Below are 103,272 nucleotides of genomic sequence, written 5' to 3' on the forward strand. Positions count from 1 at the left end.
TGAAATTTGTGAGGCAAAAAGATTGGATTCATGGGTCGTGAAGCAAAATTTAAAGGAATACATAGCCATTTTAAATTGTATCTAGGAGGGCATGTATTGCATGGAACACTGGGTGTTATACGCAAACAATGAATCATGGAACACTACATCAAAAACTAATGATGTACTGTATGGTGACTAACATAATATAATAAAAAATTTAAAAGTAAGTAAATAAATAAATAAATAGTATCTAAATTGAAGTGTAACAGTGACATGGCTGTCTTCTATACTGGAAGCCCTTACTTTCCTCCGTGTTTCCGAGAGGAACTTCCACATACCTCCAGGAGGGGGATCAGTAGTGGGAAAAACAGCTCTGGTTCCTCTTCGCCCCCCCTTACTACTCCTCATTGGAGTTGTGCCCCATCTCTGTTGTCTTCTTGGAATGGTCTGCACTCCACAGTAAAGGTGCTTGTGCTCATAGACCTCTGCAGTAAGTTGACCAACTAGGTCTGTTTTTGTCAGGCCCGTTAGGTCTTTGCCTCTTCTATTGAGGCAAAATATGATCCTCCACGCAGGTGGCCCTACTGGCATGGTCTCAACCAGCAGAAGTAAACCATGTTCATCACTTCACAATTCTGTTCCTGAAATGCCTATTGTCATCACTGTGTGGAAGAAAGCACAAAGGATCAAGTGGTATGAGACAAATATTCTAGACAATATACAGATAAAATGGGGTATTTTTTTTTTTTACCTAACATTGTACTCTTCCAGTGACCGAATGCTTGTGCAGGTACCATAGTAGAATGCTAAGTGAAATAAGTCAAGCAGAGAAAGACAATTATCATATGGTAACATAAGGAAGAGCGCAGAGGACCACCGGGGAAGGGAGGGAAAACTGAAGGGGGAGACATCAGAGAGGGAGACAAACCATGAGAGACTCTGGACTCCAGGAAACAAACTGAGGGTTACAGAAGGGAGGGGGTAGGGGATAGGGTAACCGGGTGATGGGCATTAGGGAGGGCACATGTTGTGATGAGCACTGGGTGTTATACACAACTAATGAATCGTTGAACACTACATCAAAAACTTATAATATACTATATGCTGGCTAACTGAACATAGTAAAAAAAAAGAATTAAGCAGTCTACTTTCTTTTTTCTTTTTTTTTTAAGCTTTTAAGTGTTTTCCAAGTTGTTTCTATTATACATCATATCGTAGCTTTGTAGATAGCTTTCTTTCCCTCCTGCATTTTGGATTATTACCTTAAGTTAGATTTCCAAAAGATGGCCCCAAGGTCTTCCCAGACACTTTGTATTTATATTATATATATAGACACTCCCAGATTACTTTTAGCTGAGCTCCTGTGCTCCTTTGCACAGGTACTGTGTTGCACAGTGGAAGCAACAAAGACTTTCCTGGTTGCCTTGGTGAGTTTCCTGTCACCTCCTGTTCTCAGCATATTCTCTGACTTTCTTAGCACATGCTGTGCAAATTTTCTCCCAAGTTACCATTTCCCATGTAATCTTGGTAGCCCGTCTTTTCTCCCACTCCAGATTTAGGGTGAAAATACGGGGAGACGGGTAAACTCAAGAGTGAGGATTAGAGGACCGACCACATGTGATGTGCTCCACCTTCATACTGATATCTCACTTTCTTCCTCAGAAGCTTCCAGAAGGAAACTACAATCCTCATTCTACATAGAAAAAAGCTAAGAGTGGGAGACCAATGGGCTGTGAGTCTGATTGCATTCCAGAATTAAAGAGTGGTAATACTGACAATTTTCATCACTCCCTTACTTTCTTTCTCCCAAATTCCCCTCCTTCTAGGGGGTTCTCTTCTGCCATCCCAAAGAATGTAACCATTCACAACAGGCTTCCTTGCCCCCTAATCTGTCAAGACCACTTCTATCAGTTAGTTCTTGTCACAACAATGCTGCTTAACAAACAATGAAAAAAAGCCTCAGCTGTGTTCATTGCTCATACATCTGTGGTGGGCAGCTAGGCAGCTCTGTTGATCTTGGATAGCCTCATTTGCACATTGAGCTCGTGGAGTTGGCTGGCAGATCTAGGTTGGCCTTGGCTAGGATGAGTGAAGTACCTTGATTCTCCTCCAGCCGACTAACTGGGGAGTTTTTTTCATGGTAATAAAGAGTTACAAGAATGAGCATGTGCCTCAGGTCTCTACTTGCTCCAAGAAACACTGGGACCATGAATGCAAGGAATCTACTGCATCCTTCCACAAATGACTGGATTGGAGATGGGAAGTTTCTGGAACTTCTATAGCTCCCTCCCAACATCTGGGGAACCTGTTCCCTCCCTTGGGCCCTGGGAAATTAATTTAAGGTGAGCCTCCAAAGGCTTTCTTTTTGAAAGAGTTAACCTTTAGAACCTAATGCTCCGTTTTGACCCAACACACACTGGATCCCAAAGGCTCTGACATTTGCCAATTTTAAGAGAACGAAATTAAAAGTTTGGACTGTGTAATCCCTTGGACCTGCATATGAAGTCTAGCCTTCAGTTAACTATTTGGGTGACCACTGCCACAACACCTCACTTCTCTGAGCTTCAGTTTCTCAAACAAAAGTTATAATAACTCTCATGCATAATCTTCATGAGACCTAATGAGGATGAAGTAGACAAAGGAATTGGCACATAAAAGGCACTCGATAACTGGGAGCTATCAAATCAGTCTCTACTCTTTTAGTTGTGCCAGAAACCCAACTGAAACTAGCTGATGCCTTAAAGTGTGGTCCTGGGGGTGGAGGGGGGATGCGAATGAATCACACAACTGTCATTCCAGGAACACAAACAGTTTCATCAGAATTATATATTTTCTCCATTTCTTGGCTATAATTTTCCCTGCTTGGTTTCATCCTTCAAATAGTTTTCTGCCATATGGGGGGTCAAGATGTGAGATTCTCTAAATCAATCATGATCATGGATGGGAAAATGAAACATTCCCCTTGACCAGACCAGAGTCAAGGAGATTTCCTTCTTTTTAATGGTGTATGTGTGTGTGCGCGTGCACATGTGTGTGTGTGTGCGCACGTGTGTCAATGTGATTGGCAGCCCAGTCGGTAATGCATGGAATGGGAGCTAGATGGATGTCCCTTTATCTAAAGTTTCATCTAAAGAAAAGATGTTGACAGACATAAGCAACATGGCCATTACATTATTACTCTGCTCACCACAGGATGAAAAGAGGGAACATTTAATAATGATATTTTCAGTGTACACCATGTAAGCAATGAAATCATTCACAGAAATGATCACTGCTACCACTATAATTCAAATATATATGCCTATACACACATATCCACCACACTTGGGAATGCTATGGGCCATGAAGGAAAGCCAGTGCAGGTAGAAATTATACAATTTCAAAATAATGATAAAATAGTCGTCTTATTTTAATAAACTTTCAGTTAAAAAATAGACTTTGTTTCTTATGGAACTTTTAGGTATGCAGACAGTTTAAGTAGAAAGTACAGAAAGTCCCCATATACACCCTGTATCAGTCTGTTTAAGCCACCATAACAAAATGCCACACGCTGGGTGGCTTAGATGATAGAAATGTATTTTCTCACAGTTCTGGAAGCTAGAAGTCCAAGATCAAGGTGCTGACAAATTGGGTTCCCGTTGAGAGCCTTTTCCTGGCTTGTAGATGGCCACCTTCTTGCTGTGTCCTCACATGGTCTCTTCTCTGTACACATGCAGTCAGAGGGTTCTGGTATCTCTTCCTCCTCTAATAGAAATACCAGTCATATCAGATCCAAGCCCCGTCCTTGTGACCTGATTTGACTTTAATTACATATCTAAAGGCAAATACCATCACACTATGGGTTAGAGCTTCAGCATATGAATTTGGGGAGCGGGGACACAATTCAGTCCATAATACCACCTCGCCCTCCCTCACAGTTTCTTCCATTATTAACATCTGGCATTAGGGTGGTCCATTTGTTACAACTGATGAGTCAACATTGATAGATTATTAACTGAAGCCCATAGTTTATATTAGGGTTCATCCTGCATTGTATGTTCTCTGGTTTTTGACAATGCTTAATGATATGTATCCACTACTACGGTTTCATAGAAAATAGTTTTGCCACCCTAAAAATGTCCTATGCTCCACCTTTTCACCCCCCCCAAACCCCTGGAAACCACTTACCTTTTTTTACTGTCTCTATAGTTTTGCCTTTTCCAGAATGTCATATAGTTGGAATCAGATAAGATGCAGCCTCCTCAGATGGGTTCATTCACTTAGCAATATATGTATAAAGCGTCCTTGTGTGTGTGTGTGTGTGTGTGTGTGTGTGTGTGTGTGTGGCTTGATAGCTCTTTTTTTAATATCACTGAATAATATTCTATTGTGTACATTACCACAACTTGTTTATCCATTCCTTGATCCAAGGACATCTTGGTTGCTTCCAGTTTGGGGCAATTATGAATAAAGCTGCTATAAATATTCATGCTCAGGGTTTTGTGTGGATATGTTTTCAACTCATTTGGGTAAATACTCAGGAGCATGATTATTGGGTTCTATGGTAAGCTTATTCTAGCTTTATAAAAAATTGCCAATTTTCTTTCAAAAAAAAATTGCCAAGCTGTCTTCCAAAGTGGTGGTACAATTTTGCAGCCCCACCGGTAGGAAATGAGAGCTCCTCTTGCTCTGCCTCCTCTCCAGCATTTGGTGTTGTCAGGGTTTTGGACTTTCGCCATCTTAATAATTAAGTAGTAGTATCTCTCTGTTGTTTTAATTTACAATTCTCTAATGACATAATGTGTTGAGCATATTTTCATATGCTCATTTGCCATCTGTATGTGTTCTTGGGTGAGATCATATTTTTTTTAGCTTTTTAAATAACCGTGGGATGGTAGATCCACCCCTATTCTGCCACTCACCGCAAAGAGATAAGATACCTCCCTTGAGAGGAGCTCTTGCTCACTGAGCTGCACACATAGAGGGCAGGTTCTGAAAAGAAGAAATTAGCAACACTGAAATCTCCAGAACAAAGGCTCTAATTAAGGTATGTATTAATGAGCATCCTTGGGGAAGAAGGATAGAAGTAGTCAGGGACACTTTCATGTCCTTGGGAAAAAAGCAAAGGGAAGGCAAATATTTTAGAAGTCTGGCAGAAGAGGTGAATTTTTTTTTTTAATCTTTGCATGTCCTGAGCCCACAAACCTGCAGATGTCTTAGTGGTGGCCCATGGCTCTGACTGAGGGAAGCAAGCCATGCCATTTTCTCTGTAGGACATCAGGAGGGAGTCAAAGTTCCTATAAGAGTGGGAAGGTTCATAAGAAAATACCTCTAATCCCCAGGCATCTGAGAGGAGTCTGTCCTTGTGCTGGTAACAAGGCTTCTATCAGACAAACCGTTACTCAGCTACAAAATAGTCTAGAACTTGAAAGTCAGGTGGCCTAACTTCTAAAAGACTGGGGTGTTTTTATTCTACCCACAAAATAGCTAAATATGGAAGAGGAGAAAGGGTTCAGAGTGAATGTAGTTTTGAGTCCTGGCTCTATGGCCTCCCTCTCTGTAACTTTAGTCAATGGACTGATGGTCTCTGAGATTCAGATATAACCGTAACTCCAGAAGCAGAAAGGAAGGATGAGTGCCTGCCTCACAGGTATTCAAGAGAAATGAATAAAGGAATGCTCCTAAAACACCTTGTCTCCTGTAATAAATGATGCACATTCTTAATACTTCGCATAGATTTTCCTGATGAGAGAACATGGGAGAAGTATGGATTGGGGGTCAGCAGGAAGGATCTGGGGAAGGACTGAGTTGAAGACCTCCCTTATTCTACGATATTAGGAGAGCAGACCAGAAGGAAGGCAAACCGAAAATTATTTTTTTTAAACAACTGTTAGACAAGTAGGAAGGAAGATGTAGGAGGAGAGACTATTATTTTGAGAGATACTAGCCACAAAAAAAAAAAAAAGACCCACCTCCATACTTCAGAAACTATGTTTTTAAATCCACTTTAGGCACCTACTTAAATGAAATTAATATCTTTAAAAATGGCTAACTTGCCAGGCATTTCAAATTATAGAAAGAAAGATGGCCTAGTGGACAGGGGTGTCTGAATATTCAGCAGTCAAACACATTGGAAAAATAGTGTCCAAATTGAAAGTGTCTTGAATGTGAATATCGATCTGAGAATTATCATGTTGTAATTATTGAGTCTTACTTCACAAAAATATAGCATATGTGTCCTTTTTAATTGTGTCTCCTTTGATGACCTTCAACAAAGTTTTATAGTATTTTACATAACTGAATTGCAGTTTTTATCACATTTGTTCTTAGAAATCTTAGTAATTTTTGTTGCTAGAATGATTGGGATTGTTTTTTTCTATTACATTTTTAAAGTAGTTATTTATGGTGCTTATATAAGCAGTGAAAAGAATGAACTGAACTCTTAGAAGAGTGTGGCTGTTATTTCTAAAACAACAGTGCGGGGAGAAGAAAAGTAAGATACAAAATGAGAGACGTGACAACCATTTGTGTAAGTCAAAAGCGAGCACAAAACAATATTATATATTATTTATGGGTACATTTAAGTATGTAAAAGTACAGGGGTAAACTGTTTGGAATGAACCATACCGGACTGGTTGCCATAGCTGCTTCCGGGCATGGGGATCGGTGGCGTAGTTAAATAGAACTTTGGCTTCATCTGCATGGCATTAGAAAGGCAGGAAGAGAGGAGAAGAAAGAAAAAAGAACCAAAAGCAAATCTGACAATATGCTAGCAATTGCTCATTCTGGGTGGTGGAACTATAGGTATTTAAATTGTCTTCATAAATTTTGGTTTTTCTTATCCCACCCAATCCCCCCTGTACTGGTCAGCTGGGGCAGTATTCAATTTTTTAAAAACATGTTAATAGACCTTATTGTTTAGAGAATCTTTAGGTTTACCGGAAATTTGGATGGAAAATACAGACAGTTCCCATATGCTCCTCTCCTCACCCCTGGACTCATTGGTCTGTTTCGGCTGCCATAACAATATACCATAGGCCAGGTGGCTCAAATGGCAGAAATGTATTTTCTCACGGTTCTGGAGGCTGGAAGTCTAAGAGCAAGGTGCTGACATATTGAGTTCCTGATAAGTGCCTTTTCCTGGCTTGTAGACAGTCAACTTCTCAATTTGTCCCCCTATGACATTTTCTCTGGGCATGTACTGAGAGCGAGAGGTCTTTGGTATCTCTTCCTCTTCTTATAAGGACACCAGTCCAATCAGAGCAGGACCTCACGCTTACAACATCATTTAACCTCAGTTACCTCCTGAAGCCCTATCTCCAGATATCATCACAGTAGGAATTAGGGCTTCAATATATGGGCACATAATTCAGTCTTTAACATCCTGACTCTGGTTTCCCAGAATTCATATCCTCAAGGTCAAAGTACATGCACTCCATTTCAACAGCTCCCAAAGTCTTAACCCATTCCAGCAGCAATTCTAGATGCAAAGTTTTACCTGGGTATCATCTAAATCAGGTATGAGTGAGAACTGAGGTATGATTCGTCCTGAGGCTGAATTCCTCTCCAGCTGTGAGCCTGTGAAATCGGACAAGTTATGTGCTTCTAAAATACAGCGATGGGACAGGCATAGGACAGACATTCCCATTCCGCAGGGAACAAATCAGAAAGAACGGAGGGGTGGTGGGTCCCAGGCAAGCCCCAAAGCTAGCAAGGCAAATTCAGTAAAGTTGTAAGGCTCAAGAATAATCCTCTTTGTCTGGGTGCTCTGCCTTCCGGCCCCACTAGGTGGCAGCGTCACCTCAGGGCCCCAAACTGGAGCCCCGCTCCCAGGGCACCGAGGGGGTGGGGGGGCTTTCTGCCCCAACCGGAGGAAACAACCGCGCCCCTTGCCCCTGTGCGGACGGTGCTAGCCCTGATGATTTCTGTATCTTCAGGGTCATTCCTCCGTTTTCTTGAAGGATAAAATGTACACTTGCAGGCAAATAGCTCTATTGTTCCATGCTGTAGAATCCTAGAAGTCCAACCGTGTTGGTTTATTTTGTCCTGTCTCTGCACCTTTGGACCAAATCGTCAGTGTCTCTACCCCTAGCTTCCACTGAAATGACTAATTAACTCCATGGGTGACCTCTCTATGGAGTGGTCGTCCAGCCGCACCTTAGGAGAACTCTCCAGAAACACTTCCCCATCTTTGTGGTAATGGACAGGCTTCCAAATCTTCGAGCTGTGATTCCTCTTTGTGTAAACGACTCCTTCAACTTACCTCTCTCCTCTAGCATTTTACAATAATCGGCACAGAGAAGCCAGGCTGCCCCTTAACACTTGGCTTAGAAATACCCCAGCCAATTATCCAGCCTTCTGCAAAACACTAGAACACAATTCAGCCAAGTTCTCTGCCACTTAGAGCAAGAATCCAATTCCTCTGCTTCCAATAACATGTTCCTCATTTCTGCCTGAGACCTCACCTTTAACATTCATATTTCCTCCCGCGTTCTGTTCACGATGACGCCTGTATTCTCTCAGACCACGGAAGCTCTTTCTCTAGCCTCCTCTCTTCTTCCCGAGCCCTCAGCATGATCACCTTTACCATCTGCATTGCCACCAACAGTCTCCTCAAAGCAACCTCGGCTTTTTCCAGCATGTGCCTCAGGATCCTTTTGCCTCCACCCATTCAGCACTTCCAAAGCCACTTAGATGTTTGTTACCACAGCACCCGCTTCTCAGTATCAGGCTGCCATAACGAAATCCCCAGACTGGGTGGCTTAAACAACAGAAATTAATTTTATCACAGTCGTGGAGGCTAGAGGTCCAAGATCAGAGTGCCAACAGGGCCGGATTCTGGTGAGACCTCTCTTCCTGGCTTGCAACCATCCATCTTCCTGCTCTGTCCTCGCTTGGTCTTTTCCCTGTGCATGCAGAGACAGAAAGAGAGAGAGAGCTTGCATGCTTGGGTGCCTCTTCTTCTTATAAAGACACCAGGCGTATGGATTGGGGCTGCACCCTTATGATATATTTAACTATAATTACCTCCTTACTGGCTCATCTCCAGTTATAGTGACGTAGGTAGAGGCTGGGAAGTCCAAAATCAGGGTGCCAGGAGGCTCTGATGAGAACCCTCTTCCAGGTTGCAGATAGCAAACTTCTCCTTATAACCTCACATGGCTGAGAGCAGAGAGAAGAAGCAAGCTCTCTTGTTATTCTTTTTTTTTTTTTTTAAGATTTTATTTATTTATTTTTTGCAAGAGAGAGAGAGAGAAAAAGAGAATGAGAGAGCATGAGCAGGGGAGAGAAGGGCAGAGGGAGAAGCAGACTCTCCACTGAGCAGGGAGTCTGATGTGGGACTGGATCCCAGGACCCCGGGATCATGACCTGAGCCAAAGGCAGACGCTTAACCGACTGAGACACCCAGGCACCCTCTCTAGTGATTCTTGTAAGGACACTCATACCATTCAAGAAGGCTCTACCCTCATGACCTCGTTTAACTCAATTACTTCCAAAGGAATGCACTGCTTAATACCATCACAAGGTGGGGTACAGCTTTAACATATGAATTTTGGGAGGACACAAATGTTCAGTCTATAACAGGACTTTAGGGCTTCAACATGTGAATGGGGTGGGGGGGAAGCAGTTAGAATTCAGTCTATATTTTTAAATAAAAATATTTTTAAGGAATGAATCTCTCTTAGGTGCCTCTCTGACCTGGTCCTCCTGCCTTGATGGATTATACACTGGAGCCCAATGTGACGACGGTAACCGACTACTACTATCCTGATGTCCTCTCAAGCCCCTGTGATGGGGAACTTATCCAAAGAGATAGCAAGTTGCTTCTTGCTATCTTTTATTGTGTCTTGTTTGTCTTCGGTCTTCTGGGAAACAGCCTGGTCATCCTTGTCCTTGTTGCCTGCAAGAAGCTGAGGAGCATCACTGACATATACCTCTTGAACCTGGCCCTGTCTGACTTGCTTTTTGTCTTCTCCTTCCCCTTCCAGACCCACTATCAGCTGAACCAGTGGGTGTTTGGGGCTGTAATGTGCAAGGTGGTCTCTGGTTTTTATTACATTGGCTTCTTCAGCAGCATGTTCTTTATCACACTCATGAGCGTGGACAGGTACCTGGCAATCGTCCACGCTGTCTATGCCATGAAGGTGAGGACGGCCAGGATGGGCATAGCCCTGAGTCTGGCCGTGTGGCTGATTACCATCATAGCCACCAGTCCATTACTAGTATTGTACCAAGTGGCCTCTGAAGATGGCATTCTACAGTGTTATGCGTCTTACAATCAACAGTCTCTGAAGTGGAAGATCTTCATCCATTTCGAAATGAATATCTTAGGTCTGTTGATTCCGTTCACCATCCTTATGTTCTGCTACGTTAGCATCCTGCACCAGCTGAAGAGCTGCCAAAATCACAAGACCAAGGCCATCAAGTTGGTGCTCATTGTGGTGATTGCATCTTTACTCTTCTGGGTCCCATTCAATGTGGTCCTCTTCCTCACGTCTCTGCTCAACATGAATATCTTGGATGGATGTGTCCTGAGCCAGCGGCTGATTTATGCCACCCATGTCACAGAAACCATTTCCTTCACTCACTGTTGTGTGAACCCTGTGATCTACGCTTTCATGGGCGAGAAGTTCAAGAAACACCTCTCAGAAATATTCCAGAAGATTTCCAATCATATCCTCTTCTTCGTAGGAAGACAAATACCTGGGGAGGGCTGGGAAAGATCCCACTCCTCCTGTCAGCACGCCTCCCGTTCCTCCAGCACAGACTACATTTTGTGATGGGGGTGCCTGGAAGCAGCTCTTCTTTTAGGAGACAAAAATGATTTACACTGGAGTCTGAGGCTACATGAAGGGATACTTTTAGAAATGTGGTTACAGACACAAGGCATATTTCATGATAGTTAATGAACTCTTACTATTGCAAATTAATCTTCTCAGCTTTCACAGATTTTGTTACTATTATTTGGAAATAATCCTTATATCTCATTATTAAGCATAAAGTTAGCTTTGGGATTTTTTTCTTAGTTTTTGTAGTGTCTTTATCATATATCAATTTAAATTTTATCAAACGTTTTTTCACATCTATTAAGGTGATCATATAGCTTTCCTCTATTACTCTGTTAATTTGGTGAACTGCATTGTTTGATTTTCTTATTTTAAATCAACCTGTATTTTCCCTGGGATAAAAGACCTCTTGTTCACGATCATTTTAATAAATAATTGGATTTTGGAATTTTTACATCTGTGTTCATGAGAAATATTGCCCTGTAATTTTCCTTTTAAAATGTCCTGGTCAAACATGGCAAGGATGTCCACTGTCACCACTGCTGTTCAACATAGTACTAGAAGTCCTAGCCTCAGCAATCAGACAACAAAAAGAAATAAAAGGCATTAGAATCAGCAAAGAAGAAGTCAAGCTCTCACTCTTTCCAGATGGCATGATACTCTATGTGGAAAACCCAAAGACTCCACCCCAAAATTGCCAGAACTCACACAGGAATTCAGCAACATGCCAGGATATAAAATTGATGAACAGAAATCGGTTGCATTTCTATATACTAACAATAAGACAGAAGAAAGAGAAATTAAGGAGTTGATCCCATTTACAATTGCACCAAAAACCATAAGATACCTAGGAATAAACCTAATCAAAGAGGTAAAGGATCTGTACTCTAAAAACTACAGAACACTTATGAAAGAAACTGAGGAAGACACAAAGAGATGGAAAAACATTCCATGCTCATGGATTGGAAGAACAAATATTATTAAAATGTCTAGGCAACCTAGAGCAATCTATACATTCAATGCAATCCCTATCAAAATACCATCAACTTTTTTCACAGAGCTGGAATAAATAATCCTAAAATGTATATGGAACCAGAAAAGACCCCAAATAGCCAAAGGAATATTGAAAATGAAAACCAAAGCTGGTCTCATCACAATTCTGGACTTCAAGCTATATTACAAAGCTGTAATCATCAAGACAGCATGGTACAGGCACAAAAACAGACACACAGATCAATGAACAGAATAGAGAATGCAGAAATGGCCTCTCACTCTATGGTCAACTAATCTTTGACAAAGCAGGAAAGAGTATCCAATGGAAAAAAGACAGTCTCTTCAATAAATGGTGGTGGGAAAACTGGACAGCCACATGCAGAAGAATGAAACTGGACCATTTCCTTATACCATATACAAAAATAGCCTCAAAATGGATGAAAGACCTAAATGTAAGACAGGAATCCACCAAAATCCTAGAGGAGAACACAGGCAGCAACCTCTGTCACCTTGGCCACGGCAACTTCTTGTTAGACACAGCTCCAAAGGCAAGGGAAACAAAGGCAAAAATGAACTATTGGGACTTCATCAAGATAAAAAGCTTTTGCACAGCAAAGGACACAGTTGACAAAACCGAAAGACAACTAACAGAATTGGAGAAGATATTTGCGAATGACATATCAGATGAAGTGCTAGTATCCAAAATCTATAAAGAACTTATCAAACTCAACACCCAAAGAAGAAATCATCCAATCAAGAAATGGGCAGAAGACATGAACAGACACATAAAAAATGCTCAATAACACTTGGTATCAGGGAAATACAAATCAAAACCACAATGAGATACCACCTCACACCAGTCAGAATGGCTAAAATTAATAAGTCAGGAAATGACAGATGTTGTAAAGGATATGGAGAAAGGGGCACCCTCTTACACTATTGGTGGGAATGCAAGCTGGTGCAGCCACTCTGGAAAACAGTGGAGATTCCTCAAAAGGTTGAAAATAGAGCTACCCAGCAATTGCACTACTCGGTATTTACCACAAAGATACAAATGTAGTGATCCGAAGGGGCACCTGCACCCCAATGTTTATAGCAGCAATGTCCACAATAGCCAAACTGTGGAAAGAGCTCAGATGTCCATCGATATGAATAAAGGAGATGTGATATATATATATATATATATATATATATATATATATATATACACATATATACCACTCAGCAATTAAAAAAAAAACCACACACACACACACACCAAAATCTTGCCATTTGCAATGACCTGGATGAAATTAGAGGGTATTATGCTAGGTGAAATAAGTCAATCAAAGAAAGATAATTATCATATGATCTCACTCATATGTGGAATTTAAGAAACAAAACAGAGGATCATAGGGGAAGAGAGGAAAAAATAAAACAAGATGATTTCAGAGAGGGAGACAAACCATAAGAGACACTTAATCATAGGAAACAAACTGAGGGTTGCTGGAGGAGAGGAGGGTGAGGGGATGGGATAACTGGGTGCTGGACATTAAGGAGGGCCCGTGATATAATGAGCATTGGGTATTACATAAAACTGATGAATCACTGACCTCTACTTTTGAAACTAATAACACATTAAATGTTAATTAATTGGGGACACCTGGGTGGCTCAGTCAGTTAAGCAACTGCCTTCACCTCAGGTCATGATCCCAGGGTCCTGGGACCAAGTCCTACATCAGGCTCTTTGCTCCGCAGGGAGCCTGCTTCTCCCTCTGCCTGCCATTCCTCCTGCTTGTGCTCTCTCTCTCTCTCTGACAAATAAATAAAATCTTTGTTAAAATGTTGATTAATTGAATTTAAATAATAAATAAATTAATTAATTAAATAAAGTAAAATAAAATAAAATATCCTAGTCAGATCAGCAACAACATGAATGAACCTAGATGTATTATACTAAGTGAAATAAGTCAGAGATAGAAAAACAGATACCATGAGATTTCACTTGTATGTGGAACTTAAGAAACAGAACAAATGAACAAAGAAAAAAGAAAAAAAAAAACAGATTCTTAAATACGGAGAATGAACTGGTGGTTGCCAGACAGGAGGTGGGGGGTGGCAGGGATGGGTGAAATAGAGGATTAAGAGGTACAAACTTGCAGTGTTAAAATCAGTCCTGGAGATGAAAAGCTCAGCATAAGAAATACAGTCAGTGATGTTGTTTGGTGACAGACGGTGGTGACTACACTTACTGTGTACAAGCACTGAGATGAGCACTGAGTAGTGTACAGAATTGTTGAATCACTGTCATGTATACCTGAAAGTAACATAACACTGTATGTTAATTATACTTTAATAAAATGTCCTGGTCAGATGTGATCTCCAAAAAATGTGTTGGAAAGTATTTCTTTTGCCACTACTCTCCGAAAGAGTTTGTGCAAAATATTGGGTGTTACTTTACCCTTAAAGGTTTAGTAAAATCCATTAGTGAAGCCATCTGGGATTTCTCTGTAGCAAGACTTCCAATTATGCATTCACTTTCTTTGGCAGATGAAGATAATTCAGATTTTCTGTCTTTGCTTGTCTCAGTTTTGGAAAGTAGTGATTTTAAAGGAATTTTCCCATTTTAAGTTGTCAAATTAACATAAAGTTGTTTCTAATATCTTCTTATAGTATTTGTATGAGAATATGAAGTAATGTCCTTTTTCATTCCTAATTCACACCAAATCATTGGTGATTTGTATTTTCTCTCTTTTTTGCTCTTGATCACTCTTAGGAAGTTTATCAATTTTATTAATCTTTAAAAAAAACAGCTTTACATTTGTTGATTTTCTGTTTTTGTCTTTACACTGATTTCCGCTGTTATCTTTGTCTCTTTAAGATTTATTTATTTATTTGAGAGAGAGAGCGCTAGAGTGAGTGGGGAAGTGCTGAGGGAGAGGAAGAGAGAGAAATCAAATAGACTCCCCACTGAGGGTAGAGCCCGAGGCATTCCCCACCCCACCCCCAGTCCTCCCCCACCCTCACCACCCCCATGGCTGGACCTCAAGACCCTGAGATCATGACCTGAGCCAAAAGGAAGAGTTTGGATGCTTAACTGACTGAGCCACCCAGGTGCCCCCACTCTTATCTTTGTCTTACCTGCTTTCCTTAGGTTTAATTTCTATTTTCTTTTAGCTCCTTGAAATGGAATCTTAGATTACCAATTCTCAACCTTTGTTCATTTTTGAAAGATGTCTTTACATCTTACACTGCATCCCACACATTTTCATACAATTGATTTTCATTGATTTCCAATTTAAATTATTTTTTATTTTCCATTGTGAATTCTTCTTTGTATCATGAGTTGTTCAGAAATGAATTTAAATTTTCCAAACAGGGGCGCCTGTGTAGTTCAATTGGTTAAGCATCTGCCTTCAGCGCAGGTCATGATCTCAGGGTCCTGGGATTGAGCCCCATGTCGGGCTGCCCACTCAGCAGGAAGCCTGTTTCTCCCTCTGCCTGCCACTCCCCCTGCTTGTGCTCTCTCTCTCTCTGACAAATAAATGAATAAAATCTTTGAAAAAAAATTTCCAAACATTTGGAGGGTGGCGGGTGCCTGGGTGGCTCAATCGGTTAAGCATCTGCCTTGGGCTCAAGTCATGATCCCAGAGTCCCAGGATCCAGCCCCACATGGGGCTCCATGCTCAGTGGGGAATCTGCTTCTCCCTCTCCCTCTGCCCCTCCCCCTGTTCCTTCTCTTTCTCTCTTGCTCACTCTCTCTTTCTCTCTCAAATAAATAAATAAAATATTTAAAAAAAAATTCCAAATATCTGGATTTCTTTACACTTTAGTTTCTAGTTCGACTCCTCCACTCTCAGAGAATATATATGTGTGCATTTGGTTTTTTTGAAATTTACCAAGAATTGTTTTATGACCCTGAATATGGTTTATTATGGTAAATGTTCCTTGTACACTTGAAAAGAATGGGTGTATTGAGTGATTGTTGGCTGAAGCTGGATTGCTCTTTATTTTTGCTGTTTTTGCTGTTTGCTTATTCTATGAGTCACTACAAAAAGTATATTAAAGTCCCGAACTGTGATTCTGACTTTGTCTGTTTTTCATTTTAATCCCATCAAATTTTGCTGTATATATCTTGAAACTATGTTATCAGGTGCATGCAAATATAAGATTTGTATACCTATTGGGTTGACTCTTTTATCATTTTTTTTTAAAGATCTTGTTTATTTGCGAGAGAGAGAGAAATAACGTGCACAGGGGGAGTGGCAGAGGGAGAAGCAGGCTCCCTGATCAGTAGGCAGCCCGACATGGGTCTCGATCCCAGGACCCCGAGATCATGACCTGAGCCAAAATCAGACACATAACCGACTGAGCCACACAGGTGCCCCTATCATTTTTTAAGTTTATTTATTTATTTATTTATTTACTTATTTACTTATTTATTTGTAATCTCTATACCCAACATGGAGCTCAAACTCATGATCTCAAGATCAAGAGTCACATGCTCTTCGACTGGGCCAACAGGTGCCCCAACTCTTTTATCATTATTAAATGTTTCTTTTCCTCCAACAATACTCCTCGTCTGAAAGTTTGCAACGCTCAGCATTAATATAGCTACACCAGCTTTCTTCGGATTAGTGTGTATGTATTGTGTTTCTCCAGACTCTTCTACTTCAAACGAAACTATTTTCTTATACTTAGTTTCTCTCCTATAAACAGAATTTAGTTGGGGCTTTTTTCCCCCTTTTTGCATAGAAAGAGTTTCTTTACCACAAAGATACATAATATGTATAAAATCTAAAAATCACCTTTAGATAGAATATTCTGTTGGATCCCATTATATAGTATACAAAAGGTTGATTTCTGATTTCAGAACCATTTTTTCTTTTCTTTTCCAAATTAACATAATTTCAATAACAGATGATACATTGTGCAAAATTGACACACGTTATATTGACCATATTGCAAATAAATGCCTGGCAGGCAACCTACTCATTTTAGGAAAGCATCCAAACAGATTTATCTTGAAATGTTTAAATATGTGCTTAGAATATTCACACACCATTCCTCCAAAAAGTGTAACTCCTGAAAAACATGAGAAGGTTGCTTCTTTCTCCGGATTTAGATACGAATTTAACTTATTCAGAATATCCTGTGAGCTCCATTATTATGTTAGGTCACTAATAACAGAAGACAAACTCCTCATTCTGAATATCCAGACACTGAAATTCTAGTTGAAATGTAACCATGTAGCGATTTCCTGATAATCGGTGTCTTTGTAGAACTTGCATTATACTGTGATCTCAGTGCTTGGTAGATCCTCTTTTCTTGGAGTAATTTCTTACCCTGATGCCAGTGTGATATGTGCTTCATGAATAGTTGTTGAATGAGTAAAGAAATGGGCCCCTGAAACAAGACAGGATAAGAACTAGGGTGAGGTAGATATGCAGGGCTTTTACCTGGCTCTCAGGCTGATGAAAGCCACACCAGAGAGGTGGGAGATGTTCTGGGGCACAGAACATCTTTGAGGAGAAAGCCCACACAATAAGCAAAGTTTTCCAGCAGTTCTGCATTATTCAGAAACCCCCTCCAGCCCAGGTTAAGTGCTCCTGACAGAGGGTTTCAAACTTACCAGGGACAGCTTTAGCAATCCTAGCAAGGTCTGCCTCTTTAAGAAACTGCACAGAGAGCCAGCAACCTGAAAGTCACATCCATGACCCATCCACGGTCTTCTCCATGAGTTCTTTATAAAGCTCCACTGTGGTGGGGCTCCAGGCAGCACTAGGATGGGGAATAATCCTTCTACTGGATTGGAAGTGGCTGCTGGAAACCTGAAAAGTCCAAAAGAGTTGTCAGACTATGACTGATACTATTCTGGTTTGATTCATTAATTCATGCACATATTTAATACATGGGCTTGTTTTCCCCAGGCAGAGCAAGTACCAATATCCGGAGGTGAGAAGGAACATGTCTGGTTCCCAGAACTGCAGAAGCAGAAGTGTTTAATGGTAGGGAAGGGAGGCCAGGGAGCAGGTCAGAGAGAAAGCCAGGGGCCTGACCTGCCATGTTAAAGAACTCAGGCCTTACCCAGAAGAATTATATGTAGGAGAATGAAATGGTCAGATTTGCATGTTGGAAAGATTGCCACTTACACATGGGGATTTGTAGTCTGCTTAAGCCTCAGTGACCCTGGTGGTACACAATTCAAAGACACAGTCTTTCCCCTGCCACTTCCCTGTCTCACTTCCCCATGTCGTCTAGGCTTTACTCCTGAGATGGTTCACCTTGGTTGGCCATCAGGCTTATCATGCCTCCTTATGCATATGCCTCACATTACAACTGGAGGCTCAACCAGAGACTCCCTTTTCTGGCAGACAGAGGAGAGGACAGATGTAGGTGGCCAGCCCTCCTCCCAGGAATTCTGGATAATCCATCACGTGGCAACACCTTCTTGTACCTTCTACCTGGTTATTATTCGTATTCACTGGTGCCAATCAGTCCTGTTATTATCCTGTTATTATCCTGTACCTGGTCTTGTGCAGTTTCTACTTTTTTTTGGCTTGTTTCTTGGCTTACTCACAGTTTCCTGTATATGCTTTTTCTCACCCACACAGATGGAAAGAAATATAGATTCTCATTTATAGGACAGACAGGCCCTTGGGGTGGGGGGAAGCCTAGTAATGATCGCCAATCCTCATTGCCCTCCTGCTGGAGGCTCTTTTGCCAGCAAGTAGATGGTAGAGCAGCATTTGAATTCAGTCTCCATAATTTCTTCCCATTAGTATACTGCATTTCCTGTTACTTGTCCCTTAACTGCTCTGAGCATCAGTTTTCAAGTCTGTAAAATGAGAATAACACCGTTAATCGGGTATCCTACTGTCCCAGAGGCCAGGCGCCACAGCCCCCTGGGGACAGGGCTCTTGTTCCTTCTAGCGGTCAGTTTGAGCTGTGCTCCTGAATTGGGGAAGGAGCACCCATGGAAAGGAAGGGCTCAGAAGTGGCTTTGAAGGGACAGGAGGAGGCAGTTGGAAGACTTCTGACTTTATATGCCTAACCTGTCATGAGAATTTCTGCTTTGAGATTCTCAGCAACAATGCAGATGTTCGACGATTGTTTGGATTGTATGTACTGAAGGCTTCACCCTTGAACTCTGATTAAGTCGTCTACATCCTCCCCGTGTCCCTTGGAGATGATACTGTACAGGAAAATCTTATCTAAATTTCAGACCTTGGTAATTAGAAGAGGGGACGTATTTGCTTATTTTACAGACAGGATTTTCGCCTGCCAAAAATCAGTGCATTTCAGATTATTCAGTTCATAGAAACTGTGGCATCCTGAATCCATGAGCCGTCCACTCCACTGCTAACCTCTTCTCCCCGGAAGCCGCTCTTCTCTCTCAGAGGAGTGTGGGGCTACTCCAGGAGGTGCAGGTGGGAAGCTAGGGCAGTGGGGTTTCCCGAGGACCTTCCTAAGGGGCAGGGCTTTTCTGTCTTGGAGACCTGCACCGCCTGAAGGGTCAGTCCCCAGCCTGTGGTTCCCTCCCCGACCCGATTCTTTTCTCTAGTCCAAATGATAGAAGAAGCCCACCTCCTTCTCCGGATCACAGAGATGGAGAGACTTGGTTTTGAATATGTCATCTTCCACAGTGACTCAGAGAAGACGTGTGTCTGCTCATTCTAGCCTGGGCCCTTCCTGGAGGGGCCACCTGCGTGAGGCTGGAGGAACAGCTAAGCTGACAGCTCAAACTGGCTTTTGCTTGGCCAAAGAGCAGGGAGCCCTAGGCTAGCTGGTGAGTCTGTGGCTGCCGTGAGCAGGTTCTCGGTTACTGCCACACACAGGAGCATAAACTTCATTCTACTGGCTCCCTGGAGAAGGGCGGCTCTACCGGCCCCTCAGTGACGCACCCCAGGTGGGGCCCCCTCCCTGTTTAGGGACTTCTTCACTGATCCTCAACCTCCCAAATGACACTGGAACACACAGTGGATGTTAAACATGATAAGGGAGAAAATCATGCCTTTTCAGTTCCAGTACATGCCTGACCCTGTATAGGGAGCTTTGGTTATATAAACTGTTCATAAAAATTCTTAGAAGGAGAGATTCCTTTTTCCTGTCTTACAGATGAAGACACAGATGTCCTGAATGGTTATGTGACTGAGGTCACGTTGCTAGAAATGTGGGATTCAGAGTCAGGTCTCTATCGCTGAGCCATTCTGTTTCCACCAGACACCTGCCCAGGAGGGAATGCAAGATTCAGCAGAATTCGAGGTTGAGGCTGGTGGTGGGGGGAAGGACTTCTTCCGCCAATTTGAATAGCTCATCCCCTTCTAAGCAGGTGCAGCTTGCTTCAGACAATGTTGCTTGTCTTTCCCTGGCCAATGTATTTTCTCTCGCTTTTCTGCTCCACTCTGAGGGAGGTAAGAATCTGATCCTGGATGACAGGGAGACCTTCAGCATTTTGCCTCACCAGCACCTGGCTGTGCCACATGAAATCCTGGGTGACTATTTCTCCCCTCACCTGGCCCTGCAGGATTCTCCACGTGGTGTGCTGGGCACCCTGCTAGACACCACATTTTTCATAACGGCATACAACTGTGCCAACGCGGTCTTTACAGAGACTGTGAGCATCACCTTCCTGCCTGGGTGCCTCAGTCGGTTAAGCGGCAGACTCTTGATTTCAGCTCAGGTCATGATCTCAGGGTTGTGAGATGGAGTCCTGCCTCAGGCTCACGCTGGGTGGAGAGCCTGCTTAAGATTCTCTCCCTTTGCCCCTCCCCACCCCCACTCTCTCCTTCACTCTCTCTCTTATAAAAAAAGAGAGAGAGAGAGAGAGATCTGTTTCCCTGCCTGTGTCCAAGCTAGGAGTGAGTGACTGCTGTGGGGTTATCCCATGTGTTATAATGGAAAATAAGGGCTCATGCAGCAATTCTGATGGCAAAGAGGACTTCCTACTTTTGCTTTTCTTGTGCACCAATCTTAGATGTTCCTTTTTTATCCAAGGACTAGGTAACAAGCTTGAAGATGGGTTATATGTTCAAACGTAAACATAATCTACATAGGATGCTGATGAGCTGTTTTTGGCCACCTCTGATTGAGGGAAACACCAACGAATGTTCCCGTAAATATCTAAGTCAGTCTACAAAAATTCTGGGCTCCTACTGAAATGATAATTCCTTACATTTAATTTGTCTCTTACTTAACACTTACATGCACATTATTTCATTTGATCTTTACTCTAATCCTGGGAAGTGGGTACTTTTATCTCCAATTTGAGAAATGGGGAAGCTGAGGTGAATACACAGCTAGAAAGTGACAAAATCACTTCTCTGCTTGCTCCCAAGGGCCCCTTTCTTTGCATGCTAGCGCTCTGCCTCCGTGGGCTCTCAAGGGCACACAGGGATGAGGAGGACACAGCCCCTGTCCTCCAAGGAGGGGAAACAAGGTGCATTGGTTAGAGTCTCCAGAGAAATATATATGTATGTGTATATACATACATATACAATATTGTTTTAGTATATTAATCAATATAGCTAGTATATATAATATTAATATATTAATAGATAGATCTTAGATGGATAGATTTATTTCAAGGAATTGGCTTATGCAACGGTGAGGATTGGCAAGCCCCAAATCCACAGGGCAGATCATCAGGCTGGAAACTTTTGGGAGGAACTAAAGCTGCAGTCGTGAGGCAGAATTTCTTCTTCCTCAGGGAAGCCTCAATTTTGTTCTTAAGGCCTTCCAGCTGATTAGGTTAGGCCCACTCAGATTATTGAAGATTATCTCTTTTGCTTACAGTGTACCGATTGTAGATGTTACTCAGATCTACAAAATACCTTCCCAGCAACTCCTAGATTAGTGCTGATTGAATAATTGCGGAATGGGGCATCTGGGTGGCTCAGTCCTTAAGCGGCTGCCTTTGGATCAGGTCATGATCCCCCTGCTCAGCGGGGAGCCTGCTTCTCTCTATCTCTTTCTTCCCCTCCCCCTGCTTGCGTTCCACTTTCTTTCTCTCTGTCTCTCGTTCTGTGCTTTCTCTCTCTCTCAAATAAATAAATAAAATCTTCCAAAAAAATGAATAACTGGGGATTATCACCTAATCAAGTTGACCCGTAGAGCTCAGCATCTCACAAGGAGCACTTGTGGACTAATAGGGCCCTTCTGCCGAGGACGAAGACCGCTTGCCTTGTGTGGGTGGAGCTACTTGGTAGTAGACGAACTTGTACAAGTCCGTCCTGCTCACCCCTGTGGGCATTTCAAGCTGTCCAGGGGTTGGGTGAAAACATGTACTTAGGTTTGTACACTTTTAGCCAAAATGTAGTATACGTTTCCTCACTGGGAAGATGGCAGGAAAACTGGAGGAGCTTGATCGTTGCAGAAGGTAGGGAAATGGTTTGTCACAATGCTGATAGAGAGGTTTGTGGCTTCTTTGGGATGATTAAACACAAAATGCCACATGGCCCAGGTTTGTTTCACAGCTGCTCTCTTTCATTGACCCTGATATCTTGGCCGTTGGAGTAGAATCCCAGTACCCCCACTCTGCAGGGGCATTCTCCCGATGCGCCCCCCCCCCCCCCCCCGCCCCACACACCGTAGAGTCTTCCACCACTTTCTCGGAGAAGCCCATGAATAGCTCTACCTCACTGCTCTCCCTCATAGTCCCTCCGGTCATCCCCGGCTCAGTGGTGAGGCTAAAGGAAAAGGTCACTGGCACAGAAGGAAGAAAGGTGTCTCTCTCTTGCAAAGCCAGAAACAGCAACAGGACCATCCTTTTTGCCGAAGCTTCTGGTAAAGCCATTAGAATATTTTTTTCCTGCTGGTTGTGCCGTTCCTTGAGACCAGGCACAGAGGGTGACTTCCGCCACTGCTAAGGGCAGTGTGTACCCTTGGAGACTCTTAAGACTGCTCTTTCCGACTGTGTTTGGGGTCAAGGGGGATGTTCAAATGGAGAGGATGTTCCTGTTACACGATGGAGCCCATCGTAACACATCCATTCAACTCTCTGGGAGGCCACTAGTCTTAAAGAGGCTCCTGAAGATGGAGGGAAGGGACTGTGGCCATACTGTGTGCATCATGTCTCCCCTCTTGACCCGTCCTGGCTTCCAAAGGGCAAGAGTGGACTCATTGGTTTGACAACAGTAGAGGGAATCAAGATATTTCCAGAAGCAGCTCTGGCTCCAGGCAGACAGACGGGAAAAGCCTCCCTGAGCTGATTTCCTGGAAGCATGGGGGGGGGGGGGCACTCATCTATGTGCTCTTCAGCATTCCGGCCACCTTCTGCCAAACGAAGTGACAGGTGTGAGGCGCTGTAAGGCTCATCTCCTCCTGCCCTGGAGGGCAGGGAACCAAAGCTGCCTTGGGAGCAGATTCTGTCTCCTATCCATCTCCAGTTTCCCATGCTTACTCCAGCTTTTTCCTTCTCGGATGGTGGAAACTCCTCCGGATGTCAAAGTTTGTTGTGAATAAAGCTGTAAGAAGGGGTCATGTATCCAAACTGACATATGTGTCTTTCTTCCTGGATTGAAAGTGACTACAGTCACTGGGATGGGAAAGCATCTGTGAAACCTTAACACACGACTCAGAAAAAAAAGGGCCAGATTGGGTTTGGGGGACTGAATGTGTAAGTGAGGGGAGTCAGGTTACAGAAGCAAAAATCACCTTCCACTGACTGCAGACAAGTCAGGGAAGCCGTGCCTGATGTTAATGACCTTGTTTTGAACTAAAATCACACGCAATGTTTTCTATATAGATGATAGATAGATAGATAGATAGATAGATAGATAGATAGATAGATATAGATTATATATATATATATATATCTTTTTTTTTTAATCACCACTCCAAGTTTTGCCATTAATTAGTATTGCTCCAAAACCCTCCCTCATCTGCTAATGGGTAATGCTTCTATCGCATGATCGCATACATTTCCACATCTCCAAGAACACGGGGGAAGGATTGAAGACGATGGGGGTACTCTGGGTTCCAGGGCTGGGAGTGTGGCAGGAACAGATATAGTCGAGGAAAACCTGGCAGACATCTACCACCCTTGCAAGCCAGCCCACTTCTTCTGAGCCCAGAGCCAAGCCAATGTACCTGCTGGTGGTGGGGCAGCTGTAGGCAGCCGGCTTTCATTGCAAGTCCCACCTCTGCCCCAACCCCAGAGTGGCTAAGAGCAGCCTCTGAAATACACCAGTCCATTGTTTCTCAAAAGTAGTAATCCTTGCTGTCTGGGGGGAAATGTAGCTGTTCCTTTAAAAAGAAGCTTCAGCTTAGTCACCAACGCTGTACAAAGAAAATGAGCCTCCCCCTTAGACCAAGGGATAGCAAAGTATTCAACAATCACCAGACAGATCTGTATATGTATTTTTTAATGTTTATGCTTTGCTTAATCCCTTCTGGGGACAAAGAGCCACTTATTGGCTGTTCTTTGTGCCTCAATAGCACAGGAATAAAGTCTTAAAAAACAGCATCTTACTCCCTAAATTATCAGTTTCTTCCCTGACCTAGATTTCCCAGATGGAGACTGGATATTGGAAAGCAGCGAAGCCTGTCACCATGACAAGTTTGGACTTTATTCTGCAGATAACCAGGGACATTGAAGGTGCATACCTGCCTTTTTCAACAGGAGTGTCAGGATCCCAGCAGCAATACTTTTCCACAACTCCGCCAGAGAGGAATAACGGGAAGCTGGGAGACCATAAAGGTTATTCCCCGAGTCCAGATGAGAGATAAACTATAATCTTAAACATCTAGACCAGTGTGGTCTAACAGATATGTAGTGTGAGCCACATGTGTAATTTTTAATATTCCAGTAGCCATATTTTAAAAAAAGGAAAAAGAGGGGTACCTGGGTGGCTAAGTTAGTTAAGCATCTGCCTTTGGCTCAGGTCATGATCCTGGGGTCCTGGGATCAAGTCCCACACTGGGTTCTCTGCTCGGCAGGGACTGCTTCTTTCTCTCTCCCTCTGTTCTCTCTCTGTGTCAAATAAATAAATAAAATCTTAAAAAAAAGGAAAAAGAAATATGTAAAATTAATTTTAACAACATATTTCACCAGATATATCCAAAATATCATTTCAACATGTAATAACAACTATTAATAAGTTATTTTACCATACTGCTGTAAGTCTTAGAAATGAGGTGTATGCAGGTGCCTGGGTGGCTGAGTTGGTTAAGCCTGGGACTCTTTTTTTTTTTTTTAAGATTTTATTTATTTATTTGACACAGAGAGAGAGACAGCCAGCGAGAGAGGGAACACAAGCAGGGGGAGCGTGAGAGGAAGAAGCAGGCTCCTATGGGAATAGCCTGACGTGGGGCTCGATCCCAGAACTCCAGGATCACGCCCTGAGCCGAAGGCAGACGCTTAAGGACTGAGCCACCCAGGAGCCCCAAGCCTGGGACTCTTGACTTCCACTGAGGTCATGATCTCCGGTGTTGAGTTTGAGCCCCAGGTCTCCAAGCTGAAGATTCTCTCTCCCTCTCCCTCTGCCCCCCCCACTTGCTCTAGAAAGAAAGAAAGAAAGAAAGAAAGAAAGAAAGAAAGAAAGAAGAAGAAAAAAGAAATGCGGTGAATGGATAACTTACAGCACATGTCAATTCTTTCATTAAATTTTAAGCGTTCAAAGGGAATGTGGGTCTGCCAAAACAATAAAGTTGTTTAACAGAAAAATAATTCACACTGCTTCAATTTTTAATACAAATTAACTAAAATTAAATGCAATTTAAAATTCTGGTCGTCAGTCACACCAGGCACATTTGAAGTTGAACAGGCACAGATGGCTGCGGGGTACTGTATGCCGCAGAGCAAGTCTGGACTGCAAACATGTTCACACCTTGCGCCAGACCTTGCAGCCTGTGGCAGGCCTCCAAGCTCCAGGCGCAGGGAAACCGCAGGTCCTGCAGTTCTGGACATCTTCACCAGGTGGCACTAAAGCCAACACCCTCGTGAGCTCGAGACTGGCGCCCAACCCCGGAAGCGAAATGCCACGGTTGCACGCAGTTCCTCCGGCTTTCTCCACCTCCGGATACACCCTCCCTGATCTGGGGTCCAAAAGCGTGCAGCCGGGCAGGATGGCCTGGAGAGCAGAGCCACGGGGTCTGCAAACCTAGTGAGGAGCTGTGAGCAGGTCCGGGTGTGCCAAGCGGAGCCACGCAGGGGCCGTGGGTTGCGCAGACTCGGCCTCCGATTCGCGCGGACCGCAGAGCCCCCGCCTGAGAACGCGTCGCCCGGCCACTGCTGCCGCGTCGCCTTCTGCCGCGAGGTCGGCAGCGCTGGGCCCGAGCTTCCACCAACTGCACCCAGAGCCCAGCCTCCTCTCCAATGTTTCAGAAGTCACGCCCGGCGCTGCTGCAGCCTCAAGATGTCGGAGACAGAGTGGAGACGCTTATGGTAAACTGCGGGGAACGGACATAGGGGTTCCGAAACCGCCGGCTTGTAGAGGGAAATTCGGGAGGTAGCCAAGGGTCAGCGGCCCTCTGGGAACCGTTTCCGCTCCCCGGGTGTGCGCAGAACAGGTTGGGGACGTGGCGGGAGAGGGACGGATTGATCAAGGGGATTGAAAAGGGAAGGGCGAGGGAGGAGAGGAGTTGCAGCCCTCTTGGGACGGACAAGCGACGGTCTTGCTGTTGCTTTGGTGTCCAGGTAGGATGGGCGAAATTGCCGGGGCCTTAGGAGTGTCGGGGACTGTGCCCGTGCGACTCTGAACAACGTGCGAGCGCTCGCGGACGTTGCTTTTGAGTTGAATCCCTAGAGTAACAGAGATGGGAGGACGCCTCGGCAGGTATTTGGACCATGGCAAGGCCCCTAATAGCGCCAAGCCTGAGAAGCGGTGGGTGCCCGAGCGGGCTGAGTCAGGACCACACTGGCCTCTGGGCGGGGAGGGAGGACCCCCTCTGGGTCTCCACCTCCTAGCAGGAGAGCAACTGGTGGAGGCCGTGGCGCGGCGAGGCCACGCCCCTGAGCCTGGATTGGCTGCCGCGGTCGTGCCGCCGGGCCTCCATTGGTGGAGGCGGAGGCGGGGCTGAGCAGGCAGGTCCTGGAGGACCGTCAGGCTGAGTAACCGCTGGCCGTGGGTGGAGGCGGGAAACGCAGGACTTGGAGCCGGGAGGGCATCGGATGGGGGCCAGGTTCGCTCTGAGCTCAGTGTTTCCGTCCGCCAGCGCCGGCCGGCGGGGTGTGGGTGGTTTTTTTAATCCTTAAAAAAGGCAGCGGCTGCGGCTCTACTTTACATCTTTGAAAACGTGCTTACTTATTTCTTTCTGGGTCCTCGAGCTCTGGCCTGGAGATTTGATTGGATTTAGGATTAGCTTTTTTAAAGGGAATTAAGAATTGCTTGTGGAACCTGTTTGCTTAACTACTTAAGTACTACTTACTGCCCCTGTATGCTGTGTATTATTCGGTTGTTTTTGCCTTCCTCCCTCAAAAAAACAAATTGTTATTCATCGTTTTTACCTTGAATAACGGGGCTATTTAGAAAAAAATCAAACGTGTTCAAAGGATGTTCCATGTGACAGTATCTTAAGGCTATTCAAAATGAAAAGTGTAAACTCTGGGGTTTTTTAAAACAATGATATTACCTGTTGTGTTTGGGTTTTTTTTTTGTTTGTTTTTTGTTTTTTGTTTTAACTAATAGAAGTTAGTCTGTCCAGCTGGCATATACTCTGGGCTAATCGACCAAGAAAATTACAAAGTTAAAAAAGTTACGGGCTCTATGCATTTTTTCAGCAAATATTTATTGAACTAATATGTCCAAGCATTGCACTGTGAAAATAAATACATAAAATAGTACCTGCAGTGAGGGAGGGTGAGTGTGTTGCAGCGTGTGTGTGAAGGACCACAGCCTTAAAACAAATTCCATACAATACCTGTGAGAGTGCTGGGGAAGCAGCACAGAGAACCGCACAGAAGCTGTAACTACATGTCATGCCCACAACATTACCGGAGGAAAGGGCTGAAGGGAGCCTGGGAAGATTATTCTGTCCTGGGATGGGCCATGCAGGGCCCACTACGCTTCAGCCTGTGGAATTGTGCTCAAGGGAGAGCCATATGCAGATTACCTGCAGATGATGTGATTCATTCATTTTTGACTCTTGAACACCTATTGTGCACCAGGCTCCGTGGTCAGTGCTGAAGGTACCACCGTGAACAGGACAGCTACTGGCCTCTTCTGTCCTGGACCCTAAGGGAGACGGGCTCAGATGCAGTGGAAGTACTGAGGAGGAGCACTGAATGCGGATGAGGGGATTAGGGACTTTGTCACAGCAGAGGCCCCCTGCAGGGATGAATCAGACCTGGAAGGAGCTAGGATGGGTTTTCAGAGCCAAGAGGAAGGCAGAGAATCCCTGATGGCTGCACCGTGTTGAAGAGGTAGGAAGCTGAGAACACAGGCCGAAAAGGTGACAAAGGGGCAACATGATTCGGGAAGGACCTTGTAAGCCTAGCCAGTGGCCTCAAACCATGTGACATAGGACACATTTGTAACCTCTGTGAGCTCTAATTTCATCTGTGAAATGGGTTAGATACCTAGCTTTTGAGAGTGTTGTAAGATCTTACCCCATGCTTCCCCGGGAGCTCAGGGGAGGGTGGGTTAGTAGGGTTGAGCCTGGAGACTGGAAAGGACGCCACTGAAATAGATCGGTGTGGGCCAGCTCTAGCAACACTGAGGGGTCATCAGCAGGACGGGGTCATGAAGCAGTGGGTACAGTGAGGAGTCTTAACGTGTCTCCCAAACTTGCCGCTGGAATATTTTGTGGAGTGGAGTAGAGGCAGAAGTATGCTGAACTATTGACTGGGTTTCCATTTTGGAGTGTGTGTCGGAGCTGCCTGGGGGCCTCTCAGGGAGGGAGTGCTGGGCTGAACTGGCGGTGGGCGTGGTGAAGTGCGGTGCCCTGTGGTGTCGGTGAGGTGGCCCTTAGGGGCTGTGACTGGGGGAGATAAGAGCAACCTCTCAGACTGAGGGTGGAGAGCAGCCTGAAAAGGAGCCCAAAACAAAGAGGCGGCCCGCTGTTTGAAATGCACCAGAGCGGCCACGTAAGAGAAGGCCTAGGGCAAGAAAGGGCTCCTGGGATAGGCAGGTCCTTGGTGAGCGGGAGGGGCAGCTCTAGCTGGATGGCAAGTAGTGGGGGCTGAGGGGTGACTAGCCCAGAAGGAGTAGAAGTGATGTGGCATCAGGCTGGAAAGACAGGGGCTTTGAAGCTTGCTGCCAGAAGGTGCCAGTGGAAGGATGAGACCAAGAGGTGCAGACCATGGGAATACGGCTTAGCATATCCGCAGCCCCCCTGCCCCCTTGGGGGACAGGGAGTGGCAAGATGACAGACTGGCCAGGTAGACACATTTTGCTTGTTTGTATGTGTTGTGTTATCACTTTTGTCACCCCTGAATATTTTACAAGCCGTTTGAACAGAATTATGACCTCCAGTATTTATTATGTGAATTTTTTTAGTCTTTTAAGTGGTTCCAGTTCTGATTTGAAACTTGATCATTTGGTAGATATGTGAAGTGATCTCTTCTCTGTGAAACAAAAAACCCACGGGTTACAAACATTTTAGTTCTGGGTTGGTGGCTGTATAGGTCCGTCAACTTCCTCTTCAGAGTGTCTTAGGACAGCAGTTGTCAGTGCATGCAAGAATAATAGTGTGACTGCCATTTAATGAGGAGAGAAGATTTTTTTTTGATTGGAGTTTGCCAAGTTTCTTGTTTGGAGAAGAAGGCTTTTCTTTCCTGGTTGGATTTTTAAACGTGACCTTTCACAAGCGTTTGTGATCGAGTGGATTCTGAGGCAAGCCGTGAGGCCTCTAGCGTGGTGGGCTCAAGGAAGTACATTTAGTCTTTGCCCTTCCAGGTGGTGCCTCTAGATTAGCCAGGGTGTGTGACTGTCCTGGTTTAAGGGAGAGCCAGCAGACCCAGGGGTAGGGAGGCTGTTGGTCTGTCACACCATCTGCGATCTGCTTAGGTCCCAGTGAGATGCGTGGGTATAGGAGAAAGGGAAAGCTTTTAAATTAAGGAAATACATAGGTTTTACAGGAAGTGGTCATGTTTTACATTGAAACTGAGCTTCTGGTTTCACTCTCTTTTTCTCACTCCTGTAAATATCTACAGATCCTATAACCAAGAGAGCCTGGCAACCAGCAGTTCACACACTAGGTTCAGTTGATTTTGCTTCTGTGAAGATAAGCGGATGGCCACTGACTTTTATCCTCAGGACAGGGAGGGAGGTGTGGTTGGCGGCATAATTCACAGGTGGACAAAGACGTGTTGCTCAGTAGGACCCTCACTGCTCATTCTCGGTGGTACTAAGTCCAGAGAGATCCCCTCTAGCCGGGTTTTATGTTTTCTACGGCATTCCAGCAGTGTTAATTCCTTGGTACACTTTTCCCTTCTCTGAAGTGGGAGGATGATACAGGGCACCAGCAGGTGGTTAGCAGGTGGTTTTCGAAGGCACCCTTCAGAGGAAATGACTGCGCTCGGTGTGGAGAAAGCTGAGGCCCGAGGCCAAGTTGCTCACTCCGTGTTCTCTTGCCCTGAAGTTGCATCCGGTGATCACGGCTTTCCTGTGTGGCTCCATCAGTGGGACCTGCTCCACCCTCCTTTTCCAACCCCTGGATCTCCTCAAAACGCGCCTGCAGACTCTCCAGCCCTCAGCACACGGGTAAGGCCCACTGCCCCCCCCCCCCGCCCCCGCCCCGTTTCTCTGAGGAACGGGTTTCAACAACTGCTCTCAGACACAGGAGCCGCTCAACTGTGTTAAGTCAACTGCCATTCTGTTGGATGCTTCAAGAGAAACATGGGCCTTGCCCAACTTCTCTTTGACACTTCCTATTAATGAAATGGGGTCCTGCTCTGGGGGTACTTTCCTGGGATCTGCCCTGGTGACATTTGCATTTTACTATGCTAGCCTGTAATGTCGTACTGTGCTGTCTCAAACGAGTAGCATTGGCGGTTTTCTGGAAATAATGTGAGTATCAAGTGTCTCTTTTATGCCCCACATTGAGCTCAGCACCGTGGGAAGTATACCAAATGCATGTAACATGGGAGGTCATCCCATTGCTTGCAGTGTGAATCAACAGATAAACAGGTATGTGCCAAATCATGAACATATGGGAATTTAGGGTTATTCCAAGATTTGTTGTAGAGATTCTTGAGTCCTCTTAGGGAAGAACCATACCAAGAAGTTTTCGGATGGGAAGTACTTTTATGACAACTGGGTCTAAGTGTTTTTTGTTTTTTGTTTTCTTCCCTGCCTCCATTTTGTCTGCTTTCAGATCCGGACGTGTGGGGATGCTGGCTGTGCTCTTGAAGGTGGTTCGCACGGAGAGCATTCTGGGCCTTTGGAAAGGGATGTCCCCTGTAAGCTGCCTTTTGGGTCTTGTACTCTCTGCTGTCATGGCTAGCCCTTTCTCATGCACCTCACATATCCCCTCTTGTAAGGATAGCTGAGCACTGGAAGCGGTGGGAGGACTTGTGTGGTCTTCCTGTCTCATGTTCCCGCTCGTTCCTGTTGGAGGGCTCCGGGAAATATCTTTGTGCCCTAGATACTGCTTGTTGGAGCAGTAGCAAGTCTAGAGCAGACGCAGCTGGTGCTCCCAGCTGCCAGCGTATCCCTGCCCTTGCCCTTCAGTGCAAGCAGGCCACACCTGCGTTTCCTTACCTCCAGGCTTCTCTGGCCCTAAGAACTCAATTTGCTGGGAGCAGCAAGGCACAGATGCTCATCCCAGCTCAGTGAAAGATGACAGTTGATGTTTAAAAGCCTCACTCACCCTCCTCAGCTGGAGGGCGAACTCTGAGGTGCCCTACACTGATTCCCAGAGTGCCCCCAAAGGGGCTCCATTGCCCAGGGCAGTAATGAGTTAGGTAGCCTGCCCTTCGTTGGCTGCCTTCTCCTCAAGCCCCCATTCTTTTATTGGTGTTCCTGCCACACTTCAATCAACTACTTGCATGCAAATCTCTGTCTTCTGTGAAAACCCACTAAGACAGTATCTTAGTGTCGGTCTGGGATTTCTTTCCTCCCTCTGACTTGTTCTGCAGTCCATCGTGAGGTGTGTCCCTGGCATTGGCATCTACTTCGGCACTCTCTACTCCTTGAAGCAGTACTTTCTGCGAGGCCATCCCCCCACCGCCCTGGAGTCGGTCATCCTGGGAGTGGGCTCTCGCTCGGTTGCGGGGGTTTGCATGTCACCCATCACTGTGATCAAGACACGGTACGAGGTGAGTCCGACTGCTTTTGGCCTTCGGGGTGGATGAGCAGAGGCGCTGGGCTTTTGTCAAGTGGCCAGCGATGTCAAGTCCAGATTTAGAATCTAAAATCGAGGCCATTGTGGTCAGAGAATGCAAGCCACACGGGAACCAGAGCCCTGGTAAATGCCACGTACCCCGAAGTCAGGTGGGTTCCTTGCTCAAACCGAGGACCGCCGCGCCAGCCACTGGTCCTGTGCTTCCTCTGCAGAGCGGGAGGTACGGCTATGAGAGCATCTATGCAGCCCTGAAGAGCATCTATCGCACTGAAGGGCACCGGGGACTTTTCAGCGGCCTGACGGCAACACTCCTTCGTGATGCACCCTTTTCTGGAATCTACCTGATGTTCTACAACCAGACCAAAAACATCATGACCCATGGTATGGACAAAAGAAAGTGTGGTGGGGAAGAGATACCTCCGAGACCTCTATCCTCACCACGTTCTCTGTAATAGGACACTGTTCATTGTTCTTAGCAGAGTTTTAGGAACGGAGCCACGTCAGCCTTGCATCAAGCATCGGGCCGGGTGCTAGGACTCAGTGGTGGTTGTGACAGATTTGGCCCCTGCAGAAGGCCTGCAATAATACCTCGCAGATTTGCCTGAGCTTTAGATTGCTGGGTCCTGCCCTAGGGCCTCCTAAATCAGAAACGTCGGGGTCAGACCTGGGAGTCTGTATTTCTCAAGAAGCACTTGATCTGATTCTTATCAGACACCTTTGATAAGGTTAGGGAGGTTAGCGCCTCCCCTGCTGTGTTCCCAGCTAAAGTGGTTTTGAGCCCTCCATTTGGGTGGAGAGCAAGGTGCCAGACCTCAGGCATCCTGGCAGACCCACGCCCCAGGAAGCTGTTGGTCATGACGGGGGCACAGGCAGTGGGCTGTGAACATCCACCAGAGCAGAGCCAGGTTCCGATGGAAACACATCCTGTGGAATGAACCTGCATGCAGTAAGGTGTCTCTGGAGAATTTGAGCAAGGAAATGCAACCAAGGTCGGGAAAACTGGCATGCCTCCATCAGGACGGTGGTAATCCAGTCGAGTTGGGGTGCTTTAGGAGTTTGCTGCCTCGCTGCAGGCACCAGGAGGCCTGATACTGCAGGTCACAGCCTTATGTTGCCACAGAAAGTTAGGGCAATAAAGGAGCTTGGTGTATATTTTTGACCTCTCTTTATGTATAATTGTCCACTGCAATCCATTTAAGAGTAAGTTGCAGGAGTGATGCCCCTTTACCCTTAAATACCTCCGTGTGTGTTTCCCAAGAACAAAGATATTCTAACCATCTCCTCAAAATCGGGGAATTTAACATAGATACTGTTCTTTAGTCTCCAGTGCCTGTATCAGGAAGCTCGTGACATCGGTTTAACCCATTGTGGGCGATGTTAAGTTTTTATCACTTGAACAAGATGGTGTCTACACTGAAAACTCGCTTTTTCTTTTGTAATTTGGAAGCATCTGTGGGGAGGGGGAGATACTTTGAATCTGTATAAATCTATATAAAACATCCTGTTCCTTTCCCCCGAATGTTTGAGCCTCAGTCAGTGATTCTTACCGGAATCAATTATGATGGTGATGGTTGTAAAAAAGGCAAATTTTAACTCCATTACTCCCATTTACATTTAGTTATACCTTTAAATGTTTACTTCTTAACCCTCTTTGAAACTAGACCCTTGTGACTTTGCAAAGAATTAGTGGGCAACTTGTTATTGACATTTATGTGATGAATGTGAGATTCATTTGTAACCGAATGTTGCCTTTGTCTTGTTCAGACCAGTTGGATACAGTCCTTATTCCCGCTGTAAATTTCAGCTGTGGGATCTTTGCTGGCATTCTGGCCTCCCTGGTGACTCAGCCTGCGGATGTTATCAAAACTCATATGCAGCTCTCCCCAGTGAAATTTCGGTGGATTGGCCAGGCAGTGACACTCATTTTCAAAGTAAGGCTGTGGAGTAAATATTGCTGCTTATTGTGGTTAAGGCTCGCTCGCTCTTTCTCTCTAGAATGGTAGCTGATGTCCTTTACACAAGAGAATCAGCTGGGGAGCTTTAAAAAGTCCCCACCCCCAGGTCACAGCCTGGGCTGCTTCTCTCTGAATCTCTGAAGGGGGTGAAGCCTGGATCAGTCGCTAAGTTCCCCAGCAATTCCAAAGTATTGCCAAGGTTGAGAATCACTGCTGAAAACGTATGGTTGGCTGTGGGTTGTTTTTGTTTTTCGTTTTCGGGGGGGGGGGGGGTTGGGGGGGGGGGGAACTGGCTACATTAGGACAACCTGTGATACTAGTTAAACTTTGCGGATTGCTGGGATTCCACCCCAGACCTATCAGGTCAGGCAGTCTGGGAGGGCGTAGTCAGCTGATGATCAGGGACCTAGGAAGAACTCAAGTCAGAAAAAAATCACAAACACATTATTTGGTCTCTAGAAATTTGCTCTAATGCAAATGGACAAACGGTATTATTGAAGAGAAAAATACAGTAGACGTAAAGTACACTTAAGCACCATTTAAAAGCCACTGAGTTGGTCCTTTGGAAGCATGCAGTGTTATCACATACCAGATATTCCTGTTCAAGCTAAGTTTGTCCCTACATTTTAATAGTTTTCTGTATGTCTCAGTTTTTCTACGTGGCAGAGGAAACAACGCCAGCATACACATGGTGTATCTGTCTCGCCCGAGATGTAAACACATATTTGTGAATCTTATCATATTCCTCACCCTGCTTGGGTTGCCTGCCTTCTTATTCTCTGAACCTAAAAGCCTAAACTTTGAAAATAATATTCTTCAGTATGTATGAAAATGGCAGGAATGATAACGATAGGAATGAATAAATCAGTCCAGATTATGAAGGAGGAGTAAGAGGTGTTTTTTCTTTAATGCTTATGTGGGACCTTCAGGAGCATACAATGAATTATGCAAAGATGCTCCCTGTAGGCAGCCAAATCACCAAAAAGGCACCTTTTCCTCCAGCCTGGAGCCAGGGCCTAGGGCTTGGCCTGCAGACCGTGGCCTGGATCTCAGCTGCCATTTGGGGCTTGGTGCTTATGGGATCTGTGCAAGCTATACAGCTGTATATGGCAATCCTGTAGAAAGATTTTTCAGAAAAGATTTTCAGAAATAAATTCTCCTGAATAAAGCAAGCCTAAATGATACTTTTAGCCAAAAATTACGTGAAAATGTTTCTGCAAAAAAAGTTTTTTTCATCATCTCCTTGGACCCATTATTCATCGTTTTGCCATAATCTATAAACAACCCCAAACTGAGGCTCACAAATGGGGTAACAAAGACCCTCACTCTCGCACTACATGTGTTCATTGTGTTGCTACTCTGCTTCCAGAGTGTTGATGTTGGTTTTTCTCGTAGGATTATGGGCTGCGTGGCTTCTTCCAAGGTGGTGTCCCCCGGGCCCTCCGCAGAGCTCTGATGGCAGCGATGGCATGGACCGTGTATGAGGAGATGATGGCCAAGATGGGCCTGAAGTCCTGACCAAGAGGGACTGGGAAAAGACGGGCTCTGTTGCCCTCCCTGGCTCTTGTCAAGGGCTGCTTCGTCTCACTGTCCTGGAGTAAGATGAAGTCCCATCTGGAAAGCCAGGCAGATGTGTCCCCTTCCGTTACCCAGTTTGAGTACAGAATAGATGGGCCTGACTCAAGCCTTCAGAATCTCCCCAAAGAGGGGCTACTGATGTCTATGGCACACTGGGGAGTTAGGAGAAGGGCTTGCACATCCCTCCAGGCTACTTGAAAAGGCCTTTCTGGAAAGCTCTGTCAGGTGGTTCTGCCTCAGCCACACCTACACCAGGCTGCCTGTTTGGATCTGTTCTTGGGCAAGGATCACACAGCCAGAGAAGCTGTGGCTGCAGAGCTCCCGCGGGGGAAGCCGGTTCTGCGGAGAGAGAGGGGTTCTTGTCACCAGGCTTTAGTCTGTGTCTGGGATGCTGGGAGGATGAGGAAGAAAAGATATCATTACTTAATTGGCTACTAATCACCTTCTCAAAGGCTCTGAAGAAGCAGGGAGAGTGGCTTCTTAGTCTCCTAAGTATCCAAAATAACGAATTTTGTTCTTGGCCTCTGCAATGTTTCAATTCTAAATTGTTCTGGCATTTTTTCTGCAGCTAAAGTTCACGTCAATAAAGTGAAGCACTTTATCATTGAAAACTGTTTGGAAAACCTAAATAGTGTCCTTATTGTGTTTTTTTTTTTTTTTTAAGATTTTATTTATTTATTCAACAGAGATAGAGACAGCCAGCGAGAGAGGGAACACAAGCAGGGGGAGTGGGAGAGGAAGAAGCAGGCTCATAGGGGAAGAGCCTGATGTGGGGCTCGATCCCAGAACGCCGGGATCACGCCCTGAGCCGAAGGCAGACGCTTAACCGCTGTGCCACCCAGGCGCCCCCTTACTGTGTTCTAAAATAACCCAGTAGTCTAAGGTGGCTGGCTCTTGACCCATATAGGTCCTGAAATCTAAACATTTTTTTTTAAACATCTTTATTTCACACATTGTACACTTCACTCATGTCAGATAAGCCATTCAGTGATTTTTAGTGACTTTACTGAGTGGTGCAGCCATCACAATGAATCTGTTTTAGAACCAGTCTTCCCATAGGAAGATCTCGGATTTACAATTAATCCTCATTCTGAGCCCCAGCCCTCAGCTGCCATCGTTCTGCTTTCTATCTATAATTTGCCTTTACTGTACACTTCATATAGTCATACAGTTTGTAGCCTCTTACATCTGGCTTCTTTCACTTAGCGTAATGTTTTGGATGTTTCTCCATGTGGCATGTTCAACACGGTCCCTTTTTTTTTGTTTATGGCCAAATAATACCATATGCCCGTCTGAGATTTTGTGTTCATTCATCCGTTGATGAGTATTTGAATGGTTTCCACTCTGGGGCTCTTATGAATAATGCCACTATGAACATTCATGTACAGGTGTTTGTGTGGACCTGTGTTTTCATAGATGCCCAGGAGTGGAACTGCCGGATCATGTGGTAACTGTTGAATCATTTGGGAAGCTACCAGACTGGGTACCATTCTGCATTCTCACCCGTAGTGCAGAAGGGTTCGGGTTTCCCCACAACCTCATCAACACTTGTTTATTTAGCCACACTCGGGGGTTCCCAGGTCTTTCAACTTTCAAACTGAGGAAAGAGCCATTGTATTATCCAGACAGCAGGAAGGGGAATTTGGGGTCTCCTGGTTAAGAATATGGGCTGTGATGTAGGTGGTTCTAGATGGAAAACCTGGTTCTCTACTTACTTACAACATACTTGTAATTGTTCCTGGAAAGTGGGGATCGTAATGGTGAGGGCGAAAGGAGCAGATGTTTCTGGCATCCTAGGTTAGTTTCCTAGGGCTGCCGTAACAAATTACCACAAATTGGGTAGCTTCTAGCAAAAACGTATTCTCAGTTCTGGAGCCTATGAGTCTGAAATCGAAGTATCAGCGGGGACATACGTTCTCTGAAGGCTCTAGGGGAGGATAGCTCTGGTCTCTCCAGGCTTCTTGGTGGTTGCTGGCAATTCTGGGCATTCATCACTCCAATTTGCCGCCTCTCTCCACAAAGCCTCCTGTGCATCTGTCTGTCCAAATTTCAAGGACACTGTAATTGGTTTAGGGCCTACCCTCCTAGAATGACCTCAACCTGATTGCATCTACAAAGACCCTATTTCCAAATAAGGTCACATTTTTAGGAACTAGGGGGTTATTAGGAACTAGGGTGGGACTTAGGACTCCCCGGGTATTCTTTGGAAGGATACAATTTGACCTCCGACACATACTAAGTTTATAAGTTTTTAAGTTTAGGCTGTAGGTTAAAGTGTCCTATTCAAAATAATAGAGCAGTATAGGAGAGGACAGATAGGATCCTAATCTCAGTGGCACTGAAGCCACCAGTACTTGGTGACCTGTGTGCGTGAGGCCCTGTGCCAGGGAGAGTAAGAGATGGGGTAAGACTGGAAATGCGTGCTGGGACAGGAATGGAGGGAAGGCAGGTCACCATGGATGTAGTGACTGCCTCCTAAGAACTTAGTCTCTGACCCTCATCTTAGGCCAGGGGAGCCTAATGCCAGTGGGGGCCTTCCCAGGGGCTCTTGGCGTGGGAGGGGCAGAGATGAGGCCCGAGGTATAGGCTTCACTCGAATTTGCTCACCTTATACTTGGCTGGTGAATTTTCAGTCACAAGAGTCACCTATGCTCATTATGATGTGGCTTTGGAATACAGGTAAGGTTCAGTGGAGTGGGGTTCGCAGCTGATGACCAAGAAAGAATTCTTTTTTTTTTTTTTTTAAAAGATTTTATTTATCTATTTGACAGAGATAGAGACAGCCAGTGAGAGAGGGAACACAAGCAGGGGGAGTGGGAGAGGAAGAAGCAGGCTCATAGCAGAGGAGCCTGATGTGGGGCTCGATCCCAGAACGCCGGGATCACGCCCTGAGCCGAAGGCAGACGCTTAACCGCTGTGCCACCCAGGCGCCTCCCAAGAAAGAATTCTTGAGACATCTTTGGTGCAAAATGTTGGTTTTATTAAAGCACGGGGACAGGACCCGTGGGCAGAAAGAGCTGCTGCACTGGAGTATGAAAGGTGGCTGATTATATACTAGGGGTTTGGGGGAGGTAAGGAAAGGGAGTTTTTCAAAAGGATTTTTATGTGTTAAAGTAGATTCACAGGATACTGGGGGCCTTGCCATTGTCAAGTTAAGGTTGTTTTTCCTCTAGCAAGGCATTAACATAAAGGTAGCTGGGAGCTTCTTGGAGGAACATTACACTGCCCTCTTCAAATATCAATGGGCTGCAGGTTATAAGGACATTCAATTGTATCTACATTTCCTTCTGGAAGATACGTTATTGATAGCAGTGCTTTGTTCTTATAAAATGCGCATACACTTGTAAAGTGAGGGAGACAGACAGGTCTTGCAGGATGGTGATCTCTGTAAGTTAATTATTTGTTTTTCCTTTCCTTAGCTTTAGGGCAGCCAGCAGTGCCTGAGGAATGTCTCTCCTAAATCCCATCTGAGGGGGAGGGGGGTTGTGGGGTGCTAGCTTCTGCTTTGCCCTCAGCTTGCCTTCTGTTACCTTATCAATTAGAATGTTCTTTTGGGGTAAGATAATAATAAATAATAATAATAATGGGAGAAACACTCTAATTTCCTCCACACATGGAGCAGAACTGGAATTTGCCCTTTTTAACCCTGATTCTAAAGGCAAGTGGCCCTGGATAGCTCCATATCCCAAGTCCCAAGAATTTGTTTTTCCTCTTCTTGCAGTCTGTCACAGCTATTAAGGTTTGTGAGTTTCAGCTGGCTGGAAACAGTGCCCAGTGCCCTTTTAAATTGATTTGTTCCTGGCTGCCTCAGACTTAAAGCAAATTATTTAGAGGCAGAGCTTTGTGGAAGGAAGCACTCATCTGGCCACTACAGATAAGGCCTAGTAAGGCATGGGCAAAACAGGACAGAAGCAAAGCTTTCAAGTTGTTATATTCAGTTTCCAAAAATATATTACAAAATATTTCAGTCACAAAGAGTAGAGCGAATGGTACATTGGCCCTTCATTCCCATCTCTGAGATGAAATGATTATCAGGATTTTGCTACCCTTATCTTTCTACTTTCCCTCTTATGAAGGCGTTAAAAAAGCAGATTCCAGACATCACACCATTTCACCCTTCCATAGTTCATCTCTAAAAATTTGCATCTCAGGGCGCCTGGGTAGCTCAGTCGGTTGTGTCTGCCTTCAGCTCAGGTCATGATCCCAGAGTCCTGGGATCAAGTCCCCGCATCGGGTTCCCTCCTTGGCAGGGAGACCACTTCCCCCTCTCCCTCTGTTGCTTACCCCTGCTTGTGCTCATTCATTCTATCTCACAAATAAAATCTTTTAAAAATAATAAAAATTTGCATCTCTAAAAATAATGAACATTTTTCTTACATAACTACAATGTTATTATCCCACCTGGAAAACGTTAGCAAATTTGTTGCGTATCATCCAATACCCAGCCCATATTCACATTTCCAGTTGTCTCAAAATGGATTTTTTAGGGGTGCCTGGCTGGCTCAGTCGGGAGCAAACCCACTAGATATCAGGGTTGTGAATTGGAGCCCCACGTTCAGTGTAGATGATGTGGGATACAAAGATAGAAAGAACTGTAGATAAGATTAAATATCCTGATAACCTGCAGCCCTTTGACAAATACTTGAGGCAGGCAAATTATAAAGTTCCTCCAGGAAGCTCCCACCTCTTTATGCTAATGCCTTGCTAGAGGGAAAAACCACCTCAGTAGGCAATAGCAAGGCCTCAGGTTTCCAGTGATTCTTCTTTAGCATATGAAAATCTTTTTGGAACTTCCCTTTATTTCCTCCAACCACAAAGTGTATGATCAGTTGCCCCGCACAATCCTGGGGCAGCAGCAGTATTTTCTGTCCTCGAGTCCATCCTCATACTTTAATAAAATCACCTTTTGCACAAAAGATGTCACAAGAATTCTTTCTTGACCCTTGACTCAAACCTCACCAACATTCCAAAACTACATTATAGAGATTACTTAAAAATAAAATCTTAAGGATGGTTCAGTTGGTTAAGCCTCTGACTCTTGGTTTGGGCTCAGGTCCTGATCTCAGGGCTGTGGGATGAAGCCACCCTGAGCTGCTCAGCCCCGCGTCAGGTTGAAGATTCTCTCTCTGGTCTCCCTCCCCCCCTCCCCCCCCCCCCAGCTTGTGTGAGCGGGATCTCTCAAATATTTTTAAAAACGAAAACTTTAAAAAGAAAGGAAAAGTATTTTTTACAGTTGCTTATTAGGATCGGGATGCAAACAAGGTCCTGAGATTCCTTCACCAGATCTCCCAAAGGGTAAATAATTTTGAGGCGAACCACAATTTGAGTGAGTTCCTTAGGGCCTCCTCCAATCAGAGAACCTAACAGCAGTGACAGTAATGGGCAGTTGCCAAGCTGAGAGCTGCTCCCCAAAGCAACGTCCTTTCCGTGCCCCCCCAGGCTGAGCAGTTTGCATTTCCAACTTCCTGCTGACTTCAAATTCTCAAGTCTCAACCTTTTCACCACTCCGTCTCCAAAAAAAGCTGGCTGAATGCAATAGTCTCTAGGTGTTATTTCAGCGTCCAGGGTCTTCCCAGTGGTTCTTCCAAGTGGGAGCTAGTGGGTTAGGTATCCGATAAACACTCTGGATCTAAGATCAGTGGTTCTCAAAGCAGGCTGCACATTGGAATCACCTGAAGAGCTTTAAAAACTGCTGAAGTCTGGGTCTGCCACCCAGAAATTCGAATGTAATCAAGCCAGGTTGTGGCTTGGGCATGAGGAGTTTTAAGTTACCCTAACGTGAAGGCGTGGCAGAGAACCACGGAGGAGCAGGGTTCCCACTAGGTTCTCCTTAACCAGCTCCAAGGGTTAAGCGGGCGCTGGGGGCGGGGCTTCAAGGCAGGGGCGGGGCCGGAGAGGAAATAGGGCGGGAGAGTCCAGGTCAACCCGGCCAGCACGCCAGGCTGCTGAAGAAACAAGCGGAAACGCCTCCGTTTTTCAAAACAAAGAGGAGAAGCGGGAGGCGTGCGCGGTCTGCGGGGCACTGACCTGGGCAGTTGGTCCGTCGGGCCCGGGCCCTTCAGCATCTTTGGGTGGCGATGGAGAGAGGCCTTGAGAGCTGCGGGCGCCCGGAGTCCAACGGCCTCCGGGCGCTTCCGATCACCTCGGCCGTGAAGGAGCTGTGGAGCCGCGTGCTGGAGACCCTGAACCTGCTGTCCCCGCAGGAGCTGAGCAACTTCCGCATCCTGCTCAAGTCGGTGGACGAGGAGACGCGCGTGACCCCCTGGCGGCTGGAGCTGGAGGGCAAGAGCAAGGAAGGGCTGGCCCGTCTCCTGGTCCAGCACTACTGCGAGCCTGCCGCCGCTTCGCGCGTCCTCATCAAGGTGTTGCAGCAGCTCCGCCGCGCCGACCTGCTCCAGCGCTGGCAGGACGCCGCCGCCACCTACGACCGGGGTGAGCTGGGGGCTGCCAGGTGCCCGGCTGGGGGCGGGGCCTGGTGAGCCGGGGGGCTGCGGGTTCTGGGGCTGGGGGGGCCGGCTGGTGTAAGCGCGGGGTTTGGCCCGGCTGCCCGGGGGTTCCCGGCCCAGCTTGGGGGCGGGGTACCCCGTTTGACTCGGGGTGCTGAGGCCAGCGGAGCGAGGAGCGGGCGGGCGCCCTGGGAACCAATGACGCGCGGCGGGAAGTGGGAGCCTGGGGCAAGCGGTCCCGAGAGTTGCCGTTCCCGAACGCGGAATGGAATGACCCACTGAAGAGCAGCCATCGGGATCTACCAGCACATTTTGGGGTGGGTTCAGAGATCAGATCGACTCAGCAGGCCTGAGATGCTTTGTCAACGTGCACCTTCAAGAGATGATGATGTGGGAGGTTTCTAAACGATGCATTGAGAAGCACGGTATTGGAATTCCCGCTGTCACATCTCCAGGGGATGTGTTTATGGGGGCGGGAGGGCCCCTCTTCCTGCACACCATGAGACTGTTCGCCATAAATCTAGGAAGATGTGGCTTATGATCAAGAAATGCTGTATGTAACAGGTTAAGGGTGGTTGGGGCTCCCCCCCCCCCCGCTCCAGATATAATAAACATATGTGCACCTAATAGTGTGTGAGAGAGACAGAGAAAGCAGCACTTATATGAGGACAATCGAAGTAGACACTAAAATATACCGTCGGTGACCTCTGCCATGAGCATGCTTACGATCTGATTGAGCTTTGAGGGGTGTTACCGTTGCTGATTTTGTTTAGATTTGTAATGAACGGATCACAAGGGTAACGGCCCACCGAACGTGGCGTGTGGGCAGAACACCGGCCCCGTGGACACTTGACTCTCCCTGCTTTGCGGCACCTGCACAGCATTTGTGTTGTTCCTCCCAGCTTAGTTGTTCAGGTATCCCATGAACACCTCTTTAGGTGTTCTCACCTCTTTGGATTTTGAGTCTCTTACTGTTGGCAAAGTGGTTTTTTTTTTTTCTTTCCAGAATTATCCAGACTACACAATATTATGGCTGTACACTGTCGGCACCCAATAAATATTCGAATTAAATGCTAAGAGACTACGTTAAATTTTTAACAAATGCCTGGTTCCTTTACTTTATTAAAGCCCCTTTATTGATGTCTTGATCTCCCCTTCAGGAAGTACATGTGCAGTAATGTCAATCAATTACACCTTGTCCTTTTTATTGCTGGCCTGGCGCCTTCTGCCCTTGTACCTAACTGGAGTCTAAGGGAGGTCTGGTTAAAGTTTCTAGCCTTGTATGAGTTTGAAAGAGGGTGTGTTCATAATCCAGGGAACTTGTTCTAAAATTAGGTTGAAGCCTGCAGGACCTGAAAACTAAGAAGCAACAGAATTCCCTGGGAGGAGCTTCCTATTAACAGGAATGACAGTGGATTGATTGAAAAGAACAAAAATGGGGAAAAAAATAATGCCCTTTTTCTGTTTTATTCTCTTTTCATGAAAATTCATTCAGGGATTCCAAGAAAGATTCTAAAGAGAAGTTATGATTGCGTGGATGGCGAACTGGTAAATATTTTTGCTCTTACCCCAGCACTGAACACTGGTTAGGAATGATGGTATTGAGCCACTTTGGCTGACATTGGAGCATTTTTGTGTGTGTGGCTCTTGTTGGTTAAAGGAAACTATCTGTATGGTTGTCTCAAGTGGTCAGATCTCACTGCCTTCTGTTATGATTGTGAAAGATAAACATGAGCCATATAAAACCGTTGTGCCTGCATTAACCAAACAAGGTAGGCACTGCTGTTGTTTCTATTTCATAAATCAAGAAAAATGAGGCACTGGAAGTTCGAGGATGACCGGCTGTGTGGCCCTGCATGGCTATATAAATTGCCAGTTTAGGGTTTGTTTGTTTGTTTGTTTTTTAAGTTTTATGATGGAAATTTTCAACAAATACTAAAGTAGAATAAAAAAACAAATCTCTCAAATGCCGGCCCAATGTACTTATGACCCTGCTTCACCAAATTAGTAACGTATGGCCAGTCTTGTTTTGTCTGCTCCCCGGCTCGATTATTTTATTTTATTTTATTTATTTATTTATTTATTTTTTATAATGATTTTTTATTATATTATGTTAGTCACCATACAGTACATCCCCGGTTTTTGATGTAAGGCTCGATGATTCATTAGTTGTGTATAACACCCAGTGCACCATGCAATACGTGCCCTCTTTACTACCCATCACCGGTCTATCCCATTCTCCCACCCCCCTCCCCTCTGTAGTCCTCAGTTTGTTTCTCATAGTCCATAGTCTCTCATGTTTCATTCCCCCTTCTGATTACCCCCCCTTTCTTTATCCCTTTCTTCCCCTACTGATCTTTCTAGTTCTTATGTTCCGGCTCGATTATTTTAAAGCAAATCCGGATAACCTATCACGTTCATCTACAGATATGTTAGTATGAATCTCTAAATCTTTAGTATGAGAAAGAGATTGTTCAAAACATAACCACAATGCCATTATTCTACCTAAAAACAACTTCCTTAGTGTGTGCAAAGATGTGGTTGGGATTCAGATTTCATTAACTGGGTCCTATGTCTTTTGCAGGTGGTTTGTTTGAATCAGGATGCTGATTCATACAAAGTCAACACAATTACAGTTGACTGCTTTGTCTTAAGGCTCTTAACTTAGGGTACTTCTCCCTTCTTTAAACTTTTTTCTTATTGTTTATTTGTTGAAGAAATCAGGTTGTCTGTAGAATGTCCCATATTCTGGATTTTGATGACTCCAGCCCTGTGTGGTTATTTACTCTGTTCCTGTCTGCCGTGTTTCCTTAAACTGATAGTTATAGCTATACACATGAATTTAAAACTGAGATTGGCCTGTTAGTCTTAGTGTAAGGAAGATATTTGAAAGAAGTATAAATCCAGTCATCCTTCCCGCCCACCCTCCTCCCATAACTAATAAGAGAGGCAATCACTGTCGCAGCCCCGATCCGAACTGGGAAACCTCAACGTTGATCCCAGAAGAAACTCATTATTTCATATCTATGATGTATGTGGATTTCTGAATTAGATTTGGTTTAAATATTACTGGCTTTCCTGGAAAATAGGACTGTTACGACCTGAAGGGCAAGCGGAAGGCTTTCGTCATGTGCGTGGAGAAGAGCAGACCAGGGGCTCACCGGGACATCCATCTAATGGAGGAGTGGCTTGGCCAGTGCCAGTTCGAGCATACACAGTGCATCAATCCTAACAAAATGGTAAAATTAAAAATGAAAATGAAAAATTGTAACTTGGATCTTATAATTTTCCTTTCTTTTTTTTTTTTTTTTTTTTTTTTTTAATTGGGTTTTGGAGGGGCTTAGTGGGTGGCTTAGTTGATTAAGCCTCTGACTCTTGGTTTCGGCTCAGGTCATGATCTCAGGGTCGTGGGATCCAGCCCTGTGTCCACTCTGCGCTCAGTGGGGAGTCTGCTTTAGGATTTCTTTCCCTCTCTCTCTGCCCCTCCCCCTGCTCATGCTCTCTCTCTCTCTCAAATAAATAAATAAATCTTAAAAAAAAAATTGGGTTTTAATACCTGGCAAGAACCAGGACTTGCTGAGCAATCCCATGTATGCCCTGATAAAATTCTTGATGCATTTGTAATCTTTAGTGTGTGATACCCTACCTCCCCTTCCAGTCAAGCAGGGACCTCTGCAGCTGAAGAGGGAAGGGGACCCAGGCGGTGTTCTAAGCAAGATGGGCAAGGAGGCCAAAGGACAAGGCGTGAGTCTGGAGTAGGCAAGTTCCAGAGCCTTTAGCAGCAGGAAAGACCAAGGAAACCCCTTTAGGTAGTCACCAGGAGGCAGGCCAGAGGCATTCCAGCTGTGTGAGTCCTTGTGGGATTCATTTGGAACCTGGAAGAGGTGTAGAGAGGGAGCTGATAGCCCTGGGCAGAATTGCATTGTGACCTAACTAGATGATAACTGAAAAAATAAGGTGGAAGAGTGGTAGTGGGAACTCCATTTGACTTCTCTGACCCTACTTGAGTCATGACCTAGACCTGCCTTTATTAGGGATAGTATAATGGGAAAGCCCTTCCTAGATCCCAGGAGTCCCTGCTAATGAATGTTAAGGAACAGTGCAACATGGGGCTGTGGGTGCCACACAGATGGCCTGAGCTGGAATCCCGTCTCTCTCTAGTTGTTACCTTAAATCTGGTTCTCACCCGAGGGTGATTTGTCCCCGTCATTTGGCCTTCTGTGGAGACATTTCTGGTGGTCACACCTGGAGGGTACTACTGGCTTCTAGTGGGTGCTGCAATGCCCAGAAGAGCCCCCACAGGAAAAGATTTTCTGGCCCCAAATGTCCATGGTGCCATAGTTCCAGCAGCCCTGAAATTGACCGACTACCTTCCTCTCCTGGAAATGGGGTTGATGAGAGTGACTTACGTTGGAGGGCTATGGTGATAATGAATGAGCTGCTGTGTCAAAATGCCCAGAATAACAGCTGGCTTATAGCAAGTGCCCAGTAAGCTTTGATTTTATTATTATTTTGATGGTAAAAATGGAGACTCTTTTCACTTTCCCCAAGGATTGTATCAGAATCTCTGAGATATTGCGTGGTTTCGAGTCAGACGGCAGATACTGCTGTTCCTTTGTTTATTCTCTTAGGGGTCGTATTTGTAAATATTTAGTAGTGTTAGTGGCTAAAGTATTTCACTGTTCTTAGTTTCATTTTCCAGATGATTAGTTTGGTTAAACATCTTTTGGCTATCGTTTTCCTTCTGTAAATTGCTTAGTTTCCTTTGCCCTCTTTCCTACTGGGTGGTCTTTTTCCTGCTCTTATAGTTATTTTCCTGGACTTTATTCATTTACAAAACATAGTGCAAATACTTCCTCTTGTCCCTGTTACTTGTCTTTTGATTTTTGTTGTTGTTGTTGTCTTAAATTGTATAGAAGCCTTTTTTGATTTTTTGTGCATAAACTTGTTGATCTTTCTTGGCGGCTTCTCGGTTTTTGTGTCGTGAACAAATCCCATGCCTTCCCAACTTAAAAAATGTTTAAACTGTTTTTCTGTACTACTTGTATAGTTTGAGGCTTCCTTTCTAACTCTGGAATCTTATTTTTGAAATAAGTGTGAGGTAAGGGGTCTTACCTTATATCCAGATGGATAGTCAGTTGTCTCAGCATTTTTTTTTTTTTTAAGATTTTATTTATTTATTCGACAGAGATAGAGACCGCCAGCGAGAGAGGGAACACAAGCAGGGGGAGTGGGAGAGGAAGAAGCAGGCTCATAGCGGAGGAGCCTGACGTGGGGCTCGATCCCATAACGCCAGGATCACGCCCTGAGCCGAAGGCAGACGCTTAACCGCTGTGCCACCCAGGCGCCCCTGTCTCAACATTTTTTGAATGATGTGTCCTTCCCCCACATATTTGAAACGCCACCTTTATCATGAAATAAAGTCCTGTATATAATTTGATTGGTTTCTGGAATCTAAAATATTCCATTCATATGTTTGTTTATACTTCTCCCTGTACATCACTGTTTCATTCACCATGATTTTTTTAGGACATTTTGATGTCTGATAGGACCTATCCCTCCTTTTTTTTTTTCTTTTTCTTTTTGACTTCCGAATACTCTTGGCACTTTTTGAATATCATCTGTTCTCTGTGAGCTTGAGAGTAATCTGGGTAAGTTCCACCGAAATCCTTTGGGAGTTTGATTGCCATGACACTGAATTGAGATTCATTTGGAGTGAATTGGCAAATTAATAGTATTAACAGAAGCATGGACATGTCGTGGTGTATGTTGCCTCTTCCCTGAAGCTTTCTTTATCCTTTTCTTCATTTAGGTAATGTGTGTTTCTTAGGTTTATTCCTAGGTATTGTCCTTGTTTGGGTGTGACCATGAACGGGACTCCCTTTCATTATGTGGTTTAAATGATTGTTGCCAGGGCACCTGGGTAACTCAGTCAGTTAAGTATCTGCCTTCAGCTCAGATCATGATCTCAGGGTCCTGGGATCAAGTCCCACATTGGGCTCCCTTGCTCTTAGGGGAATCTGCTTCTCCCTCTGCTCCTCCCCCTGCTCTTGCTTGCTCTCTCTGTCTCTCTCTTATAGAAATAAATAAAATCTTTAAAAAAATTAAAAAAAATAAGTGATTGTTGCCAGTTAACTGGGGAGGGGGAGTGTTAGATCTTTGTGAGTTAATTTTGTGTCCGGTCAGCTTGCCAGTCGCTAGTTCCAGTAGTTACTTGGTTGATTACGTTATATTTCTAGATAGTCATGGCATCTGTAACTAATGAATTTTAGCTCTTTGTTTCCCGTATTTAGACTTACTTAAAAAATTTTTTAATTTAAATTCAATTTAATTAACATATAACGTACTACTAATTTCAACTACAGTGTATTACTAATTTCAGAGTTTAGTGATTCATTAGTTGCATATAACACCCAGTGCTCATTCCATCAAGTGCCCTCCTTAATGCCCAACATCCAATTATCCCATCCCCCCTATCCACCTCCTCTCCGGCAGCCCTCAGTTTGTTTCCTATGATTAAGAGTCTCTTATGGTTTGCCTCCCTCTCTGTTTTTATCTTACTTTATTTTTCCTTCCCTCCCCCTATAATCATCTGTTTTGTTTCTTAAATTCCACATATGAGTGAAATCATATGGTATTTGTCTTTTCTCTGACTGACTTATTTTGCTTAGCACAATACACTCTAGCTCCATCCACGTCATTGCAAATGGCACGGTTTCATTCTTTGATGGCTGTGTAATAGTCCATCACATGTATATATCACATCTTCTTTATCCATTCGTCTGTTGATGGATATCGGACTCTTGCCATAGTTTGGCTATTGGTGGACGTTGCTGCTATAAACATTGGGGTGCATGTGCCCCTTTGGATCACTGAGTTTGTATCCTTTGGATAAATACCTAGTAGTGTAGTTGCTGGGCATAGGGTAGCTCTGTTCTTAACTTTAGAGCAACCTCCATACTGTTCTCCATAGAGGCTGCCCTGTTTGCATTCCCACCAACAGTGTAAGAGGGTTCCCCTTTCTCTGCATCGTCGCCAACATTTCTTGTTTCCTGAATGCTTAATTTTAGCCATTCTGACCAGTGTGAGGTGGACTTCATTTAACTTTTACTCACTTTATTGAAGGGGGCATGGAGTAGTGATAGCAGCCATTCCTGCCTTGCTTCTCTCTCTGGGGGGCTTTGCTCTGATGACATCGCCCCATAGTTTCCGTCAGGTGTATGTTATTGGTAGACACTCCATTCCCTTCAATTTCTAGCTTTTTGAGGGCATTAGCTTTAGAGAATAATGATTTTTATATGTTAAAATAAGTTAATAATATAAAATTTATACACACTAGCCCTTCGGGGAGCTATCATTCTGTTGTATTTTGTGGTAGAGAATTGGAAATGCCCTAATTCTGTCAAAGAAGAACCAGTGGCACAAGAAGAAATCGTAGGAATTCTGAGAACAACCGAAAGGGAAGTGACAAGTTAAGGAACTGATATTTTTCTCATATTAACCCTGTTTAAGATGTGATTATTTTTGTATTTGTCATGTCCTTGGATTGCATAGGAAAAGGGCCATCTTTAGCATTTCTGGTTTTTCTTACCTCCAGTTCTTTTCAACATGTTATCCTATTTTACAGGAGTTAATCAAGAAAATAAGATCATTTCGTGATGGACTCAATGAAAGTAAAGATGATGTTGGCTGTTGCCTTGTTACCCTTATGTCCCACGGAGAGAAAGGCTTTATTAAAATGGAGGATGGTGAAAAAGTCAGCCTGGAGGACATTTTTGAAATGTTCAATAATAAAAATTGCCCAGCACTTCAGGAGAAACCAAAGATCTTTATCATCCAGGCCTGCAGAGGAGGTAAGTGACGACTTCTTTGTAATAGTCATGCTTCTAGGAAATTCTCATATGGATGATTGAGAAAAGAAAAAGAAGTTAAAAATATTTATTTGTTTGTTTCTTTAAAGTCAGAGGCCCCTCAGTTGATATGACTTTAGTTGTGTTGTGTACTAGAGACTTTGGGCTGGGAGGAAGGAACAGAAGGGAAACTTAGGCTGCGGGAGGGTCCAAGCCCCTCATGGCATGAGACAGGCCAGGGAGCCTCACGTCTGAGAGAGACGTGTGCGGTTTCCAAGGGCTGGGCCACCGTCCGTGGGATGCCAGGCGGCCTGTGGGGCCGACATCCAACTTCTGTAGCTCCTGCGGATGTTGTCTTTGTGGAGATACAAGCTTGTTGGGACTTTGATTGAGGGCTTCTGGTGTGTGTGGTGTAGTGCTGTACTTTGTATTTTTGTTCTTCAACAAACAGAGAAAAGAGACTGTGGTGTTGAGACAGACGATGAACCCATGGAGTCTGATGACATCTCCGAGAAGCGGAGGCTGCCCACGTTCAGTGATTATTTCATCATCTATCCCACCCAGGCGGGTAAGACATGAGGGTGGATGACAATGACACACACTTTCTTCCAGAACGTGTTGGATCATTCATACCTTTTTTTAAAAAATTTTTTGAATTATCATTGCTTTACAAACTGACATGTATAAGGAGAATTTTTCATTAACCCATCCATCTCTCTTTACAAATGTTCCCACTTTTAGAGATGGCAGGTTGGCATCTTACTGCTCTTCTCTTCTGGGAAGACACAAACCTCTGAGCAAAGTATCACATGGTAAAGGATCATTGGCTCTCCTATGAAAAAGATCTTGGCCCAAAAGCTAGTTCTGTCACTTGCTGTATTAGAGAACTTCAATGTTTTTTAATCTCTAGATATATCAGTTTCTTCATGTAAAACGGGAATGATGGAATTTACTTGTGTCATTGAGATGTTATATAAATTGAATTATATAACCGCAGATGTGCTTACCATAATAATTGGCATAATAAATCCAAAAAAAGAAATTAGCTACGATTATTACTAATACATGATGCTAATAATATATTATCACCATTACTTCATTACTAATACTATTATTAATAATAAGGTAAGGTCCAGAGAATCTTGTGTGTGAAGAGCCACCCCTTCACTTGATTCACTTGTAGGAAAGACAAGAATTAAGAGGTCAAGGACATTTCTTTCACTGGGCTGTTTGTTTGGGTTTTTTTTAAGGTTCTGAAAAAAATTTTTAAGTCCTCTCTACACCCAACATGGGGCTTGAACTCACAACCCAGAGATCGGGAGTCGCGTGCTCCACCAACTAAGCCAGCCAGGTGCCCCCCTTTAGCTGTTTTTATCTTGACTTCTTTCAAAGAGGATTAAGGCAGTTTACAAAAATGTATATGGAATTCAAGCTAAATTTTAGTGGAGAAATGTAAGCAAAGGAACATAGGGCAACAACTTAAAATGAAACATACTTAGTGTTAAGATGTGAAAAACACCTCCATTAAAGTGAGATGTAAGATTTCACTCCTTGGTTATTTACCCAAGAGAGATGAAAGCGTGTGGCCTCCCAGAGACCGGCACACAAATGTTCATGGCAGCTTTATTTGAAGTGGTCAGAGACTAGAAACAGCCCAAATGACCGTCAGCAAGTGAATGAATAAACACATGGTGGTATGCCATACGTGGAATACTGCTCAGCAATAAAAAGAAATGAGCTGCTGATATAAACTGACCACAGAATTATTATGGAGCAGTTACGGGTCAGGGCAAGGAACTTCATGTTCCAGTGTTATCGACTGAGTTTTATGACTGTGTACTGGGCTGTATATATTTGAGGGCTAGAGATTCAGTTTTAAACAGAAGAACTAAAAATCTCTGCCTGCCCGGAACTTATGTGCTAGTTGGAGACAGAGAGACAAACATAGAGAAGCTACCTATTATGCTATTTTATGATCCCATTTGTATAAAGGTCAAAAACAGGCAAAATTGATCTGTGGTATTAGAAGTCAGGATAGTGCTTGCCTCCGGCATGCAGTTTTTGGGGGGCAAGAAGGGGACTTTGGAGCGCTGGCACCATCTTGTTTCTTGATGAGGGCACCAGTTACAGGGTGTGTTCATTTTATGAAAATTTATTGAGCTATTTTATACCCCTAAGTTTTGCACACTTTTCTGTGTGATGGTTACCTTTCAGTGAAATGTTTACCAAAAATAAAGTATGTTGCATAGTGACCATTGCCATAGAGAAAAATAATGCAGGGACAAGGGACATAGGAAGTGTCCGGGGGCAGGAGTAGAGATTGCAGTTTTATTTTGTTTATTCTTTTTTTAAGATTTTATTTATTCATTTGACAGAGAGAGAGAGCACAAGCAGGGGGAGCGGCAGGGAAAGGGAGAAGCAGGCTCCCACTGAGCAGAGAGCCTGACGCTGGGCTCAATTCCAGGACCCTGGGATTATGACCGGAACCGAAGGCAGACTCCTCACCGATTGAGCCACCCAGGTGCCCAAGATTGCAGTTTTAAAAAAAAAGAGATGGGGCGCCTGGGTGGCACAGCGGTTAAGTGTCTGCCTTCAGCTCAGGGCGTGATCCCGGCGATCTGGGATCGAGCCCCACATCAGGCTCTTCCGCTGTGAGCCTGCTTCTTCCTCTCCCACTCCCCCTGCTTGTGTTCCCTCTCTCGCTGGCTGTCTCTATCTCTGTCGAATAAATAAATAAAATATTTAAAAATAAATAAATAAAAAATAAAAATAAAAAAAAAGAGATGTGTAGAGATGTCCCCACTGAGAACCTGACTTTTGTGTAGACAGTTGGGGGACACGAGAGAGAGTGAGCTATTCAGATATTTGAGAGAATTTATGTTGTAAGAGAAGAATACTTCGTATATAGCAATGACAAAAACTCTACGTATAGACAAATAGACCACTGCGATAGAAGAGAGAACCTGGAGGCAGAGCCAAATAGGCAAGAAAACTAGACATGTGACAAAGAAGCCATTGCTGATCAGTGTGGAACCAACGGGTCGTTCACTAAACAGTGCTGGGAAAACCAGCTTCTGTGTGGGAGAAAAATAAAAATTCATTTTCAGATTTCCTGGCCCAGGGTTTATTGCGTCTTTAATCGTGTGGAATGTCGAGTTAGTCTATAATAACGCTCCTTTTATCTCTGATATTTATGGCTTTCTTCTTTTGCTCTTTATCAGTCTTGCCAGTGGTTTATTTAGTTAAGAACCTGTTTTTAGTTTTGTTAATCCCCTCTAGTATCTGGTTTTGATTTCATTAATATTGACTCTTGGTTTCCCTTTTTCTTCATTTTGGGGGCGTTTATGCTACTCTTTTTTTCCCAGCTATTTCAGTTAGGTACTTGGCTCATTATTTTCTCTTTTTAAACATATTTTTTAAAGGTATAATCCCTTCTGAGCACTGCTTTCACTGTATCCTTCACATTTTAACATGGAACACTTTTATCCTTCAGTTCCAAGAGTTCTTAAATTTCCATTGTTCTTATATGTGTTAGAAACATGTCTCTAAATTTCTGTGTTGGGATTTTAAAATTTGTCTGTTACTGACTTCTGGTTTATTTGTGCGAGGAACTGAGAAGAATATGGACTACAGGACCAATTTGAAATCTGTTGAGACTTGGGTTATGCCTTGGTCTTGAGTAAACTTTTTTTTATTTTGAAGATTGATTGATTGATTTTTTTTAGAGAGAGTGTGAGCCCTGGGTTGGGGGGGTGGGGTGAAGGAGGAGTAGAGGGAGAGAATCTTCACGTAGACCCCACGCTGAGTGGGGAGCCCAACCCAGGACTCAATCTCACGACCCTGAGATCATGACCTGAGCTGAAACCAAGAGTCGGAGACTTAACCGACTGAGCCACCCAGGTGCCCCTCTAGTGAACTTTTTAATGGCAGTTGGACTCTCCTAGATATTCTGTGTGTGCTTAAGAATATGTGTTCTGCACTTGTTGAATGTAGGGTCCTAAATATTTCTGTCAATTAAGCATAACTGTGTTCACTTGTTTTATGTCTCCATTAAATTTGTCTGCTTGACCTGCCAATATCTGAGATAAGTGTGCCCATACGTCATGTCATTGTGGTAGGCGTGTCTGTTTCTTCTGTAGTCCCAGTGTTTTTGTTTTCTTTATTTTGACACAACTTGAGTAGAGGCATTCGATTTTAGAATTGCAGTGAAATATATAGAAGAAATAAGATAAAATGTTTTAAGCACTCTTTAGTGAACCTACTGTGCCAAGTAGTGCTTTTTTGTGTGTTAGTTCCTTTTGTCTGGAAGGCATATAGACACTTGAATATTCTTTTGGTCCATATTGGCCTGGTATACCTCCTTCAGACTGTTTTCTATTAACCTTCCTGGGCCCTTATGTTTTAAGTGGGTCTGTTTGAGATAGGATATAGCTGGGTTTTTTTTTTATTAATTCGGTGTGACCGTATCAATCTTTTTACTGGTTAATTAGGGCAATTTGTCTTTATTGTGACTGTTGATATATTTGCCCTTTTGCCATTTTATTTTGTGCTATTTATTTTTCTTTGCTTTATTTCCTTCTTTTATGGCTCTTGTGTTTGCTTGATTATTAGCAGAGTATGTCATTCTAACATTTTTCTCCCTCCTACTGACCTGGAAGGTAGACATCCCATAATTCTTTTTCTCATGGTTACCCGTGCAATTTTAAACATGTGCAGTTAGCCTAAAGTTAATTTTTAAAAAGCTTATTTTTACTCCCTGATGATTCAAGGAACCTTAGAACACTAATTCCCATTACATTCTCCCACACCTAAGTGCTACTTTTGTTTAACATTTATTTCTTTTATTTTTTGTATCTTTCTTTCTTAACGTTCTTTATATAAAAATATTTATGTTTTATTTTTTGTATCTTGCTTAACATTCTTTATATAAAAATGTTTATGTGTTCTTAAATTGCCTTAAATTATTCTTCTACCGCCCCCTGGTTTTCTTCTGAATTAAGACATCAGTTTAACACACTTTTACAAATGTGTTGGCACACACTAGGATGGCCAGCACTATTCTAGGTAATGCCTAGACCTTTTTTTAAAACCCCACAAATTAGAACAGGAATTAGAACATTTTTTTAAAGATTTTATTTATTTATTTGAGAGAGAGAGAGAGAGAGAGGGAGAACGAGCAGTGGGGAGGTTGGAAGTCCTGCAGTGCCCAAGAGGTGTACACATCCCATTAGTAAGAATTATGGTTCTTTAAGAATGAAATAAAAATATTATTTCTTTCAGTTTGTGTAAATTCTTTCCCCCTTAATGGCCAATAAGTTATTTAGATAATAATACTGAGCTTAGACCTAACTACTTTAGTAAATGGAACTCTTAGATATTTCTTTTGGCCTAGGAGCACTGAAAAAAAAATTACTGAGGGGCGCCTGGATGGCTCAGCTGTTAAGCATCTGCCTTCGGCTCAGGTCATGATCCCAGGGTCCTGGGATCGAGCCCCTCATCGGGCTCCCTGCTCGGCGGGAAGCCTGCTCCCTCTCACACTCCCCTTGCTTGTGTTCCCTCTCGCTGTCTTTCTCTGTCAAATAAATAAATAAAAAATCTTCAAAAAAAATTACCGAGACACTAAGGGCACCATGAACTGAGAAAGTTTGGGAACTTCTGCCTGGGGGAATCTTCTGCACATGTAAATACATGGGATGGGATGACCAACTGCCCCAGTTTGCCAAGAGATGGAGGGGTTTCCTGGGATACTGGACTTGTCAGGGCTAAAACTGGAAAGCAGGTGAATGGGGATGCGTTGAGCACTCTAATCTGGGCGCTCCTTTGAAATTGTTTACAGTAGGGAGAGTAAAGTGGTGGGAAAGCTAAAAGCTACTGGGAGTGGTGTATTCATACTGTAGAATACTGCACCACAGTTGGAAAGAATCGGCGTGGAGAAGTTGTAAATGTAACAATAAATGAAGACAAGGCAGCTGTAACAAAACAGAGTATGCCTTTGATACAAAGATTTGAAAGCACAATAATACAACCTGTTATGACTGAATATATGGCTGATGAAAGTATAAAACTATGGCACAAAGAACAGCTAACTTTTGTAACAGGGACTGCCTCTGGTAGAGGTACGAAGGTGGGGACGTGGGACCAGAAAGTAATCAGGGAGAAGATTCAAACGAGGCTTCAAGTGTATTTCACCAGAAGAGAAGAGCTGGAACAAATAAAGCAAAATGTTTACTGTTTATTAGATCTGGGTGGTGGATGCCCAGGTGTTCGATACACTATTCTGTGTTCTTTTTGGTATTTTTAAAGAGATGGGGCTAAAGAAAGAAATTGGAAACTGCAGATATAGTCAACTCTGATGAAGTTTTGCTATAAAGGGAGTTGAGAAAGAGACAACCTGGATGGTGATGAGGGATCAAAATTTTTTTGTTGTAAAGATGGGCAGTACTGCCGCACAGCTGCTGATGGAATGATCCAGTAGAGAGGGGACATTTTTTTTTTAAGATTTTATATATTTATTTGAGAGAGAGAGAGCACAAGTGGGGTTAGAGAGGGAGAAGCAGGCTCCCTGTGAGCAGGGAGCCCAATGCGGGGCTCCATCCCAGTACCCCAGGATCATGACCTGAGCTGAAGGCAGATGCTTAACTGACTGAGCCACCCAGATGTCCCAAGAAGGGAAATTTTTAGGAGGGATTGCAGGTGCAACAGCTGGTGGAGCTGAAATTTTGAGCATAGGCAGTATACGTCCTCCAGGGATTAAATTAGACTGATTTTTCAAATGGAAGAAAGAAGTTGCTCTTTTCTTCCGTGGGGAGGACTCCAGGAAGAGCAGGTTTGAGGAGGAGGGGAAATCCAGAGTTTGAGATGGTAATTAGCTGTCCCAGTAGACAGGTGAAGAAGGCAGTTAATTATTTAAGTCTGGAATCAAGTGAGTGGTCTGCATTGAAGAGAGAAATGTGGGAGTCATCAGCTTATAATGTTGTTTAAAGGATAGGGCACGGGCTTTGCTCCAACATGTATAGAATGTCAAGATGAAGAAGAGTCACCCATGGAGACTAAGAAGCAGCACCTGCTGATGGGGGAGAGAACCAAGAGGGTGTGGTGGCCTGGAAGCCAGGCGCAGGAAGTGTTTTAAGGAGGGAGTGACCCTGTCAGACCCTGGTGACAGGTCAAAAAAGGAAGCAGACAGGAGCGCCTGGGGTGGCTTAGTCCGTAAGCATCTGCCTTCGGCTCAGGGCGTGATCCCCGGGTCCTGGGATCAAGCCCCGCATCGGGCTCCCTGCTCTGCTGGGAGCCTGCTTCTTCCTCTCCCACTCCCCCTGCTTGTGTTCCCTCTTCTCGCTGGTTGTCTCTCTCTCTGTCAAATAAGTAAATAAAATCTTAAAAAAAAGGGGGGGGGATACAGACATAATTCATTGGGCATCTTGACAAGAATAATTTGGGATGTGGACAAAATGTGGACTCAAAAGAGCAGAACTCCAGGTACATGCGATAAAAAGGATCAAAGCTCAGAAATAGAATACTGAGTAAAATAAGTCACAGTAAACTTGGGTTTGTTTTGATTTTATTATTTTTTTTTAAGTTCAAGCAAAAACACAATGTGTTGTTCAAGAATAGCATATACACGTATGTCTGTGTATGGTAAAACTGACATTAGTGGTTTCTGTGTCGGGGAGACAGTAGGGTCTAGGAGGAGCATACAGGTGGATGCTAATTTTCCCAATACAAGAGTCAATGAGCGAAGACCCAACAGAACATTGGGTTTGGGCTATTAACTGATAATTCCTAGGGAATACTGTTAACATGGAGAAGATGCTCAATTTATAAGAAGAAAGTAAACAATATTGGAGTACTACTTTTCATCTATCAGATTGGCAGAGATCAGAAAGTTTGAATGTATACTCTTGTTGAAGATAGAGGGAATATACTTACTAATTCCTGGTGGGACTGTAAATTGATACCATTTCTTTAGAGGACCATTTGGCATCGTCTAGCAAAATTATAAATGCACATGTAATTCCTTGTCGAGGAGTTTATCTTCCAGATATTTGTACATGTCTAAGTGACACGTGCTCAACATTGTTCAGTGACATTGTTTATAATAGCAAAAGTATAAGGAACAACCTAAACATCTCTCGATAGGGGACTAGTAAATTATGATAAATCATAGAGTAAATACTATGTAATCAGAGGAAGAAACTCTTTATGTACTGATGATGAGCAACCTCCAAGACGAACTGGCAAAAACAACAAAAAAATCAGGTCCTAGAACAGCATCTATAATATTCTACTGAGATCGGGAGGAGGATGGTTCTACCCTCAAATATGTCTCTTTGTACACAGCATAGATCTGGAAGGATACACAAGAAATGGATACCATTGGTTTTCTTGGGCATGGGATGAGGAGGGAGGAAGACTTTGCTGGATTCCTTTTGTAATTTGAATTTTAAACCATTTATATTTGAGTCTTTGTGTTTATTTTTTTAATTTTTTAAAAAATTTTATTTATTCATTTGAAACAGAGATACAGACCGAGAGAGATACTCCCTGCTGAGCTGGGAGCCTGATGCAGGGCTTGATCCCAGGACCGAGATCATGACATGAACCGAAGTCAGATGCTTAACCATCTGAACCACCCAGGCGCCCCTTTTTCTTTGTTTTTAGATTCCACATATAAGAGAAATTATATGGCAGTCTTTCTCTGTCTGGCTTATTTTACTTAGCATAATACCCTCTAGTCCGTTCATATTGTCACAGATGGCAAGATTTCATTCTTTTTTATGGATGAGTAATATTCTGTATGTACACATATAAATATGTAAAAATATATCTATATATATACACACACTATCGATGGATGAATTGTGAGTCATTTGAATGTATTACCATTCAACAAATGGATTTAATCACTTCTTGGTCTTTTGGCTAAGGTCATGTGCAAAAAATGGATTTAAGACATCTTCAAGTTACCTTCTTTTAGAAGTTGGATGATTTCAACAAAATTCGGGTTTCTGACATCTAGCTCACCATAGACATTTATACCAGCTACCTGACTCCAGTGAATCCTAGAGCTTGTCTTTCCTGCTTTGGAACAGAGGCACGTCGCCTGTATTCAAGAGAAGCTGCAACATGCTTTAGTCTTGTGAGTGCTTGTCACTCTTGTTCTATGTCGAGTTCTCTAAACAACTTTATTTTTTTTAAAAGATTTTACTGGTTTATATGAGAGAGAGAGAGATCATGAGCAGGGGGGAGGGGTAGAGGGAGAAGCAGACTCCCCACTGAGCAGGGAGCCCGATGCAGGACTCGATCCCAGGACCCTGGGATCATGACCTGAGCCGAAGGCAGGCACTTAACCGTCTGAGCCACCCAGGTTCCCCTCTGAACAACTTTATAATGCAAGTATGGGGGAGTCCTGGTCCTAACAATTTTTTATTTGACCTTGTTTGATAAATCTGTGGACATTTACTAGCTTCTGGCCAGAGTCTAAAGTTCTCCAATATCACTCATCAGACTCATTTTTTTTGTGGCCTAGAATCTGTCCTGAGGACTGACCCCGTGGCCATGGACTTAGGATCCCTGATTATTTTCAAAGCAATGAGAAATTTGTAATCTATCATTTGATAAGATACTTGACAGCTACTATGATTTTTGTTTTGCTGACTGGCAGGTATTCTTCAAAGGGGTTGGGACCATGTTAGAGCAGAGGTTTTTCAAATGTTATTTGCCATAACCCACAGGAAGAAATAGCTATTGTGTTTCACACAATCTAATGCCTTGATTATAAGACATACCACTATTTTGTATCCTCAAGAAGCTACCAATTAATCTATGCCACAGAAGAGATTATACAGCACATCCAGATTTCAGATTGGTGGGAAAAAGAAACTTCGATTTTAGAATTGATAAAATACGTAATTCATTGTAGTCTATTACATATATGTATATAGAAACAAATGTACATGTAACACACTAGTTTTATAAATCATAGCTGCCCTTGCTACATTTGAGCCACTTTAATATTTTCTATTTAGCCCATTTTATCCCATTACAAAAAAAGGCAGTTTCAGTCTGCTAAATTGATTTCTTGGCTGATTATTGGGCCACAACCTGCAGCTTGAAGCAAACGGGACAGGATGGATTGTCAAGCTTTGTGATGAGGCGTTTCTGACTCAGATTTACTCTAAGGGGGACAATACTGAAATTCCTATATAGTTCCCACACTGAACAGATACGTTCTGTGGATCCGTTTACAAGGTTATGGAGATGTAATTGAAGTATGAGCTGGGCATATTCCATGTACCATTTAACACATGGGAGTATACATTCATGACACCGTCACTGTGATCAAGATTAGCATATACTTCTATCTCCCCAAAAAATTTCCTCATGTTGAGATCTATCCCTGCCTCCATCCCCATCCCTGGGTCACCAGAGTTGTACTTTCTGTTACCACAGAGTAGATTACATTTTCTGGAACTTTATATAAGTAGAATTATATAGTATGTATGTTTCATGGTTTTGTGATTCATCTGTGTTGTTTTGTCTATCAGTAGTTCATTTCCTTCTGTTTCTGAGCAGTATTCATTTGTGTGAACACAATGTGTTCAGCCATTCACTTGTTGAACATTTGAGTTGTTTCTAGTTTTTGGTTATTACAAATAAAGCTGCTGTGAACACTTGTAAGTCTTTGGGCATATGACTTTGTTTTCCTTGGGCACATACCAAGAAGTGGAGTGGTTGGTTCATATAGTAGGTATATGTCAGACTTTTATTTTTTTTAAAGATTTTATTTATTTATTTGTCAGAGAGGGAGAGAGAGCGAGCACACAGCAGGCAGAGTGGCAGGCAGAAGGAGAAGGAGAAGCAGACTCCCCGCTGAGCAAAGAGCCTGATGCGGGACTTGATCTTGGGACCCTGGGGGAATCATGACCTGAGCCCAATGCAGACGTTTAACTGACTGAGCCATCCACGCGTCCCTATGTTTGACTTTCAAAGAAACTGCCAAATCGAAAATTCTTTTTCAAAGTGGTTGCATCATTTACATTCCCGCCAGCAGTGTATGAGAGTTCCAGTTGCTCCACATCCTCGTTATCAGTTGGTTTGACCTATTTAAAATTTTTTAGACAATCTGATGGGTGTATAATAGTATCAACCTGTGGGTTTAATTTGCATTTCTTGGAGGACTAATGATTATCTTTTCCTGTACATTATTGGCCATTCATATATTTTCTTTTGCTGAATGTCTGTTCATATCTTTTACCCAATTTTTTATTGGGTTGTTTGTTGTTAAGTTGTAAGAATAATTTATGTATTCTGGATACAAGTTCTTTGATATGTATTACAGATATTTTTTTCCCAATCTGTGGCTTGCTTTTCATTTGCTTAATAACATCTTTCAAAAAACAAAAGTTTTGGGGGTGCCTGGGGGGCTCAGATGGCTAAGCATCTACCTTCAGCTCAGGTCATGATCCCAGGGTCCTGGGATCGAGTCCTGCATCAGGCTCCCAGCTCAGCAGGGAATCTGCTTCTCCCTCTCCCTCTGCGTCTCCCCCCTGCTCTCTCTCTCTCTCTCTCTCTCTCAAATGAATAAATAAAAGCTTTTTAAAAAAACAAAAGTTTTTAATTCTGATGAAGTCGAATTTATCAGCTTTTTCTTTTTATACTTTATGCTTTTTGTGTTTTAAGAAATCTTTGCCTATGTTGACGTTGCAAAGATATCCCCATGTTTTTTCTGTTCCAACCTAGATTTATTATCAGATTTATTATCAATAATTTTTATTACCAAAATTTAATAAATTTTGATATTCCCATCAAATATCTAAACAAACATGTTTTGTGTTTTTTAATCTAACTAATAATAAAAATAATTTCGCTAAACTTTTGAGGATCCCAAAATGAATTCTGTATGGGTATGTTCGGGGGTATTTACCTTAACATCCTATAGCAAAAGTAAGTAAAAAAAAAAAAGAGAGAAGGGAAAATGAAGTAAATATGGCAAAATGTTGATAACTATTGAATCTAGGGGATGATTATATGGCAGTTTGTTAAACTTTGCTTCCTACTTTTGTGTATATTTGGAAAGTTTTATTTTAAAAATTCATACTAGAGAATTGTCCTCTTGAGAGGTTACAGAGGCTGCTTGAGAGGTTGCTGCTGGTCCCAGGAGTCCCCTGGGGGGCTCAGGTGCTTCCTCTCTTTGTGTCTGTGTCTCTTACGGCCCCAGACACTCTTATTAATGCAAGAGTGCTTCTGTATTCTCAGTTCGAAGCCATTTTCCAGGCTTAAATCTGGGTAAAAGACAAAGTTTGGTGCAAAAAGAGGAGGAAAATGGATGAAATGTCTTGTTTGCTTTGTAGATCATGTTGCTTTACGGCACCCTCGCACTGGCTCCGTGATGATTGAAGCGATGTCTGAAGTCTTTAAACAGTACGGAAATAAGTGGCACATCGCTGACTTCTTCACCAAAGTAAGTAAATTCCAAGGGAACACGTGCTCCATTCGTGCTGACGGTAATGCACTTAATGAGAGCATTTTCAGGAGAAGGTTGACTTTAGCCATGAAAATATGAGAGATACTGAAAAGCTGCTTGGAAATGATGAGCGGATCATTGAGTTTTGATGATTGTGGCATTCAGAAAACATGGTTGAGCCAGCTGCTGAGGGAAACGGACAGTGACATTTTCTGTTCATTGGTAATACGAGCGCATTAGATATGAGATGATCTTTCAAGTTCCTGCCTGCTCTGTAGCCTGCCATTGCAGTCAGCTTTGGCCTGATTCAGCTCCCCTAGAGAGGGCAGAACCTTAGGACTTCTTTAATGACTGACTCTAGCTCACATTTGTCTCCCCAGTTTTTAGCCCATAGTAAACATTCACTGAATGAATGCGTGCCCAATAATGGCAGTAGATTTATACACGAACCGTAGTTTGGAGAATGGCCTAATTATTGTAGTTTATCGTATCAGGATTGAAGGGCAATTTTCTTCTCAATCTGAGAGTTTTACACCCAAAGAAAGCTAAGTAGAAAAGACTGTAGAAGACTACAGTAACATGGGGCACCTGGGTGGCTCAGTTGGTTTGAGCATTGCTTTCTGCTCAGGTCATGATCCCAGGGACCTGGGATCAAACCCCACATCAGGCTCCCTTCTCAGCAGGGAGTCTGTTTCTCTCTCTCCCTCTGCCCTTCCCCCTGCTCCTTTGCTCTCTCTCGCTCACTCTCTCTCTAATAAATAAAATCTTTAAAAAAAAAAAAAGAGTACAGTAACAACGATGCTAACATCTATTATCTATTGAATGGCTCACTCCGTGTTGGTTACTATTCTCTGTGCTTCACAGGTATTAATCCATTTAAGCCTTCCAACATCCCTCAGGTAGCTACTGGGATTCGCAGTCACTGTGGCAGATGGGAGCTAGTTAGTGGCCTAGCTGGCATTCCAGCCTGGGCAGAGTGCTTCTAGAGTTCACGCTGTAATCACAATTATGTATTAATTACTCCACACCTCCCCAAGGTATGGTCACTACTTTTACTTCTTTAAAATCGAAAGATTTATTGTTACTACTTTACATATGATGTTTAACAGCTTTTAAAACCTCTTTTCACCTCATTTGAGGTAAGACCTTGGGGGGAAACATTTAAGGGAGGGACCATGGACAATTTTGACACTCATTTCAACCATATTCCCAAATATCTCATATTGCTTAATTTCTCTAAGGATATAGTTTCTTTTCTTTTTTTTAAAGAATATAGTTTCTTGTCAGCTTCTCAGGAATATGTTATAATAAAGACAGATTTAACCAACTGGAAATAGAAATTCATTTTAGCTAAAGCTAACTGAAAAATTGTTTCGCTGACCAATGTTCATTAAGACTTTACTGAACACCCTTCATTTTTATTATTTTTAAAGATTTATTTGTGAGAGAGCGCGCAGGTGCATGGGAGGAGCAGAAAGAGAGGGAGACAGAATCCTCAAGCAGACTCCTTGCTGAGGCTGGGCTCGCTATATCAGGACCCTGAGATCATGACCTGAGCTGAAACCACGTCGTTGGCCACTTAACCAACCTAGCCACCCAGGCACCACCCTTCATTTTTAAAGCACTTGCTGAGTAGACACTAGCAAAAAAAAAAGAGAAAAATCCAAAAATGAGCATGATGTGGCCTTTGTATTAAAGGCACATACAGCTTAGTTAGGTAGCAAATGGAAGATGTGCTTACAACCAACTCCGAGATTGTAGAGCTGTGGATGCTTTGGACATAGCGTAATCCAGCCCTTTCATTTTACCACACCAAGGCTCAGAAAGGGTTAATACCTTGCCTACCCCTACCCCCGGGCAAGTTGAGACCAAACCCAGGTCTGTGGACCTGAGTCTACTGCTCTTCCCATTCTGAATGCAGCATTCCAAGCGCTTGGTGGGACATGCTCTTTCCAATGCCATTTGCATCGCTTTCCGGAATGCATAGAATTCGGCCATTTCACTCTGTAGGGTTTACAAAAAGGCTTTTGCTCAGGGCTTTTGGACAGTTTGTGCTTTAATCTTTCAGGTGAATAACAGAGTGGTGCACACTGAATTTCATCTACATGAGGAACCAATTAAAGTATCACTCGTCATGGAATCAACTTTAACTAAATTTGTATATTTCTGACATCAGGAAGATGAAAAACTAAGGACTGCTTTGTACTACTTTGTAAAGAGCTGAGAGCGTTTGTAGCGTAGAACTAATAGTTTCCATTTTGCATTGTTACTGTCACCAGTTGTATTTCTCCAATTTGTTTTGCATATATATATATGGTATTTTTCTAAGATTGAACCGTGCTTATTTGACACTTATAATTTGACTTCTTTTAAAAGATCACTGTTTTTTGAAAATGGTTTTTCCTGAACTGTTACCAGACATGGAAGTCCAGCTCTATTTGTGGACCATTTTTGTCACGTGCTTCTCTTAATGATTATACCCCATCCTCTCCCACTTGGTACTGGTGTTCGTCTTCATTTTCTTGGCTGTCTTCAAGAGCTCTTTACGTAGTTTTGTCCTGTGTTTCACCTGATTTCCCCCATATCATTGTCTGTAGCCAGCTTTGTCTCCTTTTGACTCCATAAGCCATAAATCTTACCTGGATGTTTTCATTCGCATTCTGTGCCCTTGATGCCTGTTTCCCCCTTCCCCCCATCCCCCAGCTTCCTCCCTGCCGTGTAGTACCTTTGAACTACTGTTTTCTCTGCCTGGAACACTCTGTTCCACCCCAGTGTGATCCGTCCTTCAGAGTTTGGCTCAATCATCCTTTGTACAGGAAAGCTTTTCGCAACCCCTCATGCTAGGTCAGCCTTTTCTCCATGCTCACAGACCCTGTGCTTTCCTTCTGCAGCAGTTAGCACTACTGTAGTTAAATGCCAATGTAGTAGCCATTAAATCTCTCTCTCCAGTTCAGTCATAAGCTCCGAGAGGCAGAGGCCATGTGCCTCACTCATTACTGTGGCCCAGCCTTTTTCTGTGCCTTAAGACACAGAGAAGCGCTGTGACGAATGTTTACTGAATGGCTAGTCTCTGTCTCTCAATTATTTTGTCCATTCCTCAGACTTCACCTCATTACCTCTGTGCATCTAGCCATCTTCTAGTCATCTAGCAGGTGCCACCTGCTTGGATGTCCTGTGACCACTTTAACTGAACAGGTTGGAAGTCAACCTTCTCTTTCCCTCAAATCTCTTCATAAAACCCGTCTCACTGTTAATAATCCTTTGACTCCCCACTGCCTGCAGAATATATTCAAATTCCCCTAGGAGAATATCCCAAGTCCTTCTCTGTCAGGCCTTAACCTATACTATTTGTATATTGCCTACTTGTCCTGGGTCTTGACCACACCAGGTGATTTGCCCTCCCCTCAGTAATCCCCTCACAGAATCAGGCTTGTGGATTACTGAATGTTGAATGAATGCTCTTGGCTATGTTATCATAGTTCATTCTCTCCTTTCTGCCTGAAATGCCCTTTGTTCTCGCTGTATGCTTCCTCTATACCATGCATTCCTTAGGATGCAAGTTGGGTCCCATCCCACTAGAAGGAAAACCTGTATGTAGACCAGTGTTTTTAGAGTAACAAACTCCGGACTGAGCATGAGTTTTCATTGCAATTTTGTTCTAACTTTCGGTGTAACTTTGGACTACATTAAACCCCGGTTTTCACATCACAAAAGATCTGACTTGGCTGAGAACGCATTCCACTGGACTTCGATGAACTTTGGCTTCTTAATAAACTGTTCGTGAATATCCTGCAGGTGTGGCTATTTCTGAACCTAGAGGTTCAAACTGGCAGTTGCATAAGACTGTTGGGCCTGTATGAGGATACAGGTGTTTGGTGAAAATGCTCTGAAGATTGACGGTCACAATGACTGAAGCAACCCAGGATCTCCAGGCCTGTCTCCATTTCAGGGACAATTGTGTCCTTTTTAGTTAATGTGATTTCTCAAATATATATGTGTGTGATTTAGTTTTTTAAACTTTGAGTTTTGATATTTGATGTAACTTTGCTTTTTTATAGAGCATTAAACTTGGTTCATAAAATATCTGGTGAGCCTTCTCTGTTCACTTGTATGCTGTGTAATCCTAGGATTCCCAGCACAGGGGCTTATTTCAGGGGGAGGGCAGCAGCTGAAATAGGCAATAGCTCTTATTTCCTGAGAGGTTAAGGAACTTTTTCAGAATCACACCATGTGGTGAAGCTGGGATTCTAATGCATGAACTAATACAAGACAAAGTGCCAAGTGAGAGAGTAAAGTTGGAAGGCAGAATCCTTTCAGCGGACAGAAAGGACCCTACCATTTAAGGGAATGACGGCTTTGGGACAAAGGAGGGAATGGTTATTTTGGCATATTGCTCAGGCCACTGCAGGTAAGGTTCCTGGAGAGGACTGTAGCACAGCTGGATACCGGACCAACAGGTAAAGGAGGAAGTCTGCCTAGAGAAGGAGGTGGGAAGGTGCCCAAGATGAACCTGAAGTCTGGGGCCAGCTAGGTGTCCCATATTCTCTCAGCTGTAAATTAGAATGGGGCACCCCTAGCCATCCAATGCCACATGAAGTGTAGCTCCAAAAAACTACAGTCCCTAGCACAATTTTATATTTGGGAAAAACTTCAGCCAAGTTTTTATCTCTTTATTTTTTATTACTTTTTAGAGATTTATTTATTTGAGAGAGAGAGAGTGTGCAAGTGGGGGGGGGGGGGAGAAGAGGAGAGAAAGAACCCTCAGGCAGACTGTGTACTGCTTGTGAAGCCTGACAAGGCGCTTGATCCCATGACCCCAAGATCACGAGCCAAAACCAAGAGTTGGAAGCTCAACCAACTGAGCCACCAAGGCGCCCCAAGTTTTCATCTTTTTAAATATGAACCCCAGAAATCAAAAGTTTGCAAAAGATAGGCTCTGGGATTTTTACTAAAAAACGGGCATGAACAGGCGTGCCTGAGTGGCTCAATTAAGTGACTGACTCGGTTCAGGTCATGATCTCAGGGTCGTGAAACTGAGCCTCTTGTTGGGCTCTGTGCTTAGTTCAGAACCACGTGGGACTCTTTCTCCCTCTGCCCCCCCCCCCCGCTTTCTCTCTCTTTAATAAATCTTTTTTTTAAATGGGCATGAATAAAAATTGTCGCAAAAACTTGTGCAGAGCACTGGGAAGCTGCAAGGTGGCTGCAAGAATACTACAGATATTCTTTGGCAAGTGCCTCTTGGGGCAAGGGCTCCTCACCGTGGTTTACTGCCGCAAGTCAGCGAGTCAGTTGTTCTTCATCTTTGGACTTTTGCCAACTCATTTCCTTGCCAAGGATTTTCATCACGCAGATGAGTTCTCAAGAGCGGTTACTGGGCTGCCTGGGTGGCTCAGTCAGTTGAGCGTCTGCTTTTGGCTCAGGTCATGATCCCAGGGTCCTGGGATTGATGTGGGGCTCTCTGCTGAGCAGGAAGCCTGCTTCTTCTCCCTCTCCCTCTGCCTGCTTCTTCCCCTGCTGTGCTCTCTCTGCCAAATAAGATCTTAAAAAAAAAGAGAGCAAAGTTATTATGTGGGAAAAATATTATTTTGTAGAGAAACACCTAAACATAATTACAGTACAATGCCCTCCTTGTAACAAAGGAAGTAGTCTTGTGACAGGAGGGTGCATATGGGAGGGAGCTGCTAATAAGGTGGCTTGGGAGTGTCCAGAACACCCTCCAGAAAAGTAATGCAGTGACAGAAAACTGCCCCTGAAAACCACCCATTCCGTTTTCATGTAGCTATTTTTTCTTTTGAAAGCCAAAATGTCTCCAGACATTTTCAGTAGTTTCTAAGGGTGTTTGTAGCCCTGCCAAAGTTTCTTTCCTTCCTTATCAGCTTTTTAGACTGCAATGGGGTTTTGTTTCAATTTAAAACAAACTGTGTTCCTCAGAAAATTTCAAAAATATGGAAAATCAAAAATATGAAAAAATTCAAAAATGAGAGGGGGAAAAAACTCACCCAGTTTCTTTACCTGTACATTAGCAGTTCTCACCCTGGCTGCATATTAAAATTATCAAAGGAGCTATTTTTAAGAATCAGATTTTTTTAAGTCCTAGAAATGTAATATACAACGTGGTGACTATAGTTAATACTGTGTTGAATATTTGACAGTTGCTACGAGGATAAAAGTTCTCATCACAAGAAAAACCAGATAGTGACAGATGTTAATTAGATTTATTGTGGTGATCATTTCACAATATAAACAATTTATGTAGTACAACTGAAATGTTTTATGTCAATTACACTTCAATAAAAATTTTAAAAATCAGATTTTTAAAATTGAGGCTCAGCATATGTTTAAAACTCTCCAAGTGATTCCCAGGTGCAGCCAAGATACTTGGCTCCTTTTTTTTTTTTTTACCATCATCTTAATGTATAGGGCTTAAATTATCTATTTATTTATTTCCAAAGAGAGACTCCCTCCCCGGGGAGTGATGGAGGGAGGGAAGGGAGAGAATCGTAACTTTAGCTAAGCGATGCTCGATCTTAGGACTGCTATCATGACCGGAGCCAACATCAAGAGTAGGTAGATTAACCAATTTAACCTCTCCTTTTTTTTTTTTTAATTGAAGTACAGCTGACACGGGTTTCAATTTTTTTAATAATCTCCCTCATCCTGCAGTTCTTGCTTGTACATAGAATATTTTGAATATTTCTCAGTGGCTGCATAGTACTATATGAACAATACATTTTTAATAACTAACCTATTGATTGAGATTCCTTTTCTTCTAAAAAAAAAAAAATCTTACCATCTGTACAGTCTTTCCCTTTTAATTTTTTCAGGAAAATTTCCCGAAAGCCAACTTTCAAAATCTGAATTACGTACTGCCAAACTGTTCTCCAAAGAATGAAAACAATTTTTCCAGCTGTTGATCGAATACTCGCGCACGCTGTATTCAACAGCTTCCCAGGTACGGAAACTGCAGCTTAGGCCAGGGACCCGCTTAAGCTCACGTCGACGAAGGGCGACACGAAAATACGAACCGCTATTACTGGCTGCCTGCAGGGGCGCGTTCCTGACGAAGTACTGCAGGGGCGGCCGCACAGCGCGGAACGTCTTTGCGGCGCCGGAAAGCACTACCGTCGCTAACTGCCGTGCTGGGTGTGGGCGCCCATCCGCCCTTCCGCTCGGCTTGTGTTGTCATTGGCTGGCGGCGGAGTATATAAGGACGTCATTTCCGCCCGCCCGTCCTTTCCGCGCTACTCCGGGGAGGGTCCATACGGCGTTGTTTTGTGTGAGTACCCCGTGGGGTTCCTCGGCGTCCTCGAAAGCCATTAGAATAGCTTCCTGCTGGATTGAGGGGTGCGAGGACTGAATGGAAGCTAGCAGGGAAAGCGGGCCTGTCTCGGGCCGGCGCGCTTCACCACTGACCGGATGCCCGCACGTGGCCGGGCCCGGGCCCGGGCCCGCGAGTTCCCACAACGCCCCGGGAGCGCGCGGAGGTCGTGCTAGAGCCGGGGCGCTGGGCGAGGGTGCGGACCGGCCGGCGGCTGCGGTGCAGAAAGAAGGGCTGGCGTACCGCGCTGCGATTGTTTCGGACCTCGGCCGTGAGCTCAGGCCCAGGCACCAATTTACAACAGCTGTTTGGGCTGTTGGTTTTCCTTTTCGTGTTGATTCTTGGCAGGCTTTTGCAGAAAATTAGTTGTAACTCTAGAGAGAAATAATTGTGAAGCGCCCACTTGTAATCTGCATGAAAATTTGTTCGCGTCGTGCTGCCTTTGCTCATCCATACCTTTACTCCGGGTTACTATTGAGTGTTAAGTGGCAGTTCACCATCTTCGTCTTGTTTAATTATTTGGGTGTTTTTCCTATCTCCACACTCACAACGATTTGCTGTAATTTTTTAATGTGTGGGATATGTGTGTTGTATTGTCTCATCCCACTAGACTGTAAACTGAAAAGTGTGGTCCTTGGGTTGCATTTAAATATGAAGTTGTTTGGCTCTCAAGAGTAGTTAGAATGCACCTGGTTCCTTACCCACTTAAAGAACTGGAGTGAAAATGACTGGATTGTTAACTTGTTTTTCAGGTTTCCGTCGTAACTTAAAGGGAAACTTTCACAATGTCCGGAGCCCTTGATGTCCTGCAAATGAAGGAGGAGGATGTCCTCAAATTCCTTGCAGCAGGAACCCACTTAGGTGGCACCAACCTTGATTTCCAAATGGAACAGTATATCTACAAAAGGAAAAGTGACGGTCAGTCGTGCTTTGATTTGCTGGGGAGGGGCATTCCAACTGACTAATAAACCAGATCACTACGTTGGAAATGAGCTTTAAAACTAAGTAAAAGTGGGGTGCCTGGCTGGTTTAGTAGAGCATGTGACTCAATCTCAGGGTTGTGAGTTTCACTCCACGTTGGAGATAGAGACAACTTTTAAGAAATTAAAAACAAAGTGTTCTGGTGGTTTTGGAAGGATAGCTTTCTGGGCTCCAGTTCAAGGGAATGTCTGTTGATAGGTTATGGGACTTGGGTTGCTCCATGAAAGAGCTGTGAGATACGAAGATGAAGCTCATTAGCTTAACTTCTGTAGTGCCTTGTATTTCACAGGTACTGATCCAGGTTTGTTTGTGTTCTGAGAGTGAAGTTGAGCAAGAGATAGGAAGGAACAATTAGGCTGGGAAGGTAGGTTGTAAAGCCTTTGTAAGGCACTTTGGGCAAGGGAGTGCTTCAGCTCAGAGATGAACCCACTGAAGAACATAATCCTGGGAGTGACATGTTGTAAAGCAGTTTTGGGTGAATCTGGCATGGAGGCAGGTGGTAAAGAAAGTGTGGCTAGAGGCCAGGGAGTGGGTAAGAACTTGTGGGAATCCATATGGGGGCCTGATGTAGGCTTAATGCAGGAAAAGAAAAGATGCACTTTGCTACTGAATCAAGGCTGCACACTATTAAAGCTCAGGGTTGAGGCCAGAGGTGGCCAGTGAACTTCTGAGTGTCGGAAGTGTGCTATAAAAACTGCAAGATTTTCGCTAACACCAGTAGAGCTTGTCTCTGTGACTGGAGTTTGATAGTACTCTCTGCTACATACAGTTTTTTAGAAGAAAATCCATTGCAAGTTAGGTCAGGTGTTACAAAGCTTTCTGCCATCACCTAGGTATCTACATCATAAATCTGAAGAGAACCTGGGAGAAACTTCTGCTGGCAGCTCGTGCCATTGTTGCCATTGAAAACCCAGCTGATGTCAGTGTTATATCGTCCAGGAATACTGGCCAGGTTTGTGAACAATATGTTTGGTTTTTATTACAAAAAAATAAGCATACAGGCATTGTGGGATATAGGAAAAAGTATAAGAAAATAAAAATAGTCCGTAATTTAATAGCTTATACAAATATTGAATTGCTAGTCTGTTTCACTATACATAGTACTTGGCATCTGGTGGTTTGTCGAGCTTCACTTTTCAAGAAAGATTTTCTAAAAGGATAATAGTCCTCCGAGGCTCATCAGGCCTCCTAAGAGAATCTTTGCCAGCACAAATAACTTAATTTCTTTTCATGGCCAGTGGCATAAAACTTGTATTTTGCCCCATTTCTGTTTTGACAATTCTTTTTCTGTTGAGAAAACTAATTTCTTGGAAATTGATTTACAATTGGCCCTTGAACACCACCATGAGTTAGGGGCACCAGCCCCATGCATGACTGAAAATCTGTTTAACTTGACTCCCCCAAAACTTAACTACCAATAGCCTACTATTGACCTTCAGAAGCCTTACCAGTAAGAAAGATAAGCAGTTGATTGACACATTTGCTATATGTATTATATACTGTGTTTTTAGGAGTAAAGCTAGAAAGGAAAATACGTAGTACTGGAAAAAATCCACGTGTAAGTGGACCTGCATGATTTAAACCATGTGGTGGCCAAGAGTCCACTAGATTAAGAGCTCTAGCAAGGGTTTCAGTCAGCCCATTTCTAATTTGAAAAAGATGCTTGACTTGAATTTTTGACCGATGTTTAAATTGTGTAGTGAGACATGTTCTTTTGTACTTGTTTAGATTGGTGGTGAAACTGGTTACCATAAATTTAGGGTGTGTTTTGCAGGGGGTTATTCCCCAGAGGCTGGCTTGTGACAGAACTTAAAGTTCGGGGCATGGTAGAAGACAGTTTTTAATTACTACCGTAGAATGAACTTAGTGACAACTACTGTGGTTTCCCTCAGCAAAAATTCACTGAGCATCTATATTGGTCCAGGCAGTGTTGCTGGGGGTTTGGGATATAGTAGGAAAATACTAAGTCTGCCTTTCTGAAGGGATGCAGGAAATACCTTTTTATGGAGGTAAAGGGGAAGGGAAAGAAAGTGGGTATATTCCTGCTTTATATAGGATAGCTGTGATGAAATTGGACCAGATCATGGAAGTGCTTGTTGGTGTCACTGTTGTGCTGTCTGAATTGATGAATTTAATTTTCATGACCCCGTTGGAAGCACATGAGTAACCTGCCCAAGTCACAAGAGTGGCTTACTTGGTTCTTGAAACCAGGCGGTGTGGCCCTGGAGCCTCCAGATGTGAGGAAGCCAATGAGGCCCAGGTGCCCTTGCATTGAGAGTGGGGAGAGCATTCCAGGCAGAGGGTCTGGGGGTGGGGTATGCGTAGCATTTCTGGGCCCTAGTTCTGTAAGTTCTCAGGTAGCACAGAAGACAAAGAATTGCTGGGTGTGTGAAGTGCTTTGATGTTTTCATCGGTGAGGGAAGATAGGAGGGCTCCAGACGCTGTGGCTTGCTTCAGGTGGTTACAGAACTGGGTGTCTGCACATGGACACTTGGGGGTTCCTGTGATGACATCTCTGGAGCACTGCTAACTCTTCATGTTAATTCTTTAAGCGAGCTGTGCTGAAATTTGCTGCTGCTACTGGAGCCACTCCTATTGCTGGCCGCTTCACTCCTGGGACATTCACTAACCAGATCCAGGCAGCCTTCCGAGAGCCAAGACTTCTGGTGGTTACTGATCCCAGGGCTGACCACCAGCCTCTTACAGAGGCGTCTTATGTTAACCTGCCTACCATTGCTCTGTGTAACACAGACTCTCCTCTGCGCTATGTGGACATTGCCATCCCTTGCAACAACAAGGTAACAGTGTTACGGTGTACACTAGAACCTCGAATTCTTGAAATAGTTGGGCATTCCTCTGCACATTGTTAGAGCTTGGAGTTGAGGCCACTGGCTGGCCGATGAACTCACAAGTGTAGGTAGTGTGCTACATGAGGGGCAAGTCTTTTCGCTAACACCACAAGGGTCTCTGGCCCAATGAGTGGAGTTTGATAGTAATTCTTGCTACAAGTATAATTCAAATGTGTCATCTTTAAGAAGAGAGCATTTTTTAAATGGCCTGTGTTCTCTTCTGCTTTTGTCCATATTTCTTAACTGCTTGGGCCTTTCATTACTGGGCCTTTTCCGATTTTCAGAGCAACTTGATGAATCCTGTTGTAAGGTCCTAAAAAGGTGGGTTGCATGTGGTTCAAATTGGTCCAGTTTACTGCTTTCAGAATACCTGGTTCCATCTAATAATCACCCAAAGAGATGTTGTAATACCAGTTCCAGGTATTTTGTTTCATTGCCTAGGGTGGAGTCTTGAAGTTTTGTTTTGTGTTTTTTTTTAATTCCATGGGTCCAGTGCCAGTCAAGGTTGAGACACACTAATACATAGAATACTCCTTGTTAAAATAAGCACTTAACTAAGACAGGTCTATTTTGTTGGTACCAGGGGTCTAGGTGGGACAGATAGATGGAATGGGGAGGTGCATGCTGTTGGGGGTGACCCAAGTGTCACTTCTTAACCTGGTGCTCTTGCAGGGAGCTCACTCAGTGGGTCTAATGTGGTGGATGCTGGCCAGGGAAGTTCTGCGCATGCGTGGCACCATTTCCCGTGAACACCCATGGGAGGTCATGCCTGATCTCTACTTCTACAGAGATCCTGAAGAGGTAAGCTTCCTCCACAAAGAAGCAAGTTAGACATCTTGGTCTACTTCTTTGAAATAAAATTTGTTTTTATAATTTTTTTTCCTTAATCAGATTGAAAAGGAAGAGCAGGCCGCTGCTGAAAAGGCTGTGACCAAGGAGGAATTTCAGGGTGAATGGACTGCTCCAGCTCCTGAGTTCACTGCTACTCAGCCTGAAGTTGCAGACTGGTCTGAAGGCGTGCAGGTGCCCTCTGTGCCCATTCAGCAGTTCCCGACTGGTATGTGTCGAGATACATCAGTTTGGATTTTTGGTATTCTTAATCTTTTAAAGGATCTCCATGGCTGTGTATATTAGCACCGAAAGGTTCTTGCGCTATAGCTGTGCTAATGTTTTGATGATTGAATTCAGTGCTTTTGAAGTGGTCTGGCCTTGAGTGTTTGTCCTTTGAAATGTGTATTTGGTGGAAATCAAGGCATAGTGTTGGGAGTGGGGCTGACTGTGTTTTTTTGGTGTTCCCTTAACAGAAGACTGGAGCGCCCAGCCGGCCACTGAAGACTGGTCTGCAGCTCCTACTGCTCAGGCCACTGAATGGGTAGGAACCACCACTGAGTGGTCTTAAGCTGCTCTTCCACAAAGGCAAACAGAATGGGAATGAGGTTGACGGAAAATAAACAGTTTGTAAAAGTCGTCCATTTCTGTTTATTTTGCATTCCAGATCAAGAAATGCCTGGGATTATTCCATGACCTGACTTCAGTTTTACTTCTAAAGCCCACTTTAGATAAAAGTACTTCTGACGTGAGAGTTTCCCTTCACTTCTCTTTTGTGTAAGGAACAGCTATTCTGGAAATAGATTTAGGGGCGCCTGGGTGGCTCAGTCTGTTGTGTCCCACTCTTGATTTCAGCTTGGGTCATGATGTCAGGGTTAAGGCATTAAAGCCCCATGAGTGTGGAGCCTGCTTAAGATTCTCCCTCCCCACCTCCCCCACCCCCACTCCTGTACTCTCTCAAAAAAATAGATTTAAATAATTGTAAATAGGTGGTAACCCTGGGAATAGTTTTTCCGAGGTCAGACCTGATACTCTTTTATTGCCATCTGCCCTTGTAAGTTATATAGAGCCAGAGTTTGAGTAAATTGCTTTTCAGTGACAGCCTTGCTGTATGCCAGTCATGTGACCAATCCTTAAGTAACATCTGGTATTTGAAAAGCTGCCTAGGGCAAAGGTGGGATGCAGTCTTTTCTACTCTGGAACCATTGGAGGGGACCCAGCTTGTCACCAGCTCAGCTTGCCTGCCGGTTCTGGGAGGGTTGTACAGGTGTATAAAAAGGTCATTAGGTTGTGCTCTCCATATCTGCCGTTTTCTGTGTATATTCCATTCTATTTAAAATGCAGCACTCTCCTTGTCATTTCACAACATTTGACCCATTAAAAATTGGAGAAATAGGGTGGACCCAGGTTTTGAGGAACCTGAATGAGGTACATTGATTCACTCCCCCTCTTGGAAGACATAAATATCCGTGTGACCTGATTACTAGGGCCCCTTCCAATAGTGCAGGGGCAGTAAAGGGACCCTATAGCTCAAGCATCATTGGTTTCTTGGGGATTCTGTACTCTGTGCAGAACAAATTTGGGTGCCTCTGCCATAAAACAGCAAAGCTCCAATGTGCTTAGGCCTTGAACCCATAGCACTTTGTAGTGCTGCAAATGGTCAGCAACACCAGTTAATTCCTGGAATCAGGATGGCTGGAGGGAGGGCAGGTGCAGAAGGACCAGAAAGAAAATTGGGAGTGGGGGAGAGGTGTAGAACATATTAACAGACTATTAGCCTGTTTTGGGGCAGAGGGGGCTGTTCAGGGAACAAGGAATAGGAAAACTGGTGTTTTCATGGCAACTTAAAGTATATATTCTGGAAAATAGTGGTGTCAAAGGCTGACTCCCATGTGGCAACTGCTGGTCCAACCCCCATCCCTGCTCTCAATCTGTGTGCTAGTGGCCAGGACTTACAACCTAGAGCCCTTGCTGTATTTTGCCCCTTGCTCAGGCACTCCTGGCATTCCCACAGTAGTTCCCACAAACAGGCCTTTTTCCCCTAGACCTAAGTTCCTAAACTTAAGTCCAGAGTTAAGGGACCATGAGCTTGGCCTAACCTCGCACAGTTGGGTTTATACCCAGCATGATGCAGCCGAGGGATCTAGGTGGAATTTCTCAGAGATCTTACCCACCTGGGTTTAGCTTGCCCAGGGCCTCACACCCTCTGCATCCAGGAGAATTCAATCCTGTTCCTCGTGTCAACAGCTGCTGAGATTTCTGCTCCAACCCAGGACCACAAAGTGGCCCAGACTTAAGTCACCCCACTCCAGGACAACGTTGCTGTCCCATGGCTGCAGAGCCAGTGCCTTAAACCAGCACAAACTGGAATAGACATTTTAAACCAGTCCAAACTTTTTTTCAGCTGGATGGTGCCTACCTAATGGTTACTCCTTAAGCCTGCTGAATCTAAGTGACAAATTAATCTCCGCCTCCAGGTGTTCACCCTGCAACCTGCCACTGGCAGCTTTACCCCGTGGGTGTCAGCAGCCTTGAGTCTTCCCAGGGACTGCTGTAGTGAGGAGGAGCTTACCTCCCTCCCCTGCCCTGCGTTTGATTTGGCCAAGTGGACCTCTTTTTTTTGGCACTTTTCCATCTGTTCACACTAGCACAGTCTTCCCGGACATAGTAGCTCATTCAGTTCTCTTACCCCACCTGATCTTGGAAACTGCTGTGAATAATACATGGCTTATGATTTTTTTTCCTTTATTGTGGAAACAATACTTAGCATGAGAAGAAACCTCCAGCTTAAGATTTTTCTTGTTCTTATCACAGCTTCTAGCTTTTGATGCGCTTCTTGGGTTTTGTCTTACAAACTTACAGAAACTGAATTCCATCCATAAGTTTTGTAGGGTTCCCCCTTTTCTCCTCTGCTTTCCTAAATACTTTGGGGGCTTCCATAGAGCACGTTTCTTACTACATCCCAGTACAAAGGCAAATCAGCATCCCCACTGAATTCAGCCGAACACAGAACTTGACACTTGGTAGATACTAGTCAGTACTCTGAACAGAGAAAGAGGTTAAGAATAAATCCTAGGGGCGCCTGAGTGGCTCAGTCGATTAAGCATCCGACTTTTGATTTTGGCTCAGTTCACGATCTCAGGGTTGTGAGATCAAGCCCTGCATTGGGCTGCATGCTGGACATGGGACCGGCTTGAGATTCTCTCTCCCCCCTCCCTCTGCCCCTCCCCCCACTTGCATGCGCTCTCTCTCTCTCCCTCTCCCTCTCTGATAAAATCTTTTTTAAAAAGTAAGTTGTAGAGATTTACAAAGCATTTAAGAAAGAGCTGGAGGGTTATATTCCATTAAGCAAGCCTCAGGCTCCCAACAAGGCTTGAGGTGCCCACTTTTACACATTTGGCAGCACAGAGCTCATTTCACAGGCAGCTGCATCACCTGCTCTAAAACTTCCCTAGGGTGTTACAGTCTGCTCCCCGACATCAAAGTCGCAGTCTCACACGGTGTTTCAGGGACATGCTGCGCTCTCTGGGGCCGGCTTGGGTTGAGGTCTTCTGGTGAGTGGGTGGGTGAGACTAGGTCTGGTCTGGGCCATGGCCCCTCACCAAGGTGATCTGTGAAGGGCCTCTGGCTGTTGCATTACCCTGGACATCATGTGCTATGAGTGAGGCAGATAAGCATAGCTGATTCCAAAGCCCGCTCTGCTGAGGTGATGTAAGAAAGCCTTGCCTAGCTCCTTCCTTACGTGTGGCTCTGGGCAAGAGATGTCTCCCAGTGGCTCAAGTGGCCCCAGCATGTAGATAATCATGGGGCTGTGATTCAGAGATTGTTGTGCACGGCAATTAGCCTGGATCCCAGCATGTAGCAAACACTCATTCTATGTATCACATTGTCTGTTAGTGCATAATTTAAAAAGAATTTTTAATTGTAAAATGCATCATCCATGCAGATGACTACAAAAGATATATTTGTATATTCTAGAAAAATAAGAATCAAATGAAAGCCTCTGTAATCATTACATGGGTTTTGACATAGAAAGCTGCCAGAATCTGAGAAGGTTGCCATGTGAGCTTCCTGTTCCTTGCTTGCCCCCTGAAGTCACAGAGCTCCTCTCCTGCAATACCTTGGTTCACTTGATTGTTAGATACCTAAGTGTGCCCTTTCAGTCAAGAATTTAGTTTCCCTGACTTGAGTTTCCTATAAATGAAATCATAGAATATTTTTTGGTGTCATTTGCTTTTTTAAATTTTGATTTTAAGTTTTTTGGGGGGAGGGAGAGAGAATTTTTTTTTTTAAGATTTTATTTATTAAACAGCGAGTGAGGGAACACAAGCAGGGGAAGTGGGAGAGGGGGAAGCAGGCTTCACGCTGAGCAGAGAGCCCGACGCAGGGCTCGATCCCAGGACCCTGGGATCATGACCCGAGCTGAAGGCAGACACTTAACAACTGAGCCACCCAGGAGCCCTGGAAGAAAGAGAATATATATATATATTTTTTACAGATTTTATTTATTTATTTGACAGAGACAGCGAGAGAGGGAACACAAGCAGGGGGAGTGGGAGAGGAAGAAGCAGGCTCATAGCAGAGGAGCCTGACGCGGGGCTTGATCCCAAAGCGCTGAGATCACACCCTGAGCCAAAGGCAGACGCTTAACGACTGCGCCACCCAGGCCCCCCTATGGAAGAAGGAGAATCTTAAGCAGGCTCCACGACCAGTGTGGAGCCCGACTTGGTGCTTGATCTCACAACCCTGAGATCATGACCTGAGCCAAAATCAAGAGTTGGATGCTTAACTGACTGAGCCACCCAGGAGCCCCTTGTGTGATTTACTTCTTGCCTTCAGTGTTGTGCGTTGTGCCTTTCATCCCAGTTGCTATGTTCCTACAGAATCATCCATGACATCAATATCCTGCAATGGCCATTTGGGTTGTTTCCATGTTCTGACCATTATCAACAGAACTACTTTGAACATTTTTGATAGATCCTGGTGCACCCAAATTTCCCCACTGTGGCCTTCAACTCTAACTTCACCAGGTAACATCAGATGGTTTCACAATAGTATACAAAATCCTATGAAAACACAACCACAACCCTCAGTACCTTGTAGTGTTCACACCATCCTTTCTTCACTGCGCAGAACAGCTGTGTCTCAAAATCCAGGGACCATCCATGCAAAATCTGATCCTGGTTTCTCTATTCTACCCCTACTCTAGGAGTCCGTCCCTGGCCCAATGCCACACTGTTCTTCCTCTTTACTGGAATTTTATAATCTATCATGGCAATAGGTATGGCAATCCTCTTCCCTTCCTCTTCTCTTCAAGAAAGTCCTGGCTATTATTGACCATTTTGCATTGTTAACACACATTTTTTAATCAATTAGTACAGTTCCACTATAAATCCAATTGGGATTGTATTGATGCTATAATTTAGAGCAGTATTGACTGACATTGAGTTTTTCAATCCATGACCAACCTATATATCTTGCCAGTTTCTCATTTTATGCCTTTCCCTCAATAAAATTTTATAGTTTTTCCCGAAGAGGTTTTGCATGTCTTTTGGTAAATTTATTCCTAGACTCTTAAGATATTTTAAATCGTACTCCTTAAGAAGCCATTATTAGGAATCCTATTGTAACAGCTTAATCCATATTCTAAATAACGTAGATACCCAGTGGTAAATGGTAAATGTCACTATTGCCATGGGGCTTCTGACTCTGCCTGAGCAATTCAGACCCTTTGTGCAAGGCAAGAATGATTACTAAATTCCATCCATGAAAAACCTGCTCCAAACCTGCGTGCCACACACTGTACTCATTCAGTAGAGCAGACCCTGTCATACTTCTGGTGCTAAGTGCAGCAGGTTTCACTTAGGAATAACCCAAGGAGTATCCAGTTTTTTCTCTGCAGAGAATCTCAAGTAAAATAAGAATTCAACATTCAACAAGTATTTATTAAGGACATACTCTAGGCTAAACATTATTCTAAGCACTGGGGATAGAGCAGTGAATGAAAACAAAGCTTGTAACTTGTGACCCATATTTTGATTAATTAGTTAAGTAAACCATTTTCAATGGGAACATGGAGAAGATATGTCTAAAACAAGAATCGTAGGCATTAACCTATAGAAAAGAAGCAAATGGAAAGAATCATCGGGGAGAATCAAAAGACAGTTAAGAAACCCCTCTGGAAGGAGGAGTCACAGCCCAGTCTCACCAAGTGGAGCAGAGAGAGGTCTACACTCGGGGAGCTGGGGACCTTTACCATAAGCCCCGGAGTCTCTTGGAACCCATGCTGTGTGAAAGGTGTAGACCTCTACTGTCTGCCCCACAGAAAAGTCACCTACATTTTTTTTCTTCCTTTTCCTTTAGATATTTCTGGAAATGAGTTGGGGACTAGGAAAAAATCTCTAACTGCAGAGACATCTACCCCAGTTCTGCCCCTGCTGTACCCTCAGTGAAAGACAATGTCCCAAGGAGCACTCTCCCCTTTCCATGGGTGGTTGGCTCAGTTCACACTGGTACAAAGAGCACTCCACATTGCCAGAAGTGCTCATCATCATGTTCCCACCAAAAGGCCCTCCACTACCTCCTCGGCCACTGACCTCTGCATTTCCTTCTATCCAATACCCTATCCCAACCCAAAGGTGTCTTCCATTTATGATTTGCAAGAGAAAGTTACAGCTTCAAGCATGAGAAAGTAGTCCTCCAGACCATCATGGCCGTCCATACACAGAACTCTGCTCAGGGCCTCAGAGGCTTTCAAGCCTGAAGGAATGAATGGGCTGGTTTGACATTTGTTTCAAAATCCCTTGTAGAGGATTATTTATTTTTTGTATTAGTGTGTATCATTTCATATAGAGAGAATTCTGTTAAGTACATTGGTTTTTCAAAACAATGTCTACTAATACTCTGCATTTGCAATTTAGAAATGAAGAAATATGATCACAATTTAAAATACAATGGACAGATTTAACAAGACTGTTGGAGAGAAGTTTGGTGAGCTAGAAAAATATATGAAAAATTACAAGGAGAACAGAGAAGAGGGACAGAAAATCAGAGACGTTAAGGTACACAAAGGGTAAAATGAGAAAGTCAAACATCTGGTTGGGAATTGTAGCAGGAGAGGAGAGAAAGAATGACAGTCAGTGTCAAAGAGAAAAGGCTGAGAACTTTCTGAAATTCTCATGAATCCACAAATTCAGGAATCCCACTGTGTCCCAAGTAGGATCAATTCTTTTTTAAACATTTATTTATTTGACGGAGAGAGAGAGAGAGCACAAGCAGGAGCAGCGGGACAGGGAGAAGCAGGCTCAGGGAGCCTGATGCGGGGCTCGATCCCAGGACCCTGGGATTGTGACCTGAGCTGAAGGCAGGCGCTTAGCTGACTGAGCCACCCAGGTGCCCCAGTTAGAATCAATTTTTAAAAACCTATCCTTCACATTCCTGAGGAATCATGGAAACACCAAAAACAAAAGTGTTCTTGAAAGCAGCTGAGGAGAAAAAGAACACCTGAGTATTCCCCATCAAGAGTGACTGAAGACAGTTGAATGAGAAAAATGAATGGTCAACCCAGCTCTCTTACCTAAGAATGAGGACAATATAATGACTTCTCCAAAAAACAAAAATAAAGTTAATAAGGCGGGGGGAGTAACGCCGGTGGAAGCTGTGCCCGAGTGCTGGTGGTCCACCAATGTCCATCCTCCCTTCTTCCATAGTAATAGCTCCCCTGACTTTAATAGCTAGGTATAGGCTGAGAAGCTGGTACCTCAAATTACATGGTGGTAGGATGTTTGGTCAGGTTTTGAGGCCTGCATTACTTTGGACGGTAGAGTACAATTTGACGAAATCTGTAGCGTTAGGGAACTGGTAGGAAAGATCCAGAATGATGGCTTATGTTGACAATTTTTTGACTGCTTTGAGCCAAGTCATGAGTAAGACAAGAACTCCAGCTAAATCTGGCCAGCCTATAAAGCAGCAATGGAAGGACCCAGATTTTTGCTAATACGGTCACATTCTATATCTGGTATCCATACACTCAGCCAAATATTTCTGTACAACCAAGTCAAACAGTTATGAGCTATGCAACAGAAGGGGCAAACTTTGAAGGGAAAAACATTCTTAACTCTTTGGAAAGATGGCATGTAGGAAGGTGAGATTAAGGTAGGATTAAGGTGTGGTTTTTCCATTACAGAGCTACCATAAACAAGAAAAAAATCTGGCAAAGTCAGATTATGGTAACAGGGCTTTGGAACAGGAACTCTCCTACTGACTGGTGGGAGTATAAATTGGTACAGTTTGGCATTATTTAGTAACATAGCATCTGTAATATCCCTGTTAGGAATATACACCAAAGAAACTCATGCACATTTGCCCTAGGATACATGGACAGGAATGTTACTCAACAACCCTGGAAACGGTCGATGGTCCACCTACAGCACAGTTGATCAGCTGTCATATATTTACATCACAGAGTGCCAGGCAACAATGAACATGAACAAAGCACAGCTACACACAATGGTATGCATCAACTTCACAAACATAACTTTGGGCAAAGAAAGTGGTAACAGAAATTATTCTTAATATGTGATTCCATTTGTAAGAAGCTCAAATAACAGACAAAGGGAAACTATACTCTTTAGAGATGTATTCCTTGGTGGCATACATTATAGACATCAATAAAGTATCCAATTTAAGCAGTAAAAACCAAAAAAAGAAAAAGAAGGGGGCATCTGGGTGGCTCAGTTGGTTGAACATCCAACTTGATTTCAGCTCAGGTTGTGATCTCAGGGTCAAGGGACCGGACTGAGCCAAGCACTGTGTTCCGTACTCAGTAGGGACTGGGCTTCAGATTGTCTCACCCTCTCCTTCCCTCCCTCTCTCTCTCAAATAAAATCTTCTTAGAGAAAAAGAAAAAAGCATTCAATAAAATATATATAAAGAGCAGAGGGGGCATGTTGAAGATAAAGTGTTTCCATGTCTTTGTTAATGAGAGAGGTTAAAATATCAGCTCTAGAATATAAGAATGTCTCTCATCCTGCATGCTCATTGTATAACAGAACCTTGCCACTACCTCACGGATGGAATCTTTGTCCTCCTCCTCTTAATCTGAGCGAAACTTTGGAATTGCCCCAACTCAGGAATAGTGGAAACGACACTGCGCAATTTCCAAGGATACAGCATGAAAATGCCACTGCCATTGGTCTGGATCTCTTGGGACATTTGTTCTGGGAACTCCGCCACCGTCCAGTGAAGAAGCCCAAGAAACTGAGAAGCCCACTTGGAGAAGAAGCAAGGCCCCTTGCCCCCAGACCCCAGACTAGCTGAACTGCCAACCGACAGCCAGCATTAACTTGCCAGCCACGTGTGTGATCCGTACTGACAGTGGATTGTCCAGTCTCGGTTTGAGCCGTCTCTGTGGACGCCACGTGGAGCAGATGTAAGTCATTCCTGTCAAGCTCTGTTGGGATTGAGTATCTGTGAGCAAAAGAAATGATTGTCGTTTCAAGCAGCTTCGCTTTAGGAAAGTTTGTTATTCAACAATAGGCAGCTGATACAATGGAAAAATTCTAGAGGCATTACACTACAGAAAGAAGACACAGACGCCCACTATCACCAATCCTTTGTTTCATAGCAATGAACTTCTCAGGCAATGCGATTGGGCAAGAGTAACTGTAGACACAATAATAGCCAATTGACTTTTCCCTGTAGAATTTACAATAAGCATTTCTCCCAGATAGTATAGCTTTTGTACCTATTGTACATGTTAGCTATATAATATAAGCTGTTAAGTGATTACCAAATAGTTTATATGTTTATTTTCCTATTTTTAATATTTTACAAAATTTCTACTTTATAAACATAGCTGTCATGAACATCCTTGTGATTAACTGGAGCAAAAGACAGGGACGATTTAAGGATTTAAAAGAAAATCATTCCATTTTCTTAAATCGCATTTTTAGTAGCGTCTAAAGAGAATGCAGAGTTCAATTTATCATCAGCCACAATAATTACTGATCTTTGTTATCTGATTAATGAAAAATTTCAGCTCGGTGAAGTTTCTTTGCATTTCAACTAGGTAAAGAGCAGTTGCTGACCTGCTTTGATTTGAAGATCCAGGAAGAAGCTGCAAGGCTTGCCACTCTGAAAGTGTTCCTCCATGCACGGGGAAGTGGGTCTAGGTGGCATAAGGTCCCCTCTGCCAACAGTAATCTAAGCATAAGATAATCAAATGAAAAAGCCACTGCCTGCCACATTTGCTGTAAAAATAAAGAGAAAAATAACATAAACTCTTATACCTTGCAATTTTATTATTCAACAATATTTGCTGAAAACCATGTGCTCTTCATTAAGCTAAGAACATGGGATCTGACAAAGAACTAGGAACATTCCCTACCCTCAAGGAATGTAACCTGTAATGTGGAAAGAAGACAAATAAAAAGACATTATGTGAGGGTGCAAAAAGCAGAGGTATCTGTACCACCTTTTTTTTCCTGTAAAACAGTAGGTTTATGAATCAAAGATACAGTACTTGAAAAAACCTTCCATTTTATATTTCAAAGAATTTATACCTTTCACCTTACCCATGCCTATAATAGAGACTACCATCTAAATTAAAATGGGAAAACAGAGGAATGTATGGCTTTCATTCATCTAAATCCACAAACGGAAGAAGGGCTCCTGAGGATCACGGTCAGTCATTCTGTTAACCACGGGAGGGCAGCGGCACTCTGCCTGTGAAATGCTTCCTGGCTGGTGCTTTTCCAAACCCTGGTGAAGATCTGTGCCTGTTCCACCATCTGAGAGCTGGTGCTCAGGACCAGAACATGACCCAGGTGCTTAAAACACAGCTTCTCTCCTGTAGGTAGGGTTCTCAGCCTCACAAGGGTTCCACCAGGAGACAGCTCGAAGGTCCCCTTTTGTGACAGATTCACAAAGAATTGCTTTGAACCCCCTGCATCTTTCCAGTGATGGGCAGTCCCAGGGGCTCAATATCGCAGAGGACTTCCCCCAACTCAGTTGGGCATTCTCAATGAGAATGCACGGTGGGAAATGGGCGTCTTTCCCACGGGGCCTTCCTGAGGCTGGGAGGGACATATTGTCATCACCAGCACAGTTCAGGTTGTCCGAGCAGGCCTGGAATGATCCTGTTGCTTTTTCTTGTCTTCGCTCTTAGATGATTTCATTTTATTAGAACCTTCTAGAACCCAACCTAGTACATTATTTACCATAGCACTTGCTACTGCAGAAAATGCCATCTAACACTGTTCAGGAAACCAGAACCTTAAATATAAGACTGAAAAAATTCAGGACGTAAAGAATATCCGATTTATTTCTGTACAAAGAACCTGGTACATATTGTTCTATCCCAGATAGAAGCCTGCTTTGGTGAAACAACCCGGATAAATCTAATTGAGTTCTTGTTCTTGCCTTCTAAAGAATCCCCTTGGTCAGTGCTTGGCCACCTCACTTGGGAGGTCCCAGCTTATTACCATTCTGGAACTCCTCTTGGGTGCTCCCCCTCCCCAAAGTCCTTAGCTCAAGGGACTTTGAAATATTTTCCAAGGTGGGAAATCCTTATAAGAGAGTAAACTGAATTTCTGATACAGACTGAAAGAAGTTTGGAATCAGTAAGGTGAATAAAAGGGCATTCGAACTGCATATTACCACTCGGGATGGAAAATGTAAATTGACTCCATAGGAATGAGACCAGGTTCTATGACTTCTAAGCTGGCTCCAAAGGATATTTCCAGCAACAGGTCCTAAACATGTTTTGAACACCTGTAGGGCAATTTTTCCTGTGCAAGTCCAGTCTCTAGATTAAGGGTCAGTCATGAAACTTCACTCATATTTCTTAGAAATTAGCTAGCAGATTGGACCCGCTCTTGTAATGGCTAAGCAGCTCCTATCAGACAATCTCCCATGGATGAACACTAAAAATCAGGAGGAAATATCAAAAACTGTTGCTGGAAGATACAAAAAAAAAAAACAAAACAAACCCCAAAAGTAGGTAGGTTCCAGAAGGGAGTTGACCCCCATAAGAATAAAGTCACTAGATCGGTTTCCCATTTTTTATAGCTGTTATCTTTTGTCAACCCCAATCTACCCAGAGCAGGACAGCTAAAGCTGGAATAGAAGCCAGCATTCTTCTATGATGCATAACCAGAACTAGCTTGAAGCAAGTTAATTAAAATCACCTGTAGCCCCCCTGGCACTTATTGGCTATCATCTCACACAAAGAAAGAAATTAATTTCCTATCTAAGTACTCACACACGCAAGGATGGAAAGTGTACCTGAGATTGTTCAAGGACGAAGGACGTCTTTATGAAAGGACCAACAACAGGGGGTACAGCGCATGGCAGGCATAAAATGAATGTTTCCTTCCTTTCTCCTCTTCCTTCTCAAGAAATAATTAACACTCTTAAAGTTCAGATTTCACATCCCCAAATTCTTCTTTTGACCCCTTCTCTGAGCTTGGTATTGTCTAATAAAACTTAAAAGAAGGGTGTCTGTTCATGGATGCCATTGGTCTCAAATATTATGGAGCAAAGAAAGAGACTTCAAACACGGAAGAAATCCCAAGTCCAGGTTCCTGCTGGGAAAAAAGAACAGCATGAAGGAGTTTAGCAGGAAAAGTAGCTTTTGGAGGGGATACTTAATATTTGGAGGATAAGAACCTAGTAACCACTTGAAGGAACGGACAGCTAAGGCTTCTCCCTTCATCCAGAAACAGGCACTGGTAGGATACCGGCACTGAGCTTTGGGTCACCCACGGAGGATTTAAGCGTGGTCCCTGTCTCCGCTATCATCACAACCAGGGCTTCATAATTCTATCACTCTTGCTTACCTGTATGCATTTGTCTGTTTCAGTGGTGTGGGTGTAGGAAGCGGACTTGTCCTACCTCCACGGTGCCTAAATCTAGTGGCGAAGCACACAGCCCAACCGTGTCTGTCAAGGCCTTTGTCGACAAGCTCTTGGTAAAAGCAGGCAAATCTGATCTAAACCTGACATGGAGGAATCTTCGCTCGGGAGTTGTGTCTTGCGGGTCAGGGCAGCTCAGGGCTGACACAGGTTTGCATGGTGTAAGTCATCGAGGTCAGCCCCTGGTGCTCAGTGCTCCAGCCACAAGCACACAGCCGGTGAGTGAGCACTTGGGGAGACCTCCCGCGCACTCACCGTTAGCCAGAACTGGCAAGAGCCCTTGGTAGGTAAAGTCCGGTCAGCAGGCCTGGGCTAAGCTCTCTCCTCCGCAAGCCTCTAAAATTGGAGCCTGTGCTCAAACAGGTCGGGAAAAAGGCACAGGAAGACGGGAAGTTGAGCGCAGTCCCACATCCCTCGCGGCTCCCGCGGGTGCAGCGAGCGGGCGCCGGGCGCCTCCGGGCTCCGGGCACCCGCGGCCCCGGACTTGCGGGAGATTTGAGGCCCGCGCGGACCTGACTCCCCAGACGACCGGCCAGGGGGCTCGGCCTCCCGGCCCCACCTGACCGGCTCCACGCCGCGGGGACGCCCTCGCCCCGCCGCCCGCAGAGGGCCTGACCCAGCAGGCTGCTCCAGGACGCCGCAGGGTTCCCTCATCCGCCCCGGGCCTCGGCGGCTGGGGGCTCCCGACGGATTCCTCCTCACTCCAAGCCTGGAGCGCCGGGGGGGCGGGGGCTCCCAGGGCGTCTACCCCTCGGTCCCCACCTTCCAGCCCTGTTCGTCTCTGGCGACCCACCCTGGGAGCAGACCTGGCCTCCCTCCCTCAACGCTCTCTCAGCAACTGCCCGCGACCCAAGATCTCTCGACAATCCCCAAAGGCCCCCAGTCAGCACCCCAACAGCACCCAGACGGCCCCCAAGGGAATCCAACCAATCCCAACAGACCCTGGCCAATCCCTACCGGTTCCCAGCCAGCTCACAAAAGCCTCTAGCCAGCCCCCAAAGGTCTTCAGCCAATCCCCAACGGCCCCCAGCCAGTCTCAAAGTCCTCCTGCCAATCCCCAACGGGACCCAGTCAGCCCCTAAGGGAATTCAGCCAATCCCAATGGACCCCGGCCAATTCCCAACGGTCCCCAGCCAGTGCCCAACGGCTCCCAGCCAACCCCCAGTGACCCCTGGTCAGCCTCCAACAGACCTCAACGACCCTACATTTGGATCTTAACCTACTCCCCGGCCAGGGTGGGGCTGGGAAGGCTCCCTAGAGGACGCTGTGTTTGAGGGGCAGGAAGGATGAGGAGAGCTGACAAAGAGGGTCTGCAGGGTATTGTAGGCTGAGGGGAGGAGGGTGCCTGGAGAAGTCATAACTTGGGGGGCCTCTCTGGTTATCTAGTGTGCGGCTGGTGCTTAGAACCTGGGGAGAGAGGAGAGGACAATGCTGGGTAGGAGAGTGGAAGCAAGGCCTCCAGCTGGAATGGAGAGGGCTGAGCGGTGCAGTCAGATGTGTGGTGTGGGAGGAAGCTCTGGGGGCAGGCAAGTCTGGGGCAGGAAGCTGGCTAGGAGATTGTGTGGGTGACCTAGGTAGGATGGAAGGTGGTCTGGCTAGAAGATGGCCCTTTGCGTGGAGAACTGTAGACTTGTTTTTAAAGCTACAAGCAAGAACCTAAGTCACACAAAGCAGGAAAGAATATCCAATGGAAAAAAGACAGTCTCTTCAGCAATGGTGCTGGGAAAATTGGACAGTCACATGCAGAAGAATGAAACTGGACCATTTCCTTACACCATACACAAAAATAGACTCAAAATGGATGCAAGACTTATATGTGAGACAGGAATCCATCAAAATCCTAGAGGAGAACACAGGCAGCAACCTCTGTGACCTCAGCTACAGCAACTTCTTGCTAGACAGGTCTCCAAAGGGAAGGGAAACAAAGGCAAAAACAACTACTGGGACTTCATCAATATAAAAAGCTTTTGCACAGCGAAGTAAACAGTTGATAAAACCAAAAGACTACTGACAGAATGGGAGAACATATTTGCAAATGACATATCAGATAAAGGCCTAGTATCCAAAATCTATGAAGAACTTATCAAACTCAACACCCAAAGAAGAAATAATCCAATCAAGAAATGAGCAGAAGACATGAACAGACATTTCTCCAAAGAAGACATACAGATGACCAACAGACACATGAAAAAATGCTCAGTATCACTTGGTATCAGGGAAATACAAATCAAAACCACAATGAGATACACCTCACACCAGTCAGAATGGCTAAAATTAACAAGTCAGGAAGCAACAGATGTTGGTGAGGATGTGGAGAAAGAGGATCCCTCCTACACTGTTGGTGGGAATGCAAGCTGGTGCAGCCACTCTGGAAAACAGTATGGAGGTTCCTCAAAAAGCTGAAAATAGAGCTACCCTATGACCCAGCAATTGCACTACTTGGTATTTACTTCAAAGATACAAATGTAGTGATCCAAAGGGGCACCTGCACCCCAATGTTTATAGCAGCAATGTCCACAATAGCCAAACTATGGAAAGAGCCTGACATCCATGGACTGATGAATGGAAAAAGAAGTTATGGTATATATATACAATGGAATACTACTTAGCCATCAAAAAAAAAGAGATCTTGCCATTTGCAACAACATGGATGGAACTAGAGGGTGTTATGCTAAGTGAAATAAGTCAATCAGAAAGACAATTATATCTCATAAATTGAATTTAAGAGACAAAACAGAGGATTGTGGAGGAAGGGAGGAAGAATAAAACAAGACAAGTCAGAGAGGGAGACAAAACATAAGAGATAAGAGATGCTTTTTTTTTTTTTTTAGATTTTATTTATTTGAAAGAGAGAGAGAGGGAGAAGCAAGTTGCCCACTAAGTGGGGAGCCTGACACAGGGCTCAGTCTCATGACCCTGGGATCATGACCTGAGCCAAAGGCAGATACTTAAACAACTGAGCCTCCCAGGTGTCCCCTAATCATGGAAGCACACTCAGGGTTGCTGGAAGGGTTGAGGGTGGAGGGATTGGATAACGGGGTGATGGACAGGAGGGCACATGATGTAATGAGCACTGGGTATTATAGAAGACTGATGAATCACTGAACTCTGTATATTAATTAAATTTAAAATAAAATATAGCTAGGAAGCCATAAAAATTGGAAAAATAAACAATCCTGTCATCTGGAAAAAAAGAAAAAGAAGAATAAAGAACCTAAGTCACAGACCAGGCAGGATGGTGGGGACAGGGCTGTGAAGACAGTGGGCCCCGGGTGAAGGTGGCTGAGTTGCCCCTGCCCCTACCTGAGATGGGGAAGCAGCAGTAAAGGGAGGTAGGGCTGTGGTGGGGAAAAGGGGATAACCAGGTTTAATTTGGGAATGTTTTGTTTGTAAGCAGAGATACCCTGGGCCCATCCAGGATTCACAGGGAGGGGTCCGGGTGTAGTCATGGGGGTCAGATATGGGCTGGATTCACCAACATACACTGGAGCCACTGGATGATATCAGAGAGAGGGGCTCAGAAATGTGTGGACAGTCCCATCCCAGGGCCAGTTAGAGGGAGAGAAAGTTGGCAGGAGGCTGAGGCGGCCAGGTGGGAGAAAATCAAATGTAAAGGTGTTTTAAAGTCTGATGGAAAAAATCCGCTTCAGAATGGATTTTGGAATAAACATTGGGCAGCGCTCACAAAAATTGAAACATAATTCCACTTTTCAGCATCTACCAGGAAGACAGAGGTGGAAGGAGGGAGCAGTCTGTCCCTGAAGGCAGGAAGGGGTGCATTGGGTGGAATTCAAAAGCAGTTACTGGGGGCGCCTGGGTGGCACAGCGGTTAAGCGTCTGCCTTCGGCTCAGGGCGTGATCCCGGTGTGATGGGATCGAGCCCCACATCAGGCTCCTCCGCTGTGAGCCTGCTTCTTCCTCTCCCACTCCCCCTGCTTGTGCTCCCTCTCTCGCTGTTTGTCTCTATCTCTGTCAAATAAATAATCTATTAATTAGCACCGTTCAGACAGAGGCTTGGATCGACTCCTCCCCACTGCGGCGCCCGCCGCCATATGCCCCTCCAGCTGGGCACGGCACTAGGGACTAGCAGTATCGCTGCATTGCTTATAACAGAGGAACTTCAGGTACATCCTAAATGTCCATCCACAGGGGAAAGGGGAAAGGCAAAATCAAAGATGATCTGTTTAGGTGATGAAAAACGGGACATAAAACAGTTACACGGGATTCATATACCTATATATCTGAATAGATTCTAAAAACACCATTGAACAAGCAAACATGCACAAACAGGTTCATTTTGACACTTCCTATGAAAAAATACCTCTTATTAAGGGATTTATATATGGGGATGGCTGAAGAGGCCTAAGGCGCTGAGCCGGGTGCTTGCAGCCTGCCAGACCATGGTGACCGGAGCATGCTGTCGGCTCGCCTCGGCGCTGTGGGGTCCACGCGTGCTGCGGTTCGCTGGCGCCCGTACGTGCCTTCACCCGTCGGGGTCAGGGCAGGCCACCAACAGGAGCGAGAGGACCAGGGACCCGCCCTGCGCCTTCCACTGGCGCTGCTTGAGTTCCTGGTGTGCCCGCTCTCCCAAGAAGCCTCTCAGATATATGAAGCTCCGGCAAATAAATTGATTAATGAAGAATTGGGAATAGCCTATCCAATTATTCATGGGGTCCCTAACATGACACCGCAGGCAGCTAGGATGACACATCAAAATAAGAAGGAAGAAGAAATGGAGCAGCACCAGATCATAATTAAAAACAACACAAGTAAATTTTTTTTTAAAAGTTTTATCTATTTGAGAGAGAGAGAGCATGACAGGGGTGAGGGGCAGAAGGAGAAGCAGGCTCTCTGCTGAGCAGGGAACCCCACAGAGGACTCATTCCCAGGACCCTAGGAACATGACCTGAGAGGAAAGCAGACACCCAACCAACTGAGCCACCCAGCTGGGGCACAGGGGTTGGTAGTGATACCAACCAAGAGGATTTGAACTTTGATTTCTAGCAAAGAAAAGAGACAAATGCAAAGTTAGGGTATAATTAAAAGTGGCACAACGGGAAGTAAAGAAGCATTTTTTTTTAAGTACCTATGATGAGGGGCGCCTGGGTGGCTCAGTTGGTGGGGCATCTGTCTCTTGATTTTGGCTCAGGTCATGATCTCAGGGTTGTGAGATCAGGCCCCCAGTGAGGCTCTTCACTGAGCGTGAAACCTACTTAAGATTCTCTCTCTCCCTCTACCCCTACCCCACGCCTCTCTCTCTAAAAAAAAAAAATTTTTTTTTAAGTCTTAAAAGTACCTATGATGAAAAAAAGGCATCAGCCTCTTTACTCCATTGTTTAGAAAGGACACTACTATAGCCCTCACCTGCTTTCCCTCTGCCTTGGCCTCGCTTTGGGGACATGAGTGGACATTGGAACATCATGGCCATACCTCACTGACTTATGGTTCCACCTGTACACGGAACCTCTCCGGTGCCTTTCAGGCCTTTCCACAGCCCTGCTGTTTCTGGGGACCCTAAGCAGGGAGGGTCCCAAGAGTCATCTGGAAACCGCTGCTTGGGGCCGGGCTCTGCTTCAGGCTGCTGTCTCCTGGGAGGGTGGAGGGAAGTCTAACTTGTCAGATGGACCTAGTACGTGGGTCAAAAACTGAGGTAAGACTCAAGGAGTGGCCCAGCCTTCGGGTCGTGTGGCCCACTTTTCCTCCTTTGTCCTGGGTTCTGTAAGAAGGCTCTACTTCCTCCAAACACCCCTCCCCAAGTCGCCACCTCTCCAGGCCACCTGTGCAGCCCCCAGACCCAGATTGTCAGGCTTTCAAGCAGGGCTCACAGGGAGGTGGGGAGTTTCAGGGCCTTTCTGATCTCCTTCAATATGTTTGGCTTGCATAAATATCGTGCTTTTAAAATTTACTGAAGTTTTCTTTCTGACAATGATTTGCTAGCAATATAGGTCAGCTTCCTTAAGGTCCATTTTTACTTCCTGGAATTTAAACTGAGTCCAAAAGTAGGCATCCATACCATCCTCTGCAGTCCAGTCCTCGCAGTGGGATTTGGGTCTCTTTCAGGACCATTCCTCTGTCTACACTGGAACCTCCACTGACCATTGCAAAAGGTTGGGAATTTTGTACATTCTGCCCCCAAGAAGAAAAAGCAAGGTCGGGTGGGGGGTGATCTTCTTGATTATGAACTGATCTGTCCTTCCCCAGCGTGGCCTGCATCCCCTGCTCATTCTGTCCTTGGCACAATTCTCCAGTTGCACTCCAGATCAAGGAAGCTGGAAGCCCAGGCTTGAGAGAGGATGCCTCCACTCTGGAAGAGGTGTCTTTTGTCCTCTGGTGGCCATCTGTTCATCTACAGGCCTTGGAGGGAGAGTGAGTGTGTGCATGCATGCGTGTGTGTGTTGTAAGTGTGTGTGTGTGTGTGTGTGTGTGTGTGTTGGTGTTGCTGCCCTGGTGAAGCCAGTATGTTTAGCAGAAGAAACGGGAGAGGGCCTCAATTTAGCTGAAGGGAGTGAGCATCCCAGAAGTGGGCTTGGCAGGACCCCAGGTGGAGACCTCTGGTGGGAGTGGAGGAGAAAGAGATATCGTTGCTTTCCCTAAGACCAAGCTCGAAGTGCTGCCCAGAGGGCTTCTGGAGAGGGCACATGGGCTTACAGGCCCCAGGATGCTCACTCGGGCCTCAGAAAGGTTTTTCCAGGGAAAAGAGCCCCTTCCTACCACCCGCTGCCCTGTGTCCAGGGCAGCTGAGACTTCCTCTTCTCCTCCTTTGCTGGGTCCATTGCACAGTGCTGCTCTGAGAGGTCTGGTGGGTGGGGGAGATAGAGAGGATACCTATGGGGTAGGGGACGGGAGTTCTTACAAAGCCAGCGCCCCACATCCAAGACAGGAAGGGTGGAGTCAGGAGGAGATAGGTGGGCACTGACTTCCTCTCCTGCCCTTTATCCTGGTGCTCAAGGCCATGGGAAGGGCTCTGACCTTAAGCAAGGGCACCACTAGGCTAAGAGGGGAGCTGGAGCCCTCAGTTATGGTAGGGAGAGGGCAAATCAAAGCCTTTCCAACACAACTGTGCCCCAAGGGTTGCTCTTGGGGTAAGCACAGCAAGCGAGGTGCTTGTGATGTCCCCCCACCTCCGGTATCTGCCATTCGCTCCCTCGTGAACACTCCCCCCTCACTTCTTTAAACCCCACCCTCCTCCCTACAACCCCCTGTTTCCTCTGTGACATCCTAGCTTGTTCCCATTCCACCCAAGGACACCTCCTTCTGGCCCTGGCTGGGAAATAAACATATGTGCTTTTGCCCTCAATATCAGAATGTTTGTTGCAGAAGAGCACAATATCAGGGCAGCATGTGAAGTAAAGGAATTCTGGAAAATGTGAAATGTCTAATCATCTCCACAAAATATATTGTTTTGAGAACCTTGAATCATGCAGAGTGCCCAGTGTGCCGCTGTGAGAGGCAGGCGGGAAACCCAAGGGTCTGAGGGGAGAGGCAGGTACCTGCTCAGGGGTCCCAAAGGACACTGTTATTCTCAGGAAGGGTGTTTTTAAACGTGGTGGGGAAAACCTCGGTGTAGAGACTGGAGGCTGAGGAGCTGGCCCAATGGCACTGAGGAGTGGCAGTAGGGATTCTGGAAATAAGGTGCTCAGCTCCAGGTCTGGCCAGGCCCTCCGTCGGTACAGAAGGAAGGGAGCAGTGTGCAAGGTGTAGGTGTGTGTTCAGTGTGCGGATGCCCTGGGATGAGGAAAGGCTGCCCTGCACTCAACACTGCACACCGGGCCTGCTCTGTGATTCTCAGCAGAAGGAAGCCGGAAGGGTGGCAGGTGGCTCTGTCTTCCCGGAAGGCCTGGAGTTATTTCTTTATCTTATTTGCTCTCATCTCACTACATATATAGAGACATTTTCTCTTTTGTTTTTTTTTTTTTTTTAAGTAGGCTCCACACCCAGTGCAGAGCCCAACATGGGGCTCAAACTCCTGATGGTGAGATCAAGACCTGGGCCAAGATCAAGAGTTGGACGCTCAGCCAACTGAGCCACCCAGGCGCCCCAATAGACGCTTTCCTAAAAGAATACCATGTAAATTGTTCTTTGATATTTCCTTCCTCCTAGGTCACAGAGCTCCTACTCTTGTGATATCTTGGTTCATTTTATCATTTTACAGTGAAATATGCCCCTTTGATTCATACATTGTTCAGTTTCCATGTTTGTTTTTTTAAAAACAACTTTATTAAGATCTAATTCATATACCATAACATTTAGCCAATTAGAGTGTACAATTTCCATGGTTTTTAATATGCTCAAGGAGTTGTGCAGCTATCTCCATAATCAATTCTAGAATATTTTCCTTATCCTGAGAAAAAGCCCATCAGCTGTTATTCCCTATTCCACCCCCATCTCTTTTTCCAACTGTAGGCAAGTGCTTATGTGCTTATAGTCTCCATAGATATTTCTGCTCTAGACATTTCAAATAAATGAAATCCTACAACATATGGTCCTTTGTGACTGGTTTCTTCCTCACAGCATAAGGTTTCCAAGGTTTGTCCATACGGTAGCTAGTATTCATACTTTCTTTTTATTGTTGAATAACATACCACCTTATGGCTATACCACATTTAAAAAATCTGTTGATCAGTGATGGACATTTGGATTATTTCCACTTTGGGGCCATTATAAGTAGGGCTATTATGCCAATTTGTGTACAAGTGTGTATATGGGGATAGGTTTTCCTTTCTCTTGCATATACCCCTAGGAGTGGAATTGCTGGGTCACACCTTAAGGAACTACCTACTCTTTTCCAAAGTGGCTGCACCATCGTACCTTCCCACCAGCAGTGTATGACAGTTCCAATTCCTTTACATCCACACCAAGACTGCTATTATCTGTCTTTTAAATTGTGGTGTTGATGTGCATTTCCCTGTATGCCTATTGGCCATTTGTATACCTTCCTTAAGAGAACTGTCTCTTCGATCCTTTGCCCATTTTTGAATTGGGCCCATTTGTTTTTGAGCTTCTTGTAGATGGAATCCTAGCATATTTACTATGCCTCGTATGATCTGCTTCATTTCCTAGGTGTTATTTTTGTGCTGCTTGTCAGCAGTTGCCATGATCCTGTAGTCATTCATCACATGTCCTGCTATAATGAAACACCACAGCCTGGGTAGTTTATGAACAACAGAAATATAATGCTCATAGCTCTGGAGGCTGGAAGTTAAGAGATCAGGATGGCAGCATGGCCGGGCGGGGGTCCTCTTCTGGGTCAGGGTAGAAGGGCTAGGGAGCTCTGTGATGTCTATTTTATAAGGGCACTAATTCCATTCATGAGTGCTCCATCCTTATGGCCTAATCACCTCCCAAAGGCCCCACCTGCTAATACCATCACGTTTGGGGGTGAGGATTTCAACATCTGAATTCTGGAGGGACACAAAATGCAGACCACAGCAACTGACCATTTGAGTTGTTTCCATGTTCTGGCCATTACCCATAAGGGTGCTTTGAACATTTTTGATAGACCCTGGTGTGCCATAATTTCTCCACTATGGGTTTTAAACTCTGACTTCACCAGATAATGTCAAATGGTTTCATAACCATATAGAAAATCCTATGAATAGAACCACAACCCTTGGCAGTTTTCTGTTGAAAACACCATCCTTTATTCACTGCTCAGAACTGCTGCCTCTCCAAAATCCAGGGTCCGTCCATGCAAGGTGTGATCCTGGTCTCTCTATTCTTTCCCAAGCTCTGTGAGTCTGTCCCTGAGCCAATGCTATAGTCTCCTAATTACTAAAAGCTTTATAGTTTATCATGACATCTGGTAGGATGGATTTTTCACCTGTAGGTTTTGGTTACAGGAAGATATTTTGCACGTTGTGTGTTGGGATACACCAAAGGCATTGTTTAGAACAAGAGAAGGGTGGTTTGGGGGGACTTCTATGAGCAGAAGCCTTGCAGAATCCATTGTCACCAGGTAAAGTGATAGCTGTGAGTGGAAGGAACACTTAATACAATATTGGTCAGAGGGCTGGTGATACAAAACAAAAGGAGTATGGTCTTGGGGTGGAAACAGGACTGTCCACGATCCTTTGTTCTTCTTTCTCGTGGTCTTTCCCTCTATAGCCTTCCAGAAGTCACAGGACTGTTCCAAATACTTCCCACCGCTCCTTAATCAGTCCTTTCTTCTCTATCCTAGCATCAGAGAGCTGAAAGACTACATTTTGGAAAATAATCATTAAAATAAAAGGAAAGGGCTTTCAGATTTCACCAAGGAGGATTATCACTTTGTACCTCATAAAGGAATGGAGCTTAAAAACTCACAGCAAAATTCCATGATTTTCATTATAGAAACAGCAATGGATTTCTCCACTTTCCTATCAATATATATGAGAAAGTGGTGTTCACACCACAAGGAGTACACTCTTAATCCTTCTTTAAATTAAATAGCCCACCTAGCATCTTTATAAAGAAATGGAAAAGCATTGTGAGCAATATAATAAAATAGAAACCAGAAAAGCACTCCTAATATGATTAAGCAGGGTTTGGTGAAATTGCATTTCAGTTATTTATAGCATGAATGAAAAAATTCAAGATGCCAAATGCATTTTTTTAAAGATTTTATTTTTTTGACAGAAAGCACAAGCAGGGGGAGTGACAGAGGGAGAAGGAGAAGCAGGCTCCCCGCTGAGCAGAGAGCCAGATGCGGCGGGATCCCAGGACCCCGGGATCATGACCTGAGTCGAAGGCAGACGCTTAACTGACTGAGCCACCCAGGCCCCCCAACCAAATGCATTTTTAAATGTAGGTCTTGTCAAACATAGACTGTTAAATACAGAATTCTCACCATAGATCTAGGTGTCAACTCGAGCTGGAGAAACTTCTGAAGTGTCTGTGTAGGAATCTGTCCCCTGGAGGCCCTTGGCAGGATGCTTTGTCTCTTGGAGCCCTCTCTTGAGTGAGATTTACCTTGGTTTTCTGTCTCTTCTCTCCATTAGATATGTCTAGAAGTGGACCAGAAAGAGGCATCCATCTATATTTACCTGGGTAAATGAATTTAACAGAATTTTCCTACTCTTCTTCTGTGGTATAATAAAAAATATATTTGGTCTTTAGCCCTAGTTCCTGGCACAGAGCTCCTAAAACCCTTGGAATTTCCTAAGTGAGAAGAAGAGGGCTTTGTGTGCAAACAAGATGACTCAAGGTGGGGGCCCCTACATAGCCTCAGGGTGGCAGCTGTTCACCAGAAAACCAACAAGATGATTAGAGGGCCAGAACTTTCAGCCCAACCCCAACCTCCAGCCCTGTGACCTCCAGGGAGGCAAGAGGCACCAGAGATTGTGTTCAATCACCAATGATGGGCGATTTAATCAATCATGCCTAAGTAATGAAACCTGGATTTGAAAAAAGCAAAAAAGAAAACAGCCTTGAAAAAGCTTCTGGGTTGGGGCACCTGGCTGGCTCAGTTGGTAGAGCATGTGACTCTTGATCTCAGGTTGCAAATTCGAGCCCCACGTTGGGTATAGAGATGACTTAAAAAATAAACAAATTACTTCTGGGTTGATGAACACATCTTTGTTCTGGGAGTGTGGCTGTCCCAGAGAGGACACAGAAGCTCTGTGTGAACCCCCCCAATCCCCGAGATATCGCTTCCCTATGTTTTTCTTCCACTTTTTTGTTTCTGAGTTACACCCTTTATAATAAACCTTTATAATATAAGGAAAGCTGGGGGTCCATTTATGTTTATGTATAATAATGTCTCAAGTGGGTCACTCCTGCATGTCAAATAAGGCTCACAAAAGAGATTCCTCTCAGGACTAGACCAGCTGTACACAAAAGACAAAATTCCAATCCTACACTTACTGTCAAAAAAGGCAGTTTTAGAAAGCTTGCTTTGACCTGCCTTGCAGAGATCAAAGTTGCAGAAATATTAAAATCCCCTTTCTGTCACTAGAGGTGGGGTCTTGGGACCCCACAATGATAGAAATAAGGCTGGAACCAAAAGTCAAAGGCACATGCAAGCTGGGGCAACAGCTGGAGCTGAATAGAAACTCAACACCATCAAAGTGCAATTAGGCGGGCCTACCCCCAGCGAAGCCGGGGCCCTGGTTCCCGCTCAGGTTCTCACACCGGCCGTGATGCCACAGAGGGCTAGGAAGGGTCTCCTCCTGGCTGGTGGATATGGGGAAGCAACGCAGGCAGTTCACTGGTGGTTTTGAAGGTTGTTTTTTAGATTTGTGGAGCCTCTGTGAACCAGCTGTGACTGCAGCTGGGGTACTGGACCACAAGCAGGTTAGTAATAACAGCCAACAGGGAATGCATCATATATGTTTCACTTGGAGCTTGTTCCCATGGTCCCTGACTGTCTTATTTCTACCCAGTTCTTTACCTCTAAGACCATGAAGCTAGGATTACTTTACTGCCTTATCGTATTTTAAAAATTATTCTTTAATCAAGAGGGACACTAAAATAAAGAGAAAGGAGAGGAGAAAAGAAGGAAAGAGAGAAGGAAGGAAGGAGAAGAGGAGGGGGGAAGGAAGGAGGGAGGGAGGGAGGAAAGAAGGAGGGAAGAAAGGGAGGGAGAGAGGAAGCCATGGTCAGGTTTAATTCCAGACAGTGGTAATGCTGTATTTTATAAATGTTGCATATTTTGTCAGAATTTAAAATAAAACCAATAGACCTCTGAGAATTTCACTTTATTTATAAAATAAGGAATTTGGTTAAGTGATCTCTAAATTCCTTTTTCTCCCAAGTAGTCCGTGATAGAGCTAGCATCGAATTTCCCCAGGTGACCTGATACAACTTAGCATGGGAATGGAGAAAGAAGTGAGGCTGCCTTCTGGGCTCACTCTGCGGCTTGGTGGAGGGATGGGGACGGGCACCTGACCTCTGCAAAGAAGCGCAAAGCTCCTGTGGCATCACAGCTGCAGGGGTGAGGCACACTGGTGGCATCTGACTTCTCCCTCCCTACGCTGTAAATTCAGGCAGCAGGAGCCAGAGGACGGCAAGAGACCTCTAAGAGCTTACTTCTTATGGAGTCAGGTCTCAGGGGTGTAGCAGAGGTGGTCGAGGTCTGAAAGACTCCCACCATACTTGCTTCTTAGCAGGCTCGGATGGGCCCACACATTTGGGAGATCAGGGCTGGTCCTTTGTGTGTCATTGGAGGAAGCCCGTTCCCCTTTCCTTCCCTTGCTTGCCGGTGGAGTTTGGCTCCTGAAGATAATAACTAAAGAAAGCATGAGTAATGTAGTGATTACAAAAATGTCAGGCCTGTAGCTTATGAATGATACAGTGCACAATGCTTATTGACTCCATCCTTTATTTACCCAAGAACTATGTGCTTGGAAACCATGGCATCCAACCTTTGTGCTGGTTGCAGGGGCACTAATGGCCAGAAATCAGTAATTTCAAAAAACAAACCACAGTTGCTCAGGTTAGGGACTAAACTCTCCTTGTAACCAATAGAAAATGTCATAATTTTTCTCTGCTCACATCTCCTGGCCCATTTCATTATCCTCTTATAAAAATCTTACCCTCCAGTCATGCTGAGGAGCCCATCTCTCCCTTCCAGGACTTCACAGGAGCTGTTCCTTCTCCCTCTGCAGATTTTGTTTTGTTTTGCATATGGCAGCTTTCACAATTTTCCTTGGAGAAAAGGAAGGAGAACACATTTTAATTCACACATTTTAATTCAAAATGTGTTTCATATTCTGGGTCCCTGGCTGGCTCAGTCGGTGAAGCATGCAACTCTTGATCTGGGGGTCATGGGTTTGAGCCCCGCATTGGGTGTAGAGATTACTTAAAAAATAAAAATAAATAAAAATTAATCCCCCCCAGCGACGCCTGGGTAGTGCAGTCGTTAGGCGTCTGCCTTTGGCTCAGGGCGTGATCCCGGCGTTGCAGGATCGAGTCCCACATCGGACTCCTCAGCTGGGAGCCTGCTTCTTCCTCTCCCACTCCCCCTGCTTGTGTTCCCTCTCTCGCTGGCTGTCTATCTCTGTCAAATAAATAAATTTAAAAAATCTTTTAAAAAATTAATCCCCCCAAAAAACCCACCCAAAATATGTTTCAGTAACAATGAAGTATCATATGCCAATAACTCAAATAAAAAGGAAAAACGGTAATAGATGTTCGGTTTGAAGATGCCCTGTGTCCTGCAATCTCTCAATTATCTGTGCTGAATTATTTGTTGTACAGAATCCTATCTGTGGGAAAACTTCAAATCCTAGGTTGTTCCTGGCTTTCTTTCTAGATACAACCCAGAATTCTTTATTTTGAAGTTAGTATATTCTTAGAGCCCGCAAGCTAATTTGAATGTCTGCCTAAGGAAGCATGAATCCATTCTAAAAATCATGTTTTTCCATAGCTTAAGAGTGCTTTGTGAACAGTTTTTTTTCTCCAATAGTCACAGAAACCTGAGGTAGAAAAATGTTGGGGTTCAGAGCTGACAGCCAAGAAAGAATTCTTGAGACATGTTTGGTGCAAAAAGGTGGTTTTATTAAAACACAGGAACGGGACCCATGGGCAGAAAGAGCTGCGGATATGGGCAGAAAAACCTGGGGTTGTGAGGAATGACTGATTATATACTTTTTAAAAAAAATTATGTTCAGTTAGCCACTGTGTAATACCTCACTGGTTTTTGATGGGGTGTGCCCGCGATTCATCAGTTACGTGTAACACCCAGTGCTCACCACAACGCGTGCCCTCCTTATTACTTTCAAGTTGGGAGGGGGTTAGGAACAGCACAAGCCTCCCAGGTGTTTTGGAAACAAGGTTACCAGGATCCTGAGGGGACTAGTTATTGTTAGGAAAGGTCATTTATTACTGTTTAGTAAAAACTCAGTTATGAGACCCTTCAGATATCTATCAGTGGGCCATGTGCCTGGAGGATGACTGCTAACATGTATCTGGGGGGGGTGGGAGTCAAGATAAAGGAAGCTTCCAAAGGAATTTTCATATGTTAAAGTAGACTCACAGGATCTTGGGGGGTCAGGCAAAGATTGCCTCTTGCCCTTAGGAAAGTGTCAACATCGAGGCAGCTGAGTTCCTAGAGGAAGTTCACTGCCTGTTTCAAGGACTTGTCAATGGGCTGTTAGTAATAAGGACATTTAATTTTTTTTCCTTTTGCTTTTGTTTCCCACATCAAAAACAACTGACCGAACTGAAAATGCTGAAGTTATAAATAGTAAGTTCTATTTGTCCTTCAAGAAGAAAAAAATCACCCTAACTTCTAAATTCTTTAAAACCCCAAACCAAGGGCTCTTGGGTGGCTCAGTCAGTTAAGCATCTGCCTTTGGCTCAGGTCATAATCCCAGGGTCCTGGGATCAAGCCCTGGGTCCTGGGATCAAGCCCTGCATCGGGGTTCTTGTTCAGCGGGGAGTCTGTTTCTCCCTCTCCCCGCCCCCCCCTTGTGCTGTCTCTCTCTCCCTCTTTCTCTCTCTCCCAAATAAAATCTTTAAAAAAATAGTCAAGAGAAAGTCTTAAATACCATAAAATATTTATAAAGAAAGGCATTATAACTTGCACTATATCTCACGGGGAAAAAAGTGAAAGCAGGGGTTGAATGCCCAGCTTTGAAAACTGTAACAGACTGATGCTGGCAGCCTGGTCCCAGGACCCAAGGGGGTGTCCAGTGGGACCAGCCAAGAGGGTCCTTGGTTTCATGGCTTCATGTAGGATGGAAATCAAACGTGAGCCAGCAGAAGGTGAAAGCAAAGTTTATTGAAGATACATATATATATATAGAGAGAGAGATATGAGATAGAGTCCTGTCTTTGTTCAGGGTCTGGGGTTTTTATTGAGGATGGTGTTCTGATGTATGTGTCCTCTCAGGTGTCCAGGAACAAATTGGAACAAAGACAACGGCTCAGGTGTTATTCCCTGGAGCCAGGAGACCTTGGCGTCCAGATGTCTAGCTCTGGTGGTCTGCAAAATATATATTCTCCAAATATATATATATATATATATATATATATATATCCTTCCTTAAATGTTAATTGATCTAGAGAATCATTAATTCCTTGTTCCTTACAAGGAAGACGTAGGCTATTTGCATTACAAGGCATGTGTTAAGTGGAGTGGGGGTACAGATCCTAGCAAGAATAGAAACTGGAAAAGAAGCAAAGGAAAGAAACAGATTTTCCTGAGTGTTTCTCAGAATTAACT

General features: G+C 44.3%; 4 protein-coding genes, 2 non-coding genes and 2 pseudogenes across 10 annotated transcripts; all 8 read left to right on the forward strand.

Annotated features, from left to right (window-relative positions):
* Window positions 1-9,668: 9,668 nt before the first annotated feature.
* On the forward strand, window positions 9,669-10,954 carry CCR8 (C-C motif chemokine receptor 8). Its single transcript, XM_045798132.2, has one exon. The coding sequence runs from the start codon at window positions 9,678-9,680 to the stop codon at window positions 10,740-10,742; it is 1,065 nt and encodes a 354-aa protein (XP_045654088.1). The 5' UTR covers window positions 9,669-9,677; the 3' UTR covers window positions 10,743-10,954.
* An 8,335-nt stretch (window positions 10,955-19,289) lies between these two features.
* On the forward strand, window positions 19,290-25,826 carry LOC148108365 (acyl-coenzyme A thioesterase THEM4-like; annotated as a pseudogene).
* SLC25A38 (solute carrier family 25 member 38) lies at window positions 25,697-36,108 on the forward strand. 3 transcript variants are annotated; one of them, XM_045798190.2, is made up of 7 exons: window positions 25,702-26,106; window positions 30,243-30,364; window positions 30,978-31,062; window positions 31,741-31,920; window positions 32,159-32,327; window positions 33,711-33,877; window positions 35,297-36,108. In XM_045798190.2, the coding sequence occupies exons 1-7, from the start codon at window positions 26,038-26,040 to the stop codon at window positions 35,417-35,419; spliced, it is 915 nt and encodes a 304-aa protein (XP_045654146.1). In that variant the 5' UTR covers window positions 25,702-26,037; the 3' UTR covers window positions 35,420-36,108. The 3 variants fall into 3 exon arrangements, with proteins under 3 accessions (XP_045654149.1, XP_045654146.1, XP_045654147.1); XM_045798191.2 differs by lacking the exon at window positions 25,702-26,106 and adding an exon at window positions 28,407-28,746; XM_045798193.2 differs by lacking the exon at window positions 33,711-33,877 and having other exon boundaries at window positions 25,697-26,106.
* A 5,264-nt stretch (window positions 36,109-41,372) lies between these two features.
* Window positions 41,373-64,447, forward strand: LOC123792818 (caspase-14-like). 3 transcript variants are annotated; one of them, XM_045798188.2, is made up of 7 exons: window positions 41,375-41,911; window positions 43,421-43,473; window positions 45,015-45,164; window positions 49,553-49,778; window positions 50,227-50,343; window positions 62,126-62,235; window positions 64,307-64,447. In XM_045798188.2, the coding sequence occupies exons 1-7, from the start codon at window positions 41,557-41,559 to the stop codon at window positions 64,406-64,408; spliced, it is 1,113 nt and encodes a 370-aa protein (XP_045654144.2). In that variant the 5' UTR covers window positions 41,375-41,556; the 3' UTR covers window positions 64,409-64,447. The 3 variants fall into 3 exon arrangements, with proteins under 3 accessions (XP_087726237.1, XP_045654145.2, XP_045654144.2); XM_087870111.1 differs by lacking the exons at window positions 62,126-62,235; window positions 64,307-64,447 and adding an exon at window positions 58,700-58,882 and having other exon boundaries at window positions 41,373-41,911; XM_045798189.2 differs by lacking the exons at window positions 62,126-62,235; window positions 64,307-64,447 and adding an exon at window positions 58,292-58,515 and having other exon boundaries at window positions 41,374-41,911.
* A 4,981-nt stretch (window positions 64,448-69,428) lies between these two features.
* On the forward strand, window positions 69,429-74,853 carry RPSA (ribosomal protein SA). The gene is made up of 7 exons (XM_045798187.2): window positions 69,429-69,514; window positions 70,309-70,474; window positions 71,371-71,489; window positions 73,090-73,335; window positions 74,059-74,187; window positions 74,278-74,443; window positions 74,691-74,853. Exons 2-7 carry the CDS (start codon window positions 70,342-70,344, stop codon window positions 74,783-74,785), a joined length of 888 nt encoding a protein of 295 aa, XP_045654143.1. The 5' UTR covers window positions 69,429-69,514; window positions 70,309-70,341; the 3' UTR covers window positions 74,786-74,853.
* On the forward strand, window positions 71,154-71,304 carry LOC123792885 (small nucleolar RNA SNORA62/SNORA6 family). The gene has a single exon (XR_006779806.1). It is a non-coding gene; the product is annotated as a small nucleolar RNA SNORA62/SNORA6 family (small nucleolar RNA).
* Window positions 73,393-73,547, forward strand: LOC123792884 (small nucleolar RNA SNORA62/SNORA6 family). Its single transcript, XR_006779805.1, has one exon. It is a non-coding gene; the product is annotated as a small nucleolar RNA SNORA62/SNORA6 family (small nucleolar RNA).
* Window positions 74,854-91,528: 16,675 nt separating the features above from the next.
* Window positions 91,529-93,498, forward strand: LOC123792770 (protein preY, mitochondrial pseudogene; annotated as a pseudogene).
* The last annotated feature ends 9,774 nt before the right edge of the window (window positions 93,499-103,272 follow it).

This window comes from Ursus americanus, chromosome 20, assembly GCF_024610735.1.
Source record: "Ursus americanus isolate L20-20 chromosome 20, mUrsAme1.1.p, whole genome shotgun sequence".
Lineage (NCBI taxonomy): Eukaryota > Metazoa > Chordata > Mammalia > Carnivora > Ursidae > Ursus > Ursus americanus.

Bases quoted from the DNA above. Each gene is read 5' to 3' on its own strand.
- CCR8 (XM_045798132.2), top strand. From the start codon at position 9,678: ATGGATTATACACTGGAGCCCAATGTGACGACGGTAACCGACTACTAC.
- SLC25A38 (XM_045798190.2), top strand. From the start codon at position 26,038: ATGTTTCAGAAGTCACGCCCGGCGCTGCTGCAGCCTCAAGATGTCGGA. The intron at 26,107-30,242 runs GTAAACTGCGGG...CTTGCCCTGAAG, and splicing joins ACAGAGTGGAGACGCTTATG to TTGCATCCGGTGATCACGGC. The intron at 30,365-30,977 runs GTAAGGCCCACT...GTCTGCTTTCAG, and splicing joins CTCCAGCCCTCAGCACACGG to ATCCGGACGTGTGGGGATGC.
- LOC123792818 (XM_045798188.2), top strand. From the start codon at position 41,557: ATGGAGAGAGGCCTTGAGAGCTGCGGGCGCCCGGAGTCCAACGGCCTC. The intron at 43,474-45,014 runs GTAAATATTTTT...CCTGGAAAATAG, and splicing joins ATTGCGTGGATGGCGAACTG to GACTGTTACGACCTGAAGGG. The intron at 49,779-50,226 runs GTAAGTGACGAC...TTCAACAAACAG, and splicing joins CATCCAGGCCTGCAGAGGAG to AGAAAAGAGACTGTGGTGTT.
- RPSA (XM_045798187.2), top strand. From the start codon at position 70,342: ATGTCCGGAGCCCTTGATGTCCTGCAAATGAAGGAGGAGGATGTCCTC. The intron at 71,490-73,089 runs GTTTGTGAACAA...TAATTCTTTAAG, and splicing joins CGTCCAGGAATACTGGCCAG to CGAGCTGTGCTGAAATTTGC. The intron at 74,188-74,277 runs GTAAGCTTCCTC...TTCCTTAATCAG, and splicing joins TCTACAGAGATCCTGAAGAG to ATTGAAAAGGAAGAGCAGGC.